The sequence below is a fragment of the Oncorhynchus nerka genome, linkage group LG10 (genome assembly GCF_034236695.1).
Source record: "Oncorhynchus nerka isolate Pitt River linkage group LG10, Oner_Uvic_2.0, whole genome shotgun sequence".
In the NCBI taxonomy this organism is placed as follows: domain Eukaryota; kingdom Metazoa; phylum Chordata; class Actinopteri; order Salmoniformes; family Salmonidae; genus Oncorhynchus; species Oncorhynchus nerka.
In genome coordinates this window covers 15,827,474-15,961,258 of record NC_088405.1, presented here as the reverse complement: position 1 = coordinate 15,961,258, position 133,785 = coordinate 15,827,474, and the positions used below count along the sequence as shown (strand labels likewise).

Here is a 133,785-nt window from a genome sequence, read left to right as displayed (position 1 = left end):
TCTACCAGTACGTACAAAGGTACTAAACTAACCTGCTGTTTCTACCAGTAGCTACCAAATTACCCAACTACATAAACCAGATTCTAGGAAGCCTACTGTCCAAGTTTACAGTTCTTACAGTTGATTGAATATCCCATACACAGATTACTGCAGGTTTTAACACAAAACAAATAAATGTTCATGGATCCTACCTGCATTATTTTATAGAGACTAATTCTTGCTTCTAACTTTGTTTTCTTTGACCACATGATATATCAAATGACCAATTGGCACATTTCTAAGGAGATAAAGTTATTTCTTTCAAATTATTAAATAGATTATGTTTATGAGTGCAGGTCATTGGATTGCTCTTGGGGCTACAGCACACAAGGTTGCATCAATGTATTTTTCTAGACGTTGCGCTAAACAGATATTTCGTATTTTCGAAGGGATATTTGATCTGAATATTGTTTTGCAGTGTGAGACTAGTGGAAAAGCCGTTACTCTTGTTTCGAAATCTCTGCTAGCTAATCCCTATTCTATCTGTTTGAGGTGGAAGGCTGGGGGCTGTTAGTGTGTGTGTGTGTGTGTGTGTGTGTGTGTGTGTGTGTGTGTGTGTGTGTGTGTGTGTGTGTGTGTGTGTGTGTGTGTGTGTGTGTGTGTGTGTGTGTGTGTGTGTGTGTGTGTGTGTGTGTGTGCGTGCGCGTGTGTGTGTGCACATGGGGGGGGGGGGACTTTTCAAACAAAGCTGAACCTCTGTGCTTTTCAATGCAGCCTGGACCTAATCTTAATCCTTCCTCCAATCACAAACCAGGAGAGATGTGACTGAGTGGCCAATAGCAGAGAGAGACAGAGTTGTGGAAAAATTACAAGACACAGCTATTCACTGTACAATGCACAGGAAATGTCCAAATACTTGAAAGTGAACCACGGTGTTTTCTAAAAATACTTTTTCAGAGATGCTGGATTAGAAATTAAACATACAATCACAAATCTCAATGCAAATATCAACACAAGCACTGTACAGGTAACTGCACTATACAGGTAACTGCACTGTACAGGTAACTGCACTATACAGGTAACTGCACTGTACAGGTAACTGCACTATACAGGTAACTGCACTATACAGGTAACTGCACTGTACAGGTAACTGCACTATACAGGTAACTGCACTGTACAGGTAACTGCACTATACAGGTAACTGCACTGTACAGGTAACTGCACTATACAGGTAACTGCACTATACAGGTAACTGCACTATACAGGTAACTGCACTGTACAGGTTACTGCACTGTACAGGTTACTGCACTGTACAGGTAACTGCACTATACAGGTAACTGCACTATACAGGTAACTGCACTGTACAGGTTACTGCACTGTACAGGTAACTGCACTGTACAGGTAACTGCACTATACAGGTAACTGCACTGTACAGGTTACTGCACTGTACAGGTAACTGCACTATACAGGTAACTGCACTGTACAGGTTACTGCACCGTACAGGTTACTGCACTGTACAGGTTACTGCACTGTACAGGTAACTGCACTATACAGGTAACTGCACTGTACAGGTTACTGTACTGTACAGGTAACTGCACTATACAGGTTACTGCACTGTACAGGTAACTGCACTATACAGGTAACTGCACTGTACAGGTTACTGCACTGTACAGGTAACTGCACTATACAGGTAACTGCACTGTACAGGTTACTGCACTGTACAGGTTACTGCACTGTACAGGTTACTGCACTGTACAGGTAACTGCACTATACAGGTAACTGCACTGTACAGGTTACTGTACTGTACAGGTAACTGCACTATACAGGTTACTGCACTATACAGGTTACAGCACTATACAGGTAACTGCACTATACAGGTAACTGCACTGTACAGGTTACTGTACTGTACAGGTTACAGCACTATACAGGTAACTGCACTGTACAGGTTACTGCACTGTACAGGTTACAGCACTATACAGGTAACTGCACTATACAGGTAACTGCACTGTACAGGTTACTGTACTGTACAGGTAACTGCACTATACAGGTAACTGCACTGTACAGGTTACTGTACTGTACAGGTAACTGCACTATACAGGTAACTGCACTGTACAGGTTACTGTACTGTACAGGTAACTGCACTATACAGGTAACTGCACTGTACAGGTTACTGCACTATACAGGTTACAGCACTATACAGGTAACTGCACTATACAGGTAAATGCACTATACAGGTTACTGCACTGTACAGGTAACTGCACTGTACAGGTAACTGCACTGTACAGGTTACTGCACTATACAGGTTACAGCACTATACAGGTAACTGCACTATACAGGTAAATGCACTATACAGGTTACTGCACTATACAGGTTACTGCACTGTACAGGTAACTGCACTGTACAGGTTACTGCACTGTACAGGTTACTGCACTGTACAGGTAACTGCACTATACAGGTTACTGCACTATACAGGTAACTGCACTATACAGGTTACTGCACTATACAGGTTACTGCACTATACAGGTAACTGCACTATACAGGTTACTGCACTATACAGGTTACTGCACTGTACAGGTAACTGCACTATACAGGTAACTGCACTGTACAGGTTACTGTACTGTACAGGTAACTGCACTGTACAGGTTACTGCACTATACAGGTTACTGCACTATACAGGTAACTGCACTATACAGGTAACTGCACTATACAGGTAACTGCACTGTACAGGTCACTGCACTATACAGGTAACTGCACTATACAGGTAACTGCACTGTACAGGTAACTGCACTATACAGGTAACTGCACTGTACAGGTTACTGTACTGTACAGGTAACTGCACTATACAGGTAACTGCACTGTACAGGTTACTGCACTATACAGGTTACAGCACTATACAGGTAACTGCACTATACAGGTAACTGCACTATACAGGTTACTGCACTATACAGGTAACTGCACTATACAGGTTACTGCACTGTACAGGTAACTGCACTATACAGGTAACTGCACTATACAGGTAACTGCACTGTACAGGTAACTGCACTATACATGTAACTGCACTCTACAGGTAACTGCACTATACAGGTAACTGCACTGTACAGGTTACTGCACTATACAGGTTACTGCACTGTACAGGTAACTGCACTTTACAGGTTACTGCACTATACAGGTTACTGCACTGTACAGGTAACTGCACTTTACAGGTTACTGCACTGTACAGGTTACTGCACTGTACAGGTAACTGCACTTTACAGGTTACTGCACTGTACAGGTTACTGCACTATACAGGTTACTGCACTATACAGGTAACTGCACTGTACAGGTAACTGCACTATCCCGGAAATCATCCCAAAATCATGGGCATCAATATGGAGTTTGTCCACCCTTTGCTGCTGTAACAGCCTCCACTCTTCTGGGAAGGCTTTCCACTAGATGTTGGAACATTGCTGCTATAACAGCCTCCACTCTTCTGGGAAGGCTTTCCACTAGATGTTGGAACATTGCTCCGGGGACTTGCTTCCATTCAGTTACAAGAGCATTAGTGAGGTCTGGCACTGATGTTGGGCGATTAGGGCTGGCTCGCAGTCAACGTTCCAATTCATCCGAAAGGTGTTTGATGGTGTTGAGGTCAGGGTTCTATGCAGGCCAGTCAATTTCTTCCACACTGATCTCAACAAACCAATTCTGTTTGGACCTCGCTTTATGCACAGGGGCAACTTCCTGAAACAGGAAAGTTCCTTCCTCAAACTGTTACCACAAAGTTGGAAGCACAGAATAGTTTAGAATGTCATTGTGTGCTGTAGCATTAAGACCTCCTTTTGGTGGAACTAAGGGGCCTAACCCGAACCATGAAAAACAGCGCAGACCATTATTCCACCAAACGTTACAGTGCAATGCATTTCCCTCATTTCCCTCACTAACTTTAAACATCAAATGTCTGAGCAGCTAACCGAACGCTGCAGCTGTACATAGTCCATCTGTAAATAGCCCACCCAATCTACCTACCTCATCCCCAAATAGTTTTTATTTACTTTGCTGCTCTTTTGCACACCAGTATCACTACTTACACATCATCATCTGCTCATCATCATCTGCTCATCTTTCACTCCAGTGTTAATCTGCTAAATTGTAATTACTCTGCTACTATGACCTATTTATTGCCTTACCTCCTTACTCCATTTGCACACAATGTATATAGACTTTCTTTTTTTTCTATCGTGTTATTGACTGTACGTTTGTTTATTCCATGTGTAACTCTGTGTTGTTGTTTCTGTCGCACTGCTTTGCTTTATCTTGGCCAGGTCGCAGTTGTAAATGAGAACTTGTTCTCAACTGGCCTACCTGGTTAAATAAAGGTGAAATAAAAATATTAATAAAATAACTTTTGGGCTAGTAGAGTTCTCTTGGCATTCCCCAAACACAGATTCGTCCATCGGACTGCCAGATGGTGAAGTGTCATTCATCACTCCAGAGAATGTATTTCCACTTCTCCAGAGTCCAATGGCGGCGAGCTTTACACCACTCCAGCCGACGCTTGGCATTGCGCATGGTGATCTTAGGCTTGTGTGCAGCTGCTCGGCCATGGAAACCCATTTCATGAAGCTCCCGATGAACAGTTCTTGTGATGACATTGGCAGTCCCATTCTGTGCCCTTGTGTGGCTTGTCACTTCGTGGCTGAGCCGTTGTTGCTCCTAGACGTTTCCACTTCACAATAACAACACTTACAGTTGACCGGGGCAGCTCTAGCAGGGCAGAAATTTTACGAATGTTGGAAAGTTGGCATCCTATGGCGGTACTACGTTGAAAGTCACTAAGCTCTTCAGTAAGGCCATCCAATGTTTGTCTATGGAGATCGCATGGCTGTGTGCTCGATTTTAAACACCAGTCAGCAATGGCTGTGGCTGAAATAGCCAAATCCACTCATTTGAAGGGGTGTCCACATACTTTTGTATGTATCGTTTATGTAAACCACATGCCATGGCCTTCTCAGTCACCAGATTTCAACCCAACTGAACACTTATGGGTGATTCTGGAGCTGTGACATTTTCCACCACCATTAACAAAACACCAAATTATGTCATTTCTGGTGGCTTGTTGTGGCCCAACACCCTATTAAGACACTTTATGTTGGTGTTTCCTTTATTTTGGTAGTTCCCTGTATCAGGACTGCTGTAACACATTGACATTTATCATGTTTGTGTGTGTGTGTGTGTGTGTGTGTGTGTGTGTGTGTGTGTGTGTGTGTGTGTGTGTGTGTGTGTGTGTGTGTGTGTGTGCCAGCATGTCTAAGTTTGTGTTTTTCGTCACCATCTACATACCTTATCAGTGGAGACTAAAGTCCCCCGATCATTAGCTCCAATACTGGCTCCTAATATTGATTAGCTCTGGTTCAAAGATCCGGAGGCCTCACTCAGACAGTATAATGAGCCAATCTGGACAGAGGAGTGAAGGGACAGAGGAATGAAGGGGTGGGAGTGGAGAGAGGGAGGGATGAAGGGGTGGAGGAGGAGAGAGGGAGGGATGAAGGGGTGGAGGAGGAGAGAGGGAGGAATGGGGAGTGGAGAGAGGGAAGAATGAAGTGATGGAGGAGGAGAGAGAGGGAGGAATGAAGGGGTGGAGGAGAGGGAGGGAGGGATGAAGGGGTGGTGGAGGAGAGAGGGAGGAATGGGGAGTGGAGAGAGGGAGGAATGGGGAGTGGAGGAGAGCGAGTGGGGAATGAAGGGGTGGAGGAGGAGAGAGGGAGGAATGGGGAGTGGAGAGAGGGAGGAATGAAGTGATGGAGGAGGAGAGAGGGAGGGATGAAGGGGTGGTGGAGGAGAGAGGGAGGAATGGGGAGTGGAGAGAGGGAGGAATGAAGTGATGGAGGAGGAGAGAGGGAGGAATGAAGGGGTGGAGGAGGAGAGAGGGAGGGATGAAGGGGTGGTGGAGGAGAGAGGGACGAATGGGGAGTGGAGAGAGGGAGGAATGGTGAGTGGAGGAGAGCGAGTGGGGAATGAAGGGGTGGAGGAGGAGAGAGGGAGGAATGGGGAGTGGAGAGAGGGAGGAATGAAGTGATGGAGGAGGAGAGAGGGAGGGATGAAGGGGTGGAGGAAGAGAGAGGGAGGGATGAAGGGGTGGAGGAAGAGAGGGAGGGATGAAGGGGTTGAGGAGGAGAGAGGGAGGGATGAAGGGGTGGCGGAAGAGAGAGGGAGGGATGAAGGGGTGGAGGAAGAGAGAGGGAGGGATGAAGGGGTGGAGGAAGAGAGAGGGAGGGATGAAGGGGTGGAGGAGGAGAGAGGGAGGGATGAAGGGGTGGAGGAAGAGAGAGGGAGGGAGGGAGGGATGAAGGGGTGGAGGAGGAGAGAGGGAGGGAGGGAGGGATGAAGGGGTGGAGGAGAGAGGGAGGGATGAAGGGGTGGAGGAAGAGAGAGGGAGGGAGGGAGGGATGAAGGGGTGGAGGAGGAGAGAGGAGTAGAGCAACTAGAATCACTAAGTATCGCAGCAAGGAGCTGTGTTTAACTCAAGACTGCATTATCCCTCTGGGCTAAAGCCTAGACTATAACCTTAAGAAAAAATCACATCAAATTTACATTTTCACATTTTAAAATGTTGAACTTAAATTTTACATGAAACATGTTAACAACACTTTTTCACGTGAGAAGAAAAACCCCATGTGAACATTTCTCTTTCATATATAGAATTTTATTATCACATGTTAAAAAGACATTTACAGTTTCACATAGGACGGCAGGTAGACTAGTGGTTAAACTGTTGGGCCAATAACCGAAAGGTTGCTGGTTCAAATACCTGAGCCGATAAGGTGAAAAATCTGCCTATGTTCCCTTGATCAAGGCACTTAACCCAAATTTGCTCCAGGGGTGCCATACTATTATGACTGACCCTGTAAAACAACACATTTCACTGCACCTATCATACTACTATGACTGGCCCTGTAAAACAACACATTTCACTGCAGCTATCATACTACTATGACGGACCCTGTAAAACAACACATTACACTGCACCTATCATACTACTATGACTGACCCTGTAAAACAACACATTACACTGCACCTATCATACTACTATGACTGACCCTGTAAAACAACACATTACACTGCACCTATCATACTACTATGACTGACCCTGTAAAACAACACATTACACTGCACCTATCATACTACTATGACTGACCCTGTAAAACAACACATTACACTGCACCTATCATACTACTATGACTGACCCTGTAAAACAACACATTACACTGCACCTATCATACTACTATGACTGACCCTGTAAAACAACACATTACACTGCACCTATCATACTACTATGACTGACCCTGTAAAACAACACATTACACTGCACCTATCATACTACTATGACTGACCCTGTAAAACAACACATTTCACTGCACCTATCATACTACTATGACTGACCCTGTAAAACAACACCTATTATACTACTATGACTGACCCTGTAAAACAACACCTATTATACTACTATGACTGACCCTGTAAAACAACACCTATTATACTACTATGACTGACCCTGTAAAACAACACCTATTATACTACTATGACTGACCCTGTAAAACAACACCTATTATACTACTATGACTGACCCTGTAAAACAACACCTATTATACTACTATGACTGACCCTGTAAAACAACACCTATTATACTACTATGACTGACCCTGTAAAACAACACCTATTATACTACTATGACTGACCCTGTAAAACAACACCTATTATACTACTATGACTGACCCTGTAAAACAACACCTATTATACTACTATGACTGACCCTGTAAAGCTTTTTGTATAATAAAAAAAAATTACAGCTCAATATGAGCAAATTATGCAGCAAATCCTGTGATAAACTCAATACAACGTTTGAATCGTTTGACAGCCCTAGTTGACATTACATTGTGAAAATGCACATGTGAAAGTGTAGCAGATATAAGTCGGTCATGGTTGCTCATGGTCACATGATCACATGATGAGGTAGCCCCGCCTGCGACTTCAAAATGAGTTTTTGCCCGCTTGGTCTAATGCTCAACCTTTCACTGCAGTGGGCTAAATCAGGGTCACACATAGTGTTTCCTGGTAGTCTTACACAAATCTACTTTGAAACAAAAGTATACACCTCACACACATGGTAATGCTCTTAAAAAAGAAGAAGACACCTGTACCATGTCAGATATAGAGTTTAAATGTATTAAGTGTTGTATTTGCATCTCAATATTGCACTTTATATACATCACAGAAGACTGAAATATAACAAAACCGTTTGACATAGAAACACTGGATTGTCAGCGGCTTAAATTGTTTTATGTTTATTAATGATAGAAATTATGAGAATATTAAGAACATTTTATCCAGTCCTTTGACTGCAGGAAAGGGATACGATGTTGGCTTCTCCTGTGGGACACCTTTGACTGCAGGAAAGGGATACGATGTTGGCTTCTCCTGTGGGACACCTGGGTTGTACTCTCGGCAGTTACACATGCGAACGTGAAATGTATAATATCACATGTGAAATGTTGGGGAAACCACATCTGTCTGAGTCGTGGAAAAAGAAGAATGTGAAACTTCATACGTTTTCACGTGACATTTTGCAGATGTGATTTGTTCACATGTTATTTCTGTGATTTGGGTGTTTTTTCACGAGTTGTTTTCACATACTTTTTTGTAAAGGTAGCTTTGGGAGCTATACTGAGTCCCACTGATCAAGGAGTTTCAGGTAAAAAAAAATTCACACAAGATTGAATCAGATAGGTGCAGAGAAATAATCCTCATAGAGCTAAGTGACTGTTTACTCTGCTGCCAATCAATACTCCTCAGATTAGGGTGGAATCTGGAGCGGGCTCAACTCTATTTTCTACCATTAAATGATTGTCAAAGGAGTGTTATGTGTTATAATCACAGGAAATCCGATAATAAACTGTAGATATTAACAAAAAAAGGTCCATACTCTCACCTCTTACTTAATGGAGTGTGATAAACATTAGACATCATTTTACCTCAATACAGTGCCTTGCAAAAGTATTCATCCCCCTTGCCGTTTTTCCTATTTTGTTGCATTACAACCTGTCATTTAAATATATTTTTATTTGGATTTCGTGTAATGGACATACACAAAATAGTCCAGTGAAATGTGAAATTAAATGAAAATTATAAAAAGTAAAAAACGTAAAAGTGATGTGTGCATTTGTATTCACCACCTTTGCTATGAAGCCCCTAAATAAGATCTGGTGCAACCAATTACCTTCAGAACTCACATAAATAGTTAAATAAAGTCCACCTGTTTGCAATCTAAGTGTCACATGATCTGTAACATGATCTCAGTATATATACACCTGTTCTGAAAGGCCCCAGAGTCTGCAACACCACTACGCAAGAGGCACCACCAAGCAAGCAGCACCATGAAGACCAAGGAGCTCCCCAAACAGGTCAGGGACAAAGTTGTGGAGAAGTACAGATCAGGGTTGGGTTATAAAAAAATATCTGAAACTTTAAACATCCCACGAAGCCACCCACCAAAACTCACGGACCATGCAAGGAGGGTATTAATCAGAGAGGCAACAAAGACACCAAAGATAACCCTGAAGGATCTGCAAAGCTCCACAGCAGAAATTGGAGTATCTGTCCATAGGACAACTTTAAGCCGTACACTCCACAGAGCTGGGCTTTATGGAAGAGTGGCCAGAAAAAAAGACATTGCTTGTCACTGACACCTCTCATCACACTGAGAAGTCCATGTCTTTCATCGGCAGGGACTGGGAAACGGGTCAGAATTGAAGGAATGATGGATGGCGCTAAATATGGGGAAATTCTTGAGAGAAACCTGTGTCAGTCTTCAAGACATTTGCGACTGGGACGGAGGTTCACCTTCCAGCAGGACAATGACCCTAAGCATACTGCTAAAGCAACACTTGAGTGGTTTAAGGGAAAACATTTAAATGTCTTGGAATGGCTTAGTCAAAGCCCATACCTCAATCCAATTGAGAATCTGTAGAATGACTTAAAGATTGCTGTACACCAGCGGAACCCATCCAACTTGAAGGAGTTTTTCCTTGAAGAATGGACATAACTCCCAGTGGCTAGATGTGCCAAGCTTATAGAGACATACCCCAAGAGACTTGCAGCTGTAATTGCTGCCAAAGGTAGCTCTACAAAGTAAAGTATTCCGTTTTTTGTCTTATTTCTTGTTTGTTTCACAATAAAACATATTTTGCATCTTCAAAGTGGTAGGCATGTTGTGTAAATCAAATGATCAAATCTATTTTAATACCAGGTTGTAAGGCAACAAAATAGGAAAAATGCCAAGGGGGGTGAAAACCTACGCAAGACACTGCACTATAATCATGAGATTCCATCAAGTCAGTGCCGTCCGGCCACTTCTATTCTTACAATCTACTCCGGCAATATTACAACAATAATAATGCTCAATTTTAATATCTGTCACACATCAACAATCATACAGGGTTGCTGCAAACTTCCTCCATACCTTACTTCATTGTTAAATTACCGACATATGAGTCACCATACCCGATCACATGCATGGTTAACTCTAGAGGTCCAGTTGATCTCTACAGAAATAGGTCAATCTGCATTCAGATTGTTTGTGCCCCGTTTGTGGAATGATCTGCAGAGCTCTCTGCACCTTGATGCTCTGGTGCCGCCAGGGCAGCTCAAGTTGTTCATGAAGGAGCTCATTGTTGATGAATGTGTTTGCTTGTAGTATTGTATATATGAACATTTTTATCAATTGTGTCCATGCAGGGCTCCCTTGGAAAATAGGTATTTGTCTCAATGGGACTCTCTGCTAAAATAATGGTGGGAAAAACCATCTAGATTGCCCTGTTTGATAGTTTTGGTCTGTGGGGAGAACAGTGCAGAGGGTGACAGTAGAGTCTTAGTCAATTTCCCCTGTGATCATCACATATTGATAAGACCATCACATGATCAAATGGATTCTTGTTTAATCTCTCCTTGAAAAGGGAGACATGTTGATTTGTTCATAGTGGAAGTCATACCAGACAAACGCTGTAAAAGGCTCATCCTAATAACCTGCTTTAGCATGAAAGAAAACATACCAAAACAAATCCACAAAACATTGTCTGATTGAGGGTGTCTTTGCTCGACTAATAGCTTAAATGAATAAGTCAAGTAAATCATTTGCCAAATTCCCAATCTCTAACTCTGATATCTTGTGGTACTGATGTGAATGTCTGGACAGTGGCATGTGTCCATAAGTTTCAGCAAAGCTGCATGGTCAGTGGACTGAATGATGTGTGTTTGACCCCCACCTCCTCTAATTAGAGAGGAAACGGCTCCTAAATCTATTAGTACTTTGTTTGTCCACCCAATAGGGTGACACAACAGAATCGGCTGCATGTTTAGAACACTGAGGAAACACCTAACTGTGACCATCCATGTGATACATCCAAGTGAATGGTTGTGGCCACCAGTCCACTCACTAAGTCGCAGTGCTTTGAATGCGAATGAATGAGCAATGAATGAGAATTTGATTCATTTTGATGCTATGTCTAGGCCCCTCTGTGTGTCTGTGTGTGTCAGTGTTACTGATGGAAAGAGACAGACAAGCAGTACGCCTCTATTCAGCACCACCATAGACATTAGCATATCTCACAGAGGGTCACCAAACAACCCAGCCACCTGTAGCTGCTATAGCCTGCTTGACTCAACCACAGGACCCCCACACACACAGACAGAGCGTGGTGGCAGTGGAAGGTTTGTGCGCTACATTGAGTTGGTGGCACCTTCATCGAGGAAGACGGACACGTGGTAATGGCTGGAGTGGAATGAGTGGTATTGTATCAAATAAATCCATTTCGATACCATTCCATTCGCTCCGGTCCAGCCATTATTATAAACCGACCTCCACCCAGCAGCCTCCTGTTGTGTGTGTGTGTGTGTGTGTGTGTGTGTGTGTGTGTGTGTGTGTGTGTGTGTTAGAGAGAGAGTTGTGTGACAAAAAGGAGCAGAGAGGTAGAACAAACAGGAAGAAAACACATTGTGCTTTGCTTTCAATTCAATTTAAGGGCTTTATTGGCATGGGAAACATATGCTAACATTGCCAAAGCAAGTGAAGTAGATAAAAAAAACAATACAAATTAACAGTAAACATTACACACTTTTTAATTCCTCTCTCTCTCTCTCTCTCTCTCTCTCTCTCTGTCTCTCTGTCTCTCTCTCTCTCTCTCTCTCTCTCTCTCTCTGTCTCTCTCTCTCTCTCTCTCTCTCTCTCTCTCTCTCTCTGTCTCTCTCTCTCTCTCTCTCTGTCTCTCTCTCTCTCTCTCTCTCTCTCTCTGTCTCTCTCTCTCTCTCTCTCTCTCTCTCTCTCTCTGTCTCTCTCTCTCTCTCTCTCTCTCTCTCTCTCACATTTATGTATCAGTCTCTCTCTCTCTACTCTCTCTCTCTCTCTCTCTCTCTCTGTCTCTCTGTCTCTCTCTCTCTCTCTCTCTCTCTCTCTCTCTGTCTCTCTCTCTCTCTCTCTCTCTCTCTCTCTGTCTCTCTCTCTCTCTCTCTCTCTCTCTCTCTCTCTCTGTCTCTCTCTCTCTCTCTCTCTCTGTCTCTCTCTCTCTCTCTCTCTCTCTCTCTGTCTCTCTCTCTCTCTCTCTCTCTCTCTCTCTCTCTGTCTCTCTCTCTCTCTCTCTCTCTCTCTCTCTCACATTTATGTATCAGTCTCTCTCTCTCTACTCTCTCTCTCTCTCTCTCTCTCTCTCTCTCTCTCTCTCTCTCTCACTTTTATGTATCAGTCTCTCTCTCTCTCTCTCTCTCTCTCTCTCTCTCTCTCTCTCTCTCTCTCTCTCTCTCTCTCTCTCTCTCTCTCTCACTTTTATGTATCAGTCTCTCTCTCTCTCTCTCTCTCTCTCTCTCTCTCTCTCACTTTTATGTATCTCTCTCTCTCTCTCTCACTTTTATGTATCTCTCTCTCTCTCTCTCTCACTTTTATGTATCTCTCTCTCTCTCTCTCACTTTTATGTATCTCTCTCTCTCTCTCTCTCTCTCTCTCTCTCTCTCTCTCTCTCTCTCTCTCTCAGCTTTGTGGAAGTTACCTGTGATGTTGAGGAACACCTTTACTTTGGTCTTACTGAGATTTACTCTGAGTCCAGGTCTGACAGAATCTGTGCAGGCGATCTAGGTGCTGCTGTAGGCCCTCCTTGGTGGGTGACAGAAGCACCAGATCATCAGCAAACAGCAGACATTTGATTTCCGAGTCGAGTAGGGTGAGGCCGCGTGCTGCAGACTGTTTTAGTGCCCTCGCTAATTCATTGATATAAATGTTGAAGAGGGTGGGGCTCAAGCTGCATGTCGCTCACTCTGCGGCCCTGAGGAAAGAAATCTGTGTGTTTATTGCCACTGAAGAAATGTTGGAGTCTGCTATTAATGATACTGCGGAGGAATTGTATTTGTATATTTTATCATTTTGTTTATTATACCATCAACACCACAGGCCTTTTGGGTTTGGAGGATATGTCCCTCTCTCTCTCTCTCTCTCTCTCTCTCTCTCTCTCTCTCTCTCTCCTTCTCAGCCTGCCTCTCTCTGCCTCAGGGAGTGTCTACCAGAGATGGTGAGGTGGAGGGGGGGTTCTCTTCCCCCCTCTCTGGACCTCCCCCTGGTCTCGGATTGGCTGAGGTAGAGCTGTGTGGGGCCAGTGGAAGGCAGTCTACAAGGAGGCCTGACAGCAGACGGGGAAAAACTATCCCTCTAGCTGATATACTGTAGCTGCTCCACACACACTGCTAGACACAGACAGAGAGAGCAGGAGAGAGGTAGAGGTAGAGACAGAGGAAGAGACAGCTGTGGAGTGAGATACACAGAACTGCAAGGAGAGAGCAATAGAGAGATAGAGTTTGACAGAGAGTTAGAGAGACGGAAAAGAGGCACACACAGCACTCCCCCTCCACTCACCCCTCGTCTTACCCTCGACCCTTGTCTCCCTTCTTACGACCACTGAGGCAGAGACACACAGCTCTACCAGCGCAGGGGGGAGAGGACTGGACACACACTAACACACACTCATTTTCTCTCTGCTGAAAGAAGACAGGAATACACACTTTCTTTTTGTTTTCTGTCTCCGCTTCTACTCTCGTTCTTGGACAGGAAAAAAGGATACCAGTTTGTTTCTTCAGCACAAAGACTTTTCCTTTATCCTCCAGAAGTCCTGAGTCACGTTGGGCCTCCTTTCTTTCTCCCTCTGAGAGCTCAGAGCAACATGGCACAGGGACAAAAGAACCACAGCCACAGCAGGCAGCAACGGAGGGGACCACTACTCACTAACCCCTTCTCCACCGTGGCACTATCCCTCTCACTGTCCCTCCTCCTCCTCCTCCTCACCTCCCCCGCCTCGGCCGCTGATGAATACGACTACTACAGCTGGCAGTCGGACAACTTCCACAACGGTCGCTTCTACACCAAGGAGCCGCAGTGTGTGGACATCCCTGCCGATTTACGCCTCTGCCACAACGTGGGCTACAAGAAGATGCGCCTGCCCAACCTGCTGGACCACGAGACCATGCCCGAGGTCAAACAGCAGGCAGGAAGCTGGGTGCCGCTCCTCGCCAAGCGATGCCATGCGGATACACAGGTGTTCCTGTGTTCCCTGTTTGCCCCTGTGTGTCTGGACAGGCCCATCTACCCGTGTCGTTCGCTGTGTGAGGCCGTGAGGGACAGCTGTGCCCCCGTTATGGAGACATACGGGTTTCCCTGGCCAGAGATGTTGACCTGCGATAAGTTTCCTATTGATAATGATCTGTGTATCCCCATACAGTTTGCTGGGAACCAGGCCACCCCAGCGCCAGGTAAGACCACACACACGTATTCACAACCCTATTCAGAGACCGTATACTAACTGTAAAAGAGGGCCACTATATGACATGATAACGGTCCCTGCAACTAGAATATGGTCGGTGCCTTCACACCACACTCGTTGTAGACGAGAGAGCCCCAGCCCCCATGCAGGAAACTCAGTCTTACTCCTGCTCCAGAGCTTGGAACAACTCAGTCTTACTCCTGCTCCAGAGTTTGGAACAACTCAGTCTTACTCCTGCTCCAGAGTTTGGAACAACTCAGTCTTACTCCTGCCCCAGAGCTTGGAACAACTCAGTCTTACTCCTGCTCCAGAGCTTGGAACAACTCAGTCTTACTCCTGCTCCAGAGCTTGGAACAACTCAGTCTTACTCCTGCCCCAGAGCTTGGAACAACTCAGTCTTACTCCTGCCCCATAGCTTGGAACAACTCAGTCTTACTCCTGCTCCAGAGCTTGGAACAACTCAGTCTTACTCCTGCCCCAGAGCTTGGAACAACTCAGTCTTTCTCCTGCCCCAGAGCTTGGAACAACTCAGTCTTACTCCTGCCCCAGAGCTTGGAACAACTCAGTCTTACTCCTGCTCCAGACCTTGGAACAACTCAGTCTTACTCCTGCCCCAGAGCTTGGAACAACTCAGTCTTACTCCTGCTCCAGACCTTGGAACAACTCAGTCTTACTCCTGCTCCAGAGCTTGGAACAGAAGATATTCTAGAACAAGATATCCGTAACATTTTTGTTATAGGTGTGTATAACTTTTGGATAGGAAAGAACAAACCACTCAAACATTTTTGGAGAGTTATAGACACAAATATAAACATTTTAAGTCCATGCAACTGCCATAAGATATATCTGGAGAAGAAAAGATGGGAACATTCCAGGTTAGATATCAGAATGTATTATATTCCCATAGCACAGATAACGTTCCAGGTTAGATATCAGACTGTATTATATTCCCATAGCACAGATAACGTTCCAGGTTAGATATCAGAATGTATAACGTTCCAGGTTAGATATCAGAATGTATTATATTCCCATAGCACAGATAACGTTCCAGCTTAGATATCAGAATGTATTATATTCCCATAGCACAGATAACGTTCCAGCTTAGATATCAGAATGTATTATATTCCCATAGCACAGATAACGTTCCAGCTTAGATATCAGAATGTATTATATTCCCATAGCACAGATAACATGCTCTCTAGAAAAGTCAGTGTTTCTCCTAGTGTATGAAAGAGCTGGAAATAATGCATAGACCACCACAGCGAAATGTCCATGTGTTCAATGTAACGTCTACTATAAAACAGTGTGACATAAAAAAAAAGACCAAGGGGACATTTTCATGTCAAATATTGCAATGATTTATTCTAATTGCAGAGATGAAAATAAAAGTTAATGTAGACCAGGAAAACATTCTCAGTTCAACTGTCAGACTGTGGAACTGCTAGTGTGCATTAAATAATAGAAATAACAATGAGTGTACGATAAGACGGATCTAAGGAACCTCAGCTTCTCAGATAAACCCATAGGGCTGGTTTCCCAGACACAACGACTATTCCTCGACTACAAAACACTTTTAGAGATTCAGCATGCTTTTAACTCTAGGAGTAGATGTATTCTAGGTCAGGAAAAACAGACCTTAAACCTCACTCGGCTTCCATACAAATAAGACAAGGATATATCAAAATCAGATGTATTTTTTACAGAGCTATTCTATAAGAAATCGGCTGCATGGAGGGCAGCTAGGTCTCCAGTGCAGGACAGAACAATTGCACACTTTTCCCAAATCAACTACTATATGACCCCTGGTGTGTGTGTGTGTGTGTGTGTGTGTGTGTGTGTGTGTGTGTGTGTGTGTGTGTGTGTGTGTGTGTGTGTGTGTGTGTGTGTGTGTGTGTGTGTGTGTGTGTGTGTGTGTGTGTGTGTGTGTATGTGTGTGTGTGTGTGTGCATGGCAACTACCAAGAGAGAGAAAGACAGTGTTTGAGAGAGTCAATGTGAGTTTAGAGTCTATAGAATGTGAAGGGCACACTCTGCTGTGTCTCTGCTGTGTCCAGGCCTGCTCTGTCTTTTGTCTGATCAGCCTGTTAGACAGCCAATTAACTAGCTGACTAATTACTGAGGGTGAATTAGTCTAACGAGAGAAAAGGAGGTAGGGAGGGAGGGAGGGAGGTAGGGAGGGAGGGGGGGTGTCAGTTAGAGAGAGGGGGTAAGAGAGAGACTGGGGTGTAAGAGGGAAAATTAGGGGAGAGAAAAGAAGGGGGAGAAAATGAGGGTGAGAAGAAGAGACCGCGTGGGCTTGAGAGAGAGAATGAAAGAGCTGGGTAGAGAGGTAGGAGAGAGAGGAAAGAGAGTTTAGGGAGAGAGGGACAAAGAGAGGGACAGAGAGAGGGACAGAGAGAGGGACAAAGAGAGGGACAGAGAGAGGGGCAGAGAGAGGGGCAGAGAGAGGGACAGAGAGAGGGGCAGAGAGAGGGACAGAGAGAGGGACAGAGAGAGGGTAGAGAGAGGGACAGAGAGAGGGACAGAGAGAGGGGCAGAGAGAGGGTAGAGAGAGGGACAGAGAGAGGGACAGAGAGAGAGACAGAGAGAGAGACAGAGAGAGGGGCAGAGAGAGGGACAGAGAGAGGGACAGAGAGAGAGACAGAGAGAGAGACAGATAGAGGGACAGAGAGAGGGACAGAGAGAGAGAGACAGAGAGAGAGAGATAGAGGGACAGAGAGAGAGACAGAGAGAGAGACAGAGAGAGAGAGAGACAGAGAGAGGGACAGAGAGAGGGACAGAGAGAGGGTAGAGAGAGGGACAGAGAGAGGGACAGAGAGAGGGACAGAGAGAGTGAGACAGAGAGAGAGAGAGACAGAGAGAGAGAGACAGAGAGAGGGACAGAGAGAGGGACAGAGAGAGGGTAGAGAGAGGGACAGAGAGAAGGACAGAGAGAAGGACAGAGAGAGGGGCAGAGAGAGGGACAGAGAGAGGGACAGAGAGAGGGGAGGTTGTGAGGAAGTAAAGTGAAAGAAAAAAATCAAGAGAAGAGACTGGTTCCCTTCAGGTTTCAGTTAGAATGGGAAAGAGAATGTTGAATTAATTCATTCCTTAATATATGTTTTTAACTCTTCGCTAGCCAGGTTAGTCGATTAAGAACCAGGATTTCATCGACAGTGCACCATCTCAGGCAATATGAATAGAATCTGTCTATGTACTGTAATTCTAGAATCCTTCTGGTTTTATACTTCAGACTGAACATTCTATTTAAAAAAAGTCTATAAACTGACTGAAGAGACTCACACAAACTTGTCTGAGAAGGAATGGAAGACAATGTAAAGTGTTAAGAGGAGCCAAAAGTAAATGTTAAAAGTGACAAAGAAAGAGCAGAAAAGTAGGATCTTAATTTGAGCCACTACAGCAGCCACTAATCCTGCAGCAAAAAGAAATTTGGATATTTATCATTTTTGTTACCCAATTGGTAGTTACAGTCTTGTCCCATCTCTGCAACTCCTGTACGGACTCGGGAGAGGCGAAGGTCGAGAGCCGTGCGTCCTCCGAAACATAACCAAGCCGCACCACTTCTTGACACAATGCCCACTTAAGCCGGAAGCCAGCCGCACCAATGTGTCGGAGGAAACACCGTACACCTGGCGACCGTGTCAGCGTGCATTGCGCACGGCCCACTACAGGAGTCGCTAGAGCGCGATGGGACAAGGACATTGCTGCTGGCCAAACCCTCCCCTAACCCGGACGATGCTGGGCCAATTGTGCTCAGTCTCATGGTTCTCCCAGTCAGGGCCGGCTGTGACACAGCCTGGGATCAAACCAGGATCTATAGTGACACAGCAAGCACTGAAATGAGGGCCTTAGACTGCTGCCCCACTCGGGAGGCCCTGGAAATATGAATTATCATATGGATTATAATCAATGGCTATTTTTGTATTGGTTGATACATTTTCCGTAAAATTTCAAAATGGAAATTATAAACTGCAGACGCGTTTTAAAACCTCAAATGCACTGAGATCCTACATCTCTGATGTTCTGGATATCACACCATATCACACAAAAATATATGAAACAATTATGTGAAGAAAAAAGCACACGGAATAAAATCACGTGTGACTTTTGAAAGAAGACATATGAGCGACTTAATCTGTTTTAATCAGACACCCTGAACGACAACAGTCTGCAAACGCTTCAGGGCAACTCATTCAGCAAGTGTCCACGAACACAAGCATGCACACACACACCAGACACACTCAGACATACACACACACACTCAGCGAGCCCATTCAGGAAGTGTGCCGTTGTCTACGCTGATGATATAGGAGGATAGAATCTGTCACATTGAGCTCATGTAGAGCATTTACGTGTCCAAAATGACACCCTATTCCCTATGTAGTGCACTACTTTTGACCAGAGACATGTGGGCTGATGTAGTGCACTACTTTTGACCAAAGACATGTGGGCTGATGTAGTGCACTATTTTTGACCAGAGACATGTGGGCTGATGTAGCGCACTACTTTTGACCAGAGACATGTGGGCTGATGTAGCGCACTACTTTTGACCAGAGACATGTGGGCTGATGTAGCGCACTACTTTTGACCAGAGACATGTGGGCTGATGTAGTGCACTACTTTTGACCAGAGACATGTGGGCTGATGTAGCGCACTACTTTTGACCAGAGACATGTGGGCTGATGTAGTGCACTACTTTTGACCAGAGACATGTGGGCTGATGTAGCGCACTACTTTTGACCAGAGACATGTGGGCTGATGTAGCGCACTACTTTTGACCAGAGACATGTGGGCTGATGTAGCGCACTACTTTTGACCAGAGACATGTGGGCTGATGTAGTGCACTACTTTTGACCAGAGACATGTGGGCTGATGTAGTGCACTACTTTTGACCAGAGACATGTGGGCTGATGTAGTGCACTACTTTTGACCAGAGACATGTGGGCTGATGTAGCGCACTACTTTTGACCAGAGACATGTGGGCTGATGTAGTGCACTACTTTTGACCAGAGACATGTGGGCTGATGTAGTGCACTACTTTTGACCAGAGACATGTGGGCTGATGTAGCGCACTACTTTTGACCAGAGACATGTGGGCTGATGTAGCGCACTACTTTTGACCAGAGACATGTGGGCTGATGTAGTGCACTACTTTTGACCAGAGACATGTGGGCTGATGTAGTGCACTACTTTTGACCAGAGACATGTGGGCTGATGTAGTGCACTACTTTTGACCAGAGACATGTGGGCTGATGTAGCGCACTACTTTTGACCAGAGACATGTGGGCTGATGTAGTGCACTACTTGGGGAATAGGTTGCCATTTTGGATGGAGACCATATTCCATTATGAAAATGGATGTTATGTTTTTATGGGACTAGAAACAACTATGCGACATGTTCACTTCGCTGAGCCATAACCCATAACTCACTGTTTCACATGGTCGTTGGAAAGCAAACGGAATGAATTGAACCCAAACTTCTTTTTTTTTAATATGGAAAACGATGTCTATTCAAATGACTGTATATACTGTAGAGTGTACATTTGATTTCAGGACTGGTTCATGGTCATATAGTTACAGTAAAGTTACAAAGTCCAAGCCTAAAATGTGATATCACAAGATATAATAATAATAATAATATATTTATTTTATATAGCACTTTTCATTTGAAGTAGAATCTCAAAGTTGCTTTAAAAACAAAATAAACCTAAAACTACTTAACAAAACAAATCTAGGGCTCTGGCAGTATTTGGACGACGGTATTCCATATCTTTAGATGACAGGCAGAAAGGTACGATCATAGATTGAGCATAGATGGTACAGACAGACAGGGAGGTAGAGACATCAGACAGACAGGTAGGTAGGTAGGTAGGTAGGTAGGTAGGTAGGTAGGTAGGTAGGTAGAGACATCAGACAGACAGGTAGGTAGGTAGGTAGAGACATCAGATAGACAGGTAGGTAGGTAGAGACATCAGACAGACAGGTAGGTGGGTAGAGACATCAGACAGACAGGTAGGTTGAGACATCAGACTGACAGGTGGGGTAGATACATCAGACAGACAGACAGACAGACAGACAGACAGACAGACAGACAGACAGACAGACAGACAGACAGACAGACATCAGACAGACTGTTGAATGTAGGGGGCAGTATTTTGATGTTTGGATGAAAAACATACCCAAATGAAACTGCCTATTTCTCAGGCCCAGAATCTAGAATATGCATATAATTATAACACTCTAAAGTTTCCAAAACTGTCAAAATATTTTCTGTGAGTATAACAAAACTGATATTGCAGGCGAAAACCTGAGGAAAATCCAACCAGGAAGTGCCTAAGAGAAACAAATCTCCCTGTTCCATGGCATGCCTTCCCTCCATTTATAGGGATATCAACCAGATTCCTTTCCCTATGGCTTCCACATGGTGTGAACAGTCTTTAGACATCGTTTCAGGCTTTTATTCTGAAAAATGAGAGAGAATGATCACATCGCGTCAGTGGATGGCTGGGTGCCAGCAGAGTTTTGCATGCGCAACAGCTTGGAGCAGACATTTTCTCTCTTTCTCCTATTGAAAAAGCTATGGTCCGGTTGAAAATTTATAAATTATTTATTGTAAAAACAACCTGAGGATTGATTATAAAAAAACATTTGACATGTTTCTCTGAACTTTACGGATACTATTTGGAATTTGTCTGCCCCGTCGTGACCGCTCGAGACTGTGGATTTCTGAACATAACGCGCCAACCAAATGGAGGTATTTTGGATATAAAGAGAATCTTTATCGAACAAAAGGAACATTTATTGTGTAACTGGGAGTCTCATGAGTGCTTTTGCTTTTCTGACTTTCGTGACCAATCTACTTTGCTGCTAGCTGTTTATAATGTTTTGTCTGCTGAGAGAGCTGGGTTGGACGCTGCGCCCAGACTGGGCACCGGCGCAGAGGAAGGCTCCTGCATTGTAGCGGGACTGGACACCATGCCTGGACTGGGCACCGGCGCAGAGGAAGGCTCCTGCCATGGAGCGGGACTGGACACTGTGCCTGGAGGCGTGGGGAGGCGCACTGGAGGCCTAACAAAAACGCTTGGATAGCTTTTGCTGTAAAGCTTTTTTGAAATCTGACACACCAGGTGGATTAATAACAAGCTACGCTGTGTTTTGCTATATTGCACTTGTGATTTCAAGAAAATTAAATATTTTTAGTTATTCAATTTGAATTTGGCGCTCTGCAATTCAGCGGATGTTGACGAAAATGATCCCGCTAACGGGATGGGTGCGCCAAGAAGTTTTAAGTGAAACTTATCAACAAGCAACGAAACGTGACTTACGTGGTGCAACAAGCACAAACACAAATAATATCCCACTAAGCAGGTGGGAGAAAGGGCTTCCTAAATATGATCCCCAATTAGAGGCAACGATTACCAGCTGCCTCTAATTAGGAACCATACAAACCAGCAACATAGAAAATAAATGACTAGAACACCCCCCCGCTCTGACCTAAACACCATAGAGAACCGAGGGCTCTCTATGGTCAGGGCGTTACAGTACCCCCCCAAGGTGCGGTCTCTGGCCGCAAAACCTGAAACCAAATGGGGAGGGTAGGGGGGGGGGGTGACTAGTGGCGGTGGCGGCTCCGGTGGGGGTCGTAGCCCCCGCCCCGACCACGGATCTGGCCATGGAGCTGGGTTGGACGCTGCGCCCAGACTGGGCACCGGCGCAGAGGAAGGCTCCTGCATTGTAGCGGGACTGGACACCATGCCTGGACTGGGCACCGGCGCAGAGGAAGGCTCCTGCCATGGAGCGGGACTGGACACTGTGCCTGGAGGCGTGGGGAGGCGCACTGGAGGCCTGGTGCTTGGAACCGGCACAGGTGGCACCGGACTGGTGACACGCACTTCAGGGAGAGTGTGCGGAGCTGGCACAGGACGTACCGGACTGGAGAGGCGCACTGGAGGCCAGATGCGTGAAGCCGGCACAGACTTCACCAGACTGCTGACAGGCTCTTCAGGTCGAATGTTGAGCAGAACACACCTGCACAACATCTCTCTCCTCTCTCGCTCTCTCCCAACTTCTCCATCGCCTCCCTGACGGTCTCTGGCTCTTCAGGGCGAGTGCGAGGAGCTGGCACAGATGGCACCGGACTGATGACCCGCTCTTCAGCGCGCCTGCGCTGCAGCATACTCCTCGCTAACTCTTCTCTCCGGTATCCCTCATTGTAATCCTCCATCGACTCCGATTCTGGCTCTGGCACTCTCCGCTGCTCAGCCGGCCACACATCGCGCCCCCCCAAAAAAAATATCTTGTGGTTTCTGTGGCCGCGGCCCCCGGCGTCGTTGCTGTCGTTCCTGAGTCCTCTGCGACTCCCGCCAAGGAAGGGTCTGGCATCCACTCATGATCTCCTCCCATGTCCAAAACTCCTGTACCTCATGAACAGGCTGATTGGTCCTCTTTTTGTGGGATATTCTGTCACATTCATGAAAATGGACAGATCAAAGCGCAGCGGGATTTGAGTTCCACATCCTTTTATTAAGTGAAACTCATCAATAAAACAATAAACAAGCAACGAAACGTGACTTGCGTGGTGCAACAAGCACAAACAATATCCCACAAAGCAGGTGGGAGAAAGGGCTTCCTAAATATGATCCCCAATTAGAGGCAACGATTACCAGCTGCCTCTAATTGGGAATCATACAAACCAGCAACATAGAAAATAAATGACTAGAACACCCCCCTAGTCACGCTCTGACCTAAACACCATAGAGAATTGAGGGCTTTCTATGGTCAGGGCGTTACAGAGGTATAGACATCAGACAGACAGGGAGGTATAGACATCAGACAACAGAGAGGTAGAGTCATCAGACAGACAGGGAGGTATAGACATCAGACAGACAGGGAGGTAGAGACATCAGACAGACAGGGAGGTAGATACATCAGACAACAGAGAGGTAGAGTCATCAGACAGACAGGGAGGTAGAGACAGCAGACAGACAGGGAGGTAGATACATCAGACAGACAGGGAGGTAGATACATCAGAGAGGTAGAGATATCAGACAGACAGACAGGGAGGTATAGACAACAGACAGACAGGGAGGTAGAGACATCAGACAGACAGGGAGGTAGATACATCAGACAGACAGGGATATAGAGTCATCAGACAGAAAGGGAGGTAGAGACATCAGACAGACAGGGAAGTATAGACATCAGACAGACAGGGAGGTATAGACAACAGACAGACAGGGAGGTAGAGACATCAGACAGACAGGGAGGTAGATACATCAGACAGACAGGGAGGTAGAGACATCAGACAGACAGGGAGGTATAGACATCAGACAGACAGGGAGGTAGAGACATCAGACAGACAGGGAGGTATAGACATCAGACAGACAGGGAGGTAGAGTCATCAGACAGAAAGGGAGGTAGAGACATCAGACAGACAGGGAGGTAGAGTCATCAGACAGAAAGGGAGGTAGAGACATCAGACAGACAGGGAGGTAGAGACATCAGACAGACAGGGAGGTAGAGACATCAGACAGGTAGGTATAGACATCAGACAAACAGGGTCCACTTCCTGTAGAAACTGGGTCTGGGGGCTCAAAAAACTATGTTGTTGATCTGGTGTTGTTTTATCGTTCAGATCTAGCTAGCCAACCAAGCCAAATACCAACTTGCCATAATCAGGCCTGCAATTCCATGGGTCAGCACAAGATATTTCAGCTCATCAGCATAGCCTACCTAACGGTGCCATAATAACCACAGAATTCTGAAATTCCCAAAATGTGGAATTCATACAATTAAAATAAATGTTTTCTTTAATTATTTACTCATTTATGTTAGGATTCATACATCTATTAAAACACTGGTACCAAGGTCATTTTTTAAAGAAAATGTCATTGTTAACTTTTTCTGGAAACCTGTTTAAAGCTTTTGTTTTAACTTTGCACCATCCTATGTGTCTCCATCCTGCTGGAGTGTTTGTGATTTACACTTCTGATCCGTGTAAACGTGCACGTGTCTGTGCGTGGGAGTGTGCATGTGAGTGTGAGTATGAAACTGAGTGTGAACCCGTATCAGTGTAAGCCAGGCAGGTTAGCGGCTTCTGACATTCTGTTATGAACCAGAACCTCTCTGATGTCCTGAGAGCCTCCTAGTCTGATATAACCCTAACCCTGTAGTGTTCCAGACCATAATACTAGCCCTAACCCTGTAGTGTTCCAGACCATAATACTAACCCTAACCCTGTAGTGTTCCAGACCATAATATTCATTCTAACCCTGTAGTGTTCCAGACCATAATATTCATTCTGACCCTGTAGTGTTCCAGACCATAATATTAACCCTAACACTGTAGTGGTCCAGACCATAATACTAACCCTAACCCTGTAGTGTTCCAGACAGACCATAATACTAACCCTAACCCTGTAGTGTTCCAGACAGACCATAATATTAACCCTAACCCTGTAGTGTTCCAGACAGACCATAATATTAACCCTAACCCTGTAGTGTTCCAGACAGACCATAATATTAACCCTAACCCTGTAGTGTTCCAGACAGACCATAATACTAACTCTAACCCTGCAGTGTTCCAGACAGACCATAATACTAACCCTAACCCTGTAGTGTTCCAGACAGACCATAATATTAACCCTCACCCTGTAGTGTTCCAGACAGACCATAATATTAACCCTAACCCTGTAGTGTTCCAGACAGACCATAATATTAACCCTAACCCTGTAGTGTTCCAGACAATGATATATGGTTATTAATGGTATAACGGTATAATAACCAATTATATATGGTTATTAATGGTATAATAATGGTATAACCAATAATGGTATAACCAATGAGGAGATGGCACGTGGGTTCCTGCTTCTATAAACCAATGAGGAGATGGGAGAGGCAGGACTTGCAGCGTAAGCTGCGTCAGAAATAGAACTGACTTCTATTTTAGCCCTTGGCAACACAGACGCTCGTTGGTGCACACGAGCAGTGTGGGTGCAATAATTAAATAATATAGATTTCTAAATGTATTTTGCTGACTATACTACACTGGCATTCCAAACAGACCATAATACTCCTTCTAACACACAACTGCTGTCAAACTCCTCTAAAAGATGCAATCTGTAAGAGTGTATAGTATTTGCCCACTGGTAAAGTCATCATTTTGTTTAACAGGCTAGAGGACCAGCCTGGAAGTTTCCCACTCCTACCCCCCACACACACACACACGTGGCCTAAATGGAACAAACCGAAGCACGTGTTTATTTTTACGTTTGAGTTTATCATTATGTGCTCTAAGTCGATTAAATCGTTGGTCTTTAGAAACTACTAGATCAAAACATTCCTCTCCCTGCAGTGTCTGTCTGAGGTTTGAATCACTCAGAGGGATCTCTCTCCTTTCTGTCTGGAAGAACCAGATACCAGCTATTCTGCTATTACATGATATAGCAAAGCACTCACTCACACACACACACACACACACACACACACACACACACACACACACACACACACACACACACACACACACACACACACACACCCACGCACGACCACACACACACACACGCACGACCACACACACACACGCACGACCACACACGCACGACCACACACACACACACACACACACACACACACACACACACACACACACACACACACACACACACACACACACACGCACGACCACACACACGCACGACCACACACACACACACACGCACACACACACACACACACACGCACGACCACACACACACACACGCACGACCACACACACACACGCACGACCACACACACGCACGACCACACACACACACATGTTTGCACAAATACACGCACACTCCTGAGCATCACAGAGGTTTTTATGTGTAGAATGTCTAGTTGAAACTATGCACAGGTCATAATCTCATGGTTCATTTAGGCCCTTTAATTTACGAGCAGCGACACTTCTGACATAAACCGCTGCTGTGGATGGGGATGAAATACACACACACACAGACATGAAATACAGCTTGTGATTTATGTCCGCGAGGCTAACATCTGTTAAAATGCAGCATGCTCACTGACAGAGGAGCGCTTAAACATCGCACTGCGTGCCGACCCCCGGGACCATTAAAACACAACACGATTCTCACATCTGTAGAATTTCTATATCCACTTTGTGTGTGTGTGTGTGTGTGTCCTCTACAGAACAGAAATAATTTTCTCCAGTCATAGCTCTATCCAGGATGACTACAGGGTACAGATATATATGCATGTACTCAGAGAGAGAGAGAGAGAGAGAGAGAGAGAGAGGGGGGGGGAGAGAGAGAGAGGGGTAGAGAGAGAGGGGGGGCCTTTGAATTGAGTGGGGTAGAGAGGGATGGAGAGAGGGTCGGCTCCCAGCCCATTCTCCTCTCAGGGTTAAAAGGTTATCACCTGGTCCTAACTAGCCGTCTGGCCTGATAATGACAGGGGTCAGAGTTCAATGTGCCTCACTGCGCTGGGTCGCATTGAGGTGAACCCCTTAGTCACACAGAAACCTTCAGTGTGTGTGTGTGTGTGTGTGTGTGTGTCCAGCTCATGCCTTATTGTCAGCACCACACAATTAAAGCCCTGACCCTCTGTCTGGCCGGCTTCACTGTGTTAATGCATGGGAACTCTCACAGTGGAAAAACTCAACAGTTAATATCTCTCTCTCTTCTCTCTCTCGATCTCTCACACACACACACACACTCTCTCTCTCTCTCTTTCTCCCTCTTGGCTCAGCCTGTTTTGAATGATTCACTTGAAGGCTGTTATGTCTTATTCAGTCTGTAGGGTAATAGTTTCACTGGGGTGGTGTTGTGCTGTTATGTCTTATTCAGTGCCAGGGTATGTGTCAAGAAAATGCATTCCTTCTATGCAGCACAATCAACACTCTGCTCTGCTCTGTCCCGTTTAGTCATTAACAGGGGAAATCATTAGACTGGGCTGGCTGCAGTAAGTGACTACGTCCCCAATGGCACCCTATTCCCTATATTTGAAGATTTTGTCATTTTGATTTGTGATGCTCTCTGAATTTAAATGAACGATTAGGTCATAAAATATACCAAACTCATAGATTTATCTTTAAAAATTGAATAATGTTGTCTAAACTCAACGTTACCAAATGAGGGATGTTGTGTGGGGAGAGGATGGCAAAGTATTTACCACAACTTTAAGCAAAAGTCCAGCAGAGCTAACCATGAGCAAACTATATCTAACCATGAGCTAACTATATCTAACCATGAGCTAACTATATCTAACATGAGCTAACTATATCTAACCATGAGCTAACTATATCTAACCATGAGCTAACTATATCTAACCATGAGCTAACTATATCTAACATGAGCTAACTATATCTAACCATGAGCTAACTATATCTAACCATGAGCTAACTATATCTAACCATGAGCTAACTATATCTAACCATGAGCTAACTATATCTAACCATGAGCTAACTATATCTAACATGAGCTAACTATATCTAACCATGAGCTAACTATATCTAACCATGAGCTAACTATATCTAACCATGAGCTAACTATATCTAACCATGAGCTAACTATATCTAACCATGAGCTAACTATATCTAACAACCACATCCTTACCCCCCCGCTGTCTCCCCTCCTGCTCTCTTTCTCTCTTTCCCAAACCTTTGTTCTGTATATCAATGAACTGACACACACACACACAAACACACACACACACGCACACGCACACAGACATGCTCATAGGCACAGACACACACACGCACAAACAGACACACCATGCTTCATAACCAAAATATACAACTTCTCAAATTAAAACATTTTCTCCAGAGTAATTGCAGTGCAAACATTAATCAGGATCATGCACTATATATTCCCTCTACAGCAAATAACTTCTGACAGTCTGCTTCTAAACAAATGCTACGGACTAGACCAGGGACTCAAACAGCACAGTGTTACAGTCTAGACCAGGGACTCAAACAGCAGTGTTACAGTCTAGACCAGGGACTCAAACAGCACAGTGTTACAGTCTAGACCAGGGACTCAAACAGCAGTGTTACAGTCTAGACCAGGGACTCAAACAGCACAGTGTTACAGTCAAGACCAGGGACTCAAACAGCACAGTGTTACAGTCTAGACCAGGGACTCAAACAGCACAGTGTTACAGTCTAGACCAGGGACTCAAACAGCAGTGTTACAGTCTAGATCAGGGACTCAAACAGCACAGTGTTACAGTCTAGACCAGGGACTCAAACAGCAGTGTTACAGTCTAGACCAGGGACTCAAACAGCACAGTGTTACAGACTAGACCAGGGACTCAAACAGCACAGTGTTACAGTCTAGACCAGGGACTCAAACAGCAGTGTTACAGTCTAGACCAGGGACTCAAACAGCAGTGTTACAGTCTAGACCAGGGACTCAAACAGCACAGTGTTACAGTCTAGACCAGGGACTCAAACAGCAGTGTTACAGTCTAGACCAGGGACTCAAACAGCACAGTGTTACAGTCTAGACCAGGGACTCAAACAGCAGTGTTACAGTCTAGACCAGGGACTCAAACAGCAGTGTTACAGTCTAGACCAGGGACTCAAACAGCAGTGTTACAGTCTAGACCAGGGACTCAAACAGCACAGTGTTACAGTCTAGACCAGGGACTCAAACAGCAGTGTTACAGTCTAGACCAGGGACTCAAACAGCACAGTGTTACAGTCTAGACCAGGGACTCAAACAGCACAGTGTTACAGTCTAGACCAGGGACTCAAACAGCACAGTGTTACAGTCTAGACCAGGGACTCAAACAGCAGTGTTACAGTCTAGATCAGGGACTCAAACAGCACAGTGTTACAGTCTAGACCAGGGACTCAAACAGCAGTGTTACAGTCTAGACCAGGGACTCAAACAGCACAGTGTTACAGACTAGACCAGGGACTCAAACAGCACAGTGTTACAGTCTAGACCAGGGACTCAAACAGCAGTGTTACAGTCTAGACCAGGGACTCAAACAGCAGTGTTACAGTCTAGACCAGGGACTCAAACAGCACAGTGTTACAGTCTAGACCAGGGACTCAAACAGCAGTGTTACAGTCTAGACCAGGGACTCAAACAGCACAGTGTTACAGTCTAGACCAGGGACTCAAACAGCAGTGTTACAGTCTAGACCAGGGACTCAAACAGCAGTGTTACAGTCTAGACCAGGGACTCAAACAGCAGTGTTACAATCTAGACCAGGGACTCAAACAGCACAGTGTTACAGTCTAGACCAGGGACTCAAACAGCAGTGTTACAGTCTAGACCAGGGACTCAAACAGGCTGTTCTGTATACTGAATGAACCAATTGATTCTCTACTCTACTACCCTACTCTGCTCTATACTCTACTCTACTACCCTATTCTGCTCTATACTCTACTCTACTCTACTCCACTACTCTATTCTGCTCTATACTCTACTCTACTGCTTGCTCTACTCTACTCTGCCCTATACTCTGCTCTACTCTACTCTAGTCTGTTCAAAACTCTACTCTACTCTGCTCTGCACTTTGCTTTACTCGGCTCTATACTCTACTCTGCTCTGCTCTACTCTGCACTGTTCTGCTCTACTTTGCTCTACTCTACTCTATTACCCTTAACTGATCTCCACTCTGTGCTATACTCTGCTTCTACTCTGCTCCACTCTACTCTGCTACTCTGCTCTACCCTACCCTACACCCAGAGTAGAGTTACTCTGCTCTATTCCACTATCCTGGCTTGCTCTATACAGTACTCTATTCTACTACCCTACTCTGCTCTCCACTCTGCGCTATACTCTGCTCTACTCTATACTCTACTCTACTATCTACTCTCACTGCTCTACTCTACTCTGCTCTTTTCTACTCTGCCCTGTTCTACTCTGCTTGCTCTACTCTACTCTGCCATATACTCTGCTCTACTCTACCCTGCCCTATACTCTGCTCTGCTCTACTTTACTCTAGTCTGTTCTATACTCTACTCTACTCTGCACTCTGCTCAACTCTGCTCTATACTCTACTCTGCTCTACTCTGCACTGTTCTACTGTGCTTTGCTCTACTCTATTACCCTTAACTGCCCTCCACTCTGTGCTGTACTCTGCTCTACTCTACTCTACTACCCTAGCTTGCTCTATACTGTTCTCTACTCTACTACCCAAATCTGCTCTATACTCTACTCTACTCTACTCTACTCTACTAGTGTCTATACTCAACTTTACTACCCTACTCTGCTCTCTACTCTACTATGCTCTACTCTACTCTACTCTAGTCTATTCTGCTCTAGTCTACTCTCCTATACTCTTATCCAGTCTGCTCTATACTCTACTCTATTCTACTCGACTCTACTCTACTACCCTGGCTTACTCTATACTGTACTCTACTATCCTGTTCTGCTCTCTACTCTACTCTAATACCCTACTCTGCTTTCCACTCTGCACCTATACTCTGCTCTACTCTAATCTACTCCACTCTGCTCTACTCCACTCTACCCTACTCTACTCTGCTCTGTACTCTGCTCTACTCTACTCTAGTCTGCTCTACTCTACACTCTACTCTGCTCTGCTCTGCTCTATACTCCACTCTACTCTACTCTATGCTCTACTCTACTATCTATGCTCTGCTCTGCTCTGCTCTGCTCTGCTGTTCTCTACTCTACTACCCAAATCTGCTCTACTCTACTCTACTATGCTCTACTCTACTCTAGTCTATTCTGCTCTATTCTACTCTCCTATACTCTTATCCACTCTGCTCTATACTCTACTCTATTCTACTCGACTCTACTCTACTCTACTACCCTGGCTTACTCTATACTGTACTCTACTATACTACCCTACTCTGCTCTACAGTCTACTCTACTATCCTGTTCTGCTCTCTACTCTACTCTATTACCCTACTCTGCTTTCCACTCTGCACCTATACTCTGCTCTACTCTAATCTACTCCACTCTGCTCTACTCCACTCTACCCTACTCTACTCTGCTCTGTACTCTGCTCTACTCTACTCTAGTCTGCTCTACTCTACACTCTACTCTACTCTACTCTATGCTCTACTCTACTTTCTACTCTATGCTCTGCTCTGCTCTGCATGGCTCTACTCTACTCTGCTCTGCTCTTTTCTACTCTGCCCTGTTATACTCTGCTTGCTCTACTCTACTCTGCCCTACACTCTGCTCTACTCTACTCTGCCCTATACTCTGCTCTACTCTACTCTAGTCTGTTCGGAACTCTACTCTACTCTGCTCTGCACTCTGCTTTACTCTACTCTGCTCTGCTCTACTCTGCACTGTTCTACTCTACTTTGCTCTACTCTACTCTATTACCCTTAACTGATCTCCACTCTGTGCTATACTCTGCTCTACTCTGCTCTACTCTACTCTACTCTACTACCCTAGCTTGCTCTATACTGTTCTCTACTCTACTACCCGAATCTGCTCTATACTCCACTCTACTCTACTCTTCTCTACTCTACTCTACTCTACGACCCCATTCTGCTCTATATTCTGCTCGTGTCTATACTCAATTCTACTACCCTACTCTGCTCGCTACTCTACTCTGCTCTGCTCTACTCTACTCTACTCTACTCTACTCTACTCTACTCTACTCTACTCTACTCACCTATACTCACCTCCTCTCTGCTCTACTCTACTCTACTCTGCTCTACTCTACTCTACTCTACTCTACTCTACTCTGCTCTATACTCTACTCTGCTCTGCTCCACTCTACTGCTGTCCGCTCTACTCTGCTCTACTCTACTTTCCTTTACTCTTCTCTGCTCTAAAATCTACACTATACTCTGCTCTGCTCTGCTCTACTCTATACACTGCTCTACTCTACTCTGCTCTACTCTGCTCGAAACTCTACTCTACTCTGCTGTACTCGACTCTACTCTGCTTCTACTCTGCTCTATACTCTACTCTGTTCTAATCTGCACTTCTCGACTCTATTCAGCTCTACTCAGCTCTATACTCGGCAAAATACTCTACTCTGTACTCTGCTCTACTCTACTCTGCTCTATACTCTAATTTACTTTATACTCCGCTGTACTCTTTTTCTATACTCTGCTCTACTCTACTCTGCTCTGCTCTATACTGTACGTTACCCTACTCTGTACTCTACTATACTCATCTCTATGCTCTACTCTACTCTATACTCTGCTCTAGTCTGTTCTATGCTCTACTCTCTATACTCTACTTTTCTCTGCTATATATTCGACTATACTCTGCTATATTCTTCATTCTAATCTGCTGTATACTCTGCTCTACTCTGTTCTATGCTCTACTCCGTCCGATACACAACAATTACATGCCCTATACTCCACCATACTATGCTCTATACTCTACTATACTCTGCTCTACACTCTACTATACTCTGCACTGTACTCTACTACACTCTGTTCTATGCTATACCCCACTCGATACACTACAATGCTATGCCCTATACTCTACTATACTCTGCTCTATACTCTACTATACTCTGCTCTATACTCTACTCTGCTCTATACTCTAGTCTACTCCCTTCTTGCTGCTGATTATATGAACCATCTAATTATCCTCTACTGTACCTGTTGTCTAACCTAGCTACAATTATGACATGTATTGTAGGCTCCTAAACCCAACACCTACCGTCATTGTCAAGAGCTTCGGATCTCTTGGTGTAACAGCTGAGGTGTTGGGTTGACGGTCCGAAGGTCCAAGGCTCAAACCCCAGGTGGGACTGCACTCTGACTTTGCTACAATATCAATCATTCTCCTCTCTCTCTCTTTTCTCCCCAGCATCTAAAGTCTGTCCTCCATGTGATAACCAACTGAAAGCTGACAACATCATGGAGCATTACTGTGCCAGTGACTTTGGTAAGAGCTACACACACACACACACACTCAAACATGTGACAGAGCTATTCAGTTTCTAGGAGCAGCCTTGTGATGTGTGTAGTTAAATGAGACCATGGTTCTAGTTTGACTCCATACAGTAGATTGTCTTCTCAAACACTAACACACACGCTCACACACACACACACACACACACACACACACACACACACACACACACACACACACACACACACACACACACACACACACACTAATGCACACACTAACAGACACACACACACACAAATCTCACTCCAGAGACGATGACAGTAATGAGAAACACAATGTTGAGGGCTCACAGCCACAATACAACAGTACTCCTCACACACACACACACATTTTCCATTACACACTCTATCACACACACACACAAACTCTCACACGCATGCATGCAAGCATGCACAGAGACACAAACACACACAGATATGCAGACTCCCTCACACATAGACAAGCAGAAATTGTTAAGGACTACATCAGCTAACTGCGACATCACCACCACATGTAACTGGTGAGGAGAACCATGATAATGAATCCATTACAATATGGGATACATACAATATCTGATAGAATGACAACAGTATGTCCTGTGTCAGGAAGTCCAGTTAGCAGGCTGTGTTCAAGCTCAGTTAAAGTACATTTTGGAACAATTCAATGTAATTATTTACTCATTTTGTGCCATGTCGTGTTTTGAATGTTACAGTTCAGGCAATGTCCCAATGATAACGTCCATACAACATTGAGGTAACGTCTCCGTCTGTCGTTCCCTGAATGTAATTATGGTCCCAGCAGGACACACTGAGTTGAATGTCCTCTGTTCGCCAAGTCTTTTAGCTGGTCCCTGTAAGACTATAACTCTGAAAAGCGTCTACATTTAACACTCCCTCGAACGTTGCCAGAGTCTTCAGAGTTGATCATGTTCTGGATTGGCTGTAGTGTGTAGAAATCATGTTGTGTGGGTGTAAGTTTAGAGAAAAGCCTCAGCCAGTCTTTGGAGGATTGTGTAAAACTCTCCATTGAATTATTATGATAATCATGGATACTGACCAAGCTGTCCACATCCCTAGTGGCAAACGTTTTTCAAAATAGCATAGTGTAGCAACACAATTCAACCAGTCTTTCCTTTTTTGGTTCATTTGATCACATAGAATGGAGGTTCAAACACAGGCAAACTTACCCCCAAATGTAAGATATTATCCAATACTGTATATATCCAATATATATCCAATATATATTTGATGACCTTTTATCACCAGTGAACATGATAGCAGCCATAACTGATATTACTGAGAAGTGAACATGATAGCAGCTATAACTGATATTACTGAGAAGTGAACATGATACCAGACAGAACTGATATTACTGAGAAGTGAACATGATAGCAGACAGAACTGATATTACTGAGAAGTGAACATGATAGCAGACAGAACTGATATTACTGAGAAGTGAACATGATACCAGCCAGAACTTACATTAAGTTAACATGATACCTGCCAGAACTTACATTAAGTTAACATGATACCAGCCAGAACTTACATTAAGTTAACATGATACCAGCCAGAACTTACATTAAGTTAACATGATACCAGCCAGAACTTACATTAAGTTAACATGATACCTGCCAGAACTTACATTAAGTTAATTAACATGATACCAGCCATAACTTACATTAAGTTAATTAACATGATACCAGCCAGAACTTACATTAAGTTAACATGATACCAGCCATAACTTACATTAAGTTAACATGATACCAGCCAGAACTTACATTAAGTTAATTAACATGATACCAGCCAGAACTTACATTAAGTTAATTAACATGATACCAGCCAGAACTTACATTAAGTTAATTAACATGATACCAGCCATAACTTACATTAAGTTAACATGATACCAGCCATAACTTACATTAAGTTAACATGATACCAGCCATAACTTACATTAAGTTAACATGATACCAGCCAGAACTTATATTAAGTTAACATGATACCAGCCATAACTTACATTAAGTTAACATGATACCAGCCATAACTTACATTAAGTTAACATGATACCAGCCATAACTTACATTAAGTTAATGAACATGATACCAGCCAGAACTTACATTAAGTTAACATGATACCAGCCATAACTTACATTAAGTTAACATGATACCAGCCATAACTTACATTAAGTTAACATGATACCAGCCATAACTTACATTAAGTTAACATGATACCAGCCAGAACTTACATTAAGTTAACATGATACCAGCCAGAACTTACATTAAGTTAACATGATACCAGCCAGAACTTACATTAAGTTAACATGATACCAGCCATAACTTACATTAAGTTAACATGATACCAGCCAGAACTTACATTAAGTTAACATGATACCAGCCATAACTTACATTAAGTTAACATGATACCAGCCATAACTTACATTAAGTTAACATGATACCAGCCATAACTTACATTAAGTTAACATGATACCAGCCATAACTTACATTAAGTTAACATGATACCAGCCAGAACTTACATTAAGTTAACATGATACCAGCCAGAACTTACATTAAGTTAACATGATACCAGCCATAACTTACATTAAGTTAACATGATACCAGCCAGAACTTACATTAAGTTAACATGATACCAGCCATAACTTACATTAAGTTAACATGATACAAGCCATAACTTACATTAAGTTAACATGATACCAGCCATAACTTACATTAAGTTAACATGATACCAGCCAGAACTTACATTAAGTTAACATGATACCAGCCAGAACTTACATTAAGTTAACATGATACCAGCCATAACTTACATTAAGTTAACATGATACCAGCCAGAACTTACATTAAGTTAACATGATACCAGCCAGAACTTACATTAAGTTAACATGATACCAGCCAGAACTTACATTAAGTTAACATGATACCAGCCATAACTTACATTAAGTTAACATGATACCAGCCATAACTTACATTAAGTTAACATGATACCAGCCAGAACTTACATTAAGTTAACATGATACCAGCCAGAACTTACATTAAGTTAACATGATACCAGCCAGAACTTACATTAAGTTAACATGATACCAGCCATAACTTACATTAAGTTAACATGATACCAGCCAGAACTTACATTAAGTTAACATGATACCAGCCAGAACTTACATTAAGTTAACATGATACCAGCCATAACTTACATTAAGTTAACATGATACCAGCCAGAACTTACATTAAGTTAACATGATACCAGCCATAACTTACATTAAGTTAACATGATACCAGCCATAACTTACATTAAGTTAATTAACATGATACCAGCCAGAACTTACATTAAGTTAACATGATACCAGCCATAACTTACATTAAGTTAATTAACATGATACCAGCCAGAACTTACATTAAGTTAACATGATACCAGCCAGAACTTACATTAAGTTAATTAACATGATACCAGCCAGAACTTACATTAAGTTAACATGATACCAGCCATAACTTACATTAAGTTAACATGATACCAGCCAGAACTTACATTAAGTTAATTAACATGATACCAGCCAGAACTTACATTAAGTTAACATGATACCAGCCAGAACTTACATTAAGTTAATTAACATGATACCAGCCAGAACTTACATTAAGTTAACATGATACCAGCCATAACTTACATTAAGTTAACATGATACCAGCCAGAACTTACATTAAGTTAATTAACATGATACCAGCCAGAACTTACATTAAGTTAACATGATACCAGCCAGAACTTACATTAAGTTAACATGATACCAGCCAGAACTTACATTAAGTTAATTAACATGATACCAGCCAGAACTTACATTAAGTTAACATGATACCAGCCATAACTTACATTAAGTTAACATGATACCAGCCAGAACTTACATTAAGTTAACATGATACCAGCCAGAACTTACATTAAGTTAACATGATACCAGCCATAACTTACATTAAGAATTAAGTTAACATGATACCAGCCAGAACTTACATTAAGTTAACATGATACCAGCCAGAACTTACATTAAGTTAACATGATACCAGCCAGAACTTACATTAAGTTAATTAACATGATACCAGCCATAACTTACATTAAGTTAACATGATACCAGCCAGAACTTACATTAAGTTAATTAACATGATACCAGCCAGAACTTACATTAAGTTAACATGATACCAGCCAGAACTTACATTAAGTTAACATGATACCAGCCAGAACTTACATTAAGTTAACATGATACCAGCCAGAACTTACATTAAGTTAACATGATACCAGCCAGAACTTACATTAAGTTAACATGATACCAGCCAGAACTTACATTAAGTTAACATGATACCAGCCAGAACTTACATTAAGTTAATTAACATGATACCAGCCAGAACTTACATTAAGTTAACATGATACCAGCCAGACCTTACATTAAGTTAACATGATACCAGCCAGAACTTACATTAAGTTACATTAAGTTAATTAACATGATACCAGCCAGAACTTACATTAAGTTAACATGATACCAGCCAGAACTTACATTAAGTTAACATGATACCAGCCAGAACTTACATTAAGTTAACATGATACCAGCCAGAACTTACATTAAGTTAATTAACATGATACCAGCCAGAACTTACATTAAGTTAATTAACATGATACCAGCCATTAACTTACATTAAGTTAATTAACATGATACCAGCCAGAACTTACATTAAGTTAACATGATACCAGCCAGAACTTACATTAAGTTAACATGATACCAGCCAGAACTTACATTAAGTTAACATGATACCAGCCAGAACTTACATTAAGTTAACATGATACCTGCCAGAACTTACATTAAGTTAATTAACATGATACCAGCCAGAACTTACATTAAGTTAACATGATACCTGCCAGAACTTACATTAAGTTAATTAACATGATACCAGCCAGAACTTACATTAAGTTAACATGATACCAGCCAGAACTTACATTAAGTTAATTAACATGATACCAGCCAAAACTTACATTAAGTTAACATGATACCAGCCAGAACTTACATTAAGTTAACATGATACCAGCCAGAACTTACATTAAGTTAACATGATACCTGCCAGAACTTACATTAAGTTAATTAACATGATACCAGCCAGAACTTACATTAAGTTAACATGATACCAGCCAGAACTTACATTAAGTTAACATGATACCAGCCAGAACTTACATTAAGTTAACATGATACCAGCCATAACTTACATTAAGTTAACATGATACCAGCCAGAACTTACATTAAGTTAATTAACATGATACCAGCCAGAACTTACATTAAGTTAACATGATACCAGCCAGAACTTACATTAAGTTAACATGATACCAGCCAGAACTTACATTAAGTTAACATGATACCTGCCAGAACTTACATTAAGTTAATTAACATGATACCAGCCAGAACTTACATTAAGTTAACATGATACCTGCCAGAACTTACATTAAGTTAATTAACATGATACCAGCCAGAACTTACATTAAGTTAACATGATACCAGCCAGAACTTACATTAAGTTAATTAACATGATACCAGCCAGAACTTACATTAAGTTAACATGATACCAGCCAGAACTTACATTAAGTTAACATGATACCAGCCAGAACTTACATTAAGTTAACATGATACCAGCCAGAACTTACATTAAGTTAATTAACATGATACCAGCCAGAACTTACATTAAGTTAACATGATACCAGCCAGAACTTACATTAAGTTAACATGATACCTGCCAGAACTTACATTAAGTTAATTAACATGATACCAGCCAGAACTTACATTAAGTTAACATGATACCAGCCAGAACTTACATTAAGTTAACATGATACCTGCCAGAACTTACATTAAGTTAATTAACATGATACCAGCCAGAACTTACATTAAGTTAACATGATACCAGCCAGAACTTACATTAAGTTAATTAACATGATACCAGCCAGAACTTACATTAAGTTAACATGATACCAGCCATAACTTACATTAAGTTAACATGATACCAGCCAGAACTTACATTAAGTTAACATGATACCTGCCAGAACTTACATTAAGTTAACATGATACCAGCCAGAACTTACATTAAGTTAACATGATACCAGCCAGAACTTACATTAAGTTAACATGATACCAGCCAGAACTTACATTAAGTTAAAACATGATACCAGCCAGAACATACATTAAGTTAATTAACATGATACCAGCCAGAACTTACATTAAGTTAATTAACATGATACCAGCCAGAACTTACATTAAGTTAATTAACATGATACCAGCCATAACTTACATTAAGTTAACATGATACCAGCCAGAACTTACATTAAGTTAACATGATACCAGCCAGAACTTACATTAAGTTAACATGATACCAGCCAGAACTTACATTAAGTTAATTAACATGATACCAGCCATAACTTACATTAAGTTAACATGATACCAGCCAGAACTTACATTAAGTTAATTAACATGATACCAGCCAGAACTTACATTAAGTTAATTAACATGATACCAGCCAGAACTTACATTAAGTTAACATGATACCAGCCAGAACTTACATTAAGTTAACATGATACCAGCCAGAACTTACATTAAGTTAACATGATACCTGCCAGAACTTACATTAAGTTAATTAACATGATACCAGCCAGAACTTACATTAAGTTAACATGATACCTGCCAGAACTTACATTAAGTTAATTAACATGATACCAGCCAGAACTTACATTAAGTTAACATGATACCAGCCAGAACTTACATTAAGTTAATTAACATGATACCAGCCAGAACTTACATTAAGTTAACATGATACCAGCCAGAACTTACATTAAGTTAACATGATACCAGCCAGAACTTACATTAAGTTAACATGATACCTGCCAGAACTTACATTAAGTTAATTAACATGATACCAGCCAGAACTTACATTAAGTTAACATGATACCAGCCAGAACTTACATTAAGTTAAGTTAACATGATACCAGCCAGAACTTACATTAAGTTAACATGATACCTGCCAGAACTTACATTAAGTTAATTAACATGATACCAGCCAGAACTTACATTAAGTTAACATGATACCAGCCAGAACTTACATTAAGTTAATTAACATGATACCAGCCAGAACTTACATTAAGTTAACATGATACCAGCCATAACTTACATTAAGTTAACATGATACCAGCCAGAACTTACATTAAGTTAACATGATACCAGCCATAACTTACATTAAGTTAACATGATACCAGCCAGAACTTACATTAAGTTAACATGATACCAGCCATAACTTACATTAAGTTAACATGATACCAGCCATAACTTACATTAAGTTAACATGATACCTGCCAGAACTTACATTAAGTTAACATGATACCAGCCAGAACTTACATTAAGTTAATTAACATGATACCAGCCAGAACTTACATTAAGTTAACATGATACCAGCCATAACTTACATTAAGTTAACATGATACCAGCCAGAACTTACATTAAGTTAACATGATACCTGCCAGAACTTACATTAAGTTAATTAACATGATTACCAGCCAGAACTTACATTAAGTTAACATGATACCAGCCAGAACTTACATTAAGTTAATAAACCACTTAAGCTTAGGGCTTACTTTTTCGAACATTCTGTTAAAAATCGCGCAACATTTCAGCGCCCTGCTACTCATGCCAGGAATATAGTATATGCATATGATTAGTATGTGTGGATAGAAAACACTCAGACGTTTATAAAACTGGTTAAATCACAGCTGTGACTATAACAGAACGTGCATTACATCAAGTGCAGGAAAATCTGATCACTGAAAATGGAAAATATATCCATGCGCGACTTCAACCGATTGATAAAGGTGAACCACAATAAATGCGGCCGAGGTTGCAGTACCTACAGCTTCCACACGATGTCAACAGTCTTGTCATTTGCCTAGTCTTTGTTTCTTGGTCAAACGAACAAGAGACAGGCTTTTTCTTCAGGTCACCGACCGGATATTTTGGTTGAGATTTACCCGGACATTATTTCCAGACGTACCCCTATAGAATATACTTCGTCTCGTGATTAATTTGATCGCTTATTAACGTTTACTAATACCTAAAGTTGCATTACAAAAGTATTTCGAAGTGTTTTGTGAAAGTTTATCATCGACTTTTTTAATTTCAAAAAATGACGTTACGTTATAAGACGCTATTTTTTTTCGTTTATCACACAGTCTTCATAGATCGATATCTAGGCTATATATGGACCGATTTAATCGAAAAAAAAAGACCCAATAGTGATTATGGGACATCTAGGAGTGCCAACAAAGAAGATGGTCAAAGGTAATGAATGTTTTATATTTTATTTGTGCGGTTTGTGTAGCGCCGACTATGCTAATTATTTTGTTTACGTCCCCTGCGGGTCTTTTGGGGTGTTACATGCTATCAGATAATAGCTTCTCATGCTTTCGCCGAAAAGCATTTTAAAAATCTGACTTGTTGCCTGGATTCACAACGAGTGTAGCTTTAATTCAATACCCTGCATGTGTATTTTAATGAACGTTTGAGTTTTAACTAATACTATTAGCATTTAGCGTAGCGCATTTGCATTTCCAGATGTCTAGATGGGACGCCTGCGTGTCAGGTAGGAGCAAGAGGGTAATTAACATGATACCAGCCAGAACTTACATTAAGTTAACATGATACCAGCCATAACTTACATTAAGTTAACATGATACCTGCAAGAACTTACATTAAGTTAATTAACATGATACCAGCCAGAACTTACATTAAGTTAACATGATACCAGCCAGAACTTACATTAAGTTAACATGATACCTGCCAGAACTTACATTAAGTTAATTAACATGATACCAGCCAGAACTTACATTAAGTTAACATGATACCAGCCAGAACTTACATTAAGTTAATTAACATGATACCAGCCAGAACTTACATTAAGTTAACATGATACCAGCCATAACTTACATTAAGTTAACATGATACCAGCCAGAACTTACATTAAGTTAACATGATACCAGCCATAACTTACATTAAGTTAACATGATACCAGCCAGAACTTACATTAAGTTAACATGATACCAGCCATAACTTACATTAAGTTAACATGATACCAGCCATAACTTACATTAAGTTAACATGATACCTGCCAGAACTTACATTAAGTTAACATGATACCAGCCAGAACTTACATTAAGTTAACATGATACCAGCCAGAACTTACATTAAGTTAACATGATACCAGCCAGAACTTACATTAAGTTAAAACATGATACCAGCCAGAACATACATTAAGTTAATTAACATGATACCAGCCAGAACTTACATTAAGTTAATTAACATGATACCAGCCAGAACTTACATTAAGTTAAGTTAACATGATACCAGCCATAACTTACATTAAGTTAACATGATACCAGCCAGAACTTACATTAAGTTAAAACATGATACCAGCCAGAACATACATTACGTTAATTAACATGATACCAGCCAGAACTTACATTAAGTTAACATGATACCAGCCAGAACTTACATTAAGTTAACATGATACCAGCCAGAACTTACATTAAGTTAACATGATACCAGCCAGAACTTACATTAAGTTAATTAACATGATACCAGCCAGAACTTACATTAAGTTAACATGATACCAGCCAGAACTTACATTAAGTTAATTAACATGATACCAGCCAGAACTTACATTAAGTTAACATGATACCAGCCATAACTTACATTAAGTTAACATGATACCAGCCAGAACTTACATTAAGTTAATTAACATGATACCAGCCATAACTTACATTAAGTTAATTAACATGATACCAGCCAGAACTTACATTAAGTTAATTAACATGATACCAGCCAGAACGTACATGAAGTTAATTAACATGATACCAGCCATAACTTACATTAAGTTAACATGATACCAGCCATAACTTACATTAAGTTAACATGATACCAGCCATAACTTACATTAAGTTAACATGATACCAGCCATAACTTACATTAAGTTAACATGATACCAGCCAGAACTTACATTAAGTTAACATGATACCAGCCAGAACTTACATTAAGTTAACATGATACCAGCCAGAACTTACATTAAGTTAACATGATACCAGCCATAACTTACATTAAGTTAACATGATACCTGCCAGAACTTACATTAAGTTAACATGATACCAGCCAGAACTTACATTAAGTTAATTAACATGATACCAGCCATAACTTACATTAAGTTAATTAACATGATACCAGCCATACCAGCCAGAACTTACATTAAGTTAATTAACATGATACCAGCCAGAACTTACATTAAGTTAACATGATACCAGCCATAACTTACATTAAGTTAACATGATACCAGCCATAACTTACATTAAGTTAACATGATACCAGCCAGAACTTACATTAAGTTAACATGATACCAGCCAGAACTTACATTAAGTTAACATGATACCAGCCATAACTTACATTAAGTTAACATGATACCAGCCAGAACTTACATTAAGTTAACATGATACCAGCCAGAACTTACATTAAGTTAACATGATACCAGCCAGAATTTACATTAAGTTAATTAACATGATACCAGCCAGAACTTACATTAAGTTAACATGATACCAGCCAGAACTTACATTAAGTTAACATGATACCAGCCAGAACTTACATTAAGTTAACATGATACCAGCCATAACGTACATTAAGTTAATTAACATGATACCAGCCAGAACTTACATTAAGTTAACATGATACCAGCCATAACTTACATTAAGTTAACATGATACCAGCCAGAACTTACATTAAGTTAATTAACATGATACCAGCCATAACTTACATTAAGTTAATTAACATGATACCAGCCAGAACTTACATTAAGTTAATTAACATGATACCAGCCAGAACTTACATTAAGTTAATTAACATGATACCAGCCAGAACTTACATTAAGTTAACATGATACCAGCCATAACTTACATTAAGTTAACATGATACCAGCCAGAACTTACATTAAGTTAATTAACATGATACCAGCCATAACTTACATTAAGTTAACATGATACCAGCCAGAACTTACATTAAGTTAATTAACATGATACCAGCCATAACTTACATTAAGTTAATTAACATGATACCAGCCAGAACTTACATTAAGTTAATTAACATGATACCAGCCAGAACGTACATTAAGTTAATTAACATGATACCAGCCAGAACTTACATTAAGTTAACATGATACCAGCCATAACTTACATTAAGTTAACATGATACCAGCCATAACTTACATTAAGTTAACATGATACCAGCCAGAACTTACATTGAGTTAACATGATACCAGCCATAACTTACATTAAGTTAACATGATACCAGCCAGAACTTACATTAAGTTAACATGATACCAGCCATAACTTACATTAAGTTAACATGATACCAGCCAGAACTTACATTAAGTTAACATGATACCTGCCAGAACTTACATTAAGTTAACATGATACCAGCCATAACTTACATTAATTAACATGATACCAGCCATAACTTACATTAAGTTAATTAACATGATACCAGCCAGAACTTACATTAAGTTAATTAACATGATACCAGCCATAACTTACATTAAGTTAACATGATACCAGCCAGAACTTACATTAAGTTAACATGATACCAGCCAGAACTTACATTAAGTTAACATGATACCAGCCAGAACTTACATTAAGTTAATTAACATGATACCAGCCAGAACTTACATTAAGTTAACATGATACCAGCCAGAACTTACATTAAGTTAACATGATACCAGCCAGAACTTACATTAAGTTAACATGATACCAGCCATAACGTACATTAAGTTAATTAACATGATACCAGCCAGAACTTACATTAAGTTAACATGATACCAACCAGAACTTACATTAAGTTAACATGATACCAGCCAGAACTTACATTAAGTTAACATGATACCAGCCAGAACTTACATTAAGTTAATTAACATGATACCAGCCAGAACTTACATTAAGTTAATTAACATGATACCAGCCAGAACTTAAATTAAGTTAACATGATACCAGCCAGAACTTACATTAAGTTAACATGATACCAGCCAGAACTTACATTAAGTTAATTAACATGATACCAGCCAGAACTTACATTAAGTTAACATGATACCAGCCAGAACTTACATTAAGTTAATCAACATGATACCAGCCAGAACTTACATTAAGTTAACATGATACCAGCCAGAACTTACATGAAGTTAATTAACATGATACCAGCCATAACTTACATTAAGTTAACATGATACCAGCCAGAACTTACATTAAGTTAATTAACATGATACCAGCCAGAACTTACATTAAGTTAATTAACATGATACCAGCCAGAACTTACATTAAGTTAATTAACATGATACCAGCCATAACTTACATTAAGTTAACATGATACCAGCCAGAACTTACATTAAGTTAATTAACATGATACCAGCCATAACTTACATTAAGTTAACATGATACCAGCCATAACTTACATTAAGTTAACATGATACCAGCCATAACTTACATTAAGTTAACATGATACCAGCCATAACTTACATTAAGTTAACATGATACCAGCCATAACTTACATTAAGTTAACATGATACCAGCCAGAACTTACATTAAGTTAACATGATACCAGCCAGAACTTATATTAAGTTAACATGATACCAGCCATAACTTACATTAAGTTAACATGATACCAGCCATAACTTACATTAAGTTAACATGATACCAGCCAGAACTTATATTAAGTTAACATGATACCAGCCATAACTTACATTAAGTTAACATGATACCAGCCATAACTTACATTAAGTTAACATGATACCAGCCATAACTTACATTAAGTTAACATGATACCTGCCATAACTTACATTAAGTTAACATGATACCAGCCAGAACTTATATTAAGTTAACATGATACCAGCCATAACTTACATTAAGTTAACATGATACCAGCCAGAACTTACATTAAGTTAACATGATACCAGCCAGAACTTACATTAAGTTAATTAACATGATACCAGCCAGAACTTACATTAAGTTAACATGATACCAGCCATAACTTACATTAAGTTAATTAACATGATACCAGCCAGAACTTACATTAAGTTAACATGATACCAGCCATAACTTACATTAAGTTAACATGATACCAGCCAGAACTTACATTAAGTTAATTAACATGATACCAGCCATAACTTACATTAAGTTAATTAACATGATACCAGCCAGAACTTACATTAAGTTAATTAACATGATACCAGCCAGAACTTACATTAAGTTAATTAACATGATACCAGCCATAACTTACATTAAGTTAACATGATACCAGCCATAACTTACATTAAGTTAACATGATACCAGCCAGAACTTACATTAAGTTAATTAACATGATACCAGCCATAACTTACATTAAGTTAACATGATACCAGCCAGAACTTACATTAAGTTAATTAACATGATACCAGCCATAACTTACATTAAGTTAATTAACATGATACCAGCCAGAACTTACATTAAGTTAATTAACATGATACCAGCCAGAACTTACATTAAGTTAATTAACATGATACCAGCCAGAACTTACATTAAGTTAACATGATACCAGCCATAACTTACATTAAGTTAACATGATACCAGCCATAACTTACATTAAGTTAACATGATACCAGCCAGAACTTACATTGAGTTAACATGATACCAGCCATAACTTACATTAAGTTAACATGATACCAGCCAGAACTTACATTAAGTTAACATGATACCAGCCAGAACTTACATTAAGTTAACATGATACCAGCCAGAACTTACATTAAGTTAACATGATACCAGCCAGAACTTACATTAAGTTAACATGATACCAGCCATAACTTACATTAAGTTAACATGATACCAGCCAGAACTTACATTAAGTTAATTAACATGATACCAGCCAGAACTTACATTAAGTTAATTAACATGATACCAGCCATAACTTACATTAAGTTAACATGATACCAGCCAGAACTTACATTAAGTTAACATGATACCAGCCAGAACTTACATTAAGTTAACATGATACCAGCCATAACTTACATTAAGTTAATTAACATGATACCAGCCAGAACTTACATTAAGTTAACATGATACCAGCCAGAACTTACATTAAGTTAACATGATACCAGCCAGAACTTACATTAAGTTAACATGATACCAGCCAGAACTTACATTAAGTTAATTAACATGATACCAGCCAGAACTTACATTAAGTTAACATGATACCAGCCAGAACTTACATTAAGTTAACATGATACCAGCCAGAACTTACATTAAGTTAACATGATACCAGCCAGAACTTACATTAAGTTAATTAACATGATACCAGCCAGAACTTACATTAAGTTAATTAACATGATACCAGCCAGAACTTAAATTAAGTTAACATGATACCAGCCAGAACTTACATTAAGTTAACATGATACCAGCCAGAACTTACATTAAGTTAATTAACATGATACCAGCCAGAACTTACATTAAGTTAACATGATACCAGCCAGAACTTACATTAAGTTAATCAACATGATACCAGCCAGAACTTACATTAAGTTAACATGATACCAGCCAGAACTTACATGAAGTTAATTAACATGATACCAGCCATAACTTACATTAAGTTAACATGATACCAGCCAGAACTTACATTAAGTTAATTAACATGATACCAGCCAGAACTTACATTAAGTTAATTAACATGATACCAGCCAGAACTTACATTAAGTTAATTAACATGATACCAGCCATAACTTACATTAAGTTAACATGATACCAGCCAGAACTTACATTAAGTTAATTAACATGATACCAGCCATAACTTACATTAAGTTAACATGATACCAGCCATAACTTACATTAAGTTAACATGATACCAGCCATAACTTACATTAAGTTAACATGATACCAGCCATAACTTACATTAAGTTAACATGATACCAGCCAGAACTTACATTAAGTTAACATGATACCAGCCAGAACTTACATTAAGTTAACATGATACCAGCCAGAACTTATATTAAGTTAACATGATACCAGCCATAACTTACATTAAGTTAACATGATACCAGCCATAACTTACATTAAGTTAACATGATACCAGCCAGAACTTACATTAAGTTAACATGATACCAGCCAGAACTTACATTAAGTTAACATGATACCAGCCAGAACTTACATTAAGTTAACATGATACCAGCCATAACTTACATTAAGTTAACATGATACCAGCCATAACTTACATTAAGTTAACATGATACCAGCCAGAACTTATATTAAGTTAACATGATACCAGCCATAACTTACATTAAGTTAACATGATACCAGCCAGAACTTACATTAAGTTAACATGATACCAGCCAGAACTTACATTAAGTTAATTAACATGATACCAGCCAGAACTTACATTAGTTAACATGATACCAGCCAGAACTTACATTTAACATGATACCAGCCAGAACTTACATTAAGTTAATTAACATGATACCAGCCAGAACTTACATTAAGTTAATTAACATGATACCAGCCAGAACTTAATTAACATGATACCAGCCAGAACATGATTACATTAAGTTAACATGATACCAGCCAGAACTTACATTAAGTTAACATGATACCAGCCAGAACTTACATTAAGTTAATTAACATGATACCAGCCAGAACTTACATTAAGTTAACATGATACCAGCCAGAACTTACATTAAGTTAACATGATACCAGCCAGAACTTACATTAAGTTAACATGATACCAGCCATAACTTACATTAAGTTAATTAACATGATACCAGCCAGAACTTACATTAAGTTAACATGATACCAGCCAGAACTTACATTAAGTTAATTAACATGATACCAGCCAGAACTTACATTAAGTTAACATGATACCAGCCAGAACTTACATTAAGTTAATTAACATGATACCAGCCAGAACTTACATTAAGTTAACATGATACCAGCCAGAACTTACATTAAGTTAACATGATACCAGCCATAACTTACATTAAGTTAACATGATACCAGCCAGAACTTACATTAAGTTAACATGATACCAGCCAGAACTTACATTAAGTTAATTACATTAAGTTAACATGATACCAGCCAGAACTTACATTAAGTTAACATGATACCAGCCAGAACTTACATTAAGTTAACATGATACCAGCCAGAACTTACATTAAGTTAACATGATACCAGCCAGAACTTACATTAAGTTAACATGATACCAGCCAGAACTTACATTAAGTTAACATGATACCAGCCAGAACTTACATTAAGTTAACATGATACCAGCCAGAACTTACATTAAGTTAATTAACATGATACCAGCCATAACTTACATTAAGTTAACATGATACCAGCCAGAACTTACATTAAGTTAATTAACATGATACCAGCCAGAACTTACATTAAGTTAACATGATACCAGCCAGAACTTACATTAAGTTAACATGATACCAGCCAGAACTTACATTAAGTTAATTAACATGATACCAGCCAGAACTTACATTAAGTTAACATGATACCAGCCAGAACTTACATTAAGTTAACATGATACCAGCCATAACTTACATTAAGTTAACATGATACCAGCCAGAACTTACATTAAGTTAATTAACATGATACCAGCCATAACTTACATTAAGTTAACATGATACCAGCCAGAACTTACATTAAGTTAACATGATACCAGCCAGAACTTACATTAAGTTAACATGATACCAGCCAGAACTTACATTAAGTTAATTAACATGATACCAGCCAGAACTTACATTAAGTTAACATGATACCAGCCAGAACTTACATTAAGTTAACATGATACCAGCCATAACTTACATTAAGTTAACATGATACCAGCCAGAACTTACATTAAGTTAACATGATACCAGCCAGAACTTACATTAAGTTAACATGATACCAGCCAGAACTTACATTAAGTTAACATGATACCAGCCAGAACTTACATTAAGTTAACATGATACCAGCCAGAACTTACATTAAGTTAACATGATACCAGCCAGAACTTACATTAAGTTAACATGATACCAGCCAGAACTTACATTAAGTTAACATGATACCAGCCAGAACTTACATTAAGTTAATTAACATGATACCAGCCAGAACTTACATTAAGTTAACATGATACCAGATACCAGCCAGAACTTACATTAAGTTAATTAACATGATACCAGCCAGAACTTACATTAAGTTAACATGATACCAGCCAGAACTTACATTAAGTTAACATGATACCAGCCAGAACTTACATTAAGTTAATTAACATGATACCAGCCAGAACTTACATTAAGTTAACATGATACCAGCCAGAACTTACATTAAGTTAACATGATACCAGCCAGAACTTACCAGAACTTACATTAAGTTAACATGATACCAGCCATAACTTACATTAAGTTAACATGATACCAGCCAGAACTTACATTAAGTTAACATGATACCAGCCATAACTTACACATTAAGTTAACATGATACCAGCCAGAACTTACATTAAGTTAACATGATACCAGTTAACTTACATTAAGTTAACATGATACCAGCCAGAACTTACATTAAGTTAACATGATACCAGCCATAACTTACATTAAGTTAATTAACATGATACCAGCCAGAACTTACATTAAGTTAACATGATACCAGCCATAACTTACATTAAGTTAATTAACATGATACCAGCCAGAACTTACATTAAGTTAACATGATACCAGCCAGAACTTACATTAAGTTAATTAACATGATACCAGCCAGAACTTACATTAAGTTAATTAACATGATACCAGCCATAACTTACATTAAGTTAATTAACATGATACCAGCCAGAACTTACATTAAGTTAACATGATACCAGCCAGAACTTACATTAAGTTAACATGATACCAGCCAGAACTTACATTAAGTTAATTAACATGATACCAGCCAGAACTTACATTAAGTTAACATGATACCAGCCAGAACTTACATTAAGTTAACATGATACCAGCCAGAACTTACATTAAGTTAATTAACATGATACCAGCCAGAACTTACATTAAGTTAATTAACATGATACCAGCCAGAACTTACATTAAGTTAACATGATACCAGCCAGAACTTACATTAAGTTAATTAACATGATACCAGCCAGAACTTACATTAAGTTAACATGATACCAGAACTTACATTAAGTTAACATGATACCAGCCAGAACTTACATTAAGTTAACATGATACCAGCCAGAACTTACATTAAGTTAATTAACATGATACCAGCCAGAACTTACATTAAGTTAATTAACATGATACCAGCCAGAACTTACATTAAGTTAATTAACATGATACCAGCCAGAACTTACATTAAGTTAACATGATACCAGCCAGAACTTACATTAAGTTAACATGATACCAGCCAGAACTTACATTAAGTTAATTAACATGATACCAGCCATAACTTACATTAAGTACATGATAACATGATACCAGCCAGAACTTACATTAAGTTAATTAACATGATACCAGCCAGAACTTACATTAAGTTAACATGATACCAGCCAGAACTTACATTAAGTTAACATGATACCAGCCAGAACTTACATTAAGTTAATTAACATGATACCAGCCAGAACTTACATTAAGTTAACATGATACCAGCCAGAACTTACATTAAGTTAACATGATACCAGCCAGAACTTACATTAAGTTAACATGATACCAGCCAGAACTTACATTAAGTTAATTAACATGATACCAGCCAGAAACTTAACATTAAGTTAAGTTAACATGATACCAGCCAGAACTTACATTAAGTTAATTAACATGATACCAGCCAGAACTTACATTAAGTTAACATGATACCAGCCAGAACTTACATTAAGTTAACATGATACCAGCCAGAACTTACATTAAGTTAACATGATACCAGCCAGAACTTACATTAAGTTAACATGATACCAGCCAGAACTTACATTAAGTTAATTAACATGATACCAGCCAGAACTTACATTAAGTTAACATGATACCAGCCAGAACTTACATTAAGTTAACATGATACCAGCCAGAACTTACATTAAGTTAATTAACATGATACCAGCCAGAACTTACATTAAGTTAACATGATACCAGCCAGAACTTACATTAAGTTAACATGATACCAGCCAGAACTTACATTAAGTTAACATGATACCAGCCATAACTTACATTAAGTTAACATGATACCAGCCAGAACTTACATTAAGTTAATTAACATGATACCAGCCATAACTTACATTAAGTTAACATGATACCAGCCAGAACTTACATTAAGTTAATTAACATGATACCAGCCAGAACTTACATTAAGTTAACATGATACCAGCCAGAACTTACATTAAGTTAACATGATACCAGCCAGAACTTACATTAAGTTAACATGATACCAGCCAGAACTTACATTAAGTTAACATGATACCAGCCAGAACTTACATTAAGTTAATTAACATGATACCAGCCAGAACTTACATTAAGTTAACATGATACCAGCCATAACTTACATTAAGTTAACATGATACCAGCCAGAACTTACATTAAGTTAACATGATACCAGCCAGAACTTACATTAAGTTAACATGATACCAGCCATAACTTACATTAAGTTAACATGATACCAGCCATAACTTACATTAAGTTAACATGATACCAGCCAGAACTTACATTAAGTTAACATGATACCAGCCATAACTTACATTAAGTTAATTAACATGATACCAGCCAGAACTTACATTAAGTTAATTAACATGATACCAGCCAGAACTTACATTAAGTTAATTAACATGATACCAGCCATAACTTACATTAAGTTAACATGATACCAGCCAGAACTTACATTAAGTTAATTAACATGATACCAGCCAGAACTTACATTAAGTTAATTAACATAATACCAGCCATAACTTACATTAAGTTAATTAACATGATACCAGCCAGAACTTACATTAAGTTAACATGATACCAGCCAGAACTTACATTAAGTTAACATGATACCAGCCAGAACTTACATTAAGTTAATTAACATGATACCAGCCAGAACTTACATTAAGTTAACATGATACCAGCCAGAACTTACATTAAGTTAATTAACATGATACCAGCCAGAACTTACATTAAGTTAATTAACATGATACCAGCCAGAACTTACATTAAGTTAACATGATACCAGCCAGAACTTACATTAAGTTAACATGATACCAGCCAGAACTTACATTAAGTTAATTAACATGATACCAGCCAGAACTTACATTAAGTTAACATGATACCAGCCAGAACTTACATTAAGTTAACATGATACCAGCCAGAACTTACATTAAGTTAACATGATACCAGCCAGAACTTACATTAAGTTAACATGATACCAGCCAGAACTTACATTAAGTTAATTAACATGATACCAGCCAGAACTTACATTAAGTTAACATGATACCAGCCAGAACTTACATTAAGTTAACATGATACCAGCCAGAACTTACATTAAGTTAACATGATACCAGCCAGAACTTACATTAAGTTAACATGATACCAGCCATAACTTACATTAAGTTAACATGATACCAGCCAGAACTTACATTAAGTTAACATGATACCAGCCAGAACTTACATTAAGTTAACATGATACCAGCCAGAACTTACATTAAGTTAATTAACATGATACCAGCCAGAACTTACATTAAGTTAATTAACATGATACCAGCCAGAACTTACATTAAGTTAACATGATACCAGCCAGAACTTACATTAAGTTAACATGATACCAGCCAGAACTTACATTAAGTTAACATGATACCAGCCATAACTTACATTAAGTTAACATGATACCAGCCAGAACTTACATTAAGTTAACATGATACCAGCCAGAACTTACATTAAGTTAACATGATACCAGCCAGAACTTACATTAAGTTAACATGATACCAGCCATAACTTACATTAAGTTAACATGATACCAGCCAGAACTTACATTAAGTTAACATGATACCAGCCAGAACTTACATTAAGTTAACATGATACCAGCCAGAACTTACATTAAGTTAATTAACATGATACCAGCCATAACTTACATTAAGTTAATTAACATGATACCAGCCAGAACTTACATTAAGTTAATTAACATGATACCAGCCAGAACTTACATTAAGTTAATTAACATGATACCAGCCAGAACTTACATTAAGTTAACATGATACCAGCCAGAACTTACATTAAGTTAATTAACATGATACCAGCCAGAACTTACATTAAGTTAATTAACATAATACCAGCCATAACTTACATTAAGTTAATTAACATGATACCAGCCAGAACTTACATTAAGTTAACATGATACCAGCCAGAACTTACATTAAGTTAACATGATACCAGCCAGAACTTACATTAAGTTAATTAACATGATACCAGCCAGAACTTACATTAAGTTAACATGATACCAGCCAGAACTTACATTAAGTTAATTAACATGATACCAGCCAGAACTTACATTAAGTTAATTAACATGATACCAGCCAGAACTTACATTAAGTTAATTAACATGATACCAGCCAGAACTTACATTAAGTTAACATGATACCAGCCAGAACTTACATTAAGTTAACATGATACCAGCCAGAACTTACATTAAGTTAACATGATACCAGCCAGAACTTACATTAAGTTAACATGATACCAGCCAGAACTTACATTAAGTTAATTAACATGATACCAGCCAGAACTTACATTAAGTTAACATGATACCAGCCAGAACTTACATTAAGTTAATTAACATGATACCAGCCAGAACTTACATTAAGTTAATTAACATGATACCAGCCAGAACTTACATTAAGTTAACATGATACCAGCCATAACTTACATTAAGTTAACATGATACCAGCCAGAACTTACATTAAGTTAATATGATACCAGCCAGAACTTACATTAAGTTAACATGATACCAGCCAGAACTTACATTAAGTTAATTAACATGATACCAGCCAGAACTTACATTAAGTTAATTAACATGATACCAGCCAGAACTTACATTAAGTTAACATGATACCAGCCAGAACTTACATTAAGTTAACATGATACCAGCCAGAACTTACATTAAGTTAATTAACATGATACCAGCCAGAACTTACATTAAGTTAACATGATACCAGCCATAACTTACATTAAGTTAACATGATACCAGCCAGAACTTACATTAAGTTAACATGATACCAGCCAGAACTTACATTAAGTTAACATGATACCAGCCAGAACTTACATTAAGTTAATTAACATGATACCAGCCAGAACTTACATTAAGTTAATTAACATGATACCAGCCAGAACTTACATTAAGTTAACATGATACCAGCCATAACTTACATTAAGTTAATTAACATGATACCAGCCAGAACTTACATTAAGTTAACATGATACCAGCCATAACTTACATTAAGTTAACATGATACCAGCCAGAACTTACATTAAGTTAATTAACATGATACCAGCCAGAACTTACATTAAGTTAACATGATACCAGCCAGAACTTACATTAAGTTAATTAACATGATACCAGCCAGAACTTACATTAAGTTAATTAACATGATACCAGCCATAACTTACATTAAGTTAACATGATACCAGCCAGAACTTACATTAAGTTAACATGATACCAGCCAGAACTTACATTAAGTTAATTAACATGATACCAGCCAGAACTTACATTAAGTTAATTAACATGATACCAGCCAGAACTTACATTAAGTTAACATGATACCAGCCATAACTTACATTAAGTTAATTAACATGATACCAGCCAGAACTTACATTATTAAGTTAACATGATACCAGCCAGAACTTACATTAAGTTAACATGATACCAGCCAGAACTTACATTAAGTTAATTAACATGATACCAGCCAGAACTTACATTAAGTTAATTAACATGATACCAGCCAGAACTTACATTAAGTTAACATGATACCAGCCAGAACTTACATTAAGTTAATTAACATGATACCAGCCAGAACTTACATTAAGTTAACATGATACCAGCCAGAACTTACATTAAGTTAATTAACATGATACCAGCCAGAACTTACATTAAGTTAACATGATACCAGCCAGAACTTACATTAAGTTAACATGATACCAGCCAGAACTTACATTAAGTTAACATGATACCAGCCATAACTTACATTAAGTTAACATGATACCAGCCAGAACTTACATTAAGTTAACATGATACCAGCCATAACTTACATTAAGTTAACATGATACCAGCCAGAACTTACATTAAGTTAATTAACATGATACCAGCCAGAACTTACATTAAGTTAACATGATACCAGCCAGAACTTACATTAAGTTAACATGATACCAGCCATAACTTACATTAAGTTAACATGATACCAGCCAGAACTTACATTAAGTTAACATGATACCAGCCAGAACTTACATTAAGTTAACATGATACCAGCCAGAACTTACATTAAGTTAACATGATACCAGCCATAACTTACATTAAGTTAACATGATACCAGCCAGAACTTACATTAAGTTAACATGATACCAGCCAGAACTTACATTAAGTTAACATGATACCAGCCAGAACTTACATTAAGTTAATTAACATGATACCAGCCAGAACTTACATTAAGTTAATTAACATGATACCAGCCAGAACTTACATTAAGTTAACATGATACCAGCCAGAACTTACATTAAGTTAATTAACATGATACCAGCCAGAACTTACATTAAGTTAATTAACATAATACCAGCCAGAACTTACATTAAGTTAATTAACATGATACCAGCCAGAACTTACATTAAGTTAACATGATACCAGCCAGAACTTACATTAAGTTAACATGATACCAGCCAGAACTTACATTAAGTTAATTAACATGATACCAGCCATAACTTACATTAAGTTAACATGATACCAGCCAGAACTTACATTAAGTTAATTAACATGATACCAGCCAGAACTTACATTAAGTTAATTAACATGATACCAGCCAGAACTTACATTAAGTTAACATGATACCAGCCAGAACTTACATTAAGTTAACATGATACCAGCCAGAACTTACATTAAGTTAACATGATACCAGCCAGAACTTACATTAAGTTAATTAACATGATACCAGCCAGAACTTACATTAAGTTAACATGATACCAGCCAGAACTTACATTAAGTTAACATGATACCAGCCAGAACTTACATTAAGTTAATTAACATGATACCAGCCAGAACTTACATTAAGTTAATTAACATGATACCAGCCAGAACTTACATTAAGTTAACATGATACCAGCCAGAACTTACATTAAGTTAACATGATGATACCAGCCAGAACACATTAAGTTAATTAACATGATACCAGCCAGAACTTACATTAAGTTAATTAACATGATACCAGCCAGAACTTACATTAAGTTAACATGATACCAGCCAGAACTTACATTAAGTTAATTAACATGATACCAGCCAGAACTTACATTAAGTTAACATGATACCAGCCAGAACTTACATTAAGTTAATTAACATGATACCAGCCAGAACTTACATTAAGTTAACATGATACCAGCCAGAACTTACATTAAGTTAACATGATACCAGCCAGAACTTACATTAAGTTAACATGATACCAGCCAGAACTTACATTAAGTTAACATGATACCAGCCAGAACTTACATTAAGTTAACATGATACCAGCCATTAAGTTAACATGATACCAGCCAGAACTTACATTAAGTTAACATGATACCAGCCAGAACTTACATTAAGTTAACATGATACCAGCCAGAACTTACATTAAGTTAACATGATACCAGCCAGAACTTACATTAAGTTAATTAACATGATACCAGCCAGAACTTACATTAAGTTAATTAACATGATACCAGCCAGAACTTACATTAAGTTAATTAACATGATACCAGCCATAACTTACATTAAGTTAATTAACATGATACCAGCCAGAACTTACATTAAGTTAACATGATACCAGCCATAACTTACATTAAGTTAACATGATACCAGCCAGAACTTACATTAAGTTAATTAACATGATACCAGCCATAACTTACATTAAGTTAACATGATACCAGCCAGAACTTACATTAAGTTAATTAACATGATACCAGCCAGAACTTACATTAAGTTAATTAACATGATACCAGCCATAACTTACATTAAGTTAACATGATACCAGCCATAACTTACATTAAGTTAACATGATACCAGCCAGAACTTACATTAAGTTAATTAACATGATACCAGCCAGAACTTACATTAAGTTACATTAACATGATACCAGCCAGAACTTACATTAAGTTAACATGATACCAGCCATAACATGATACCAGCCATTAAGTTAACATGATACCAGCCAGAACTTACATTAAGTTAATATGATACCAGCCAGAACTTACATTAAGTTAACATGATACCAGCCAGAACTTACATTAAGTTAACATGATACCAGCCAGAACTTACATTAAGTTAATTAACATGATACCAGCCAGAACTTACATTAAGTTAACATGATACCAGCCAGAACTTACATTAAGTTAACATGATACCAGCCAGAACTTACATTAAGTTAACATGATACCAGCCAGAACTTACATTAAGTTAACATGATACCAGCCAGAACTTACATTAAGTTAACATGATACCAGCCATAACTTACATTAAGTTAACATGATACCAGCCAGAACTTACATTAAGTTAACATGATACCAGCCATAACTTACATTAAGTTAACATGATACCAGCCATAACTTACATTAAGTTAATTAACATGATACCAGCCAGAACTTACATTAAGTTAATTAACATGATACCAGCCATAACTTACATTAAGTTAACATGATACCAGCCATAACTTACATTAAGTTAATTAACATGATACCAGCCAGAACTTACATTAAGTTAATTAACATAATACCAGCCATAACTTACATTAAGTTAACATGATACCAGCCAGAACTTACATTAAGTTAATTAACATGATACCAGCCAGAACTTACATTAAGTTAATTAACATAATACCAGCCATAACTTACATTAAGTTAATTAACATGATACCAGCCAGAACTTACATTAAGTTAACATGATACCAGCCATAACTTACATTAAGTTAACATGATACCAGCCAGAACTTACATTAAGTTAATTAACATGATACCAGCCATAACTTACATTAAGTTAACATGATACCAGCCAGAACTTACATTAAGTTAATTAACATGATACCAGCCAGAACTTACATTAAGTTAATTAACATGATACCAGCCATAACTTACATTAAGTTAACATGATACCAGCCATAACTTACATTAAGTTAACATGATACCAGCCAGAACTTACATTAAGTTAATTAACATGATACCAGCCAGAACTTACATTAAGTTAATTAACATGATACCAGCCAGAACTTACATTAAGTTAACATGATACCAGCCAGAACTTACATTAAGTTAACATGATACCAGCCAGAACTTACATTAAGTTAACATGATACCAGCCAGAACTTACATTAAGTTAACATGATACCAGCCAGAACTTACATTAAGTTAACATGATACCAGCCAGAACTTACATTAAGTTAACATGATACCAGCCAGAACTTACATTAAGTTAATTAACATGATACCAGCCAGAACTTACATTAAGTTAATTAACATGATACCAGCCAGAACTTACATTAAGTTAACATGATACCAGCCAGAACTTACATTAAGTTAACATGATACCAGCCAGAACTTACATTAAGTTAACATGATACCAGCCATAACTTACATTAAGTTAATTAACATGATACCAGCCAGAACTTACATTAAGTTAATTAACATGATACCAGCCAGAACTTACATTAAGTTAATTAACATGATACCAGCCAGAACTTACATTAAGTTAACATGATACCAGCCAGAACTTACATTAAGTTAACATGATACCAGCCAGAACTTACATTAAGTTAACATGATACCAGCCAGAACTTACATTAAGTTAACATGATACCAGCCAGAACTTACATTAAGTTAACATGATACCAGCCAGAACTTACATTAAGTTAATTAACATGATACCAGCCAGAACTTACATTAAGTTAACATGATACCAGCCAGAACTTACATTAAGTTAACATGATACCAGCCAGAACTTACATTAAGTTAACATGATACCAGCCAGAACTTACATTAAGTTAACATGATACCAGCCAGAACTTACATTAAGTTAACATGATACCAGCCATAACTTACATTAAGTTAATTAACATGATACCAGCCAGAACTTACATTAAGTTAATTAACATGATACCAGCCATAACTTACATTAAGTTAACATGATACCAGCCAGAACTTACATTAAGTTAATTAACATGATACCAGCCATAACTTACATTAAGTTAACATGATACCAGCCAGAACTTACATTAAGTTAATTAACATGATACCAGCCAGAACTTACATTAAGTTAACATGATACCAGCCAGAACTTACATTAAGTTAATTAACATGATACCAGCCAGAACTTACATTAAGTTAACATGATACCAGCCATAACTTACATTAAGTTAACATGATACCAGCCAGAACTTACATTAAGTTAACATGATACCAGCCAGAACTTACATTAAGTTAACATGATACCAGCCAGAACTTACATTAAGTTAATTAACATGATACCAGCCAGAACTTACATTAAGTTAACATGATACCAGCCAGAACTTACATTAAGTTAACATGATACCAGCCAGAACTTACATTAAGTTAATTAACATGATACCAGCCAGAACTGATACATTAAGTTAATTAACATGATACCAGCCAGAACTTACATTAAGTTAACATGATACCAGCCAGAACTTACATTAAGTTAACATGATACCAGCCAGAACTTACATTAAGTTAACATGATACCAGCCAGAACTTACATTAAGTTAATTAACATGATACCAGCCAGAACTTACATTAAGTTAACATGATACCAGCCAGAACTTACATTAAGTTAATTAACATGATACCAGCCAGAACTTACATTAAGTTAACATGATACCAGCCAGAACTTACATTAAGTTAATTAACATGATACCAGCCAGAACTTACATTAAGTTAATTAACATGATACCAGCCAGAACTTACATTAAGTTAACATGATACCAGCCAGAACTTACATTAAGTTAACATGATACCAGCCAGAACTTACATTAAGTTAACATGATACCAGCCAGAACTTACATTAAGTTAATTAACATGATACCAGCCAGAACTTACATTAAGTTAACATGATACCAGCCAGAACTTACATTAAGTTAACATGATACCAGCCAGAACTTACATTAAGTTAACATGATACCAGCCAGAACTTACATTAAGTTAACATGATACCAGCCAGAACTTACATTAAGTTAATTAACATGATACCAGCCAGAACTTACATTAAGTTAATTAACATGATACCAGCCAGAACTTACATTAAGTTAACATGATACCAGCCAGAACTTACATTAAGTTAATTAACATGATACCAGCCAGAACTTACATTAAGTTAACATGATACCAGCCAGAACTTACATTAAGTTAATTAACATGATACCAGCCATAACTTACATTAAGTTAATTAACATGATACCAGCCAGAACTTACATTAAGTTAACATGATACCAGCCAGAACTTACATTAAGTTAATTAACATGATACCAGCCAGAACTTACATTAATTAATTAACATGATACCAGCCAGAACTTACATTAAGTTAACATGATACCAGCCAGAACTTACATTAAGTTAACATGATACCAGCCAGAACTTACATTAAGTTAATTAACATGATACCAGCCAGAACTTACATTAAGTTAATTAACATGATACCAGCCAGAACTTACATTAAGTTAACATGATACCAGCCATAACTTACATTAAGTTAACATGATACCAGCCAGAACTTACATTAAGTTAACATGATACCAGCCAGAACTTACATTAAGTTAACATGATACCAGCCATAACTTACATTAAGTTAACATGATACCAGCCAGAACTTACATTAAGTTAATTAACATGATACCAGCCAGAACTTACATTAAGTTAACATGATACCAGCCAGAACTTACATTAAGTTAACATGATACCAGCCAGAACTTACACATTAAGTTAACATGATACCAGCCAGAACTTACATTAAGTTAACATGATACCAGCCAGAACTTACATTAAGTTAACATGATACCAGCCAGAACTTACATTAAGTTAACATGATACCAGCCAGAACTTACATTAAGTTAACATGATACCATTAACTTACATTAAGTTAACATGATACCAGCCATAACTTACATTAAGTTAATTAACATGATACCAGCCAGAACTTACATTAAGTTAATTAACATGATACCAGCCATAACTTACATTAAGTTAACATGATACCAGCCATAACTTACATTAAGTTAATGAACATGATACCAGCCAGAACTTACATTAAGTTAATTAACATGATACCAGCCAGAACTTACATTAAGTTAACATGATACCAGCCAGAACTTACATTAAGTTAATTAACATGATACCAGCCAGAACTTACATTAAGTTAATTAACATGATACCAGCCATAACTTACATTAAGTTAATTAACATGATACCAGCCAGAACTTACATTAAGTTAACATGATACCAGCCATAACTTACATTAAGTTAACATGATACCAGCCAGAACTTACATTAAGTTAATTAACATGATACCAGCCATAACTTACATTAAGTTAACATGATACCAGCCAGAACTTACATTAAGTTAATTAACATGATACCAGCCAGAACTTACATTAAGTTAATTAACATGATACCAGCCAGAACTTACATTAAGTTAACATGATACCAGCCAGAACTTACATTAAGTTAACATGATACCAGCCAGAACTTACATTAAGTTAATTAACATGATACCAGCCAGAACTTACATTAAGTTAATTAACATGATACCAGCCAGAACTTACATTAAGTTAACATGATACCAGCCAGAACTTAATTAAGTTAATGTACCAGCCAGAACTTACATTAAGTTAAACATGATACCAGCCAGAACTTACATTAAGTTAACATGATACCAGCCAGAACTTACATTAAGTTAATTAATGATACCAGCCAGAACTTACATTAAGTTATTAACATGATACCAGCCATAACTTACATTAAGTTAACATGATACCAGCCAGAACTTACATTAAGTTAATTAACATGATACCAGCCAGAACTTACATTAAGTTAACATGATACCAGCCAGAACTTACATTAAGTTTAACATGATACCAGCCAGAACTTACATTAGTTAACATGATACCAGCCAGAACTTACATTAAGTTAACATGATACCAGCCAGAACTTACATTAAGTTAACATGATACCAGCCAGAACTTACATTAAGTTAATTAACATGATACCAGCCAGAACTTACATTAAGTTAATTAACATGATACCAGCCAGAACTTACATTAAGTTAGCCAGAACTTACATTAAGTTAATTAATGATACCAGCCAGAACTTACATTAAGTTAACATGATACCAGCCAGAACTTACATTAAGTTAATTAACATGATACCAGCCAGAACTTACATTAAGTTAATTAACATGATACCAGCCAGAACTTACATTAAGTTAACATGATACCAGCCAGAACTTACATTAAGTTAACATGATACCAGCCAGAACTTACATTAAGTTAACATGATACCAGCCAGAACTTACATTAGTTAGTTAACATGATACCAGCCAGAACTTACATTAAGTTAATTAACATGATACCAGCCAGAACTTACATTAAGTTAATTAACATGATACCAGCCAGAACTTACATTAAGTTAACATGATACCAGCCAGAACTTACATTAAGTTTAACATGATACCAGCCAGAACTTACATTAAGTTAATTAACATGATACCAGCCAGAACTTACATTAAGTTAACATGATACCAGCCAGAACTTACATTAAGTTAATTAACATGATACCAGCCAGAACTTACATTAAGTTAACATGATACCAGCCAGAAGTTAACATGATACCAGCCAGAACTTACATTAAGTTAATTAACATGATACCAGCCAGAACTTACATTAATTAACATGATACCAGCCAGAACTTACATTAAGTTAATTAACATGATACCAGCCAGAACTTACATTAAGTTAATTAACATGATACCAGCCAGAACTTACATTAAGTTAACATGATACCAGCCAGAACTTACATTAAGTTAATTAACATGATACCAGCCAGAACTTACATTAAGTTAATTAACATGATACCAGCCAGAACTTACATTAAGTTAACATGATACCAGCCAGAACTTACATTAAGTTAACATGATACCAGCCAGAACTTACATTAAGTTAATTAACATGATACCAGCCAGAACTTACATTAAGTTAACATGATACCAGCCAGAACTTACATTAAGTTAACATGATACCAGCCAGAACTTACATTAAGTTAACATGATACCAGCCAGAACTTACATTAAGTTAACATGATACCAGCCAGAACTTACATTAAGTTAACATGATACCAGCCAGAACTTACATTAAGTTAATTAACATGATACCAGCCAGAACTTACATTAAGTTAATTAACATGATACCAGCCAGAACTTACATTAAGTTAACATGATACCAGCCAGAACTTACATTAAGTTAATTAACATGATACCAGCCAGAACTTACATTAAGTTAACATGATACCAGCCAGAACTTACATTAAGTTAACATGATACCAGCCAGAACTTACATTAAGTTAACATGATACCAGCCAGAACTTACATTAAGTTAACATGATACCAGCCAGAACTTACATTAAGTTAATTAACATGATACCAGCCAGAACTTACATTAAGTTAATTAACATGATACCAGCCAGAACTTACATTAAGTTAACATGATACCAGCCAGAACTTACATTAAGTTAATTAACATGATACCAGCCAGAACTTACATTAAGTTAACATGATACCAGCCAGAACTTACATTAAGTTAATTAACATGATACCAGCCAGAACTTACATTAAGTTAACATGATACCAGCCATAACTTACATTAAGTTAATTAACATGATACCAGCCAGAACTTACATTAAGTTAATTAACATGATACCAGCCAGAACTTACATTAAGTTAACATGATACCAGCCAGAACTTACATTAAGTTAATTAACATGATACCAGCCAGAACTTACATTAAGTTAATTAACATGATACCAGCCAGAACTTACATTAAGTTAACATGATTAACATGATACCAGCCAGAACTTACATTAAGTTAATTAACATGATACCAGCCAGAACTTACATTAAGTTAATTAACATGATACCAGCCAGAACTTACATTAAGTTAATTGATACCAGCCATAACTTACATTAAGTTAACATGATACCAGCCAGAACTTACATTAAGTTAATTATGATACCAGCCAGAACTTACATTAAGTTAATTAAGTTAACATGATACCAGCCAGAACTTACATTAAGTTAACATGATACCAGCCAGAACTTACATTAAGTTAATTAACATGATACCAGCCAGAACTTACATTAAGTTAACATGATACCAGCCAGAACTTACATTAAGTTAACATGATACCAGCCATAACTTACATTAAGTTAACATGATACCAGCCAGAACTTACATTAAGTTAATTAACATGATACCAGCCAGAACTTACATTAAGTTAACATGATACCAGCCAGAACTTACATTAAGTTAATTAACATGATACCAGCCATAACTTACATTAAGTTAACATGATACCAGCCATAACTTACATTAAGTTAACATGATACCAGCCAGAACTTACATTAAGTTAATTAACATGATACCAGCCAGAACTTACATTAAGTTAATTAACATGATACCAGCCAGAACTTACATTAAGTTAACATGATACCAGCCATAACTTACATTAAGTTAATTAACATGATACCAGCCAGAACTTACATTAAGTTAACATGATACCAGCCAGAACTTACATTAAGTTAACATGATACCAGCCAGAACTTACATTAAGTTAACATGATACCAGCCATAACTTACATTAAGTTAACATGATACCAGCCAGAACTTACATTAAGTTATACCATTAACATGTTAATACCAGCCAGAACTTACATTAAGTTAACATGATACCAGCCAGAACTTACATTAAGTTAATTAACATGATACCAGCCAGAACTTACATTAAGTTAACATGATACCAGCCAGAACTTACATTAAGTTAACATGATACCACAGAACTTACATTAAGTTAACATGATACCAGCCAGAACTTACATTAAGTTAACATGATACCAGCCAGAACTTACATTAAGTTAACATGATACCAGCCAGAACTTACATTAAGTTAACATGATACCAGCCAGAACTTACATTAAGTTAACATGATACCAGCCAGAACTTACATTAAGTTAACATGATACCAGCCAGAACTTACATTAAGTTAACATGATACCAGCCATAACTTACATTAAGTTAATTAACATGATACCAGCCAGAACTTACATTAAGTTAACATGATACCAGCCAGAACTTACATTAAGTTAATTAACATGATACCAGCCAGAACTTACATTAAGTTAACATGATACCAGCCAGAACTTACATTAAGTTAACATGATACCAGCCAGAACTTACATTAAGTTAACATGATACCAGCCAGAACTTACATTAAGTTAACATGATACCAGCCAGAACTTACATTAAGTTAACATGATACCAGCCAGAACTTACATTAAGTTAACATGATACCAGCCAGAACTTACATTAAGTTAATTAACATGATACCAGCCAGAACTTACATTAAGTTAATTAACATGATACCAGCCAGAACTTACATTAAGTTAATTAACATGATACCAGCCAGAACTTACATTAAGTTAATTAACATGATACCAGCCAGAACTTACATTAAGTTAATTAACATGATACCAGCCAGAACTTACATTAAGTTAATTAACATGATACCAGCCAGAACTTACATTAAGTTAACATGGTACCAGCCAGGTTGAAGAATAGTGGAACTGGCATTATTCAAATCCAAGAGCAATACAATACAAGTCACGTGACCCAAATGGAACCCTATTCCCTGCACAGTGCACTACGTCACCCATAGGTACACTACCCTATGGGTCCTGGTCAAAACGAGTGTTTCATATTGTTAATAGGGTGACATTTGGGACACATCCAGTGTCTTTATTCTGTTTCACACTCAGAGACAGCCAGCCACACAGTTCTTGGTCATATAGCATGAGGTCACACACACACACACACACACACACACACACACACACACACACACACACACACCCTTTTCATCTAACATGAGGTAAGACAATAGTAATCTAGATTTTTATCCATCTGTTTAATTGGGAGATTGAATAATAGTCTGCTGTATAGTCCAAGGAGAATAAAAGAGGATAGTTGTGGAAAACAGCATGAAATAACATGACACAATAACTATCTCAGAATGCAATTTGACTGCGTATGAAGGCAGATAGCCAATCAAAGCACACACACACACCGACATGCATTGTTCACTTCAAAGCATGAACTCTTTTAGCTGAGTGTCTAGTAGTTAGTTGAGTGAAATCCAGAGATGATTACAGAGGTAAAGATTTTAGAGACTTGGATTGTTTGATTGAGCCAAGAATGACGCAAATATTCAGCAGCAATGACAGCATTATTATACAAGATTTTCACACTTGGTGTCAACTTCTGGTAACGCCTCAACATTTCAATTCATTTGTACCTATTTATAAATGACTTGGCTTGAATATATCATCTGAACATCTATGAGATGAATATCCTTATCCTTGCCTGAGACTTGTTTGCAGAGGCCTGGCTGTAAACCTGCTGGGTGTAAATCTGTATACCCAACACCTGCATGTTAGTGAAAATGACAGTCTCTCTCTCTCTCTCTCTCTCTCTCTCTCTCTCTCTCTCTCTCTCTCTCTCGGCCTCTCTCTCTCGGCCTCTCTCTCTCTGCCTCTCTATCTCGGCTTCTCTCTCTCTCTCTCGGCCTCTCTCTCTCTCTCTCAGCCTCTCCCTCTCTCTCGGACACTCTCTCTCTCTCTGCCTCTCTCTCAGCCTCTCTCTCTCGGCCTCTCTCTCTCTCTCGACCTCTCCCTCTCTCTCGGCCTCTCTCTCCCTCGGCCTCTCTCTCTCTCTCTGCCTCTCTCTCTCTCTCAGCCTCTCCCTCTCTCTCGGACACTCTCTCTCTCTCTCGGCCTCTCTCTCAGCCTCTCTCTCTCTCTCTCTCTCTCTCTCTCTCTCTCTCTCTCTCGGCCTCTCTCTCTCTGCCTCTCTCTCTCTCTCTCTGCCTCTCTCTCTCTCTCTCGGCCTCTCTCTCTCTCTCAGCCTCTCCCTCTCTCTCGGACACTCTTCTCTCTCTCTGCCTCTCTCTCAGCCTCTCTCTCTCTCGGCCTCTCTCTCTCTCTCGACCTCTCCCTCTCTCTCGGCCTCTCTCTCCCTCTGCCTCTCTCTCTCTCTCTCGGCCTCTCTCTCTCGGCCTCTGTCTGTCTGTGTGTCCTCCTCTTTTCCTCTCCTTTCACTTCCATCCACTCCCTGATATCACTGGGTCTCTGTTACTGACTGGGTCTCTGTTTCTGACTAGGTATCTGTTACTGTTTCTTACTCAATTCCTTTCCTGTCACTGTAAGGAGGAGACATATTTGACCAGTATGGGAAGGGTTTCACCTTGGATAGAAAGGTATCTCTCAGTAACTTATCTTCCTCAATGGTGCCCAGGGCAAGGGCAAATCATTTTACCTACAGCTGAGGTTTTGTGTGTGTGTGTGTGTGTGTGTCTGTGTGTGTGTGTGTGTGTGTGTGTGTGTGTGTGTGTGTGTGTGTGTGTGTGTGTGTGTGTGTGTGTGTGTGTGTGTGCGTGCGTGCATGCATGTTTGTGTGTGCGTGTGCGTGCGTGCGTGTGTGTGTGTGTGTGTGTGTGTGTGTGTGTGTGTGTGTGTGTGTGTGTGTGTGTGTGCGTGTGTGTGAATGCGTGTGTTTGTGTGTACGTGTGTGTGCGTGTGTGTATGTGTGCGTGTGCCGTCAAGGCAATGTCCAGGTCCCAACACCTAGTCATCCAAACTGCCGTTTCATTTCAGACAACTCTTTCAATTCCAATTTTATTTTCTGTTACTTGCATTATTTTGTACAATGTCTCAGGTCACATACTGGCTGGTGGGACCCACACACACCACACAAATACCCCCCTGAACATATTAAGACCCCGTGTGTGTCTGTGTGTAAGAAACATTAGAAAACAGGAGGAAAGGAGGCCAGAAGTAACATGTCAATATTCCAGGTGGTTGGGAACATAACTACGTTTGATACCAACGTTGGTCCTTCATCCTCAACATGATTCTTTTGGTCTGTCAGGGTGTGCTTACATGGAGAATTCCTCTCTGAAACAAACACATACACACATAAACACACAGACACAGAGGATGTAGTCTTGTGGCAGTCCCAAGGTAATAGTGATTAGTTGTGTAAGGGTAAATGATGACCCTCTGGAGAGGTGTAAAGTACCCCTGTGCTTGGGGCGGGGTCTACCCGTGTTTGTGTATGTGTATGTGTGCGTGCGTGAGGGAGTGTGTGCGTGTGTGTGTGTGTGTTCGTGTATGTGTGTGTGGCAGTCTCTCTGGGGGTGCCACAGGGTTCAATTCTCGGGCCGACTCTTTTATCTGTATATATCAATGATGTCGCTCTAGCTGCTGGTGATGCTCTGATCCACCTCTATGCAGACGACACCATTCTGTATGCATCTGGCCCTTCTCTGGACACTGCCTTAACAAACCTCCAAACAAGATTCAATGCCATACAACTCTCCTTCCGAGGCCTCCAATTGCTCTTAAATACTAGTAAAGCGAAATGCATGCTCTTCAACCGATCGCTGCCCGCACCTGCCCGCCCGTCCAACATCACTACATGGAAGGTTCTGACTTAGAATATGTGGACAACTATAAATACCTAGGTGTCTGGTTAGACTGTAAACCTTCCTTCCAGACTCATATCTCCAATCCAAAATCAAACCTAGAATAGGCATCCTTTTTCGCAACAAATCCTCCTTCACTCATGCTGCCAAACATACCCTCATAAAACTGACCATCCTACCGATCCTTGACTTCGGCGATGTAATTTACAAAATAGCCTCCAACACTCTAAGCAAATTGGATGTAGTCTATCACAGTGCCATCCGTTTTGTCACCAAAACCCCATATACTACCCACCACTGCGTCCTGTATGCTCTCGTTGGTTGGTCCTTGCTACATATTCGTCGCCAAACCCACTCGCTCCAGGTCATCTATATGTCTTTGCTAGGTAAAAGCTCCGCCTTATCTCAGCTCACTGGTCACCATGGCAACACCCACCAGTAGCACGTGCTCCAGCAGGTATATTTCCTTGGTCATCCCCAAAGCCAACACCTCTTTTGGCCACCTTTCCTTCCAGTTCTCTGCTGCCAATGACTGGAACAAATTGCAAAAATCACTGAAGTTGAAGACTTATATCTCCCTCACTAACTTTAAGCATCAGCTGTCAGAGCAGCTTACCGATCGCTGCAGCTGTACACAGCCCATCTGTAAATGGCCCATCCAACCAACTACCTACCTCATCCCCATATTTGTTTTAGATTTTCTTTTGCACACCAGTATTTCTACTTGCACATATATCACTCCAGTGTTAATTGCTCAACTGTAATTACTTTGCCACTACGGCCTATTTATTGCCTTACCCACTTACTTCATTTGCACACACTGTATACAGATGTTTCTATTGTGTTATTGACTGTACGTTTGTTTGTGTGTAACGCTGTGTTGTTAGTGTCTCACTGCTTTGCTTTATCTTGGCCAGGTCGCAGTTGTAAAGGAGAACTTGTTCTCAACTGGCCTACCTGGTTAAATAAAGGTGTGTGTGTGTGTGTGTGTGTGTGTGTGTGTGTGTGTGTGTGTGTGTGTGTGTGTGTGTGTGTGTGTGTGTGTGTGTGTGTGTGTGTGTGTGTGAATGCGTGTGTTTGTGTGTACGTGTGTGTGCGTGCGAGTATGTGTGCGTGTGCCGTCAAGGCAATGTCCAGGTCCCAACACAAAACACATGAGTAGTATGTTTTAGTCCAATGTTGGGCTGATTCCATTTGCTAAAGGGATGGGTTGCATGTTTTTCTGAGTTTTGTTGTTGTTTAGGGCATGGATTTAAGTTATGTTTCTTTACTCTGCCATAGATTCCATCTTAAAGGCAAAACTGCCATCAGGAGGTTTATTTGAAATTAAAATGCAAGTCACTGATCCAAATGTTTATCTCAATCTGTCTCTCCATCTCGCTCTCTCAATCACTTTCTCCTCCCACTCTCTCCTTCCTCTCTCTCTCCCTTCTCCCCTAGCTATCAAGATGAAGATCAAAGAAGTGAAGAAAGAGAATGGCGACCGTAAACTCATCGCCGCTCAGAAGAAGAAGAAGGTGCTCAAGATGGGTGTCCTGCGTAAAAAGGACTTGAAGAAGCTGACGCTGTACATAAAGAATGGAGCCAACTGCCCCTGTGCTCAGCTGGACAACCTTGGCAGTAACTTCCTCATCATGGGCCGGAAAGTGGACCAGCAGCTGCTGCTTATGTCCATCCACAAATGGGAGAAGAAGAGTACAGAGTTGAAGTTCGCCATCAAGTACATGAAGAGTCAGCAGTGTCCCACCTATCATACAGTCTTCCAGTGACCTTACTGATACAACTATCACAACCCCAGTCTTCCCCAAATGTCTCTCCCTCTCCCCTCTATCCCTCCAGTCAGTTGTCTCCCCCTCTCCCCTCTATCCTTCCAGTCAGTTGTCTCCCCCCTCCCCTCTATCCTTCCAGTCAGTTGTCTCTCCCTCTCCCCTCTATCCTTCCAGTCAGTTGTCTCCCCCATCCCCTCTATCCTTCCAGTCAGTTGTCTCCCCTCTCCCCTCTATCCCTCCAATCAGTTGTCTCCCCCTCCCTCTATCCTTCCAGTCAGTTGTCTCTCCTCTCCCCTCTATCCCTCCAGTCAGTTGTCTCCCCCTCCCCTCTATCCTTCCAGTCAGTTGTCTCTCCTCTCCCCTCTATCCCTCCAGTCAGTTGTCTCTCCTCTCCCCTCTATCCCTCCAGTCAGTTGTCTCCCCCTCTCCCCACTATCCCTCCAGTCAGTTGTGTCCCCCTCTCCCTCTATCCCTCCAGTCAGTTGTCTCCCTCTCCCCTCTATCCTCCAGTCAGTTGTCTCCCTCTCCCTCTATCTTCCAGTCAGTTGTCTCCCCCTCTCCCCTCTATCCCTCCAGTCCAGTTGTCTCCCCTCTCCCCTCTATCTCTCCAGTCAGTTGTCTCCCCTTCTCCCTCTATCCCTCCAGTCCAGTTGTCTCCCCTCTCCCTCTATCCCTCCAGTCAGTTGTCTCCCTCTCCCTCTATCCCTCCAGTCAGTTGTCTCTCCCCTCCCCTCTATCCTCCAGTCAGTTGTCTCTCCCTCTCCCCTCTATCCCTCCAGTCAGTTGTCTCCCTCTCCCCTCTATCCCTCCAGTCAGTTGTCTCTCCCTCTCCCCTCTATCCCTCCAGTCAGTTGTCTCTCCCTCCCCTCTATCCCTCCAGGCAGCTGTCTCTCCCTCTCCCCTCTATCCCTCCAGTCAGTTGTGTCCCCCTCTCCCCTCTATCCCTCCAGTCAGTTGTCTCTCCCTCTCCCCTCTATCCCTCCAGTCAGTTGTCTCTCCCTCTCCCTCTATCCCTCCAGTCAGTTGTCTCCCCCTCTCCCCTCTATCCCTCCAGTCAGTTGTCTCTCCCTCTCCCCTCTATCCCTCCAGTCCAGTTGTCTCCCCTCCCCCTCTATCCCTCCAGTCAGTTGTCTCTCCCTCTCCCCTCTATCCCTCCAGTCAGTTGTCTCCCCCTCTCCCCTCTATCCCTCCAGTCAGTTGTCTCCCTCTCCCCTCTATCCCTCCAGTCAGTTGTCTCTCCTCTCCCCTCTATCCCCCAGTCAGTTGTCTCCCCTCTCCCCTCTATCCCTCCAGTCAGTTGTCTACCCCCTCCCTCTATCCTTCCAGTCAGTTGTCTCTCCTCTCCCCTCTATCCCTCCAGTCAGTTGTCTCCCCCTCTCCCCAGTATCCCTCCAGTCAGTTGTGTCCCCCTCTCCCCTCTATCCCTCCAGTCAGTTGTCCCCCTCTCCCTCTATCCTCCAGTCAGTTTTCTCCCTCTCCCCTCTATCTTCCAGTCAGTTGTCTCCCCCTCTCCCCTCTATCCCTCCAGTCCAGTTGTCTCCCCCTCTCCCCTCTATCCCTCCAGTCAGTTGTCTCCCCTCTATCCCTCCAGTCAGTTGTCTCCCCCTCCCCTCTATCCCTGTAGTCAGTTGTCTCCCCCTCTCCCCTCTATCCTCCAGTCAGTTGTCTCCCCCTCTCCCCTCTATCCCTCCAGTCAGATGTCTCCCCTCTCCCCTCTATCCCTCCAGTCCTGTTGTCTCCCCCCTCCCCTCTATCCCTCCAGTCAGTTGTCTCTCCTCTCCCCTCTATCCCTCCAGTCAGATGTCTCTCCTCTCCCCTCTATCCTTCCAGATAGATGTCTCCCTCTCTCCCGTCTATCCTTCCTGTCTTCCCCAGATGCTTCTGCTTGTATCAGATTAGCCTTCCCATCTAACCTGCTCCCAGATATGTCTGTGCTCCATTGCTGTTCAAGCCAAAATGTCAATGAGACACAGGGAGCTGGGCAGGATAACACAAACAGACTGGCAGTCAGGCTACTTCCCACCTGTCTATCTATCCCAGTCAAACCCAAGTCTCCACCAGTCTCTCTCCCAAGTCTCCACCAGTCCTAACCCAGTCTCTCTCCCAAGTCTCCCCCAGTCTCTCTCCCAAGTCTCCACCAGTCCTACCCCAGTCTCTCTCCCAAGTCTCCCCCAGTCCTACCCCAGTCTCTCTCCCAAGTCTCCCCCAGTCTCTCTCCCAAGTCTCCACCAGTCCTACCCCAGTCTCTCTCCCAAGTCTCCCCCAGTCTCTCTCCCAAGTCTCTACCAGTCCTACCCCAGTCTCTCTCCCAAGTCTCCCCCAGTCTCTCTCCCAAGTCTCCACCAGTCCTACCCCAGTCTCTCTCCCAAGTCTCCACCAGTCCTACCCCAGTCTCTCTCCCAAGTCTCCCCCAGTCTCTCTCCCAAGTCTCTACCAGTCCTACCCCAGTCTCTCTCCCAAGTCTCCCCCAGTCTCTCTCCCAAGTCTCTACCAGTCCTACCCCAGTCTCTCTCCCAAGTCTCCACCAGTCCTTCCCCAGTCTCTCTCCCAAGTCTCCCCCAGCCCCCCCCAGTATCTCTCCCAAGTCTCCACCAGTCCTACCCCAGTCTCTCTCCCAAGTCTCCACCAGTCCTACCCCAGTCTCTCTCCCAAGTCTCCACCAGTCCTACCCCAGTCTCTCTCCCAAGTCTCCCCAGTCTCTCTCCCAAGTCTCCACCAGCCCCCCAGTCTCTCTCCCAAGTCTCCACCAGTCCTACCCCAGTCTCTCTCCAAAGTCTCCACCAGTCCTACCCCAGTCTCTCTCCCAAGTCTCCCCCAGTCTCTCTCCCAAGTCTCTACCAGTCCTACCCCAGTCTCTCTCCCAAGTCTCCCCCAGTCCAACCCAGTCTCTCTCCCAAGTCTCCACCAGTCCTACCCCAGTCTCTCTCCCAAGTCTCCACCAGTCCTACCCCAGTCTCTCTCCCAAGTCTCCCCAGTCTCTCTCCCAAGTCTCTACCAGTCCTACCCCAGTCTCTCTCCCAAGTCTCCCCCAGTCCAACCCAGTCTCTCTCCCAAGTCTCCACCAGTCCTACCCCAGTCTCTCTCCCAAGTCTCCACCAGTCCTACCCCAGTCTCTCTCCCAAGTCTCCCACAGTCTCTCTCCCAAGTCTCCACCAGCCCCCCCCAGTCTCTCCCCCAAGTCTCCACCAGTCCTACCCCAGCCTCTCTCCCAAGTCTCCACCAGTCCTACCCCAGTCTCTCTCCCAAGTCTCCACCAGCCCCCCAGTCTCTCCCCCAAGTCTCCACCAGTCCTACCCCAGTCTCTCTCCCAAGTCTCCACCAGTCCTACCCCAGTCTCTCTCCCAAGTCTCCCCAGTCTCTCTCCCAAGTCTCCACCAGCCCCCCAGTCTCTCTCCCAAGTCTCCACCAGTCCTACCCCAGTCTCTCTCCAAAGTCTCCACCAGTCCTACCCCAGTCTCTCTCCCAAGTCTCTACCAGTCCTACCCCAGTCTCTCTCCCAAGTCTCCCCCAGTCCAACCCAGTCTCTCTCCCAAGTCTCCACCAGTCCTACCCCAGTCTCTCTCCCAAGTCTCCACCAGTCCTACCCCAGTCTCTCTCCCAAGTCTCCCCCAGTCTCTCTCCCAAGTCTCCACCAGTCCTACCCCAGTCTCTCTCCCAAGTCTTCACCAGTCCTACCCCAGTCTCTCTCCCAAGTCTCCACCAGTCCTACCCCAGTCTCTCTCCCAAGTCTCCCCAGTCTCTCTCCCAAGTCTCCACCAGCCCCCCAGTCTCTCCCCCAAGTCTCCACCAGTCCTACCCCAGTCTCTCTCCCAAGTCTCCACCAGTCCTACCCCAGTCTCTCTCCCAAGTCTCCACCAGCCCCCCCCAGTCTCTCCCTCAAGTCTCCACCAGTCCAACCCCAGTCTCTCTCCCAAGTCTCCCCCAGTCTCTCTCCCAAGTCTCCACCAGTCCTACCCCAGTTTTCCACATATCCCACCATGTTCTAGCAAACACCCTCCAGACCTCTCAGCTTGCTTCCTAGCACAAACATTGAACCTTTCTTTGGCCCAATATCTTTCCTGCTACCCACCTACCCCCCTGTAGCCTATTCTGTTAACTCACTAGCTAGCCCTACCATACAGTAGCACCTTCTCTGTCTGTTATACCTGCCCTGAGAGCCCCAAAGAATCTCACAATTTAGAACAGATAACTCGCTGATATTTTTCTACTAATTTTCTTTCCTGTTTTTGAGATGGTTACTACAGATTTTTGATACAGGGGTGCTGGTGTTACTGCCCTGCCATATTGTACTCAGCGTTTATCACACACGATGCGACAGGATCCTCCAAGCCACTATTCAATTCTTATATCCTATAAATAAAACAATCACATGTATATTTTACAGCAATCAATTTATCATTATGACGATAGCAGAGGAACATAGTAAAAATGATGGCATGACTTCGTACAGATGGCAGTAGTGCTTGCAGTGTGGTGCTTTGAATAGTTTTGTAAATCTTCGAGAGGATGCGGCCATTAGAGTAGAGCAAGCTTCAAGATGTGATGAATGAATGATTGTGAGAAAAAGGGGTAAGAGAACATTTGCCACACACCATGTGTAAAAAAGGTTGTAAGTTCAGGAGCCTCTGAAATTGAAAACTCCATCTGTCCAGAGTGTATATAGAAAACAGTTTGCCATTCTGCTCATAATCATGACTGAGCTAGATCAGGTATTTTCTGAAAACACAGAGGTTGCAAAATAATTTTAACATTCACAATAATCTCAGGTTTTTTAGAAATACTGATCGGAGGATTCACAAATTTCTTCTGATCCCAGGAATCTTCCTACCAGGATTTCCAGAAATGCTGGGAATTTAGGGAGTTACTGGGAGATTTCACGCCAGGATAGACCAAAAATATTTTGGGCTTCTCAGATTGTTCTTGCAATTCTCAAATAAAAACTTAATTGGAGGAAGGATGTTTGACATGCTTTTATCATTTGAATAACTTTTTAGACCTTCATGCCTCCTGTAAGACCCTATGACCTGTGACCTGTGACCTGTGAAACGCATTCGATACAGACAACACCTTGGTGTCATCATACTCCTCATAGTGTGCTGTAGCATATAGAGGTTGTCTAGATTCTGAAATACAATTTGTCACATTCATTTATTCAACATTAAACATATGAATATCCTTTTAGATTTTCTTTATTTTAAGACATATGGTTTGGAACAATATACTCTACAAGTACATCACATTTCCAGAGTGGGCTCTCTGCAAATGTTTAAGTTCTGCTATATTTTATGAGCATCAACAACACAGTGAATGGGAAAATGTATTCTGCTGGTGATTTGCTGAATGTGCAATCCTAAAGGAGGGCTGTGATTGGTTAATTACCTATGATGTCAAATTCTATATATAAAATGGGTCATATCTTCAAAAGTACCAGAGAGCTACTCTGGAAATGTCACGTGTTTGAAAAGTATATTGTTCCTAACTATATGGCTAAAAATAATTTAAATAAAAATATATAAACTTTTGAGATATTAACATGTATTTTTGTAGTTTTAGAGCACACAAGGAGTATAATGACACAAAGACCATGTAAGGTTCACAGATTACAGACATGTATATATTTTTTAATGGCCTATAATGACCTATTTCATCGCTATTTAAAAATAAATTGTGATACAAATGTGAAAAGCATGTGAAGCATCCGTTCTCCCAATGATGTTTCTATGTGAGAATTGGCAGAAGAATCTGAGATAACAAAAATCTTGGCATGGAATCGCCCTACTAGAATTTTGCAAGCCTACACAGGAACATTATGGAATATTCAAATAACACCTTACGCTGGTCTTTTCATGGTCTTTACATGGTCTTTACCATGGTCTTTACCATGGTCTTTACCATGGTCTTTACATGGTCTTTACATGGTCTTTACCATGGTCTTTACATGGTCTTTACCATGGTCTTTTTCATGGTCTTTACATGGTCTTTACCATGGTCTTTACCATGGTCTTTACATGGTCTTTACATGGTCTTTACCATGGTCTTTACATGGTCTTTACATGGTCTTTACCATGGTCTTTACATGGTCTTTACCATGGTCTTTACCATGGTCTTTTTCATGGTCTTTACATGGTCTTTACCATGGTCTTTTTCATGGTCTTTACCATGGTCTTTACCATGGTCTTTTCATGGTCTTTACATGGTCTTTACATGGTCTTTACATGGTCTTTACATGGTCTTTACCATGGTCTTTACCATGGTCTTTTTCATGGTCTTTACATGGTCTTTTCATGGTCTTTACATGGTCTTTACCATGGTCTTTACATGGTCTTTTCATGGTCTTTACATGGTCTTTACCATGGTCTTTACATGGTCTTTACCATGGTCTTTACATGGTCTTTACCATGGTCTTTACCATGGTCTTTTTCATGGTCTTTACATGGTCTTTACATGGTCTTTACATGGTCTTTACCATGGTCTTTTCATGGTCTTTACATGGTCTTTACATGGTCTTTACCATGGTCTTTACCATGGTCTTTTTCATGGTCTTTACATGGTCTTTACCATGGTCTTTTTCATGGTCTTTACCATGGTCTTTTCATGGTCTTTACATGGTCTTTACATGGTCTTTACATGGTCTTTACCATGGTCTTTTCATGGTCTTTACATGGTCTTTACCATGGTCTTTACATGGTCTTTACCATGGTCTTTACCATGGTCTTTTTCATGGTCTTTACATGGTCTTTACCATGGTCTTTTTCATGGTCTTTACCATGGTCTTTACCATGGTCTTTTCATGGTCTTTACATGGTCTTTACCATGGTCTTTACATGGTCTTTACCATGGTCTTTTCATGGTCTTTACCATGGTCTTTACATGGTCTTTACCATGGTCTTTACATGGTCTTTACCATGGTCTTTACATGGTCTTTACCATGGTCTTTTCATGGTCTTTTTCATGGTCTTTACCATGGTCTTTACATGGTCTTTACCATGGTCTTTACATGGTCTTTACCATGGTCTTTACCATGGTCTTTATCATGGTCTTTACCATGGTCTTTTCATGGTCTTTACCATGGTCTTTACCATGGTCTTTTCATGGTCTTTACCATGGTCTTTATCATGGTCTTTACATGGTCTTTACCATAGTCTTTACCATGGTCTTTACCATGGTCTTTACCATGGTCTTTTCATGCTTCTTATTTTGTGTAGATTAAAGGGGAAATTTTTAAATAATTGTGGAAAAAAATAGGTTGTAGATATGAAAAATATTTTAAAAAGAAGACATGGATGGATGAATTGATTGAAAGAAGATGTTTATGGATGGATTGATGCTGCCACTGACTGTGGTACAGCGCAGCCTGCATTGGGACAATAAGCCTACTGCTCAAAACCAGAAACAGAGAGAGAAGGAAACTACATCTTAGAAAAGCAAGAAGGAAAAGGACTTTGAGGACGCAACAACAGCCAGAGACAGAGAGACTCACACTATGGACTAAACTACCCGTTGGGTGGTCAAATCTCTGGTTCTCACTATCACTTAGAAATATGTCTCTTTTTAGTACGGTTCCCTAGTTACCAGGTATTTACTTATGTATTCAAATCTAACAGAATTGAACAAAATAACGGTGGTAAAATGGCTGTAGTGAAAAAATGTTCCATTTTAAAAAGGAAAATGTTTTATTTGTTATAATTTGCTTCAATGATACTTTATGGTATGATATGGTACACCAGGAATCGTACATGCAGACAGAGCACATGAACTCACTTTTGCTTTAATCAGAAAAATATTCATTTTTTTACTTCTGCAGTTATGTTTTTAACCAATACAACTATAAGTAGTTCTGTTACTGAAACACTTTTTATTGTTTTGCAAAAAATAAATAAATAAAATATACTAGAAATGTATATTAAAATAAGTATCTTATTGGTGCCATTTATTTTCAAACCAAAATATATATGTGATTTTGGCATTCACTATGTAAGATGGTTTCCTCTATGGAAGTCCAAGGCGTTTTTGTTTGTTTCTCTTTGTAAAACACTTACTGTCATGATAAGATACTGTACAATATGTACAGTGGGGAGAACAAGTATTTGATACACTACTGATTTTGCAGGTTTTCCTACTTACAAAGCATGTAGAGGTCTGTAATTTTTATCATAGGTACACCTCAACTGTGAGAGATGGAATCTAAAAGAAAAATCCAGAAAATCACATTGTATGATTTTTAAATAATTAATTTGCATTTTATTGCATGACATAAGTATTTGATACATCAGAAAAGCAGAACTTAATATTTGGTACAGAAACCTTTGTTTGCAATTACAGAGATCATATGTTTCCTGTAGTTCTTGACCAGGTTTGCACACACTGCAGCAGGGATTTTGTCCCACTCCTCCATACAGACCTTCTCCAGAGCCTTCAGGTTTCGGGGCTGTCGCTAGGCAGTACGGACTTTCAGCTCCCTCCAAAGATTTTCCACTGGGTTCAGGTCTGGAGACTGGCTAGGCCACTCCAGGACCTTGAGACGCTTCTCACGGAGCCACTCCTTAGTTGCCCTGGCTGTGTGTTTCGGGTCGTTGTCATGCTGGAAGACCCAGCCACCACCCATCTTCAATGCTCTTACTGAGGGAAGGAGGTTGTTGGCCAAGATCTCGCGATACATGGCCCCATCCATCCTCCCCTCAATATGGTGCAGTCGTCCTGTCCCCTTTGCAGAAAAGCATCCCCAAAGAATGATGTTTCCACCTCCATGCTTCACGGTTGGGATGGTGTTCTTGGGGTTGTACTCATCCTTCTTCTTCCTCCAAACACGGTAAGTGGAGTTTAGACCAAAAAGCTATATTTTTGTCTCATCAGACCACATGACCTTCTCCCATTTCTCATCTGGATCATCCAGATGGTCATTGGCAAACTTCAGACGGGCCTGGACATGCGCTGGCTTGAGCAGGGGGACCTTGCGTTCGCTGCAAGGATTTTAATCCGTGTTACTAATGGTTTTCTTTGAGACTGTGGTCCCAGCTCTCTTCAGGTCATTGACCAGGTCCTGCCGTGTAGTTCTGGGCTGATCCCTCACCTTCCTCATGATCATTGATGCCCCACGAGGTGAGATCTTGCATGGAGCCCCAGACCGAGGGTGATTGATCATCTTCTTGAACTTCTTTCATTTTCTAATAATTGCGCCAACAGTTGTTGCCTTCTCACCAAGCTGCTTGCCTATTGTCCTGTAGCCCATCCCAGCCTTGTGCAGATCTACAATCTTCTACCTGATGTCCTTACACAGCTCTCAGGTCTTGGCCATTGTGGAGAGGTTGGAGTCTGTTTGATTGAGTGTGTGGACAGGTGTCTTTTATACAGGTAACGAGTTCAAACAGGTGCAGTTAATACAGGTAATGAGTGGAGAACAGGAGGGATTTTTAAAGAAAAACTAACAGGTCTGTGAGAGCCCGGAATTCTTACTGATTGGTTGGTGATCAAATACTTATGTCATGCAATAAATTGCAAATTAATTACTTAAAAATCATGTGATTTTCTGGATTTTTGTTTTGTAAGTAGGAAAACCTGCAAAATCGGCAGTGTATCAAATACTTGTTCTCCCCACTGTATATACATTAATACAAACACAGCTTCTCCACTTTACACATTTATAATACTAACTCAAATCTAAGGGATAAGATAGCAAAACAAGTATTTGATAGCAAACACACACATACAGACAACCACACACACAAATTCACACACACACACAAGCATCTGTCTCAGAGGGCTAAGTCACCTTGTGCCTTCCCTCCAGGCAGCATTAGCGTTTGTGTGGGTGTCCTCCTTCCTTCTCCGGTAATTGTGTGTGTGTGTGTTTCCTCCCACATTCCAGCCTGTCTCTTCAGCAGCAGGTCTGACTGTATGTCTGGAGGAGTTCCAGACAGTCCAACACAGCAGACAGCTCTCCCCAGCCCACACTGCCTCTAATCAGGCTACACACAAAGACCAGTCTCCCTGGGCTGAAGCTACTACCCAGGGAAAAGGGAGAGAGAAAGAGAGATAAAAAGTGAGAGAGAGAGGGAGAGAAAGTGTGTGCGAGAGCGAGAGAGAGAGAGAGAGGGAGAGGGAGAGAGAGAGGAGAGAGAGAGAGAGAGAGAGAGAGAGAGAGAGAGATATATTATTTAAACAGACAACGTCTGCATATCTGACACACTGAAAGGGACACACACACCCATTCAATAACACACACTCTACTGTGGGATCTGGGATTTATATAACAGGGTTGCCAAAACCTGTTAAAAGGAAGCAAAATACATTGACAGTTCTGATATAGTGCACACACTTTCTCTAAATATATTCTTAGACAATGCTGTACTGTAGTGTATGATATATAAAAACCTGTTGAACAGTATGGGCTCACTCAACTCTTCAACCACTGAACCACCCAGGAGGGTGAGAGCGTGATGGAGGAGAGAGAAAAGGGGAGAGAGATAGAGAGAGAGACCGCAGAAAAATGACAGGACAGAGAAAAGAGCGAGAGGGAAAAGAGGGAGATGGAAAGTGAGATATGCTTTCTGGCTGTGTCCCATCCCCCATCTATCTTCACCTCCTCAAAGGTCACTTAGCGTGACTAATGAGGTTCTGAGGAGGGACCCTGGATACAGACAGGAGCCAGCTCTGTCCTCTGGTCCCCTTTACAAACACACACACACACACACACACACACACACACACACACACACACACACACACACACACACACACACACACACACTGTTGAGTCTGGCTATTGTCCTTCGACTGTTTCTGTGAATCTCCCTCTGTTCTCCCCCTGCTCTCCCCCTGTTCTCCCCCTGTTCTCCCTCTGCTCTCCCCCTGCTCTCCCCTGCTCTCCCCTGTTCTCCCCCTGTTCTCCCCTGCTCTCCCCTGTTCTCCCCTGCTCTCCCCCTGTTCTCCCCCTGTTCTCCCTCTGTTCTCCCTCTGCTCTCCCCCCTGCTCTCCCCTGCTCTCCCCTGCTCTCCCCTGCTCTCCCCCTGCTCTCCCCCTGCTCTCCCCTGCTCTCCCCTGTTCTCGCCCTGTTTCCCCCCTGCTTTCCCCTGCTCTCCCCCTGTTCTCCCCTGCTCTCCCCCTGTTCTCCCCTGCTCTCCCCTGTTCTCCCTGCTCTCCCCTGTTCTCGCCCTGTTTCCCCCTGATTTCCCCTGCACACACGCACACACACACACTGCAGGAGAATGGGTCCTTTGTTGCCTTTATTGCAGTGCGGTGATAAGGGGAACCTTTTTCACAGTTGATTAGAGCCTGTCTGTCTGCTTGTCACCTCTGTCTGCAAACACATACACACTACACACACACACACACACACACATGCACGCACACATGCACGCACACAAAAGCACACACACACACACACACACGCAAAAACAGACACACGCATGCATGCACAAACACACACACACAGAACACAAAGAACACAGTTGTTTAACAACTACAGAGAGATGACAGTATTTGTATTTCGTCCTGCAGACCATGTAGAACCAAGAAAAACGAGACAGGTTCAGTGTGTATGTCAAAGTGAAGAAAACTAGCGGTGTAAAGTACTTCAATAGTTTTTGGGGGATCTGTACTTTACTTTACTATTTGAATCAGGCCTTAATGGTTGAATTGCTGCAAAGAAACCACTACTAAAGGACACCAATAAGAAGAAGATACTTGCTTGGGCCAAGAAACACGAGCAATGGACATTAGACCAGTGGAAATGTGTCCTTTGGTCTTATGAGTCCAAATTTGAGATTTTTGGTTTAAACCACTGTGCCTTTGTGAGACGAAGAGTAGGTGAACGGATGATCTCCGCATGTGTGGTTCCCATCGTGAAGCATGGAGGAGTGATGGTGTGGGGGTGCTTTGCTGGTGACACTGTCTGTGATTTATTTAAAATTCAAGCCACAATTCAAGCATTCTACAGCGATATGCCATCCCATCTAGTTTGAGCTGTGGGGCTATTTGTTTTTAAACAGGACAATGACCCAACACACCTCCAGGCTGTGTAAGGGCTATTTGACCAAGAAGGAGAGTGATGAAGTGTTGCATCAGATGAAGTCGCCTCCACAATCACCCAACCTCAACCCAATTGAGATGGTTTGGGATGAGTTGGACTGCAGTGTGAAAGAAAAGCAGCCAACAAGTGCTCAGCTAATGTGAGAACACCTTCAAGACTGTTGGAAAAGCATTCCAGGTCATGCTGGTTGAGAGAATGCCAAGTGTGTGCAAAGCTGTTATCAAGGCAAAGGGAGGCTACTTTGAAGAATCTAAAATAAAATTAGGAATTTCATTTTGTATTTCTTCACTATTATTGTACAATGTAGAACATATTAAACATTAAGAAAAACCCTTGAAAGAGTAGGTGTGTCCAAACTTTTGAGTGGTACTGTACCTCTCTCTCTCTCTCTCTGTCTCTCTGTCTCTCTCTCTCTCTCTCTCTTTCTCTCTCTCTCTCTCTCTCTCTCTCTCTCTCTCTGAGAGATACAAACAAACACATGATCACACACACATATGTAAAGGTAGGTAGGGAGAGAGAGAGGGAGAGGAGATGGAAAGGTCTCCAGAGACAAAGAGAGATACAAACAGATAGACAGTGGGAGGTCATTAGGAGTGACACCGGTGGTTAAGCCTCCATGTCTGTCGTCAACTTTGACCTTTGAGCCCAAGCGAGCAAAGGGGGGGTTTTGTCACTGTGACAACACTAATTGAGGTAATCCCTATACTCTCCCATAGAGACCCTATTAAATTACTAGAGGGATATACTCAGTCCTGTCAGGTCCTTTCAGTCCCTAGTCAATGGGGATGAGAGAGAGAGAGAGAGAGAGAGAGAGAGAGAGAGAGAGAGAGAGAGAGAGAGAGAGAGAGAGAGAGAGAATAGGACAACATACAAACCCTCCAACCCAAAAGGCCTTTGGTGTTGATGGTATCCTCAATGAAATTATAAAATATACAGACCACATATTCCAATTGGCTATACTTAAACTCATTAACATCATCCTCAGCTGCCCATGTCCTTTAATGTTGATGATGTGGTAATTACTGACAAGAAGCACCTGGCTGAGCTCTTTAAAACTTCTTCGGAATCGGTTTCCCTTCCACGGGACGGTTGAGCTAACGTAGGCGAATGCGATTAGCATGAGTTTATAAGTAACAGGAAAATTTCCCAGTACAGAGACATATCTGAAATTGGCAGAAAACTTAAATTCCTGTTAATCTAACTGCACTGTCCAATTTACAGTAGCTATTACAGTGAAAGTGGTGGCAGGTAGCCTAGTGGTTAGAGCATTGGACTTGTAACCAAAAGGTTGCAAGATCGAATCCCTGAGCTAGCAAGATAAAATTCTGTTCTTCTGCCCCTGAACAATGCAGTAAACCCATTTTTATTTGTTCTTAACTGACTTGCCTAGTTGAATAAAGCTAAAAGACTACCATGCTATTGTTTGAGGAGAGTGCACAGTTTTGAACATGAAAAGTTATTAATAAAGAAATTAGGCATGTTTGGGCAGCCTTCATACAACAGAAATGCAATGGTTCATTGGATCAGCCTAAAACTTTGCACATGCACTGCTGCCATACAGTGGCCAAAATCTCAATTGCACCTGGGCTGGAATAATACATTACGGATTTTCTCTTTATCTTTATTATACAAAATAATGGATAGTTTTTTCTTTGTATTATCTTTTACCAAATCTATTGTGTTACATTCTATTCCTTTCACATTTCCATAAACTTCAAAATATTTCCTTTCAAATGGTATGTAGAATACGCATATCCTTGCTTCAGGGCCTGAGCTACAGGCAGTTAGATTAGGGTAAGTCATTTTAGGCGAACATTTATATAAAGTGCAGATCTTTAAGAGGTTTTAATCACCACTTTATTAAGTCAGGATTCCTATTTGACTGAGCCATGCCTCCTTGCCCGTCCAACATTTCCTCATCGCCCACCCCTTCTACCTCAACTACCCCGATGCTTCTCCCTCTACAAAGTTTCTCCCTGCAGGCTGTCCCTGAGTCCGAGGTGCTAAAGGAGCTCCTTAAACTTGACCCCCAAAAAACATCTGGGTCAGATGGTTGAGACCCTTTCTTCTTTAAGGTTGCTGCCCCTATCATCGTCAATCCTATCTCCAAATGTTTTAACCTGTCTCTCCATTCTGGGGAGGTTCCCATTGCTTGGAAGGCAGCCATGGTTTGTCCATCATTTAAAGGGGAGATCAAGCAGATCCTAACTGTTATAGGCCTATTTCTATTCTGCCATGTTTATCAAAAGTGTTGGAAAAGTTCTCAATAATCAACTGACTGGCTTTCTTGATGTCTATAGTGTTCTCTTGGGTGTGCAATCTGGTTTCCACTCAGGTTATGGATGTGTCACTTCAACCTTAAAGGTCCTCAATGATGTCACCATTAGCCTTGATTCTAAGCAATGTTGTGCTGCTATTTTTATTGACTTGGCCAAAGCTTTTGATATGGTAGACCATTCCATTCTTGTGGGCCGGCTAAGGAGTATTGGTGTCTCTGAGGGGTCTTTGGCCTAGTTTGCTAACTACCTCTCACAAAGAGTGCAGTGTATAAAGTCAGAAAATCTGCTGTCTGTCTGTCACCAAGGGAGTACCTCAAGGCTCGATCCTAGGCCCCACGCTCTTTTCAATGTACATCAACAACGTAGCTCTGGCAGTAGAAAGCCTTCTCATCCATTTATATGCAGATGATACAGTCTTACACTTAGCTGGCCACTCCCCAAATGTTGTGTTAAATGCTCTCCATTAAAGCTTTCTTAGTGTCCAACAAGTTTTCTCTACCCTTAACCTTGTTCTGAACATCTCCAAAACAAAGGTCATGTGGTTTGGTAAGAAGATTGCCCCTCTCCCCACAGGTGTGATTACTTCCTAAGGGTTTAGAGCTTGAGGTGGTCACCTTATACAAGTACTTGGGAGCAATGGCTAGACGGTACACTGTCCTTCTCTCAGCACATATCAAAGCTGCAGGCTGAAGTTAAATCTAGACTTGGTTTCCTCTATCGTAAACGATCCTCATTCACCCCAGCTGCCAAACTAACCCTGATTCAGATGACTATCCTACCCATGCTAGATTATGGAGACATAATTTATAGATCGGTAGGTAAGGGTTCTCTCGAGCGGCTAAATGTTCTTTACCATTTGGCCATCAGATTTCCCACCAATGCTCCTTATAGGACACATCACTGCACTCTATACTCCTCTGTAAACTGGTCATCTCTGTATACCCGTCACAAGACCCCCTGGTTGATGCTTATTTATAAAACCCTCTTAGGCCTCACTCCCCCCTATCTGAGATACCTAATGCAACTATCATCATCCACATACAACACCCGTTCTGCCAGTCACATTCTGTTAAAGGTCCCCAAAGCACACATCCCTGGGTCGCTCCTCTTTTCAGCTAGCGACTGGAACGAGCTGCAACAAACACTCAAACTGGACAGTTTCATCTCAATCTCTTAATTCAAAGACTCTATCATGGACACTCTTACTGACAGTTGTGGCTGTTTTGTGTGATGTATTGTTGTCTCTACCTTCTTACCCTTTGTGCTGTTGTCTGTGCCCAATAATGTTTGTACAATATTTTGTGCCGCTACCATGTTGTGTCGCTACCATGTTGTGGTGCTACCATGTTGTGTTGCTACCATGTTGTGGTGCTACCATGTTGTGTTGATACCATGTTGTGTTGATACCATGTTGTTGTTACGTTGTGTTGCTTCCATACTGTGTTGCTGCCTTGCTATGTTGTTGTCTTAGGTGTCTCTTTATGTAGTGTTGTGTTGTCTCTCTTGACGTGATATGCGTTTTGTCCTATATTTATATTTGATTTATTTTTAATCCCAGCCACTGTCCCCGCAGGAGCCTTTTGGTAGGCCATCACTGTAAATAAGTATTTGCTCTTAACTGACTTGCCTAATTAAATAAAGTTTTTAAAAAATGGTTACATTTAAACTGGACAGTTAAGAACCAATTCTTATTTTCAATGACGGCCTAGGAACAGTGGGTTAACTGCCTGTTCAGGGGCAGAACAACATATTTGTACCTTGTCAGCTCGGGGGTTTGAACTTGCAACCTTCTGGTTACTAGTCCAACACTCTAGCCACTAGGCTACCCTGCCACCCCATTAATCAAATAAATAAATAAAAAAGCTGGTCTGGGGCTCTATTCACAAACACAAACAGAACCCCTAGAGCACAGGACAGCAACAAAATTAGACCCACCAAAATCATGAGAAAAAAAAATAATAACTATTTGACACATTGAAAAGAATCAACAAAAAAACAAAGCAAACTGGAATGTTATTTCGCCCTAAACAGAGAGTACAGAATGCCTGCCCGCTGTGAATGAACCAAAATTAAGGAAGCTTTGACTATATACAGACTCAGTGAGCATAGCCTTGCTATTGAGAAAGGCTGCCGTAGGCAGACCTGGCTCTGAGGAGAAGACAGGCTATGTGCTCACTGCCCACAACATTAGGTGGAAACTGAGCAGCACTTCCTAATCTCCTGACAAATGTATGACCATTTGAGAGACACATATTTCCCTCAGATTACACAGACTCACAAAAAATGTGAAACAAATCAAATTTTGATTAACTCCCATATCTACTGGAAAACCACAGTGTGCCATCACAGCAGCAAAATTTGTGACCTGTTGCCACAAGAAAAACGCAACCAGTGAAGAACAAATACCATTGCAAATACAACCGATTTTTATGTTTATTTATTTTCCCTTTTGTACTTCAGCTTTTGAACATTGGTACAACACTCACATAACGTAACATTTATATGTCTTTATTCTTTTGAAACTTTTGTGAGTATAATGTTTACTGTTCACTTGCTTTGGCAATGTAAACATATGTTTCCTAATAAAGTCACTTGAATTGAATTGAGAGAAAGAGAGAGAGAGAGAGAGAGAGAGAGAGAGGGCGTGTCAATGTTCTTGTGTGTGGGGTGTGTAACAAGCTGCAACAATCTCGCACAGTCTCCCTGCATAATTAAACGTTCATCCACATTGCTCCAAATGTAAAACGTCAAAGTGTTTTTGACACACTGGGTTGACTCCTCCTGCTCAGTATCATTCCGTTTCTCAAAACGTTCAATTTCAATGTTGCTCCAGACATCCAAATTTAGAAGGTGAAGAGTTAAGCTTTTGGTAGGTTTAAAACATTAACTTTAGGCACTCATTGTTAATGGTTAAGGTTTGGGACAGGAAAAATAAATATAAAATGAACACACATCCTTAGAGTCATGGGATTATCCTATCCATCCCTATCCACATCACCCTAGCAAAAGCCAAGTAGACTTCATGATAATAACGCTTGCTGTTGCCACTAGTGGCTGGTTTTGAAAGTATTTCCCGACATCCCCAGGACATGGATAGACACTCTTGAGCAATCTCCCTGGTTTGTGTCTGTGTGCATCCGTCTCCATGTGAGTGTGTTTTCAGGCCATCTGTATATGTGTCTGTTTCTGTGTGTGTGTGTGCATATGGATGTGTGTGTGTGTGTGTGTGTGTGTGTGTGTGTGTGTGTGTGTGTGTGTGTGTGTGTGTGTGTGTGTGTGTGTGTGTGTGTGTGTGTGTGTGTGTGTGTGTGTCTGTGTGTCTGTGTGTGTCTGTGTGTTTCCATGCCGGTGTAAATCTCCTGTCTGATGTGTTTGTTCTGTAGAGGACCAGCAGGACTGATTGACTCAACAGATGCTCCCTGGCCTCTGAAGACATCGGGCCTTCCACTCTACACGTTATTTATTAATGTTCCACTGCTGATTACTCTGTGGCCACTGGGTGTGTTCCCCAACGTCCCTGGGGTTTGGTGGTGGTGTGTGTGTCGGTGGGGAGGATTTGTGTGTGTGTGCTTGTGTGCGTGTGTGTGTGCAATGTGTGTGTGTGTGTGTGCTTGTGTGCGTGTGTGTGTGCAATGTGTGTGTGCATGATCAGAAGACATAACCGTCGACTGAAAATTCCCCCAGCTAGTACATTTGGTTCATTGGAAGTTGTGGGAATGTATGTTTTTGGATTCACTTTGGTTTTGGGACCGAAACCATACATTTCCTGACCGGTACAACTGAATGTTGTTAAACATTCTGAGAACCAAAGTACATTTTTCACCTGTTCTGGTAACGTACATTTTTAGGTTGCAAGAAGATTCTGAGAACGTTTTACTCTGGTTCCTTGAAAGTTTTCCTGGGAGGTTTTATTAACGTTCTGAGAACAGAAATTATAGGTCACTTGAAGGTAATTAAATAACATTCTTTGAAAGTTTTGTTATGGTTACTATTGAACATTTTCTTAACAATCGAAACAAAATGTAAAGGTTATTAGGAGGTTTATGATTCACTTCCTTGAGACTTTTAATAACACTGCTTTCTTATTTGGGGTTAACGTTTTTGATCGCCAAGCATAGATACATTAGGACAAATTAGTTTGCTTAGGCATTACTTTTTTTTTTAAATGTTATTATTATTGTGACATCAGTGAGATTCTAACCTATGATCTTCTGTTCTCTATTCCTAGAATTTGTCCACTGCGCCAGAAGGATGGAGCTAGCAGGCCATGTCTTTTTACACATACAAAGCTGTTCATTTCAGTCCCTACAGACCTAATTTCAAAGGAATCAATCGCTCATTAACCTCAGGTGTGGCCAATTAGTGAGTGCGGCCAACACACCTGAACACACTTAACAAGATACAGGATAGAGAGAGTTTTGATGATGCTGAGAATGGAATGTATATGTTTTTAAATAACATTCTTACGTTTCTGAAGGTTACTAAAGATTTCTTGTTATTTTTATGGAAATTTTTCTTCATGTTCTGAGAAGGGAATTTAAAGCAAATTTATGTTAATGTGTCTAATTATAATTTTTTGAACATTCCAAGAATATTGCGAAGAACTGACATAAACGAGAACCATGCTTAATTCACACATATGCCATTAAATAGAACACAGGAACTTTTGTGGAATGTTCTCTGGAAGCACAGAAATGAACACAGAATATCAAATCAAATCAAATCAAATTTATTTATATAGCCCTTCGTACATCAGCTGATATCTCAAAGTGCTGTACAGAAACCCAGCCTAAAACCCCAAACAGCAAACAATGCAGGTGTAAAAGCACGGTGGCTAGGAAAAACTCCCTAGAAAGGCCAAAACCTAGGAAGAAACCTAGAGAGGAACCAGGCTATGTGGGGTGGCCAGTCCTCTTCTGGCTGTGCCGGGTAGAGATTATAACAGAACATGACCAAGATGTTCAAATGTTCATAAATGACCAGCATGGTCGAATAATAATAAGGCAGAACAGTTGAAACTGGAGCAGCAGCACAGTCAGGTGGACTGGGGACAGCAAGGAGTCATCATGTCAGGTAGTCCTGGGGCACGGTCCTAGGGCTCAGGTCAGTTGAAACTGGAGCAGCAGCATGGCCAGGTGGACTGGGGACAGCAAGGAGTCATCATGTCAGGTAGTCCTGGGACATGGTCCTAGGGCCCAGGCCAGTTGAAACTGGAGCAGCAGCATGGCCAGGTGGACTGGGGACAGCAAGGAGTCATCATGTCAGGTAGTCCTGGGGCATGGTCCTAGGGCTCAGGTCCTCCGAGAGAGAGAAAGAAAGAGAGAAGGAGAGAATTAGAGAACGCACACTTAGATTCACACAGGACACCGAATAGGACAGGAGAAGTACTCCAGATATAACAAACTGACCCTAGCCCCCCGACACATAAACTAATGCAGCATAAATACTGGAGGCTGAGACAGGAGGGGTCAGGAGACACTGTGGCCCCAACCCGAGGACACCCCCGGACAGGGCCAAACAGGAAGGATATAACGTTGCTTCTTAATGTTCACTGAACAATTTCAGAACATTACTTTAAATTGAAGCATGAGGAAACCTTTAGGAAACATTAGCTGAAGTACTGAAGTTCCCACAGAAGAATGTTGTTTCTTATTAACGTTCTTAGAACTATTTGAGAACATTCCCAATGTCAAACGAGTTGGAGAATATTCCTAGAATATTACCAACATTGAAATTAAATGTAACCATGTTTGAACTTTTAGGAACCTTTTTGTTAAAGTAATGAAATACCAAGAAAATATATTTTTTTCTAAAGTTTTTTAAATGTCCTGAGAATGTTCCAAAGCCAACGCAGCAAACCTTAATTGCTTCTGTGAATGTTCCCAGAACATTTGTTAGGTTGCGGCAAATGTTCTCATTAAACAAAAACTGTCCAGTCATGCAGATGATTATACAATGTTTGCAGTGGTGTAGTGGAGGGCATACACCATATACCCACTTTTTTTGTGGGCATCACGTATTTTGTGGGCATCACGTATTTTGTGGGCATCACGTACTTCTTAATCCCCACTGATATGTATCAAAGTAGTATAGTCATATCAATTAATAAGGCTGATGGAACAGATCAAAATGTTTACCTAAAAATGTTGACAAACTATTATTTCTTCACATTTTAGGCGCAGCAATGTGCACACGGAGAATGTTCTGTCGTGGAAATTCTGCACCATGTTGTGGAAATTACCACTGAGGACACTCAAAGTCAATCATAAAGGAATCATTGTTTATTGTCAGCGTGCTGGTGAGGTTCCAACAAACTTGATGCACCAGATTGAACGTCTGTTAGGAGCTCTAACGGGGCAGTCCCGTTAGTTCCCTTATATACTGACAAGTCATGTTTGCATGATTTAGCTTATTCATAATTGATTAATCATTAACGTTTGCTTCATTCATGTGACCGACCAATACTGGGTCACACATGTGACCAATACCTCACAAGGCTTCTTCTCTCTAAGCTGAGACCTTGAAACTGAGAGATCTTTCATTCTCAAAACAAGGTCTGGGTGTAGTGCCAAATTGCAGTTACTGATAAGTGAGGATTCGTTCAATCAGTCACTTGCATGAAAACATAAATTGGTTATTCGAACACCACATAAATAGAACACAAGTATAACAATTGCATCACATTCCAATATTACTGTAAACTTTTAGATGTAGCTTCTATTAAAGTAAGGGTAAAATAACACATAAAACCAGGCATTTCATCATTTCAACCCTTCATTCTGGGTTTTACAATCTAAAACACACATCTACTGTACAAGGGATCTATAGACTCAGAGATGACTAAATCTCTAAATGTTCAACCATTGTACCTCTTAGCACATTTGGGTTGCAGTGACTGTCCCTGAGACTCGTCAAATCACAAAAGATGTTGTTTAACTTGTCAAACAAACAAAAAACTACCTTAAATTCTCATGTTCCATACCACCTAGAAACCATATGGACTTTCACAGGGAAAAGAGAGAACAGTTTCACACCAACCTTGATAAGAATGAGATTGGAGCAAGGTTGGCCCAAGCTACATTCTAGTGGCTGTCTCTTAACAGTGTATCGAAACCACATTTGTCACGCCCTGGCCATAGAGAGGATTTTATTCTCTATTTTGGTTAGGCCAGGGTGTGGCTAGGGTGGGCATTCTAGTTTCTTTATTTCTACGTTTTCTATTTGTTTGTGTTTGGCCGGGTGTGGTTCTCAATCAGAGGCAGCTGTCTATCGTTGTCTCTGATTGAGCATCATACTTAGGCAGCTTTTTCCCACCTGTGTTTTGTGGGTAGCTGTTTTCTGTTTTGTGTCTACACCAGACAGAACTGTTTCGTTTTGTTCCACTTTGTAATTTTGTTTCAGTGTTCAGTTTGAATAAATAATCATGAACACGTACCACGCTGGGCTTTGGTCCTCTTCTTCAGACGAGCGTGACAGAACTAACCACCACCAAAGGACCAAGCAGCGTGGTAAGGAGGACTTGACATTGGAGGACATCCTGGATGGCAAAGGATCGCCTGCCATGGGAGCAGGTCGTAGCAGCAAGGAAGGCCGAGGCAGCTGATAAAAGGGCCAATAATTACACAGGGACAAGGCTGGCACTAAAGACCAGGAGGCCACTCCCCCAAAAATTTGGAGCAGGCACACGGGGAGATTTGGCTGAGCCAGGTTGGAGACCTGAGCCAACTCCCTGTGCTTATCGGAGGGAGCGTCGTACTGGTCAGGCACCATATTATGCGATGGACCGTACGGTGTCTCCAGTACGCGTTCTTAGCCCGGTGCTCCCCGCATCTGCCGGGCTAGAGTGAGCATCCAGCCAGGAAGGATGGTGCCAGCCCTGCTCTCCAGACCTCCAGTACGTCTCTACGGCCCAGGATATCCTGCGCCGACTCTGCGCACTGTGTCTCCAGTGCGTCTGCACAGCCCAGTGCGTCCTGTGCCTGCGCCCTGCACGTGCAGGGCCAAAGTCACCATCCAGCCAGGACAGGTTGTGCAGGCTCTTAGCTCAAGACCTCCAGTGCGCCTCCACGGCCCAGTGTATCCGGTGTCTCTGCCAAGGACAGGGCCTCCTGTATGTCTCTCCAGCCTGGTGAGGCCTGCGCCCAGAACTAATCCTCTTGCATGTCTTCCCAGGCTGGTGAGCCCTGTGGCAGCTCCACGTACCAGACTGCCCATACGTCTCCTCCCTCCAGTGATGATCCATGGCAAGAAGCCTCCAGTGATGATCCATGGCAAGAAGCCTCCAGTGATGATCCATGGCAAGAAGCCTCCAGTGATGATCCATGGCAAGAAGCCTCCAGTGATGATCCATGGCAAGAAGCCTCCAGTGATGATCCATGTCACGAAGCCTCCAGTGATGATCCATGGCAAGAAGCCTCCAGTGATGATCCATGGCACGAAGACTCCAACGACGGGCTCCAGTCCGGAGCCTCCAGCAACGAGAGTCTCCAGTCCGGAGCCTCCAGCAACGAGGGTCTCCAATCCGGAGCCTCCAGCGACGGTCACCAGTCCGGAGCCTACAGAGACAGTCTCCAGTACGGTGCCTCCAGCAACGAGAGTCTCCAGTACGGAGCCTCCAGCAACGAGAGTCTCCAGTACGGAGCCTCCAGCAACGAGGGTCTCCAGTACGGAGCCTCCAGCAACGAGGGTCTCCAGTACGGAGCCTCCAGCAACGAGGGTCTCCAGTACGGAGCCTCCAGCAACGAGGGTCTCCAGTCCGGAGCCTCCAGCACGAGGGTCCCCAGTCCGGAGCCTCCAGCAATGAGGGTCCCCAGTCCGGGGGCCGCTACGAGGGTCCCTGCACCAGAGACAGAGGGGGGGTCTACGTACCACACCAGAGCTGCCGCCGTAAAGGAGGCCCACCCGGACCCTCCCCTTTAGAGTCAGGTTTTGCGGCCGGAGTCCGCACCTTTGGGGGGGTGGGGTGTACTGTCACGCCCTGGCCATAGAGAGGTTTTTATTCTCTATTTTGGTTAGGGAGATGTACAGATGCAACAACTATCACGGGATGCTAATATAACTAGGATAATGCCTTTGGCTGCTAGCCAATACAATTAAGTTGAAAATAAAATCAATTGAAGAGAAAATGCATTTGATGAAGTCGTAATAATTGCCTCCATGCCTCCATGCTTTTTTTATGGTGGGATTTTGGCTATGGGCTACTTTGAAGCAATGTAAGACATGCCTCACAAGATGAAGTTAAAATACCCAGGTTTCAAACAATTAAGGAACAGGAAAAATATAGCGATGCTAATGATAGACCTAATCATCTTCTGATAGACGGAAAGGCGTTTCCATAAACCTCTATTAAATGTTAATTAGCTACAAAAATACTTTAAACTATTACTTAAGTAGTTTTGGGGGTATCTGTACATTGCAATACTATTTATATTCTTGACAACCTTTACTTTTACTTCACTACATTCCTAAAGAAAATAATGTCCTTTTTACTCCATACATTTTCCCTGACACCCAAAGTACTCCTTACATTTTGAATGCTTAGCAGGGCAGGAAGATGGTCCAATTCACACACTTTCAAGACCACACATGGTCATCCCTTCTGTCTCTGATCACTCACTAAACACAAATGCATCTTTTGTAAATTATTGCTGGATGTTGGAGCTTGCCCCAGGATATCTATACATTTTAAAAACAAGAAAATGGTGCCATCTGCTTTGCTTAAATAAGGAATTTCAAATTATTTATACTTTTACTTTTGATACTTAAGTATATTTAGAACCAAATACTTTTAGACTTTTACTCAAGTAGTATTTCACTGGGTGACTTTTACTTTTACTTGAGTAACTTTCTATTAAAGTATCTTTACTTTCACTCAAGTATGAAAATTGGGTACTTTTTCCACCACTGGCGAATTATACCATTATTATTTGAATCAATCCAGTGTCCATTTGTTTAGCTAAATCAATCTCATATGCTAAAGAAACCATTGCTAACCACAGTGGTTCAAGGATAACTAAAGGATAACTAAACACAAAAAAAATACATTTCTTAGATTTTTCCCAGACCTCAAAAGTGGTCTCCTGATGTGGTTTAAGAATTGTTATGGACTTAGAACATCCAATTGAGTTGTTTTTCTATTTAAAAAAATGTCTGACATTGAGAGCGAAAACCAAAAACAAATGGAAAAGAATCTGTGAATTCCTGACTCAGTTTACAGACTCATTTATCTGTTTCAATGGGCCTTCAGTAGGCCTTCTTGCACAGAACAGCTTGGGTTGGCCTGACTGTGAAAGACAAATATGGGATTTACATTTACATTTACACTTAAGTCATTTAGCAGACGCTCTTATCCAGAGCGACTTACAAATTGGTGCATTCACCTTATGACATCCAGTGGAACAGCCACTTTACAATAGTGCATCTAAATCTTTTAAGGGGGGGGGTGAGAAGGATTACTTTATCCTATCCTAGGTATTCCTTAAAGAGGTGGGGTTTCAGGTGTCTCCGGAAGGTGGTGATTGACTCCGCTGTCCTGGCGTCGTGAGGGAGTTTGTTCCACCATTGGGGGGCCAGAGCAGCGAACAGTTTTGACTGGGCTGAGCGGGAACTGTACTTCCTCAGTGGTAGGGAGGCGAGCAGGCCAGAGGTGGATGAACGCAGTGCCCTTGTTTGGGTGTAGGGCCTGATCAGAGCCTGGAGGTACTGAGGTGCCGTTCCCCTCACAGCTCCGTATGCAAGCACCATGGTCTTGTAGCGGATGCGAGCTTCAACTGGAAGCCAGTGGAGAGAGCGGAGGAGCGGGGTGACGTGAGAGAACTTGGGAAGGTTGAACACCAGACGGGCTGCGGCGTTCTGGATGAGTTGTAGGGGTTTAATGGCACAGGCAGGGAGCCCAGCCAACAGCGAGTTGCAGTAATCCAGACGGGAGATGACAAGTGCCTGGATTAGGACCTGCGACGCTTCCTGTGTGAGGCAGGGTCGTACTCTGCGGATGTTGTAGAGCATGAACCTACAGGAACGGGCCACCGCCTTGATGTTAGTTGAGAACGACAGGGTGTTGTCCAGGATCACGCCAAGGTTCTTAGCGCTCTGGGAGGAGGACACGATGGAGTTGTCACCCGTGATGGCGAGATCATGGAACGGGCAATCCTTCCCCGGGAGGAAGAGCAGCTCCGTCTTGCCGAGGTTCAGCTTGAGGTGGTGATCCGTCATCCACACTGATATGTCTGCCAGACATGCAGAGATGCGATTCGCCACCTGGTCATCAGAAGGGGGAAAGGAGAAGATTAATTGTGTGTCGTCTGCATAGCAATGATAGGAGAGACCATGTGAGGTTATGACAGAGCCAAGTGACTTGGTGTATAGCGAGAATAGGAGAGGGCCTAGAACAGAGCCCTGGGGGACACCAGTGGTGAGAGCACGTGGTGAGGAGACAGATTCTCGCCACGCCACCTGGTAGGAGCGACCTGTCAGGTAGGACGCAATCCAAGCGTGGGCCGCGCCGGAGATGCCCAACTCGGAGAGGGTGGAGAGGAGGATCTGATGGTTCACAGTATCGAAGGCAGCCGATAGGTCTAGAAGGATGAGAGCAGAAGAGAGAGAGTTAGCTTTAGCAGTGCGGAGCGCCTCCGTGATACAGAGAAGAGCAGTCTCAGTTGAATGTCTAGTCTTGAAACCTGACCGATTTGGATCAAGAAGGTCATTCTGAGAGAGATAGCGGGAGAGCTGGCCAAGGACGGCACGTTCAAGAGTTTTGGAGAGAAAAGAAAGAAGGGATACTGGTCTGTAGTTGTTGACATCGGAGGGATCGAGTGTAGGTTTTTTCAGAAGGGGTGCAACTCTCGCTCTCTTGAAGACGGAAGGGACGTAGCCAGCAGTCAGGGATGAGTTGATGAGCGAGGTGAGGTAAGGGAGAAGGTCTCCGGAAATGGTCTGGAGAAGAGAGGAGGGGATAGGGTCAAGCGGGCAGGTTGTTGGGCGGCCGGCCGTCACAAGACGCGAGATTTCATCTGGAGAGAGAGGGGAGAAAGAGGTCAGAGCACAGGGTAGGGCAGTGTGAGCAGAACCAGCGGTGTCGTTTGACTTAGCAAACGAGGATCGGATGTCGTCTACCTTCTTTTCAAAATGGTTGACGAAGTCATCTGCAGAGAGGGAGGAGGGGGAGGGGGAGGAGGATTCAGGAGGGAGGAGAAGGTGGCAAAGAGCTTCCTAGGGTTAGAGGCAGATGCTTGGAATTTAGAGTGGTAGAAAGTGGCTTTAGCAGCAGAGACAGAAGAGGAAAATGTAGAGAGGAGGGAGTGAAAGGATGCCAGGTCCGCAGGGAGGCGAGTTTTCCTCCATTTCCGCTCGGCTGCCCGGAGCCCTGTTCTGTGAGCTCGCAATGAGTCGTCGAGCCACGGAGCGGGAGGGGAGGACCGAGCCGGCCTGGAGGATAGGGGACATAGAGAGTCAAAGGATGCAGAAAGGGAGGAGAGGAGGGTTGAGGAGGCAGAATCAGGAGATAGGTTGGAGAAGGTTTGAGCAGAGGGAAGAGATGATAGGATGGAAGAGGAGAGAGTAGCGGGGGAGAGAGAGCGAAGGTTGGGACGGCGCGATACCATCCGAGTAGGGGCAGTGTGGGAAGTGTTGGATGAGAGCGAGAGGGAAAAGGATACAAGGTAGTGGTCGGAGACTTGGAGGGGAGTTGCAATGAGGTTAGTGGAAGAACAGCATCTAGTAAAGATGAGGTCGAGCGTATTGCCTGCCTTGTGAGTAGGGGGGAAGGTGAGAGGGTGAGGTCAAAAGAGGAGAGGAGTGGAAAGAAGGAGGCAGAGAGGAATGAGTCAAAGGTAGACGTGGGGAGGTTAAAGTCGCCCAGAACTGTGAGAGGTGAGCCGTCCTCAGGAAAGGAGCTTATCAAGGCATCAAGCTCATTGATGAACTCTCCGAGGGAACCTGGAGGGCGATAAATGATAAGGATGTTAAGCTTGAAAGGGCTGGTAACTGTGACAGCATGGAATTCAAAGGAGGCGATAGACAGATGGGTAAGGGGAGAAAGAGAGAATGACCACTTGGGAGAGATGAGGATCCCGGTGCCACCACCCCGCTGACCAGAAGCTCTCGGGGTGTGCGAGAACACGTGGGCGGACGAAGAGAGAGCAGTAGGAGTAGCAGTGTTATCTGTGGTGATCCATGTTTCCGTCAGTGCCAAGAAGTCGAGGGACTGGAGGGAGGCCTAGGCTGAGATGAACTCTGCCTTGTTGGCCGCAGATCGGCAGTTCCAGAGGCTACCGGAGACCTGGAACTCCACGTGGGTCGGCGCGCTGGGACCACCAGATTAGGTGGCCGCGGCCACGCGGTGTGGAGCATTTGTATGGTCTGTGCAGAGAGGAGAGAACAGGGATAGACAGACACATAGTTGACAGGCTACAGAAGAGGCTACGCTAATGCAAAGGAGATTGAATGACAAGTGGACTACACGTCTCGAATGTTCAGAAAGTTAAGCTTACGTAGCAAGAATCTTATTGACTAAAATGATTAAAATGATACAGTACTGCTGAAGTAGGCTAGCTGGCAGTGGCTGCGTTGTTGACTTTGTAGGCTAGCTGGCAGTGGCTGCGTTGTTGACACTACACTAATCAAGTCGTTCCGTTGAGTGTAATAGTTTCTACAGTGCTGCTATTCGGGACCAGCTGGCTAGCTAGCAGTGTTGATTACGTTACGTTGCGTTAAAAGAACGACAATAGCTGGCTAGCTAACCTAGAAAATCGCTCTAGACTACACAATTATCTTTGATACAAAGACGGCTATGTAGCTAGCTATGTAGCTAGCTACGATCAAACAAATCAAACCGTTGTACTGTAATGAAATGAAATGAAAATGTGATACTACCTGTGGAGCGAAGCGGAATGCGACCGGGTTGTTGAGTGCGGAAGTTCTATTCGGTAGACGTTGGCTAGCTGTAGGCTAGCTAGCAGTGTCTCCTACGTTAAGGACGACAAATAGCTGGCTAGCTAACCTCGGTAAATTAAGATAATCACTCTAAGACTACACACTCTAAACTACACAATTATCTTGGATACGAAGACAGCAAAGACAACTATGTAGCTAGCTAACACTACACTAATCAAGTCGTTCAGTTGAGTGTAATAGTTTCTAGAGTGCTGCTATTCGGTAGACGGTGGACGTTTGCTAGCTGGCTAGCTGCTGGGCAGATAGCAGTGTAGACTACGTTAGGACGACGAAATACGATAATTACGCAATTATCTTTGATACAAAGACGGCTATGTAGCTAGCTAAGAAGAAATTGCTAAGATTAGACAAATCAAACCGTTGTACTATAATGAAATGTAATGAAAAGTTATACTACCTGCGGACCGAAGTGCGGATGCAACCGCTTGCTCCAACCCGGAAGACTACAATTTTAGGTCATTCAGAATGTATGTCACTGTTTCTCATAGAATTGTTCACAGGGCGTCTTTCCTACACCGGTCAGGCTGTTTTGATTTTACAATGTTTTCAAAATTAGAGTTCTTCTCCAGCCACAACTAAACCACTGAATGTTTGTAAAAAGAAAAATGATGGCTGTTTAACAGTCCTTGAGATAGAAGCTGTTTTTCAGTCTCTCGGTCCCTGCTTTGACGCACCTGTACTGACCTCGCCTTCTGGATGATAGTGGGGTGAACAGGCAGTGGCTCGGTTGGTTGTTGTCCTTGATGATCTTTTTGGCCTTCCTGTGGCATTGGGTCCTGTAGGTGTCCTGGAGGGCAGGTAATTTGCCCCCGGTGATGCATTGTGCAGACTGCACTACACTCTGGAGAGCCTTGTGGTTGAGGGAGGTGCAGTTGCCGTACCAGGTGGTGATACAGCTGACAGGATGCTCTCAAGTGTGCATCTGTAAAAGTTTGTGAGTGTTTTAGGTGACAAGCCAAATTTCTTCAGTCTCCTGAGGTTGAAGAGGCGCTGTTGCACCCTCTACACCACACTGTTTGTGTGGGTGGACCATTTCAGCTTGTCCGTGATGTGTACACTGAGGAACTTAACTTTCCACCTTCTCCACTACTGTCCCGTCGATGTGGATAGGGGGCTGCTCCCTCTGCTGTTTCCTGAAGTCCAAGATCATCTCCTTTGTTTTGTTGATGTTGAGTGAGAGGTTATTTTCCTGACACCACACTCCGAGGGCTCTCACCTCCTCCCTGTAGGCCGTCTCATCATTGTTGGTAATCAAGCCTACTACTGTAGTGTCGTATGCAAACTTCATGATTGAGATGGAAGTGTGCATGGCCACGCAGTCATGTGTGAACAGGGAGTACAGGAGAGAGCTGAGAACGCAACCTTGTGGGGCCCCAGTGTTGAGGATCAGCAGGGTGGAGATGTTGTTTCCTACCTTTACCATCTGGGGGCGGCCCGTCAGAAAGTCCAGGACCCAGTTGCACAGGGCAGGGTCGAAACCCAGGTTCTCAAGCTTAATGACGAGTTTGGAGGGTACTATGGCGTTAATAAATCCTCTTTGGGATATGTGGGACGCTAGCGTCCGAAAATGCAGAGCGTCAAATTCAAATCAATTACTATAAATTACAAATACTATAAATTACAAATAAATTACTATACCCTGGCCTTTGGTTATGTTACCCTGGCCTTTGGTTATGTTACCCTGGTCCTTTGGTTATGTTACTCTGGCCTTTGGTTATGTTACCCTGGCCTTTGGTTGTGTTACCCTGGCCTTTGGTTGTGTTACTCTGGCCTTTGGTTATGTTACCCTGGCCTTTGGTTGTGTTACACTGGCCTTTGGTTATGTTACCCTGGTCCTTTGGTTATGTTACCCTGGCCTTTGGTTATGTTACCCTGGCCCTTTGGTTATGTTACCCTGGTCCTTTGGTTATGTTACCCTGGTCCTTTGGTTATGTTACCCTGGTCTTTGGTTATGTTACCCTGGTCCTTTATGTTACCCTGGTCCTTTGGTTATGTTACCCTGGTCCTTTGGTTGTGTTACACTGGCCTTTGGTTGTGTTACCCTGGCCTTTGGTTGTGTTACCCTGGCCTTTGGTTATGTTACCCTGGCCTTTGGTTGTGTTACCCTGGTCCTTTGGTTATGTTACCCTGGCCTTTGGTTATGTTACCCTGGTCCTTTGGTTATGTTACCCTGGCCTTTGGTTGTTACCCTGGTCCTTTGTTTATGTTACCCTGGTCCTCTGGTTATGTTACCCTGGTCCTTTGGTTATGTTACCCTGGCCTTTGGTTATGTTACCCTGGTCCTTTGGTTATGTTACCCTGGTCCTTTGGTTATGTTACCCTGGTCCTTTGGTTATGTTACCCTGGTCCTTTGGTTATGTTACCCTGGCCTTTGGTTATGTTACCCTGGTCCTTTGGTTATGTTACCCTGGCCTTTGGTTATGTTACCCTGGTCCTTTGGTTATGTTACCCTGGCCTTTGGTTATGTTACCCTGGTCCTTTGGTTATGTTACCCTGGTCCTTTGGTTATGTTACCCTGGCCTTTGGTTAAGTTACCCTGGCCCTTTGGTTATGTTACCCTGGTCCTTTGGTTATGTTACCCTGGCCTTTGGTTATGTTACCCTGGTCCTTTATGTTACCCTGGTCCTTTGGTTATGTTACCCTGGTCCTTTGGTTATGTTACCCTGGTCCTTTGGTTGTGTTACCCTGGCCTTTGGTTATGTTACTCTGGCCTTTGATTATGTTACCCTGGTCCTTTGGTTGTGTTACACTGGCCTTTGGTTGTGTTACCCTGGCCTTTGGTTGTGTTACCCTGGCCTTTGGTTATGTTACCCTGGTCCTTTGGTTATGTTACCCTGGTCCTTTGGTTATGTTACCCTGGTCCTTTGGTTATGTTACCCTGGCCTTTGGTTATGTTACCCTGGCCCTTTGGTTATGTTACCCTGGTCCTTTGGTTATGTTACCCTGGTCTTTGGTTATGTTACCCTGGTCCTTTATGTTACCCTGGTCCTTTGCTTATGTTACCCTGGTCCTTTGGTTATGTTACCCTGGTCCTTTATGTTACCCTGGTCCTTTGCTTATGTTACACTGGCCTTTGGTTGTGTTACCCTGGCCTTTGGTTGTGTTACCCTGGCCTTTGGTTATGTTACCCTGGCCTTTGGTTGTGTTACCCTGGTCCTTTGGTTATGTTACCCTGGCCTTTGGTTATGTTACCCTGGTCCTTTGGTTATGTTACCCTGGTCCTTTGGTTATGTTACCCTGGTCCTTTATTTTACCCTGGTCCTTTGGTTATCTTACCCTGGTCCTTTGGTTATGTTACCCTGGCCTTTGGTTATGTTACCCTGGTCCTTTGTTTATGTTACCCTGGTCCTTTGGTTATGTTACCCTGGTCCTTTGGTTATGTTACCCTGGCCTTTGGTTATGTTACCCTGGTCCTTTGGTTATGTTACCCATGTCCTTTATTTTACCCTGGTCCTTTGGTTATCTTACCCTGGTCCTTTGGTTATGTTACCCTGGCCTTTGGTTATGTTACCCTGGTCCTTTGTTTATGTTACCCTGGTCCTTTGGTTATGTTACCCTGGTCCTTTGGTTATGTTACCCTGGCCTTTGGTTATGTTACCCTGGTCCTTTGGTTATGTTACCCTGGTCCTTTGGTTATGTTACCCTGGCCTTTGGTTATGTTACCCTGGTCCTTTATGTTACCCTGGTCCTTTGGTTATGTTACCCTGGTCCTTTGGTTATGTTACCCTGGTCCTTTGGTTATGTTACCCTGGTCCTTTGGTTATGTTACCCTGGTCCTTTGGTTATGTTACCCTGGTCCTTTGGTTTATGTTACCCTGGTCCTTTGGTTATGTTACCCTGGTCCTTTGGTTATGTTACCCTGGCCCTTTGGTTATGTTACCCTGGTCCTTTGGTTATGTTACCCTGGCCTTTGGTTATGTTACCCTGGTCCTTTATGTTACCCTGGTCCTTTGGTTATGTTACCCTGGTCCTTTGGTTATGTTACCCTGGTCCTTTGGTTGTGTTACCCTGGCCTTTGGTTATGTTACCCTGGCCTTTGGTTATGTTACCCTGGTCCTTTGGTTATGTTACCCTGGCCTTTGGTTATGTTACCCTGGTCCTTTGGTTATGTTACCCTGGTCCTTTGGTTATGTTACCCTGGTCCTTTGGTTATGTTACCCTGGCCTTTGGTTATGTTACCCTGGCCCTTTGGTTATGTTACCCTGGTCCTTTGGTTATGTTACCCTGGTCTTTGGTTATGTTACCCTGGTCCTTTATGTTACCCTGGTCCTTTGCTTATGTTACCCTGGTCCTTTGGTTATGTTACCCTGGCCTTTGGTTATGTTACCCTGGCCCTTTGGTTATGTTACCCTGGTCCTTTGGTTATGTTACCCTGGTCCTTTGGTTATGTTACCCTGGTCCTTTGGTTATGTTACCCTGGTCCTTTGGTTATGTTACCCTGGTCCTTTGGTTATGTTACCCTGGTCCTTTGGTTATGTTACCCTGGCCTTTGGTTATGTTACCCTGGTCCTTTGGTTATGTTACCCTGGCCTTTGGTTATGTTACCCTGGTCCTTTGGTTATGTTACCCTGGTCCTTTGGTTATGTTACCCTGGTCCTTTGGTTATGTTACCCTGGCCTTTGGTTATGTTACGCTGGCCCTTTGGTTATGTTACCCTGGTCCTTTGGTTATGTTACCCTGGTCTTTGGTTATGTTACCCTGGTCCTTTATGTTACCCTGGTCCTTTGCTTATGTTACCCTGGTCCTTTGGTTATGTTACCCTGGTCCTTTATGTTACCCTGGTCCTTTGCTTATGTTACACTGGCCTTTGGTTGTGTTACCCTGGCCTTTGGTTGTGTTCCCCTGGCCTTTGGTTATGTTACCCTGGCCTTTGGTTGTGTTACCCTGGTCCTTTGGTTATGTTACCCTGGCCTTTGGTTATGTTACCCTGGTCCTTTGGTTATGTTACCCTGGTCCTTTGGTTATGTTACCCTGGTCCTTTATTTTACCCTGGTCCTTTGGTTATCTTACCCTGGTCCTTTGGTTATGTTACCCTGGCCTTTGGTTATGTTACCCTGGTCCTTTGTTTATGTTACCCTGGTCCTTTGGTTATGTTACCCTGGTCCTTTGGTTATGTTACCCTGGCCTTTGGTTATGTTACCCTGGTCCTTTGGTTATGTTACCCTGGTCCTTTGGTTATGTTACCCTGGCCTTTGGTTATGTTACCCTGGTCCTTTATGTTACCCTGGTCCTTTGGTTATGTTACCCTGGTCCTTTGGTTATGTTACCCTGGTCCTTTGGTTATGTTACCCTGGTCCTTTGGTTGTGTTACCCTGGTCCTTTGGTTATGTTACCCTGGTCCTTTGGTTATGTTACCCTGGTCCTTTGGTTATGTTACCCTGGCCTTTGGTTATGTTACCCTGGCCCTTTGGTTATGTTACCCTGGTCCTTTGGTTATGTTACCCTGGCCTTTGGTTATGTTACCCTGGTCCTTTATGTTACCCTGGTCCTTTGGTTATGTTACCCTGGTCCTTTGGTTATGTTACCCTGGTCCTTTGGTTGTGTTACCCTGGCCTTTGGTTATGTTACTCTGGCCTTTGATTATGTTACCCTGGTCCTTTGGTTGTGTTACACTGGCCTTTGGTTGTGTTACCCTGGCCTTTGGTTGTGTTACCCTGGCCTTTGGTTATGTTACCCTGGCCTTTGGTTGTGTTACCCTGGTCCTTTGGTTATGTTACCCTGGCCTTTGGTTATGTTACCCTGGTCCTTCGGTTATGTTACCCTGGTCCTTTGGTTATGTTACCCTGGTCCTTTATGTTACCCTGGTCCTTTGGTTATGTTACCCTGGTCCTTTGGTTATGTTACCCTGGCCTTTGGTTGTTACCCTGGTCCTTTGTTTATGTTACCCTGGTCCTTTGGTTATGTTACCCTGGTCCTTTGGTTATGTTACCCTGGCCTTTGGTTATGTTACCCTGGTCCTTTGGTTATGTTACCCTGGTCCTTTGGTTATGTAATCCTGGTCCTTTGGTTATGTTACCCTGGTCCTTTGGTTATGTTACCCTGGCCTTTGTTTATGTTACCCTGGCCTTTGGTTATGTTACCCTGGTCCTTTGGTTATGTTACCCTGGTCCTTTGGTTATGTTACCCTGGTCCTTTGGTTATGTTACCCTGGCCTTTGGTTATGTTACCCTGGTCCTTTGGTTATGTTACCCTGGCCTTTGGTTATGTTACCCTGGTCCTTTGGTTATGTTACCCTGGTCCTTTGGTTATGTTACCCTGGTCCTTTGGTTATGTTACCCTGGCCTTTGGTTATGTTACCCTGGCCCTTTGGTTATGTTACCCTGGTCCTTTGGTTATGTTACCCTGGCCTTTGGTTATGTTACCCTTGTCCTTTATGTTACCCTGGTCCTTTGGTTATGTTACCCTGGTCCTTTGGTTATGTTACCCTGGTCCTTTGGTTGTGTTACCCTGGCCTTTGGTTATGTTACTCTGGCCTTTGATTATGTTACCCTGGTCCTTTGGTTGTGTTACACTGGCCTTTGGTTGTGTTACCCTGGCCTTTGGTTGTGTTACCCTGGCCTTTGGTTATGTTACCCTGGCCATTGGTTGTGTTACCCTGGTCCTTTGGTTATGTTACCCTGGCCTTTGGTTATGTTACCCTGGTCCTTCGGTTATGTTACCCTGGTCCTTTGGTTATGTTACCCTGGTCCTTTATGTTACCCTGGTCCTTTGGTTATGTTACCCTGGTCCTTTGGTTATGTTACCCTGGCCTTTGGTTATGTTACCCTGGCCCTTTGGTTATGTTACCCTGGCCTTTGGTTATGTTACCCTGGTCCTTTGGTTATGTTAGCCTGGTCCTTTGGTTATGTTACCCTGGTCCTTTGGTTATGTTACCCTGGTCCTTTGGTTATGTTACCCTGGCCTTTGGTTATGTTACCCTGGTCCTTTGGTTATGTTACCCTGGTCCTTTGGTTGTGTTACTCTGGCCTTTGATTATGTTACCCTGGTCCTTTCGTTGTGTTACCCTGGCCTTTGGTTGTGTTACCCTGGCCTTTGGTTATGTTACCCTGGCCTTTGGTTGTGTTACCCTGGTCCTTTGGTTATGTTACCCTGGCCTTTGGTTATGTTACCCTGGTCCTTTGGTTATGTTACCCTGGTCCTTTGGTTATGTTACCCTGGTCCTTTGGTTATGTTACCCTGGTCCTTTGGTTATGTTACCCTGGTCCTTTGGTTATGTTACCCTGGTCCTTTGGTTATGTTACCCTGGTCCTTTATTTTACCTGGTCCTTTGGTTATCTTACCTGGTCCTTTGGTTATGTTACCCTGGTCCTTTGGTTATGTTACCCTGGTCCTTTATGTTACCCTGGTCCTTTGGTTATGTTACCCTGGTCCTTTGGTTATGTTACCCTGGCCCTTTGGTTATGTTACCCTGGTCCTTTGGTTATGTTAACCTGGCCTTTGGTTATGTTACCCTGGTCCTTTATGTTACCCTGGTCCTTTGGTTATGTTACCCTGGTCCTTTGGTTATGTTACCCTGGTCCTTTGGTTATGTTACCCTGGTCCTTTGGTTGTGTTACCCTGGCCTTTGGTTATGTTACTCTGGCCTTTGATTATGTTACCCTGGTCCTTTGGTTATGTTACCCTGGTCCTTTGGTTATGTTACCCTGGTCCTTTGGTTATGTTACCCTGGTCCTTTGGTTGTGTTACCCTGGTCCTTTGGTTATGTTACCCTGGTCCTTTGGTTATGTTACCCTGGTCCTTTGGTTATGTTACCCTGGCCTTTGGTTATGTTACCCTGGCCTTTGGTTGTGTTACCCTGGTCCTTTGGTTATGTTACCCTGGTCCTTTGGTTATGTTACCCTGGTCCTTTGGTTATGTTACCCTGGTCCTTTGGTTATGTTACCCTGGTCCTTTGGTTATGTTACCCTGGCCTTTGGTTATGTTACCCTGGTCCTTTGGTTATGTTACCCTGGTCCTTTGGTTGTGTTACTCTGGCCTTTGATTATGTTACCCTGGTCCTTTCGTTGTGTTACCCTGGCCTTTGGTTGTGTTACCCTGGCCTTTGGTTATGTTACCCTGGCCTTTGGTTGTGTTACCCTGGTCCTTTGGTTATGTTACCCTGGCCTTTGGTTATGTTACCCTGGTCCTTTGGTTATGTTACCCTGGCCCTTTGGTTATGTTACCCTGGTCCTTTGGTTATGTTACCCCGGCCTTTGGTTATGTTACCCTGGTCCTTTGGTTATGTTACGCTGGTCCTTTGGTTATGTTACCCTGGTCCTTTATTTTACCCTGGTCCTTTGGTTATCTTACCCTGGTCCTTTGGTTATGTTACCCTGGTCCTTTGGTTATGTTACCCTGGTCCTTTATGTTACCCTGGTCCTTTGGTTATGTTACCCTGGTCCTTTGGTTATGTTACCCTGGCCCTTTGGTTATGTTACCCTGGTCCTTTGGTTATGTTAACCTGGCCTTTGGTTATGTTACCCTGGTCCTTTATGTTACCCTGGTCCTTTGGTTATGTTACCCTGGTCCTTTGGTTATGTTACCCTGGTCCTTTGGTTATGTTACCCTGGTCCTTTGGTTGTGTTACCCTGGCCTTTGGTTATGTTACTCTGGCCTTTGATTATGTTACCCTGGTCCTTTGGTTATGTTACCCTGGTCCTTTGGTTATGTTACCCTGGTCCTTTGGTTGTGTTACCCTGGTCCTTTGGTTATGTTACCCTGGTCCTTTGGTTATGTTACCCTGGTCCTTTGGTTATGTTACCCTGGCCTTTGGTTATGTTACCCTGGCCTTTGGTTGTGTTACCCTGGTCCTTTGGTTATGTTACCCTGGTCCTTTGGTTATGTTACCCTGGTCCTTTGGTTATGTTACCCTGGTCCTTTGGTTATGTTACCCTGGTCCTTTATGTTACCCTGGTCCTTTGGTTATGTTACCCTGGTCCTTTGGTTATGTTACCCTGGCCTTTGGTTGTGTTACCCTGGCCTTTGGTTGTGTTACCCTGGTCTTTTGGTTATGTTACCCTGGTCCTTTGGTTATGTTACCCTGGCCTTTGGTTATGTTACCCTGGTCCTTTATGTTACCCTGGCCTTTGGTTGTGTTACCCTGGCCTTTGGTTGTGTTACCCTGGTCCTTTGGTTATGTTACCCTGGTCCTTTGGTTATGTTACCCTGGCCTTTGGTTATGTTACCCTGGTCCTTTATGTTACCCTGGTCCTTTGGTTATGTTACCCTGGCCTTTGGTTGTGTTACCCTGGTCCTTTGGTTATGTTACCCTGGTCCTTTGGTTATGTTACCCTGGTCCTTTATGTTACCCTGGTCCTTTGGTTATGTTACCCTGGTCATTTGGTCATGTTACCCTGGTCCTTTATGTTACCCTGGTCCTTTATGTTACCCTGGTACTTTATGTTACCCTGGTCCTTTATGTTACCCTGGTCCTTTGGTTATGTTACCCTGGTCCTTTGGTTATGTTACCCTGGTCCTTTGGTTATGTTACCCTGGCCTTTGGTTGTGTTACCCTGGTCCTTTGGTTATGTTACCCTGGTCCTTTGGTTATGTTACCCTGGTCCTTTATGTTACCCTGGTCCTTTTGTTATGTTACCCTGGCCTTTGGTTGTGTTACCCTGGTCCTTTGGTTATGTTACCCTGGTCCTTTGGTTATGTTACCCTGGTCCTTTGGTTATGTTACCCTGGTCCTTTATGTTACCCTGGTCCTTTGGTTATGTTACCCTGGTCCTTTGGTTATGTTACCCTGGCCTTTGGTTGTGTTACCCTGGCCTTTGGTTGTGTTACCCTGGTCTTTTGGTTATGTTACCCTGGTCCTTTGGTTATGTTACCCTGGCCTTTGGTTATGTTACCCTGGTCCTTTATGTTACCCTGGCCTTTGGTTGTGTTACCCTGGCCTTTGGTTGTGTTACCCTGGTCCTTTGGTTATGTTACCCTGGTCCTTTGGTTATGTTACCCTGTCCTTTGGTTATGTTACCCTGGTCCTTTATGTTACCCTGGTCCTTTGGTTATGTTACCCTGGCCTTTGGTTGTGTTACCCTGGTCCTTTGGTTATGTTACCCTGGTCCTTTGGTTATGTTACCCTGGTCCTTTATGTTACCCTGGTCCTTTGGTTATGTTACCCTGGTCCTTTGGTCATGTTACCCTGGTCCTTTATGTTACCCTGGTCCTTTATGTTACCCTGGTACTTTATGTTACCCTGGTCCTTTATGTTACCCTGGTCCTTTGGTTATGTTACCCTGGTCCTTTGGTTATGTTACCCTGGTCCTTTGGTTATGTTACCCTGGTCCTTTATGTTACCCTGGTCCTTTGGTTATGTTACCCTGGCCTTTGGTTATGTTACCCTGGCCTTTGGTTGTGTTACCCTGGTCCTTTGGTTATGTTACCCTGGTCCTTTGGTTATGTTACCCTGGTCCTTTGGTTATGTTACCCTGGTCCTTTGGTTATGTTACCCTGGTCCTTTGGTTATGTTACCCTGGCCTTTGGTTGTGTTACCCTGGCCCTTTGGTTATGTTACCCTGGTCCTTTGGTTATGTTACCCTGGCCTTTGGTTATGTTACCCTGGTCCTTTATGTTACCCTGGTCCTTTGGTTATGTTACCCTGGTCCTTTGGTTATGTTACCCTGGTCCTTTGGTTGTGTTACCCTGGCCTTTGGTTATGTTACTCTGGCCTTTGATTATGTTACCCTGGTCCTTTGGTTATGTTACCCAGGTCCTTTGGTTATGTTACCCTGGCCTTTGGTTATGTTACCCTGGTCCTTTATGTTACCCTGGTCCTTTGGTTATGTTACCCTGGTCCTTTATGTTACCCTGGTCCTTTGGTTATGTTACCCTGGTCCTTTGGTTATGTTACCCTGGTCCTTTGGTTATGTTACCCTGGTCCTTTGGTTGTGTTACCCTGGTCCTTTGGTTATGTTACCCTGGCCTTTGGTTATGTTACCCTGGTCCTTTATGTTACCCTGTTCCTTTGGTTATGTTACCCTGGTCCTTTGGTTATGTTACCCTGGTCCTTTGGTTATGTTACCCTGGTCCTTTGGTTGTGTTACCCTGGCCTTTGGTTATGTTACTCTGGCCTTTGATTATGTTACCCTGGTCCTTTGGTTATGTTACCCTGGTCCTTTGGTTATGTTACCCTGGACTTTGGTTATGTTACCCTGGCCCTTTGGTTATGTTACCCTGGTCCTTTGGTTATGTTACCCTGGTCCTTTGGTTATGTTACCCTGGCCTTTGGTTATGTTACCCTGGTCCTTTATGTTACCCTGTTCCTTTGGTTATGTTACCCTGGTCCTTTGGTTATGTTACCCTGGTCCTTTGGTTATGTTACCCTGGTCCTTTGGTTGTGTTACCCTGGCCTTTGGTTATGTTACTCTGGCCTTTGATTATGTTACCCTGGTCCTTTGGTTATGTTACCCTGGTCCTTTGGTTATGTTACCCTGGTCCTTTGGTTATGTTACCCTGGTCCTTTGGTTATGTTACCCTGGTCCTTTATGTTACCCTGGTCCTTTTGTTATGTTACCCTGGCCTTTGGTTGTGTTACCCTGGTCCTTTGGTTATGTTACCCTGGTCCTTTGGTTATGTTACCCTGGTCCTTTGGTTATGTTACCCTGGTCCTTTATGTTACCCTGGTCCTTTGGTTATGTTACCCTGGTCCTTTGGTTATGTTACCCTGGCCTTTGGTTGTGTTACCCTGGCCTTTGGTTGTGTTACCCTGGTCTTTTGGTTATGTTACCCTGGTCCTTTGGTTATGTTACCCTGGCCTTTGGTTATGTTACCCTGGTCCTTTATGTTACCCTGGCCTTTGGTTGTGTTACCCTGGCCTTTGGTTGTGTTACCCTGGTCCTTTGGTTATGTTACCCTGGTCCTTTGGTTATGTTACCCTGGTCCTTTGGTTATGTTACCCTGGTCCTTTATGTTACCCTGGTCCTTTTGTTATGTTACCCTGGCCTTTGGTTGTGTTACCCTGGTCCTTTGGTTATGTTACCCTGGTCCTTTGGTTATGTTACCCTGGTTTTATGTTACCCTGGTCCTTTGGTTATGTTACCCTGGTCCTTTGGTCATGTTACCCTGGTCCTTTATGTTACCCTGGTCCTTTATGTTACCCTGGTACTTTATGTTACCCTGGTCCTTTATGTTACCCTGGTCCTTTGGTTATGTTACCCTGGTCCTTTGGTTATGTTACCCTGGTCCTTTGGTTATGTTACCCTGGTCCTTTATGTTACCCTGGTCCTTTGGTTATGTTACCCTGGTCCTTTGGTTATGTTACCCTGGCCTTTGGTTGTGTTACCCTGGTCCTTTGGTTATGTTACCCTGGTCCTTTGGTTATGTTACCCTGGTCCTTTGGTTATGTTACCCTGGTCCTTTGGTTATGTTACCCTGGTCCTTTGGTTATGTTACCCTGGCCTTTGGTTATGTTACCCTGGCCCTTTGGTTATGTTACCCTGGTCCTTTGGTTATGTTACCCTGGCCTTTGGTTATGTTACCCTGGTCCTTTATGTTACCCTGGTCCTTTGGTTATGTTACCCTGGTCCTTTGGTTATGTTACCCTGGTCCTTTGGTTGTGTTACCCTGGCCTTTGGTTATGTTACTCTGGCCTTTGATTATGTTACCCTGGTCCTTTGGTTATGTTACCCAGGTCCTTTGGTTATGTTACCCTGGCCTTTGGTTATGTTACCCTGGTCCTTTATGTTACCCTGGTCCTTTGGTTATGTTACCCTGGTCCTTTATGTTACCCTGGTCCTTTGGTTATGTTACCCTGGTCCTTTGGTTATGTTACCCTGGTCCTTTGGTTATGTTACCCTGGTCCTTTGGTTATGTTACCCTGGTCCTTTGGTTATGTTACCCTGGCCTTTGGTTATGTTACCCTGGTCCTTTATGTTACCCTGTTCCTTTGGTTATGTTACCCTGGTCCTTTGGTTATGTTACCCTGGTCCTTTGGTTATGTTACCCTGGTCCTTTGGTTGTGTTACCCTGGCCTTTGGTTATGTTACTCTGGCCTTTGATTATGTTACCCTGGTCCTTTGGTTATGTTACCCTGGTCCTTTGGTTATGTTACCCTGGTCCTTTGGTTATGTTACCCTGGTCCTTTGGTTATGTTACCCTGGTCCTTTGGTTATGTTACCCTGGCCTTTGGTTATGTTACCCTGGTCCTTTTTATGTTACCCTGTTCCTTTGGTTATGTTACCTGGTCCTTTGGTTATGTTACCCTGGTCCTTTGGTTATGTTACCCTGGTCCTTTGGTTATGTTACCCTGGCCTTTGGTTATGTTACTCTGGCCTTTGATTATGTTACCCTGGTCCTTTGGTTATGTTACCCTGGTCCTTTGGTTATGTTACCCTGGTCCTTTGGTTATGTTACCCTGGTCCTTTGGTTATGTTACCCTGGTCCTTTGGTTGTGTTACCCTGGTCCTTTGGTTATGTTACCCTGGTCCTTTGGTTATGTTACCCTGGTCCTTTGGTTATGTAACCTGGCCTTTGGTTATGTTACCCTGGCCTTTGGTTGTGTTACCCTGGTCCTTTGGTTATGTTACCCTGGTCCTTTGGTTATGTTACCCTGGTCCTTTGGTTATGTTACCCTGGTCCTTTGGTTATGTTACCCTGGTCCTTTGGTTATGTTACCCTGGCCTTTGGTTGTGTTACCCTGGTCCTTTGGTTATGTTACCCTGGTCCTTTGGTTATGTTACCCTGGTCCTTTGGTTATGTTACCCTGGTCCTTTATGTTACCCTGGTCCTTTGGTTGTGTTACCCTGGTCCTTTGGTTATGTTACCCTGGTCCTTTTTGGTTACCTGGTCCTTTGGTTATGTTACCCTGGCCTTTGGTTGTGTTACCCTGGTCCTTTGGTTATGTTACCCTGGTCCTTTGGTTATGTTACCCTGGTCCTTTGGTTATGTTACCCTGGTCCTTTATGTTACGCTGGTCCTTTGGTTATGTTACCCTGGTCCTTTGGTTATGTTACCCTGGCCTTTGGTTGTGTTACCCTGGCCTTTGGTTGTGTTACCCTGGTCTTTTGGTTATGTTACCCTGGTCCTTTGGTTATGTTACCCTGGCCTTTGGTTATGTTACCCTGGTCCTTTGGTTATGTTACCCTGGTCCTTTGGTTATGTTACCCTGGTCCTTTATGTTACCCTGGTCCTTTGGTTATGTTACCCTGGCCTTTGGTTATGTTACCCTGGCCTTTGGTTGTGTTACCCTGGTCCTTTGGTTATGTTACCCTGGTCCTTTGGTTATGTTACCCTGGTCCTTTGGTTATGTTACCCTGGTCCTTTGGTTATGTTACCCTGGTCCTTTGGTTATGTTACCCTGGCCTTTGGTTATGTTACCCTGGCCTTTGGTTGTGTTACCCTGGCCCTTTGGTTATGTTACCCTGGTCCTTTGGTTATGTTACCCTGGCCTTTGGTTATGTTACCCTGGTCCTTTGGTTATGTTACCCTGGTCCTTTATGTTACCCTGGTCCTTTGGTTGTGTTACCCTGGCCTTTGGTTGTGTTACCCTGGTCCTTTGGTTATGTTACCCTGGTCCTTTGGTTATGTTACCCTGGTCCTTTGGTTATGTTACCCTGGTCCTTTGGTTATGTTACCCTGGCCTTTGGTTATGTTACCCTGGCCCTTTGGTTATGTTACCCTGGTCCTTTGGTTATGTTACCCTGGCCTTTGGTTATGTTACCCAGGTCCTTTGGTTATGTTACCCTGGCCTTTGGTTATGTTACCCTGGTCCTTTATGTTACCCTGGTCCTTTGGTTATGTTACCCTGGTCCTTTATGTTACCCTGGTCCTTTGGTTATGTTACCCTGGTCCTTTGGTTATGTTACCCTGGTCCTTTGGTTATGTTACCCTGGTCCTTTGGTTGTGTTACCCTGGCCTTTGGTTATGTTACCCTGGCCCTTTGGTTATGTTACCCTGGTCCTTTGGTTATGTTACCCTGGCCTTTGGTTATGTTACCCTGGTCCTTTATGTTACCCTGTTCCTTTGGTTATGTTACCCTGGTCCTTTGGTTATGTTACCCTGGTCCTTTGGTTATGTTACCCTGGTCCTTTGGTTGTGTTACCCTGGCCTTTGGTTATGTTACTCTGGCCTTTGATTATGTTACCCTGGTCCTTTGGTTATGTTACTCTGGCCTTTGATTATGTTACCCTGGTCCTTTGGTTGTGTTACACTGGCCTTTGGTTGTGTTACCCTGGCCTTTGGTTATGTTACCCTGGCCTTTGGTTGTGTTACCCTGGTCCTTTGGTAATGTTACCCTGGCCTTTGGTTATGTTACCCTGGTCCTTTGGTTGTGTTACCCTGGTCCTTTGGTTATGTTACCCTGGTCCTTTGTTTATGTTACCCTGGTCCTTTGTTTATGTTACCCTGGTCCTTTGGTTATGTTAACCTGGTCCTTTGGTTATGTTACCCTGGCCTTTGGTTATGTTATCCTGGTCCTTTGGTTATGTTACCCTGGCCTTTGGTTATGTTACCCTGGTCCTTTGGTTATGTTAGCCTGGTCCTTTGGTTATGTTACCCTGGTCCTTTGGTTATGTTACCCTGGTCCTTTGGTTATGTTACCCTGGCCTTTGGTTATGTTACCCTGGTCCTTTGGTTATGTTACCCTGGTCCTTTGGTTGTGTTACTCTGGCCTTTGATTATGTTACCCTGGTCCTTTGGTTGTGTTACACTGGCCTTTGGTTGTGTTACCCTGGCCTTTGGTTGTGTTACCCTGGCCTTTGGTTATGTTACCCTGGCCTTTGGTTGTGTTACCCTGGTCCTTTGGTTATGTTACCCTGGCCTTTGGTTATGTTACCCTGGTCCTTTGGTTATGTTACCCTGGCCCTTTGGTTATGTTACCCTGGTCCTTTGGTTATGTTACCCTGGTCTTTGGTTATGTTACCCTGGTCCTTTATGTTACCCTGGTCCTTTGGTTATGTTACCCTGGTCCTTTGGTTATGTTACCCTGGTCCTTTGGTTATGTTACCCTGGTCCTTTGGTTGTGTTACCCTGGCCTTTGGTTATGTTACTCTGGCCTTTGATTATGTTACCCTGGTCCTTTGGTTATGTTACCCTGGTCCTTTGGTTATGTTACCCTGGTCCTTTGGTTGTGTTACCCTGGTCCTTTGGTTATGTTACCCTGGCCTTTGGTTGTGTTACCCTGGTCCTTTGGTTATGTTACCCCGGCCTTTGGTTATGTTACCCTGGTCCTTTGGTTATGTTACCCTGGTCCTTTGGTTATGTTACCCTGGTCCTTTATTTTACCCTGGTCCTTTGGTTATCTTACCCTGGTCCTTTGGTTATGTTACCCTGGCCTTTGGTTATGTTACCCTGGTCCTTTGGTTATGTTAGCCTGGCCTTTGGTTATGTTACCCTGGTCCTTTGTTTATGTTACCCTGGTCCTTTGGTTATGTTACCCTGGCCTTTGGTTATGTTACCCTGGTCCTTTGGTTATGTTACCCTGGTCCTTTGGTTTTGTTACCCTGGTCCTTTGGTTATGTTACCCTGGTCCTTTGGTTATGTTACCCTGGTCCTTTGGTTATGTTACCCTGGCCTTTGGTTATGTTACCCTGGTCCTTTATGTTACCCTGGTCCTTTGGTTATGTTACCCTGGTCCTTTGGTTATGTTACCCTGGTCCTTTGGTTATGTTACCCTGGTCCTTTGGTTGTGTTACCCTGGTCCTTTGGTTATGTTACCCTGGTCCTTTGGTTATGTTACCCTGGTCCTTTGGTTATGTTACCCTGGCCTTTGGTTATGTTACCCTGGCCCTTTGGTTATGTTACCCTGGTCCTTTGGTTATGTTACCCTGGCCTTTGGTTATGTTACCCTGGTCCTTTATGTTACCCTGGTCCTTTGGTTATGTTACCCTGGTCCTTTGGTTATGTTACCCTGGTCCTTTGGTTATGTTACCCTGGTCCTTTGGTTGTGTTACCCTGGCCTTTGGTTATGTTACTCTGGCCTTTTATTATGTTACCCTGGTCCTTTGGTTATGTTACCCTGGTCCTTTGGTTATGTTACCCTGGCCTTTGGTTATGTTACCCTGGTCCTTTATGTTACCCTGGTCCTTTGGTTATGTTACCCTGGTCCTTTATGTTACCCTGGTCCTTTGGTTATGTTACCCTGGTCCTTTGGTTATGTTACCCTGGTCCTTTGGTTATGTTACCCTGGTCCTTTGGTTATGTTACCCTGGTCCTTTGGTTATGTTACCCTGGTCCTTTGGTTATGTTACCCTGGTCCTTTGGTTATGTTACCCTGGCCTTTGGTTATGTTACCCTGGCCCTTTGGTTATGTTACCCTGGTCCTTTGGTTATGTTACCCTGGCCTTTGGTTATGTTACCCTGGTCCTTTATGTTACCCTGGTCCTTTGGTTATGTTACCCTGGTCCTTTGGTTATGTTACCCTGGTCCTTTGGTTGTTATGTTACCCTGGCCTTTGGTTATGTTACTCTGGCCTTTGATTATGTTACCCTGGTCCTTTGGTTATGTTACCCTGGTCCTTTGGTTATGTTACCCTGGCCTTTGGTTATGTTACCTGGTCCTTTGGTTGTTACCCTGGTCCTTTGGTTATGTTACCCTGGTCCTTTATGTTACCCTGGTCCTTTGGTTATGTTACCCTGGTCCTTTGGTTATGTTACCCTGGTCCTTTGGTTATGTTACCCTGGTCCTTTGGTTATGTTACCCTGGTCCTTTGGTTATGTTACCCTGGCCTTTGGTTATGTTACCCTGGTCCTTTGGTTATGTTACCCTGGTCCTTTGGTTATGTTACCTGGCCTTTGGTTATGTTACCCTGGTCCTTTGGTTATGTTACCCTGGTCCTTTTTGGTTATGTTACCCTGGTCCTTTGGTTATGTTACCCTGGTCCTTTGGTTATGTTACCCTGGTCCTTTGGTTATGTTACCCTGGTCCTTTGGTTATGTTACCCTGGTCCTTTGGTTGTGTTACCCTGGCCTTTGGTTATGTTACTCTGGCCTTTGATTATGTTACCCTGGTCCTTTGGTTATGTTACCCTGGTCCTTTGGTTATGTTACCCTGGTCCTTTGGTTATGTTACCCTGGTCCTTTGGTTATGTTACCCTGGTCCTTTGGTTGTGTTACCCTGGTCCTTTGGTTATGTTACCCTGGTCCTTTGGTTATGTTACCCTGGTCCTTTGGTTATGTTACCCTGGCCTTTGGTTATGTTACCCTGGCCTTTGGTTGTGTTACCCTGGTCCTTTGGTTATGTTACCCTGGCCTTTGGTTATGTTACCCTGGTCCTTTGGTTATGTTACCCTGGTCCTTTGGTTATGTTACCCTGGTCCTTTGGTTATGTTACCCTGGTCCTTTGGTTATGTTACCCTGGTCCTTTATTTTACCCTGGTCCTTTGGTTATCTTACCCTGGTCCTTTGGTTATGTTACCCTGGTCCTTTGGTTATGTTACCCTGGCCTTTGGTTATGTTACCCTGGTCCTTTGTTTATGTTACCCTGGTCCTTTGGTTATGTTACCCTGGCCTTTGGTTATGTTACCCTGGTCCTTTGGTTATGTTACCCTGGTCCTTTGGTTATGTTACCCTGGTCCTTTGGTTATGTTACCCTGGTCCTTTGGTTATGTTACCCTGGCCTTTGGTTATGTTACCCTGGCCTTTGGTTGTGTTACCCTGGTCCTTTGGTTATGTTACCCTGGTCCTTTGGTTATGTTACCCTGGTCCTTTGGTTATGTTACCCTGGTCCTTTGGTTATGTTACCCTGGTCCTTTGGTTATGTTACCCTGGCCTTTGGTTATGTTACCCTGGTCCTTTGGTTATGTTACCCTGGCCTTTGGTTATGTTACCCTGGTCCTTTGGTTATGTTACCCTGGTCCTTTGGTTATGTTACCCTGGCCTTTGGTTATGTTACCCTGGTCCTTTGGTTATGTTACCCTGGTCCTTTGGTTATGTTACCCTGGTCCTTTGGTTATGTTACCCTGGTCCTTTGGTTATGTTACCCTGGTCCTTTGGTTGTGTTACCCTGGTCCTTTGGTTATGTTACCCTGGCCTTTATTATGTTACCCTGGTCCTTTGGTTATGTTACCCTGGTCCTTTGGTTATGTTACCCTGGTCCTTTGGTTATGTTACCCTGGTCCTTTGGTTATGTTACCCTGGTCCTTTGGTTATGTTACCCTGGTCCTTTGGTTATGTTACCCTGGTCCTTTGGTTATGTTACCCTGGTCCTTTGGTTATGTTACCCTGGTCCTTTGGTTATGTTACCCTGGTCCTTTGGTTATGTTACCCTGGTCCTTTGGTTATGTTACCCTGGCCTTTGGTTATGTTACCCTGGTCCTTTGGTTATGTTACCCTGGTCCTTTGGTTATGTTACCCTGGTCCTTTGGTTATGTTACCCTGGTCCTTTTTATGTTACCCTGGTCCTTTGGTTATGTTACCCTGGTCCTTTGGTTATGTTACCCTGGTCCTTTGGTTATGTTACCCTGGCCTTTGGTTATGTTACCCTGGCCTTTGGTTATGTTACCCTGGTCCTTTGGTTATGTTACCCTGGTCCTTTGGTTATGTTACCCTGGCCTTTGGTTATGTTACCCTGGTCCTTTATGTTACCCTGGTCCTTTGGTTATGTTACCCTGGTCCTTTATGTTACCCTGGTCCTTTGGTTATGTTACCCTGGTCCTTTGGTTATGTTACCCTGGTCCTTTGGTTGTGTTACCCTGGTCCTTTGGTTATGTTACCCTGGTCCTTTGGTTATGTTACCCTGGTCCTTTGGTTATGTTACCCTGGTCCTTTGGTTATGTTACCCTGGTCCTTTGGTTATGTTACCCTGGCCTTTGGTTATGTTACCCTGGCCCTTTGGTTATGTTACCCTGGTCCTTTGGTTATGTTACCCTGGCCTTTGGTTATGTTACCCTGGTCCTTTATGTTACCCTGGTCCTTTGGTTATGTTACCCTGGTCCTTTGGTTATGTTACCCTGGTCCTTTGGTTGTGTTACCCTGGCCTTTGGTTATGTTACTCTGGCCTTTGATTATGTTACCCTGGTCCTTTGGTTATGTTACCCAGGTCCTTTGGTTATGTTACCCTGGCCTTTGGTTATGTTACCCTGGTCCTTTATGTTACCCTGGTCCTTTGGTTATGTTACCCTGGTCCTTTATGTTACCCTGGTCCTTTGGTTATGTTACCCTGGTCCTTTGGTTATGTTACCCTGGTCCTTTGGTTGTGTTACCCTGGTCCTTTGGTTATGTTACCGTGGTCCTTTGGTTATGTTACCCTGGCCTTTGGTTATGTTACCCTGGCCCTTTGGTTATGTTACCCTGGTCCTTTTGTTATGTTAACCTGGCCTTTGGTTATGTTACCCTGGTCCTTTATGTTACCCTGGTCCTTTGGTTATGTTACCCTGGTCCTTTGGTTATGTTACCCTGGTCCTTTGGTTATGTTACCCTGGTCCTTTGGTTGTGTTACCCTGGCCTTTGGTTATGTTACTCTGGCCTTTGATTATGTTACCCTGGTCCTTTGGTTATGTTACCCTGGTCCTTTGGTTATGTTACCCTGGTCCTTTGGTTATGTTACCCTGGTCCTTTGGTTATGTTACCCTGGTCCTTTGGTTGTGTTACCCTGGTCCTTTGGTTATGTTACCCTGGTCCTTTGGTTATGTTACCCTGGTCCTTTGGTTATGTTACCCTGGCCTTTGGTTATGTTACCCTGGCCTTTGGTTGTGTTACCCTGGTCCTTTGGTTATGTTACCCTGGCCTTTGGTTGTGTTACCCTGGTCCTTTGGTTATGTTACCCCGGCCTTTGGTTATGTTACCCTGGTCCTTTGGTTATGTTACCCTGGTCCTTTGGTTATGTTACCCTGGTCCTTTATTTTACCCTGGTCCTTTGGTTATCTTACCCTGGTCCTTTGGTTATGTTACCCTGGCCTTTGGTTATGTTACCCTGGTCCTTTGGTTATGTTACCCTGGCCTTTGGTTATGTTACCCTGGTCCTTTGTTTATGTTACCCTGGCCTTTGGTTATGTTACCCTGGCCTTTGGTTGTGTTACCCTGGTCCTTTGGTTATGTTACCCTGGTCCTTTGGTTATGTTACCCTGGTCCTTTGGTTATGTTACCCTGGTCCTTTGGTTATGTTACCCTGGTCCTTTGGTTATGTTACCCTGGCCTTTGGTTATGTTACCCTGGTCCTTTGGTTATGTTACCCTGGCCTTTGGTTATGTTACCCTGGCCCTTTGGTTATGTTACCCTGGTCCTTTGGTTATGTTACCCTGGCCTTTGGTTATGTTACCCTGGTCCTTTATGTTACCCTGGTCCTTTGGTTATGTTACTCTGGTCCTTTGGTTATGTTACCCTGGTCCTTTGGTTATGTTACCCTGGTCCTTTGGTTGTGTTACCCTGGCCTTTGGTTATGTTACTCTGGCCTTTTATTATGTTACCCTGGTCCTTTGGTTATGTTACCCTGGTCCTTTGGTTATGTTACCCTGGCCTTTGGTTATGTTACCCTGGTCCTTTATGTTAACCTGGTCCTTTGGTTATGTTACCCTGGTCCTTTATGTTACCCTGGTCCTTTGGTTATGTTACCCTGGTCCTTTGGTTATGTTACCCTGGTCCTTTGGTTATGTTACCCTGGTCCTTTGGTTGTGTTACCCTGGTCCTTTGGTTATGTTACCCTGGTCCTTTGGTTGTGTTACCCTGGCCTTTGGTTATGTTACCCTGGCCTTTGGTTATGTTACCCTGGTCCTTTGGTTATGTTACCCAGGTCCTTTTGTTATGTTACCCTGGCCTTTGGTTATGTTACCCTGGTCCTTTATGTTACCCTGGTCCTTTGGTTATGTTACCCTGGTCCTTTGGTTATGTTACCCTGGTCCTTTGGTTATGTTACCCTGGTCCTTTGGTTGTGTTACCCTGGCCTTTGGTTATGTTACTCTGGCCTTTGATTATGTTACCCTGGTCCTTTGGTTATGTTACCCTGGTCCTTTGGTTATGTTACCCTGGTCCTTTGGTTATGTTACCCTGGTCCTTTGGTTATGTTACCCTGGCCTTTGGTTGTGTTACCCTGGTCCTTTGGTTATGTTACCCTGGTCCTTTGGTTATGTTACCCTGGTCCTTTGGTTATGTTACCCTGGCCTTTGGTTATGTTACCCTGACCTTTGGTTGTGTTACCTTGGTCCTTTGGTTATGTTACCCTGGTCCTTTGGTTATGTTACCCTGGTCCTTTGGTTATGTTACCCTGGTCCTTTGGTTATGTTACCATGGTCCTTTGGTTATGTTACCCTGGCCTTTGGTTGTGTTACCTTGGTCCTTTGGTTATGTTACCCTGGTCCTTTGGTTATGTTACCCTGGTCCTTTGGTTATGTTACCCTGGCCTTTGGTTGTGTTACCCTGGCCTTTGGTTGTGTTACCCTGGTCCTTTGGTAATGTTACCCTGGTCCTTTGGTTATGTTACCCTGGCCTTTGGTTATGTTACCCTGGTCCTTTATGTTACCCTGGCCTTTGGTTGTGTTACCCTGGCCTTTGGTAGTGTTACCCTGGTCCTTTGGTTATGTTACCCTGGTCCTTTGGTTATGTTACCCTGGCCTTTGGTTATGTTACCCTGGTCCTTTATGTTACCCTGGTCCTTTGGTTATGTTACCCTGGCCTTTGGTTGTGTTACCCTGGTCCTTTGGTTATGTTACCCTGGTCCTTTGGTTATGTTACCCTGGTCCTTTGCTTATGTTACCCTGGTCCTTTATGTTACCCTGGTCCTTTATGTTACCCTGGTCCTTTGGTTATGTTACCCTGGTCCTTTGGTTATGTTACCCTGGTCCTTTGGTTATGTTACCCTGGTCCTTTATGTTACCCTGGTCCTTTGGTTATGTTACCCTGGCCTTTGGTTATGTTACCCTGGCCTTTGGTTGTGTTACCCTGGTCCTTTGGTTATGTTACCCTGGTCCTTTGGTTGTGTTACCCTGGCCTTTGGTTATGTTACTCTGGCCTTTGATTATGTTACCCTGGTCCTTTGGTTATGTTACCCTGGTCCTTTGCTTATGTTACCCTGGTCCTTTGGTTATGTTACCCTGGTCCTTTGGTTGTGTTACCCTGGTCCTTTGGTTATGTTACCCTGGTCCTTTGGTTATGTTACCCTGGTCCTTTGGTTATGTTACCCTGGCCTTTGGTTATGTTACCCTGGCCTTTGGTTGTGTTACCCTGGTCCTTTGGTTATGTTACCCTGGTCCTTTGGTTATGTTACCCTGGTCCTTTGGTTATGTTACCCAGGTCCTTTTGTTATGTTACCCTGGCCTTTGGTTATGTTACCCTGGTCCTTTGGTTATGTTACCCTGGTCCTTTGGTTATGTTACCCTGGTCCTTTGGTTATGTTACCCTGGTCCTTTGGTTGTGTTACCCTGGCCTTTGGTTATGTTACTCTGGCCTTTGATTATGTTACCCTGGTCCTTTGGTTATGTTACCCTGGTCCTTTGGTTATGTTACCCTGGTCCTTTGGTTATGTTACCCTGGTCCTTTGGTTATGTTACCCTGGCCTTTGGTTGTGTTACCCTGGTCCTTTGGTTATGTTACCCTGGTCCTTTGGTTATGTTACCCTGGTCCTTTGGTTATGTTACCCTGGCCTTTGGTTATGTTACCCTGACCTTTGGTTGTGTTACCTTGGTCCTTTGGTTATGTTACCCTGGTCCTTTGGTTATGTTACCCTGGTCCTTTGGTTATGTTACCCTGGTCCTTTGGTTATGTTACCATGGTCCTTTGTTATGTTACCCTGGCCTTTGGTTGTGTTACCCTGGTCCTTTGGTTATGTTACCCTGGTCCTTTGGTTATGTTACCCTGGTCCTTTGGTTATGTTACCCTGGCCTTTGGTTGTGTTACCCTGGCCTTTGGTTGTGTTACCCTGGTCCTTTGGTAATGTTACCCTGGTCCTTTGGTTATGTTACCCTGGCCTTTGGTTATGTTACCCTGGTCCTTTATGTTACCCTGGCCTTTGGTTGTGTTACCCTGGCCTTTGGTTGTGTTACCCTGGTCCTTTGGTTATGTTACCCTGGTCCTTTGGTTATGTTACCCTGGCCTTTGGTTATGTTACCCTGGTCCTTTATGTTACCCTGGTCCTTTGGTTATGTTACCCTGGCCTTTGGTTGTGTTACCCTGGTCCTTTGGTTATGTTACCCTGGTCCTTTGGTTATGTTACCCTGGTCCTTTGCTTATGTTACCCTGGTCCTTTATGTTACCCTGGTCCTTTGGTTATGTTACCCTGGTCCTTTGGTTATGTTACCCTGGTCCTTTGGTTATGTTACCCTGGTCCTTTATGTTACCCTGGTCCTTTGGTTATGTTACCCTGGCCTTTGGTTATGTTACCCTGGCCTTTGGTTGTGTTACCCTGGTCCTTTGGTTATGTTACCCTGGTCCTTTGGTTGTGTTACCCTGGCCTTTGGTTATGTTACTCTGGCCTTTGATTATGTTACCCTGGTCCTTTGGTTATGTTACCCTGGTCCTTTGGTTATGTTACCCTGGTCCTTTGGTTATGTTACCCTGGTCCTTTGGTTGTGTTACCCTGGTCCTTTGGTTATGTTACCCTGGTCCTTTGGTTATGTTACCCTGGTCCTTTGGTTATGTTACCCTGGCCTTTGGTTATGTTACCCTGGCCTTTGGTTGTGTTACCCTGGTCCTTTGGTTATGTTACCCTGGTCCTTTGGTTATGTTACCCTGGTCCTTTGGTTATGTTACCCTGGTCCTTTGGTTATGTTACCCTGGTCCTTTGGTTATGTTACCCTGGTCCTTTGGTTATGTTACCCTGGCCTTTGGTTATGTTACCCTGGCCTTTGGTTATGTTACCCTGGTCCTTTATGTTACCCTGGCCTTTGGTTGTGTTACCCTGGCCTTTGGTTGTGTTACCCTGGTCCTTTGGTTATGTTACCCTGGTCCTTTGGTTATGTTACCCTGGCCTTTGGTTATGTTACCCTGGTCCTTTGGTTATGTTACACTGGCCTTTGGTTATGTTACCCTGGTCCTTTATGTTACCCTGGTCTTTGGTTGTGTTACCCTGGCCTTTGGTTGTGTTACCCTGGTCCTTTGGTTATGTTACCCTGGTCCTTTGGTTATGTTACCCTGGCCTTTGGTTATGTTACCCTGGTCCTTTATGTTACCCTGGTCCTTTGGTTATGTTACCCTGGCCTTTGGTTGTGTTACCCTGGTCCTTTGGTTATGTTACCCTGGTCCTTTGGTTATGTTACCCTGGTCCTTTGGTTATGTTACCCTGGTCCTTTATGTTACCCTGGTCCTTTGGTTATGTTACCCTGGTCCTTTGGTCATGTTACCCTGGTCCTTTATGTTACCCTGGTCCTTTATGTTACCCTGGTACTTTATGTTACCCTGGTCCTTTATGTTACCCTGGTGTTACCCTGGTCCTTTGGTTATGTTACCCTGGTCCTTTGGTTATGTTACCCTGGCCTTTGGTTGTGTTACCCTGGTCCTTTGGTTATGTTACCCTGGTCCTTTGGTTATGTTACCCTGGTCCTTTGGTTATGTTACCCTGGTCCTTTGTGTTACCCTGGCCTTTGGTTATGTTACCCTGGTCCTTTGGTTATGTTACCCTGGTCCTTTGGTTATGTTACTCTGGTCCTTTTGTTATGTTACCCTGGCCTTTGGTTGTGTTACCCTGGTCCTTTATGTTACCCTGGTCCTTTGGTTATGTTACCCTGGTCCTTTGGTTATGTTACCCTGGTCCTTTATGTTACCCTGGTCCTTTGGTTATGTTACCCTGGTCCTTTGGTTATGTTACCCTGGCCTTTGGTTGTGTTACCCTGGCCTTTGGTTGTGTTACCCTGGTCTTTTGGTTATGTTACCCTGGTCCTTTGGTTATGTTACCCTGGCCTTTGGTTATGTTACCCTGGTCCTTTATGTTACCCTGGCCTTTGGTTGTGTTACCCTGGCCTTTGGTTGTGTTACCCTGGTCCTTTGGTTATGTTACCCTGGTCCTTTGGTTATGTTACCCTGTCCTTTGGTTATGTTACCCTGGTCCTTTATGTTACCCTGGTCCTTTGGTTATGTTACCCTGGCCTTTGGTTGTGTTACCCTGGTCCTTTGATTATGTTACCCTGGTCCTTTGGTTATGTTACCCTGGTCCTTTGGTTATGTTACCCTGGTCCTTTATGTTACCCTGGTCCTTTGGTTATGTTACCCTGGTCCTTTGGTCATGTTACCCTGGTCCTTTATGTTACCCTGGTCCTTTATGTTACCCTGGTACTTTATGTTACCCTGGTCCTTTATGTTACCCTGGTCCTTTGGTTATGTTACCCTGGTCCTTTGGTTATGTTACCCTGGTCCTTTGGTTATGTTACCCTGGTCCTTTATGTTACCCTGGTCCTTTGGTTATGTTACCCTGGCCTTTGGTTATGTTACCCTGGCCTTTGGTTGTGTTACCCTGGTCCTTTGGTTATGTTACCCTGGTCCTTTGGTTATGTTACCCTGGTCCTTTGGTTATGTTACCCTGGTCCTTTGGTTATGTTACCCTGGCCTTTGGTTGTGTTACCCTGGCCTTTGGTTATGTTACCCTGGTCCTTTGGTTATGTTACCCTGGCCTTTGGTTATGTTACCCTGGTCCTTTGGTTATGTTACCCTGGTCCTTTATGTTACCCTGGTCCTTTGGTTGTGTTACCCTGGCCTTTGGTTGTGTTACCCTGGTCCTTTGGTTATGTTACCCTGGTCCTTTGGTTATGTTACCCTGGTCCTTTGGTTATGTTACCCTGGTCCTTTGGTTATGTTACCCTGGCCTTTGGTTATGTTACCCTGGCCTTTGGTTATGTTACCCTGGTCCTTTGGTTATGTTACCCTGGTCCTTTGGTTATGTTACCCTGGTCCTTTTTATGTTACCCTGGTCCTTTGGTTATGTTACCCTGGTCCTTTGGTTATGTTACCCTGGTCCTTTGGTTGTGTTACCCTGGCCTTTGGTTATGTTACTCTGGCCTTTGATTATGTTACCCTGGTCCTTTGGTTATGTTACCCAGGTCCTTTGGTTATGTTACCCTGGCCTTTGGTTATGTTACCCTGGTCCTTTATGTTACCCTGGTCCTTTGGTTATGTTACCCTGGTCCTTTATGTTACCCTGGTCCTTTGGTTATGTTACCCTGGTCCTTTGGTTATGTTACCCTGGTCCTTTGGTTATGTTACCCTGGTCCTTTGGTTGTGTTACCCTGGTCCTTTGGTTATGTTACCCTGGTCCTTTGGTTATGTTACCCTGGTCCTTTGGTTATGTTACCCTGGCCTTTGGTTATGTTACCCTGGCCCTTTGGTTATGTTACCCTGGTCCTTTGGTTATGTTACCCTGGCCTTTGGTTATGTTACCCTGGTCCTTTATGTTACCCTGTTCCTTTGGTTATGTTACCCTGGTCCTTTGGTTATGTTACCCTGGTCCTTTGGTTATGTTACCCTGGTCCTTTGGTTGTGTTACCCTGGCCTTTGGTTATGTTACTCTGGCCTTTGATTATGTTACCCTGGTCCTTTGGTTATGTTACCCTGGTCCTTTGGTTATGTTACCCTGGTCCTTTGGTTATGTTACCCTGGTCCTTTGGTTATGTTACCCTGGTCCTTTGGTTATGTAACCTGGCCTTTGGTTATGTTACCCTGGCCTTTGGTTGTGTTACCCTGGTCCTTTGGTTATGTTACCCTGGTCCTTTGGTTATGTTACCCTGGTCCTTTGGTTATGTTACCCTGGTCCTTTGGTTATGTTACCCTGGTCCTTTGGTTATGTTACCCTGGCCTTTGGTTGTGTTACCCTGGTCCTTTGGTTATGTTACCTTTGGTTGGTTCTGGTCTTTGGTTATGTTACCCTGGTCCTTTGGATATGTTACCCTGGCCTTTGGTTATGTTACCCTGGTCCTTTGGTTATGTTACCCTGGTCCTTTGGTTATGTTACCCTGGTCCTTTATGTTACCCTGGTCCTTTGGTTATGTTACCCTGGCCTTTGGTTATGTTACCCTGGTCCTTTGGTTATGTTACCCTGGCCTTTGGTTATGTTACCCTGGCCTTTGGTTATGTTACCCTGGTCCTTTGGTTATGTTACCCTGGCCTTTGGTTATGTTACCCTGGCCTTTGGTTGTGTTACCCTGGTCCTTTGGTTATGTTACCCTGGTCCTTTGGTTATGTTACCCTGGTCCTTTGGTTATGTTACCCTGGTCCTTTGGTTATGTTACCCTGGCCTTTGGTTGTGTTACCCTGGTCCTTTGGTTATGTTACCCTGGTCCTTTGGTTATGTTACCCTGGTCCTTTGGTTATGTTACCCTGGTCCTTTATGTTACCCTGGTCCTTTGGTTGTGTTACCCTGGTCCTTTGGTTATGTTACCCTGGTCCTTTGGTTATGTTACCCTGGTCCTTTTGTTATGTTACCCTGGCCTTTGGTTGTGTTCCCTGGTCCTTTGGTTATGTTACCCTGGTCCTTTGGTTATGTTACCCTGGTCCTTTGGTTATGTTACCCTGGTCCTTTATGTTACCCTGGTCCTTTGGTTATGTTACCCTGGTCCTTTGGTTATGTTACCCTGGCCTTTGGTTGTGTTACCCTGGCCTTTGGTTGTGTTACCCTGGTCTTTTGGTTATGTTACCCTGGTCCTTTGGTTATGTTACCCTGGCCTTTGGTTATGTTACCCTGGTCCTTTATGTTACCCTGGCCTTTGGTTGTGTTACCCTGGCCTTTGGTTGTGTTACCCTGGTCCTTTGGTTATGTTACCCTGGTCCTTTGGTTATGTTACCCTGGCCTTTGGTTATGTTACCCTGGTCCTTTATGTTACCCTGGTCCTTTGGTTATGTTACCCTGGCCTTTGGTTGTGTTACCCTGGTCCTTTGGTTATGTTACCCTGGTCCTTTGGTTATGTTACCCTGGTCCTTTGGTTATGTTACCCTGGTCCTTTATGTTACCCTGGTCCTTTGGTCATGTTACCCTGGTCCTTTATGTTACCCTGGTCCTTTATGTTACCCCGGTACTTTATGTTACCCTGGTCCTTTATGTTACCCTGGTCCTTTGGTTATGTTACCCTGGTCCTTTGGTTATGTTACCCTGGTCCTTTGGTTATGTTACCCTGGCCTTTGGTTGTGTTACCCTGGTCCTTTGGTTATGTTACCCTGGTCCTTTGGTTATGTTACCCTGGTCCTTTGGTTATGTTACCCTGGTCCTTTATGTTACCCTGGTCCTTTGGTTGTGTTACCCTGGTCCTTTGGTTATGTTACCCTGGTCCTTTGGTTATGTTACCCTGGTCCTTTTGTTATGTTACCCTGGCCTTTGGTTGTGTTACCCTGGTCCTTTGGTTATGTTACCCTGGTCCTTTGGTTATGTTACCCTGGTCCTTTGGTTATGTTACCCTGGTCCTTTATGTTACCCTGGTCCTTTGGTTATGTTACCCTGGTCCTTTGGTTATGTTACCCTGGCCTTTGGTTGTGTTACCCTGGCCTTTGGTTGTGTTACCCTGGTCTTTTGGTTATGTTACCCTGGTCCTTTGGTTATGTTACCCTGGCCTTTGATTATGTTACCCTGGTCCTTTATGTTACCCTGGCCTTTGGTTGTGTTTCCCTGGCCTTTGGTTGTGTTACCCTGGTCCTTTGGTTATGTTACCCTGGTCCTTTGGTTATGTTACCCTGTCCTTTGGTTATGTTACCCTGGTCCTTTATGTTACCCTGGTCCTTTGGTTATGTTACCCTGGCCTTTGGTTGTGTTACCCTGGTCCTTTGGTTATGTTACCCTGGTCCTTTGGTTATGTTACCCTGGTCCTTTGGTTATGTTACCCTGGTCCTTTATGTTACCCTGGTCCTTTGGTTATGTTACCCTGGTCCTTTGGTCATGTTACCCTGGTCCTTTATGTTACCCTGGCCTTTTTATGTTACCCTGGTACTTTATGTTACCCTGGTCCTTTAGGTTACCCTGGTCCTTTGGTTATGTTACCCTGGTCCTTTGGTTATGTTACCCTGGTCCTTTGGTTATGTTACCCTGGTCCTTTATGTTACCCTGGTCCTTTGGTTATGTTACCCTGGCCTTTGGTTATGTTACCCTGGCCTTTGGGTGTGTTACCCTGGTCCTTTGGTTATGTTACCCTGGTCCTTTGGTTATGTTACCCTGGTCCTTTGGTTATGTTACCCTGGCCTTTGGTTGTGTTACCCTGGCCCTTTGGTTATGTTACCCTGGTCCTTTGGTTATGTTACCCTGGCCTTTGGTTATGTTACCCTGGTCCTTTGGTTATGTTACCCTGGTCCTTTATGTTACCCTGGTCCTTTGGTTGTGTTACCCTGGCCTTTGGTTGTGTTACCCTGGTCCTTTGGTTATGTTACCCTGGTCCTTTGGTTATGTTACCCTGGTCCTTTGGTTATGTTACCCTGGTCCTTTGGTTATGTTACCCTGGCCTTTGGTTATGTTACCCTGGTCCTTTGGTTATGTTACCCTGGTCCTTTATGTTACCCTGGTCCTTTGGTTGTGTTACCCTGGCCTTTGGTTGTGTTACCCTGGTCCTTTGGTTATGTTACCCTGGTCCTTTGGTTATGTTACCCTGGTCCTTTGGTTATGTTAGCCTGGTCCTTTGGTTATGTTACCCTGGTCCTTTATGTTACCCTGGTCCTTTGGTTATGTTACCCTGGCCTTTGGTTATGTTACCCTGGCCTTTGGTTGTGTTACCCTGGTCCTTTGGTTATGTTACCCTGGTCCTTTGGTTATGTTACCCTGGTCCTTTGGTTATGTTACCCTGGTCCTTTGGTTATGTTACCCTGGCCTTTGGTTGTGTTACCCTGGCCCTTTGGTTATGTTACCCTGGTCCTTTGGTTATGTTACCCTGGCCTTTGGTTATGTTACCCTGGTCCTTTGGTTATGTTACCCTGGTCCTTTATGTTACCCTGGTCCTTTGGTTGTGTTACCCTGGCCTTTGGTTGTGTTACCCTGGTCCTTTGGTTATGTTACCCTGGTCCTTTGGTTATGTTACCCTGGTCCTTTGGTTATGTTACCCTGGCCTTTGGTTATGTTACCCTGGCCCTTTGGTTATGTTACCCTGGTCCTTTGGTTATGTTACCCTGGCCTTTGGTTATGTTACCCTGGTCCTTTATGTTACCCTGGTCCTTTGGTTATGTTACCCTGGTCCTTTGGTTATGTTACCCTGGTCCTTTGGTTGTGTTACCCTGGCCTTTGGTTATGTTACTCTGGCCTTTGATTATGTTACCCTGGTCCTCTGGTTATGTTACCCAGGTCCTTTGGTTATGTTACCCTGGCCTTTGGTTATGTTACCCTGGTCCTTTATGTTACCCTGGTCCTTTGGTTATGTTACCCTGGTCCTTTATGTTACCCTGGTCCTTTGGTTATGTTACCCTGGTCCTTTGGTTATGTTACCCTGGTCCTTTGGTTATGTTACCCTGGTCCTTTGGTTGTGTTACCCTGGTCCTTTGGTTATGTTACCCTGGTCCTTTGGTTATGTTACCCTGGTCCTTTGGTTATGTTACCCTGGCCTTTGGTTATGTTACCCTGGCCCTTTGGTTATGTTACCCTGGTCCTTTGGTTATGTTACCCTGGCCTTTGGTTATGTTACCCTGGTCCTTTTTGTTACCCTGTTCCTTTGGTTATGTTACCCTGGTCCTTTGGTTATGTTACCCTGGTCCTTTGGTTATGTTACCCTGGTCCTTTGGTTGTGTTACCCTGGCCTTTGGTTATGTTACTCTGGCCTTTGATTATGTTACCCTGGTCCTTTGGTTATGTTACCCTGGTCCTTTGGTTATGTTACCCTGGTCCTTTGGTTATGTTACCCTGGTCCTTTGGTTGTGTTACCCTGGTCCTTTGGTTATGTTACCCTGGTCCTTTGGTTATGTTACCCTGGTCCTTTGGTTATGTAACCTGGTCCTTTGGTTATGTTACCCTGGCCTTTGGTTATGTTACCCTGGTCCTTTGTTATGTTATCCTGGTTGGTTATGTTACCTGGTCCTTTGGTTATGTTACCCTGGTCCTTTGGTTATGTTACCCTGGTCCTTTGGTTATGTTACCCTGGTCCTTTGGTTATGTTACCCTGGTCCTTTATGTTACCCTGGTCCTTTGGTTGTGTTACCCTGGTCCTTTGGTTATGTTACCCTGGTCCTTTGGTTATGTTACCCTGGTCCTTTGGTTATGTTACCCTGGCCTTTGGTTGTGTTACCCTGGTCCTTTGGTTATGTTACCCTGGTCCTTTGGTTATGTTACCCTGGTCCTTGGTTATGTTACCCTGGTCCTTTGTTATGTTACCCTGGTCCTTTTTATGTTACCCTGGTCCTTTGGTTATGTTACCCTGGTCCTTTGGTTATGTTACCCTGGCCTTTGGTTGTGTTACCCTGGCCTTTGGTTGTGTTACCCTGGTCTTTTGGTTATGTTACCCTGGTCCTTTGGTTATGTTACCCTGGCCTTTGGTTATGTTACCCTGGTCCTTTGGTTATGTTACCCTGGTCCTTTGGTTATGTTACCCTGGTCCTTTATGTTACCCTGGTCCTTTGGTTATGTTACCCTGGCCTTTGGTTATGTTACCCTGGCCTTTGGTTGTGTTACCCTGGTCCTTTGGTTATGTTACCCTGGTCCTTTGGTTATGTTACCCTGGTCCTTTGGTTATGTTACCCTGGTCCTTTGGTTATGTTACCCTGGCCTTTGGTTATGTTACCCTGGCCTTTGGTTGTGTTACCCTGGCCCTTTGGTTATGTTACCCTGGTCCTTTGGTTATGTTACCCTGGCCTTTGGTTATGTTACCCTGGTCCTTTGGTTATGTTACCCTGGTCCTTTATGTTACCCTGGTCCTTTGGTTGTGTTACCCTGGCCTTTGGTTGTGTTACCCTGGTCCTTTGGTTATGTTACCCTGGTCCTTTGGTTATGTTACCCTGGTCCTTTGGTTATGTTACCCTGGTCCTTTGGTTATGTTACCCTTGCCTTTGGTTATGTTACCCTGGCCCTTTGGTTATGTTACCCTGGTCCTTTGGTTATGTTACCCTGGCCTTTGGTTATGTTACCCTGGTCCTTTATGTTACCCTGGTCCTTTGGTTATGTTACCCTGGTCCTTTGGTTATGTTACCCTGGTCCTTTGGTTGTGTTACCCTGGCCTTTGGTTATGTTACTCTGGCCTTTGATTATGTTACCCTGGTCCTTTGGTTATGTTACCCAGGTCCTTTGGTTATGTTACCCTGGCCTTTGGTTATGTTAC

At 42.4% G+C, this 133,785-nt stretch overlaps 1 protein-coding gene across 1 annotated transcript; it reads left to right on the top strand.

The window, feature by feature from the left end:
* Window positions 1–13,702: 13,702 nt before the first annotated feature.
* LOC115126083 (secreted frizzled-related protein 5-like) lies at window positions 13,703–73,145 on the top strand. The gene is made up of 3 exons (XM_065023053.1): window positions 13,703–14,796; window positions 33,573–33,650; window positions 72,163–73,145. Exons 1-3 carry the CDS (start codon window positions 14,211–14,213, stop codon window positions 72,489–72,491), a joined length of 993 nt encoding a protein of 330 aa, XP_064879125.1. The 5' UTR covers window positions 13,703–14,210; the 3' UTR covers window positions 72,492–73,145.
* The last annotated feature ends 60,640 nt before the right edge of the window (window positions 73,146–133,785 follow it).

Excerpts from the sequence above, each read along its gene's own strand:
- LOC115126083 (XM_065023053.1), top strand. The coding sequence starts at position 14,211 with ATGGCACAGGGACAAAAGAACCACAGCCACAGCAGGCAGCAACGGAGG. Across the intron at positions 14,797-33,572 it reads CCAGGCCACCCCAGCGCCAG|CATCTAAAGTCTGTCCTCCA; the intron begins GTAAGACCACAC and ends TTTTCTCCCCAG. Across the intron at positions 33,651-72,162 it reads TTACTGTGCCAGTGACTTTG|CTATCAAGATGAAGATCAAA; the intron begins GTAAGAGCTACA and ends CTTCTCCCCTAG.